Source organism: Leguminivora glycinivorella, chromosome 4, assembly GCF_023078275.1.
Source record: "Leguminivora glycinivorella isolate SPB_JAAS2020 chromosome 4, LegGlyc_1.1, whole genome shotgun sequence".
Classification (NCBI taxonomy): domain Eukaryota; kingdom Metazoa; phylum Arthropoda; class Insecta; order Lepidoptera; family Tortricidae; genus Leguminivora; species Leguminivora glycinivorella.
This window is the reverse complement of record NC_062974.1, coordinates 21279181-21401534: the sequence shown is the minus strand read 5'-3', so window position 1 is coordinate 21401534 and position 122354 is coordinate 21279181. Positions and strand designations below refer to the sequence as shown.

Sequence of the window (122354 nt, the reverse complement as noted above, 5' to 3'; positions counted from 1 at the left end):
ACCATTTGACTAAGTAACTAAAATATACGACATAAGCAACAGGTAGAAATCATAAACGCGAGCGAAGCGAGCGCGAAATTTTTTTCCTATTATTTATGGGGGGCGGGATTCTATATAAGCCTCTGTCTTTCATAGGCCAACGTACGCGAGGTTAAAGCTTTCCTGCGCAGCGTGTTCATTGAGGAGGTCACTAGGAAGAGGCCAAAGACCAAGCTCTGGCAGACTAAAAACTGATAACAGTCCGATTTGAGATTCAGTTCAGGGCCAAGGCAAGGCATGGGAGAGAAAAGAAAATTACAGCAATGGCCAACTTGGACAGACATATTGAAAAGTCGAGAAGTTCGACTCTAATTGCAGAACTTTGGTATGTTTTGGGGTATTTAGATTTCACAGGGTGCTTACGTTCTCGACTTCTAGGCCTTTTATTTCGTCATAAGTTTTATTTTTATAATACTATGAGTTAATTCGGATGCCTTAATGGGCATCGGTGGTTTGCCACTACGTGCCCTTCGGTTTCCTAGTGCTTTTGAGTTCGTTCATCAGCACGCTTACGCTCCTTCATCTTGCGCCTCTCTGAGACATTTTGCGCCTTTGGATTTAAGAGGAACTCCGCTTTGGATTGCGGATAAACACTGAGCGTTTGGATAGGTAACTTTGTCTTTGTCGTTCGGCCTCGCGACAACAACAATTTAGTTCGTCAAGAGCTAGAAACATTTTTCACAGCGCCCTAGCAACAGCTCCCACCTTATGAATGTACATGGTGGCATTGTGGTGCAACTTTTCAGATAATCTGATTCACAATCACAAATTATTTAGATTTTCAAGAGCTGCATAGAATTCATTTTTAACTCCTCTCGCCATTTTGGGCTATGATGTGCGCCCACGCAATAATGATTTTGGCGCCCCCTTGCCATTCGGCGCCTAGAGCGGCCGCTCCACTCGCTCTACCCTTAATCCGGCCCTGTATATGTATCTGTTTTTCTTTCTATTTTAGTTTCTTATTTAACTCTCGGGTTTAAGAAGATTGCTATATTGGTAGTGTAATATTATTATGTAATTTATTAGTAGTCAACTAGTCATAATTAATTGAGTATAGTTAATGTTTTTATGTGGGTCTATTTAATGATGGTAGGGATAACCTTCACTTTTATAATGTTAAATTTTTATCCTTTCACCAATAAAGGCATACGTTGCGGAATTTTTAAGAAGTCTATACTGTGTACTTCTTCGCGGTTGGCATGGCAACGAATTCGAATTTGGCACGCTTCTACTCATTCGTGAATTATTTTATTTTATTTTCTTACATAATAATCTATAATTCAAACTTTAAAAAATATATTGTGAGTTGTGAGGTATATAATTTATGTTAAACAATGTAAAATACATCAAAAAAATATGAAAAAATAGTCAAGATAAATATTTGTTTCATAATAGCAATCATTCTTATTATTGTTATCCTTATTCATTGCTATATTGTGATTATTTACAAGAATAAACCCACAAACCGGCCAATCTCGCGAGATCTCGAAATTGGCGAGATCTCGCGAGATTGGTTTCATGAATTCCCGAGATCTCGCCTGGGCCGCAATCTCGACGAGATTGCATTCCCTAATCCCTCCCTATTAAAAGTTTAAATAAAATGAATCAAATACTTACATGATTATTATATGCCTAATTCGGTCGTATCATATAATATAACACAGCACAGCCCCCAAATTCGTCCTCCACGGGATTCACAGATAAACCAATAATTAATTTGTAACAAAATTACAACACCATTTACCGTGAACACAAAACAATTCCATGTTATATCTATCAACGAACTGCATACTGCATTCGAAGCTGACGATCGAGCAATGAATAAAAAGTTCTACCAAAGTTTGAAGTAGTAATCACGGACTGCCCCGGCGGGACTTACCCGCACGGCCCACACCGCATCGCACCAATATTTCTAAGTTTGGGGAGTTCCCCTTAATATTTCTTTAGACGACATTGAACTCTATTGATTATTTCTCCTTTCTCCATAGGCTCTTGTTCGTTTTCGAACTCGCAATCCATTGATACACTTTCGCGTTGATCAGCTTTGAGCTCTTCTACCCTTTCCTCCGCAATCTTCTTTATCTCGGGAGCCAGGAGCTTGAGGATGGCTGCTTTGTCTTTCTTCTTTGACGCTGCTGTGAGTCGTTTTGTGGTCACGGAGTTTGGTTTGAGGTCTGCGAATGACATTCCTTCATAGATAGCAGAGAAAGGGCTCGCCACATCGGTATCTCCTCGTAGGTCCACCAGAGGAGGTTACCAGACAAGATTTATATTCATGCAATACGACTCGTGTTGTAATATCTATCCGAACCAAACTATAATACACCGGACGGGGAATAACCGATACGCGGGGGTTCCTGTGCCTTTTCATTGAGTAAGTTAGGTATTTTATGTGTGATTTAATGTATTTTGGGATAAAATTGAATCTATATTCGTCGATATTTCCAATAAATAAGTAAAGATGCGTAGTTACGTAATTACGGAATCGTGGGTAAAAATAACGTAATTAGAAAAAGGCTGAAAAATCAATCCGTAATTACGGAATTGCGAAATTACGTAATTACGGAATGGAAGCCCTACTCAGGAGACTTCGGGCACTTGATAGTTGGCTGTCGGTGATGTCCCTTCTTGAGTCTTGCTGGCTTGCGTCACCGTCGACTCCAGACCCATTCAGTTCCGCCAAGATGGCCGCTAACTTGAGGTGGCTAGAAAAATTTGATTTCTCTCTCCCACAGGAAATGTGGGTGTCTTGGTCATGTTATTTGTTAGTAGTAACATTTCTAGGCTGTCTCAATTTACGTATGTTGTGTGGTTCGTTGCATGTGGGATTTCTTGGTAATTCTATTCTTTTGCCCTGTGGAGTCCTTTGTTCTGTTGTCTCCTGAAATACCAGAACTCTGGATATTGCAAGGGCGTGGATGCTTTCTCCCCATTTCTTTTGTAAATTGGAGGGCAATCCTTCGTCAAAAGCTCGATTTTCACATAAGAGTAGCACCAATTGGTTATTGTCGTGATCGTATTGTTGAACTCTTCGTGTGATAAATTGTCTCCTAGGAATGGCTCCCTGTTGTACATCAGCATGTAATTGAATTTGTTCAACGTACATTGATCCCTGTTCACTGTCAGATACAATTTCGTCGGCCTCAGGATTGATTGTCACCATTCTGGGGATTGCTTGGATGTGATGTTGAGCTTTGTTCTGAAAGTACTGAAGTTTTCCCTTCGGTATTTCTAGACGAATAGTTTCCTATTTATTTTGAAAATTGAATTAAATACCAACTCTTAACGTATTTTATTTGTGTGTCTTTCTAAACTCCTCATTCCTCAAGATCATCGTTTTCAACTCATGCTCTACTTTAACAAATAAATGTTCCCTATTTACTATTTCCTTTTGGAGTTGAACCAGTTCTAATCGTGCAGTACTTAAATGGTCCAATTTTGCTGTGACACTACTTTTACATGGCTTTAAAGCATGTGACACTTTGCCTTTGGATTCCATGTGTCCCATTTGTTTTGACAATCTGTAGGTAATAAAAATTCAGTATTTAAGTATTTCATTTTCATTGAATTCAGTAATTTTAACCTGAGTTTGCCCTTTGAGAGATAAAAGGTAGCAAAGAGCTTGAGCTTTTCCAGAGCCTAGCAGGAAACACAAAAAGAGTTTTTTAATGAAATGATGACGCGAAAAAAAGTGATTTATATTATTGAAAAATACAAAAAAAAGCTTTGAAATTAAAACAAGTTATAAATGATTCCGATCTTCTATGGGTATTATGTATTTGCCAGCTGAAACCTCGAAAGTCTTATATTACTTACCTGATTAAGAAGAAAGATTGATTGAAAGATGATTAGAAAGAAACTATAGGGTGGACCATAAGTTATTTTACATTTCAAACCAAATAAAAATGAAAACTAATTACACCAGATGAAAACCGTTTATTAATTATGAAAACACATAAACAGGGAATTTAGTTTTTAAAAATTACATCATCCATATGTGTTCCTTCATTATTTTGGCATTGCTGTAACTTGGAGCGAAAATTTTCAGTGACGGCCTGACAAATGTTCCGAGAAATGTTTTGCATTTCCTCGCGAATACGTTGCTTTAATTCCTCTACAGACACTGGGTTGGTCTCAAAAACTTTACTTTTAAGGTAAGGCAAAGAAAAAAATCCATTGGGGACAGGTCCGGGCTGCGAGGAGTTCAGTTAGTGTCACCTCTTTTGGATATTACTTTTTGGCCGAAAATTTTCGAACTGCACTCAATGAGTTATTGGAGGTGTGACATGTTGCCCCGTCTTGCTGAAACCACGATTGTTGATTAAAACCATCAAAATCCTGTAGCGAAGGATCAAAAAAGTTTTGTAAGCCAGCGTTCCCACTTAAGCGTCGCGTGTCTCGGGGCGCGCAACGGACGTCCGCGCCACGCCACCTGAATGTAATTCAAAAAACGTCTCCTCAGTACATTTTGTATAGGAAGGACGTAAGACGCGCCCCCAGGCGGCGCGGCGCGCGCCACGCCACCGCCACGCCGCCTGGGGCGCGTCTTACGTCCGTTGCTCACCACAGGACATGCGTCTCTTAGATGTGGCCGGTCCCTAACATGACAATATACCGCTCTGTATTCACTGTAACAGTGCGTCCTCTTTGGTCTTCAAAGAAGTAGGGTCCAATAATGCCTCTTGCTGACAAAGCTGCCCATACAGTAACCTTGGGTGAGTGCAGGGGTTTTTGATGCTTCAATTTTGGATTGTTGTCACTCCAATACCTGCAATTTTGCCTGTTGACATCCCCGTTAAGGTGGAAGTGTGCCTCGTCTGAAAAAAAAAATGTTGTTAAAGCTGGTAAACCTCTCTAGCATTTCGTTGGCAAACTGCAGCCTGGTACCGTGATCTTGAGGCATTAATGCCTGTACCATTTGGATTTTGTACGGATGAAAACGTAAATCTTTATGAAGAATGCGGTTTAAAGACGTTCTGCACGGGAAGCATGGTCGCGCGATAGACGATAAAATAGCAGGCCGTCCCTATCGCACTATTTGTAAGTGCGATAGGCACGGCCTGATATTTTATTGTCTATCGCGCGACCATGCTTCCCGTGCTGGGCACATTTAAGACGCTAGACCGCTTTCGAGTAGAGAGTCTGGGTTGTTCACGAACAGACGCTCTTACACGTTCCACATTTTCGGGATCTCTTGATGTCCTAGGTCGACCGGATCGTGGTTGTTTTAACGTTGAACCTGTCTTTTCGAATTTCTTAACCCAACTTTTAATCAATTGAATCGATGGAGCTTCATTTTTATGCCGTATATTGTAATGATTGCAATATTGTCAAAGAATCGTTATTTTTGTAATACTCGAGTACGCAGAACGCACGTTGTGCTCCGGTGAAGGACGCCATGGCACTAAACTCCCATTGGCCGCTCTTTCATTTCGTAACCCCGCCGCCGCTCCCCGACGCAGCTACCGATTCAAAAGTTAACGGACTTTTGGTCCACCCTGTACTTACTTAATGATTATCTATATCATAACCCTAACCACATAACTTTACTGCTGGTTAAATGGAGAAATTAAAAAAAAACTGCTGTAGCCTAGGTAACAATTTATACATACAGAGTGGTCCTGGATGGAATGCGCTCATATAAGCAGGTAACTTCACTTTAGAACTTAATAGAAAATATTCTTAAAAAAAAACGTTAGTTTTTCCACACTGTATAAGTTTGAATTGCACTGTCGTGTGACACTTAGTTAAGATTTTTATAAAATGGCACTTTAAACTAGTACAACATTTTTATCCCCCAAAAAAAAATTTTTTTTTCCATTGTTATCGATCACTAAACACTACTTATTATTTTATTATTCATGAATACACTAATACTTCGTATAACCTTCCTCATTATCAATAACTGCCTGTAAACAGGATCTCATTGACATAACTAGGTTTTCACACAAATCTGTACCGCGAATACTATCCCAAATTTTTTAACAATGTGCTTCCAATGCTGCCAGGGTTCTTTCGTTTTGATTGTCCCATCGTTGGACAATGACACCCCATACATTTTCTATAGGGTTTAAATCGGGTGACCTTGCAGGCCAGGGCATGTCCTTGATCTCATTTTTGTGTTAGCAAGTATGAAATGTACGAGTGTTATTGAGGTAATGACAAGTCAAGACTCAGGTCAAAATCTTCCTCTGTTATATTTTCTTTTACCAAATTTAGATTCGTCGATTTGAACAACTTTGTTGCGCCCTCCGATCTTTCCATGCCCCCTCTGGTGATCCAATTCGAAAATCATCACCACCTCGCGACAAAAGTGGAACTAGTCCGAGTGGCACTGGATACCACCTTGTTGTAAGCCCCTCAGGCCATATTCTTCATAGACATAATTATTACTTTCATAGACAATCAGAGCAAGTTTAAGTAGCCAATACAGATGGTATATGGAGATTATATATTTTAACATTTATTTCCGTATCGGCGTCATTTGCTGCACCGTGTTGGTTAACAATGACCTCCTTGTTGTCACAGATGCACTTGGAACACTCCTTGCCCATTGTGGAATATATTATCAAAGTTTTCGCACTGGGAACGAGACACCACCGCGCGGGAGTTCAGTTGTCAAGTCCTTACTTTGCAAAATAAAACGCGCACTGGCAAGGGTCGCCATTTGATGTGGGATGTTTAGGCGGAGTCCAAACAACCGTTCTGTTTGACGTTGGCTTTATTACTGTCTTACTTACTCTAACACATACATAGTAGTTATAGCTTACATCCAGCGCCGGCCCGTGCACTCGATCAGGGTAGAGCGAGTTTGAGTTTCAGCGCCCTAAGTTTGACTACGTAGGAAAATAAATCGCAAAAATTTTTTCATAGTAATGCCGTAATTTGAAAATTAACGCAATACAGAATTTATGGATTTCATCATACAGAGTGCGAAAGGGACAAATGGTTGAACTTTCGTAGTCGCACCCTAGTATAGTTACGTGTGGCTGAACGTAGATATCAAGTACATAAAATAACAAACAAAATGGAGCACTATAGTGGCCAAGTCAGGAAAGCAGATTTGGAATTTGTCCTAACTAAAAGAGAAGACAATTATAAATATTTAGTAAGCGCGATTTTTTTTTTCTTATTGACTCGATTAATTAAGACAACCCGCTAGCGGGGAATCCGCGAACTTTTAAGCTTTTATCGTCTGCAGAGCTGCGGTCTTTGACATATTTTGGGGTAGTTTTGACTTCACAGGGCGCCCCGTTCCCGACTTTTATTTAGGCCTTATATTTCGCTTTTGTAACACCACTAACATGATACCACTAGCGCCATCTTGTGCTGAGTAGCGGAACTTCACCTTAGAACGCACATCGCGAATATAAAGACACCGAGAGATGGCGCTGACGACTAGATAGATGCCGCTAACGACTGTGCAACACAGAAACTATAAATAGGGACGGCGATTTTGTTCGTCATTCGATCTTCAGCTGATCTCTAGTGTAGACGGTTTCCCGGCTCTCTAGTTTAGATCACTACTGAGTGTTGCGTACGGTTCCCGAACCTTCACTTAGTACCCGGTGTATCTAGTTGTACCGTTAATTTAAATAAAGATACGAACTTGCTATCCGGTTAGTTTTACTACTCGCCCTACGCCCGAGGCCCGGTTACATTCTGGCGTACCAACGTTCGGCAAAGGACATCCAAACTGGCGGATTCCGGGAACGAACCTTCGATCACTCCCAAATCAAGACCTTCGCTGCGAGTGGGGCTGAGACCACGAAAACTACACGGACCTTCAAGCAAGAAGAAGAAGATGACTCAGAACATATCCATGTCCACGGAGCAGTTACAGCAACTAGTGACGTCACTTACGTCGGCGGCACTTCAAGCAGCAACCGGTGGAGCAAGGAATACCACGGCCTCGTTTGCGAACGTGTCGTTCTCTTATGACGGCACTAGAGAGTCAATGCGTCTTGAAGAGTTCCTGTCAGCTGCTTCAGTCTATAAGAAAGTGAATGATATGTCGGACGAAGCCGCCATCATGAGTCTCCCTCTGGTATTAAAAGGGGAAGCTTCAACATGGTGGCAAGGCGTTAAAGAAGGCATTAGCCGTTGGACTGATTTTGAGTCAAGACTACGACACGCTTTTGCACCCAAAATATCAGGCGTACAAATATTCCAAGAAGTATTCTCACGCAGGCAACCGTCAGACATGCTATCCGAAACGTTTATTGCGAAGAACAGAGCTCTGTTGACCCAACTACGCTCACCGGGTTTGACAGAAGAACTACAAATAGACGCGATTCACGGACAGCTGAATATAAACATACGCGAAAGGATACCCCGCGACTCCGTGACAACTTTCGACCAATTACTAACGGCGGCTAGGAATGTGGAACAGGTGCTACGGGAGAGGGCGTCAACAACGCTGTCTACGACCCCAGGCTCGAAGCAACCTTCCCAAGCTAGCAAGAAGCAGCGGTGTGACTTCTGTCGTGCCACGGGCCATACCGTTGAAGAATGTCGAAAGAGGATGAAGCAAATGGGTGGTCAACCTGGACAAGGCCAACACCCTCCTAAGGAGATCAAGACTGAGTCTACCCAAGCGCCCTCACCAAGTATGTCGACGCTCTACTGCTACGGGTGTGGAATGCCTGGATACACAAGAAGCAAATGTCCTGAGTGTAAGGAAGCTCAACCAGTCAAGATCGAGAAAACTGGCTTCTGCGCCCTAGACATCAACTTAGACGCTCGCCCGAGAATGCAAGTGGGGATTGCAATCTTCGATGTTGTTGGCACTGCGTTCGTTGACCCCGGCGCTAAATCTAGTGTAGCTTCATATCAGCTATACAAATGCTTGAAACAAAGACAATGTAGTTTCGCTTCACAAACTGCTAACATATCAATGGCAGACGGCTTGAAACGTCGAGAGGATGTCATGTCCATTACAGTTCCAGTAAAAATTTGTGATCGGACTGTACCCACGACATTTGTTGTACTACCGCACGCCAAAGAAAATAAGACTTTACTGGGAATGGGATTCATAGAAGATGCAGGCATGGTCATCAACATACCCCAACGTTCTTGGAATTTTGTGGAGCGTCCGGATACTAATTATGATTTCATCTTGGAAGAACCAGATAACGTATCCATGGCCCAGTTTGAACCTGACCTATACCCAGGCGTCTTACCCAAGCATACCCAGCCGACAGATCGGAAGGAACCCAAAGTCGCGACTGAAGCTCCTTCGTACAACCCCGTTCCTGTCAAACGATCTCGTCAAGTATTTGATGGATACGAACCAGAGTCACATCATTTGGACTATATGTTCGCTGACGCAGTACAGTCAATCGAAGAATCTGTCGTTACCCTGTCACCTAAATCTGAGGCACTATTCACAGGCTACACTGCTGATGATATTGACCTCTGCGCTCTGGAGGTTGGAACGGTCAAGATGGGTACTGTGTCTGACGAACAGAAAAACCAAATCGAAGAGGTTATAACGAAGAATAAGGAGGTTTGCCTGCCTAGCAAACAACCAACGACTTTAATTGAACACGCTATCGATACTGGCGACCATGCTCCAATTGCTGTACCACCCTACCGGCTATCTCCAGTACGAAGGGAACAGTTGAAAAACGAGATCGACAAGATGCTCACCGAGGGTATAATCGAACCTGCGTCTTCGCCTTGGTCCGCTCCTGCTATACTAGTGCCCAAGAAGGACGGAACCTTACGTCCATGCGTCGATTACAGAAGGTTGAACGCCATCACCGTACCGGATCTTTACCCGATGCCGCGGATTGATGACCTTCTACGTGACGCCAAGCCGACGTTTTATATGTCCACTCTGGACTTGCGCTCTGGCTATTGGCAAGTAAAGGTGCGCGACGAAGACCAGAATAAAACGAGTTTCATAACGCCGTTCGGTATTTTTAAATTCATTAGAATGCCCTTTGGTTTACGGAACGCTCCTGCTACCTTTCAGCGACTCATCGACCGAGTCAAGGCATTAGTAGGAGACGTGAGGATGTTGGCTTACCTGGATGACCTCATCATACTGTCTGAATCGTTCGAGCAGCACGTTGAAGACTTAGAAAAAGTGTTAAAGGTTCTGAAAGAGAACAATCTGACGATCAACCTGGCTAAATGTCACTTTTGCTGCAATTCAGTCAAGTATTTAGGACACGTGATCACTTCAAGCGGTCTACAACCGGATCCCACCAAGGTGGAAGCGATTACCAGCCTACCACAGCCCCGAAACCTCAAGCATTTGTTATCGTTCATACAAACCTGTTCATGGTACAGGCGATTTATTCCGAATTTCTCCAAGGTCAGCGAACCATTGACGAGGTTAACAAAGAAGAATGCTCAATGGGAATGGAAAGAAGCCCAGGAGAAAGCTTTCAATGACTTGAAGAGTCACCTTATCTCTGCTCCGGTCTTGAAATCGGCGGATGAAACCAAGCCCTATATCATAAAGGCTGATGCGAGCAACTACGCAATCGGAGCCGTCATAGTCCAGGGGGAGGGAGAAGATGAGCACCCGATTGAGTATGCCAGCAGACTCTAACCTCCGCAGAAAGGAACTATAGCACCACAGAGCGGGAAGCGCTCGCTCTAGTTTGGTCACTCAACAAATTCCGCGGATACATTGAAGGCGGACATGTTACGTTGGTCACGGACCACCAAGCCTTGAAATGGCTATTGACGATTAAAACCCCTACAGGACGATTGGCGCGTTGGGCTTTGATCGTGCAAGCGTACAACGTTACGATTAAGTACGCCCCAGGTAAAACTAATGTGGTTGCTGATGCGCTCTCCAGACCACAGTGTGACACCGACACCTCCAGTAAATGTGAATTTTGCAGCATCGTCATAGATATGCCTACGCGTAAGCCTTCCGAAATACGCACTGAACAGTTGAAGGATAAACATATAGCCAGAATTATAAAGGCGTTAGAGACGGAAAGCGAGGATACTATCTATTGGGGCAGCAAAGGATATGTATTGAATAATGGTGTCCTCTATAAATACAGCCCAGACGGAAACGGCGACGATGCCCAACTGTTAGTTCCGGAGCATGAATGGAAGAATGTCTTAGCAGCGTATCACGATGATCCGTTAGCAGGACACTACGGTGTCGATAAAACTTATCAAAGGATATCAAGTCGATATTACTGGAAGGGTATGAGGCGCTTTATAGAGTCATATGTCAAAACATGCCTCATGTGTCAACGTTATAAGCCGACCAACCTTAAACCTGCTGGACTCTTGCAAACTACTGCAATAAATCAAAGATTTGAAAGTCTAGCATTTGACTTGTTTGGACCCTTGCCCAAGTCAGTTACAAACAAACACTGGATCCTAGTGGTAGAGGATTTAGCAACGGGATGGGTAGAACTGTTCGCGCTAGAAACGGCTAACGCCGAAACATGCGCTATGACAATGATAAACGAAGTTTTCCTTCGATATGGTGTTCCTAGACGTATTCATAGCGACAATGGACCGCAATTTGTCAGCGCAGTCATGCAGAAGGCTACTTATTGCCTGGGTATTCACCATACGTTTACTCCAGTATACCATCCAGCTGCAAACCCCGTGGAAAGGAAGAATAGAGATATAAAGACTCAACTAGGCATCTTAGTGCAGGACAATCACCCGGAGTGGTCGGAAAAGCTTGCTTGTATAAGATTTGCTATGAACACAGCAACAAGTCTAGCAACAAGTCATACCCCGGCATATCTCACTTTTGGTCGCGAACTTCGATCACCCGACGATGTCAAACATGACCTGAAGCATATCGTGCTATCTGAAAATTTTGTACCGGAAATTACTCCGAAGCTTTTGTTACTAGCGGAAACGCTAAAACAAGCCAGACAGCTTCGTCAGGATAAAGAAGAAACCCGAAAAGAACAAGCTGACAAGGCAAGACGACCGGACCCAGGTTATGAAGCCGGAGATCTAGTGCTTGCCGATACCCACATGGCAAGTCGCTCCGCCCAAGGAGTCAGTAACAAATTGATGCCACGCCGCGATGGACCTTACCTTGTGCAATCTAAGCAAGGCGCGACATCATACAAATTAGCAAATCCGAGTGAACCAGATAAGCAAGTGGGAACCTACCATACCTCAGCACTCACCCCATTTAAGGGAAACTATCAAGCCTTGCCAGAACCCCTCCAACCGATTAGAAAAAGAGGAAGGCCTAGGAAGGCAGCTGCGAAGACTACCAACAAGAGGAAGTAAAACCTATCCTACTCGCCGGGACGTCATCGTGGATAGAGGGGGAGAGTATGTAACACCACTAACATGATACCACTAGCGCCATCTTGTGCTGAGTAGCGGAACTTCACCTTAGAACGCACATCGCGAATATAAAGACACCGAGAGATGGCGCTGACGACTAGATAGATGCCGCTAACGACTGTGCAACACAGAAACTATAAATAGGGACGGCGATTTTGTTCGTCATTCGATCTTCAGCTGATCTCTAGTGTAGACGGTTTCCCGGCTCTCTAGTTTAGATCACTACTGAGTGTTGCGTACGGTTCCCGAACCTTCACTTAGTACCCGGTGTATCTAGTTGTACCGTTAATTTAAATAAAGATACGAACTTGCTATCCGGTTAGTTTTACTACTCGCCCTACGCCCGAGGCCCGGTTACACTTTATTATTTTTATAATATAAGAAAATAATAATAATAATAAAATAACTCCGCTTTGAACTATTTGGGTAGACTCATATTTTTGCATTTGGATAGCGACGTAACTTTGCCGTTCGTCGCACAACAACGTTGTTCGTCAAGGGCTAGAATCCTCCTTTTACGGCGCCCTTATGAATGGCAATGTGGTGCAACTTTCCACTTAATTTAAATTACAAATCTCGATTTTCACCTCTCGCCATTTTGTGATATGTGCGCGCCCACACAACGTATAATTATTTGTGTGGATTTTTCCACATTCTCGATTTTGGCGCCCCCTTGCCATGTGGCGCCTAGAGCGGCCGCTCCACTCGCTCTACCCTTAATCCGGCCCTGAGTAAATACAACCCCAAAGTCCAATTTTGAGCTCATCAAGTCTCATATACCTACTTCATAAACAAAATAGAGTCGAAAATTCCTCTTCGGGACCGCAAATGGTTTAAACTTTAACAGTAGTTGGGTGGAGCTGAGATCGCGAGGACCTTGGAATTCGAAAGTGCAAGCTGCGACCGGAACGTGCCTAACCGTTTGTATTGTCCTGAGAAAAATCTAGAGCAATTTGTGTTGTCAGTGGTGTTGTCCCAGACTCCAGAGCAGGTTAGTCACACAAATAGACCAACCCCCTCTTGGCACGAAGCTGGATCCGCCCCAAACTAAGCAAAGCTTATACTATGCTAGGGTATGAATGGTATGATATACTTACTTAAGTATATGTATACTTATATACATAGAAAACATCCATGACTCAGGAACAAATATCTGTGCAAAATAGTTGCAGTTGCCACATGCAAAACCAGCCCTATTATTTCCTTTACTCATTTTTGGTAGGCACCCGTCTTTTTTTTATTTTCCGCCTTTTTCTACTGACGAGGTTGCAGCAAGATTTTTATTTTTCTGGAACAAAAAGTTTCTAAATCATAAAATACTAGCCGTTATAACTCAAAAACTATACAAAATGCCATATAACCCTCGCATTCTAATTTAAAAAAATGTTTTTTTTTTTAATTAGAATGCCAGCCAGGTATTAGTAATCCAGATCAAAACCCAAATTCGAAACCAAAAAGGTTTTATAATGTACAAAGGAAACATTAATTTTATTAGCTGTCTAAACAAATAATCTTAACAAAAACGTAACTAAAGAAAAACAAAATAATACCTAATATTATAGAGGTTTGATATAATAATATAAATACCAAAGAATTTAGATTTATTTTCTGCAAAAGAAACGGGTCTGGTTGTATTGGTCGGGCTGTTACTGAGCACCCACTCCCGGCCGCTATCCCACTACTGCCCGATACGGGGACTTTTGGCTGCTGAGTTTCCCCCCTGGCCCGGTTCGCCCCTCCTTAGTTAACCTGCACCTCCCAGACTCCTCCGGGAGGTCCATATTAATACCAGGCTTAGTGTGGACGTCCAGTCAACATGGGCCACTCAGCACCAGGACTCCCGACCTCAAACCATCCTCCGGTTCCGACCTCCGAGTAGCCGGATTACAGGAGACGCCACGCTCCCAGTCGACAGTGCTCGCGAAATTTAGGTATGTATACATAAATACATTGCAGTAACTAATAATCAATACTGTTAAATGTATGCAATCTTCTCAATTTTATTTTTTTAACACATTTAAACTAATGTTTATCATTCACCGTGGTATAAAATCCTATTTCCAGAACGAAAAAACTTTAAAAAACGTTGTATGTGTTCAGATACGCCACCTTGCGGAAAATGATGGAAGCATATAGCAGATGCGGTTACTTTGGCGTAGCTTATCAAGTTAATACACTTTATTACGGAGAGATGGCGTATCATGGGAATACTTCAGATTACTGACTCAAATTAACTTTAATATTTACGCCGCAATTACATAATAATTTATTTTTATATAAGATTAAATTACCTTATTTTTGTAGTCTTCACTAAATCTACTTAGAATTTTATGGCGATATCTCACGGCAGCTGTTATAAACAACTTTTGACAGTTTTGACAGCTGTTTTCTTTTGTTTGAAATTCATGCAACGGTGCAATTTGAATCGCTAACCTTTTCTTGTGACCAAAATAGTGAAAATACGTGTAGAAACAATGGAAATCAATGCAACTAGCATATCGAAATATAATAGGTAAGTAATTTGCGACTAAGCAGCTATTTATAAGTTAGAAACCGTCAACAAACGTTTGAAGTTGCGCGCTCAAATGTATTGATTTTCCTTCCTAAAATAAGTCAAAGGATGTAAATAAATCAGAAAGACAACTGATCTTGACATTTTTCTATTATTTAGTGCAATGTTTCCGTGGTGCGAGAGGTTCTTATGATAAAAGATACTTCATTTTAGTTACTCAAACCTGAGTGATGTATATTTTTGTGACAACAGGGATCCTGAGACAGATTTTGGCGTTCTAAGCCCTGTGATACCTAAGCTACGCAGGTTTGGCGGTGTTTATTCACCTGAACATCTAAATTTAACTCCAAGGCCAGTAAGTATTCCTATTTCAAAGGTCACAAACTCTTAATTCTGTACTTTGTGGTGCTTCAATGTGTGTTGTTTATTTTTAGAAAGCCACAGCTGATTTTAAAGAACCCTGGAATGAGAATCATAACTTGTATACACCTGAAAAGTTACCTGAAGTTGATTTCAGATGCAGGTAAGAAAACTAACATTATAGGATTTCAAAGAAGCTTTTTATGAATATTTTTATTATTCGTATAAATCCTGGATCAATTACTTTTAGTTTCATGTTATGTGCTTGTAAATAAGTGACAGCTGACTAAGACAGACAGAATGCAATTTAGGAATAGAAATAGTCAACTTCTTCAAGCATAACTAAAAAAAATTAACTTTGAAACGTTTATTATATGACATTTAAAAAATATCAGAAGCTTTCACTGGTGTGTTACTTATATAACATTATAATTTTTTCAATGTGACATTCCCTTTTCTAAGTCATAATGCAAACATATTTGTTTACAGGACAGTTAAACCAAAAGGGAACCATGGTTCTCAGAATTACTCCTTTGAAGGCAACCAAAGCTATCCCCGTCTGAACAGAAGGCTCCGGCCCATTAGGATGGAGCTGGAGACACCCACAAAGGTCAAACCTACAGTCGATCTTGTGAGAGGTATGGCATAGAACTAGAGCTATGGTTCTAATATTTGTTTTTTTTTTTATATGAGTTGGTAGACAAACAAGCAGACAGGTTGTAAGCAATCACCAGTCAAGCCAACCAGAAATATGCTGTCAGTCAGCAATTTGAGTAGCTCTTTGTTGGATGTGTTTTACTTGTATTACAGTGAGGTGCAAAGGGCCTTCACAAGCTTACGCCATGCCTTCCTATCTTCAGCGACCCTCATGGGGTCTATCATAGTGCTTTTATTTATTACTTCTGTTTGCAGTGGATGGCCCAAATGGTCTCCGTTTCAACACTTCCCTCGCTACTGGAGATATCACAGGCTCGCCAGCGCAGTCTCAAACGGACCGCCTGCAGCAAGCCATCAACCCGAGTAAAGCTGTGTTCACAATAGAAACGAATACCTCTAAAGTTAGTATTCTTTTGCTGCATATTCTTTATACTCTACTCTCATAAACTGGGTGTATTGTTGCCCTGTGATAATCCATAGGTATATGGCGCATGAAAAAAATAATTAAATAAATACATGGTACAGAAGGCCTTCAGAAGCTGAAGCCATATATATTATTTTTATGAACATTAATAACCTGACATATTGATTTTGCTATTTTTAACATCCCCAGTGATACAAAGCTGACCTTTTTGTAATTAAAGTTGTTAATTCGATCCGTGTTTGGGGCCGTAGGACGCAGTTTTACGTACCTATACAATAAGTCAATAACCCATCACACTATTAAAATTTTAGTTTATTGAAATAAAGAATGAGTGTATTGCTTATGACTGTAATAAAGGAAGCCACAAAATTAAACGAAAAATACGACAAGATAGGACAATGGCGATCAAATATATGAGAGAGGCGCGTTCCTACTCACACATTCTAAGCTCGTGTAGGTGACCGCGTACTATGCTCTTATGACTGAGATATGACACTTCGACTGGTCGCGTTTTTGGCAGGCGGTAACTGTGAGGTAACCGAAAGCGGGTGGGCGGCACTTTCAGCGGGAAGCGGGATTGGCCATACTGTATGATACTACTCTTTATTATATTGTGGTATAATAGAGGATTACCAGGCCGAAAAGGGTTATTTAAGTGAACTAATGAAGATCAAGTCTGTTGTTCTCTAGGGGATGAATTATGTTTGTTTCAGATATTAATAGTGAACAATAAAGCGTGTTCTCTCCTCGGCTATTCAGCTGGGGAGCTCTGTGGGCTGAAGTTCTCTGATCTTCTCCGCAATAGGAACTGCAAGTTCTCACTACATGAGCCTGAGGAGGGAGACGCTTCAGAGGATGGGACCGTTGTCCTGCTTAGTGGCAAAGTAAGTATCACTTTAGCTGTTGTCTCTTCTTGACTAGCAGAGGGACTTTGCAGGCTTAAGGTGATGCCTGCCCTGATGTGTTTGATAACAATATCTGTTTTTGAGACAATTTGAAAGTATGGGAAGTTTTTTTCTATAAACTTTATTTAAAAAATATTTAACTCTCAAAATAACCTTTGTGCTACTTAATGTAAAATTGCCTGTTCACATTCTGACGTCGGCTAATAGCATGATAGGATGAGCAACACTGTTTGAAATATTTAATTTGTTCAAAGAAAGCTGAGCGAAATATTAATTGTGTCACTTAACTTCAAACAGGTAAATCCATTCTGCTATGAGGTTGATTCTTTTTAAGATTATATATATTTCTATACATAATCCATACTAATATTATAAATGGGAAAATGTGTGTGTCTGTTTGTTTGTCCGTCTTTTACGGCAAAATGGACCGACGAATGGATGTGATTTTTTGTGTGGATATAGTTGAAGGGATGGAGAGTGACATAGGCTACTTTTTGTCTCTTTCTAACTCGCCACTTCCCTAAAATGAGTGGTGGAAATTTGTATGGAGCATTCTGGAATTTTCTAATTTAACGCGAGCGAAGCCGCGGACAAACGCTTGTCAACCATAAAGCAGAATGGATTTACCCGAGTTTGAAGTTAAGCTAAGCACAATTGAAATACTAAAATGTTTTTATTTTTTTGTGTTACAGGTCGTAGAACTATTATCAAAAGACGGCCGGGCGGTGCAGGTGTCTCTGTGGATCCGACAGCTGGACAACGACGGCCCCTGTTTGGTAGTCGCCGAGCCGGTCAGCTGCAAAACTGTCGTGGTATGTATTTACTTCTACTTATTCTTATTAGCTCCTGTAAGTCCCGTAGGTCAACATTTTCTAACCAAAAACTGGGCTAAAGCTGAGTTTAGACCAGCAAGTTATTTCTGCAAGTTTTTGAGACGTTTTGAGGCAACTATAGTTTAGAGTGAGTGGCAAATATCTGCATCTCTTTCTTGCATATACTTCTGTCTTAAAACTAGCAGCAATAACTTGCACGTCAAAGGAAAAAAGAAAAGTAAGATTTTTTTCTCTCCTGAAACTACCATAGGATCTAAGTGCGCGGATATTTTATGCCCCCTTTTCAGGACGGTCAAATTTAGTAAGTTAGTCAAAGCCCAACCAACTTTAAGAACCACTGTCTAAACTTTCTTACTCCTAATTTCTCTGACTAAAATCTTCGGAGAGAGAATAAAATAAGAGTTGGAATATCTCTCTCTCGAACTCTTTGACTCATGGCCGGTTTCCATCCTTACTTGGTAGATATTCCGCGAATTAGCTCGAAGCGCTTTGCTTCTTCTTTTCTTATGCGCTCTGCCAAGGAGTGGATTTCCTTGCCGGCGGCTATATTTCCGATCTCATAACCCGGCAACCTTCAAATCTAGGTTGAACAGGCATCTTCTGGGCGAGCTCACTCCATCGTAGGCCACGTCTTTGCCTTTGGCTAGTCGGTGGCCAAGAGTAATAATAAAAAAAATACACATTCTCATCTTGGGTTTTTATTTCAGTAATTTATTAAGTGTCTGTTCTCCAGTTAACAGTGGACGCTGAAGACGGCATGATCCTCTCGTGTTGCGGCGACGACGCAGCCCTGCTGTTCCAAGCGGAGTCTTGCGACAAGTTACTGGGACTCCCGCTGGCTTCACTCATTCCATCCGTACAACTACCTCCTTGGGATGCGCCCATCCCGCGTAACATCTCTAAGCAGAGGGCCACAGGTATGGACGACATGTCTTTAACACTATAAAGTAGGCGCCATTTTGTATTCCTACATTTTCGATCTGATGATATATCGATCGATAATATAGGGACAGACTTGGAGAAACTCGTTGTCATCTTGGATTTCCATGAGGACAGCAATATCTGAGGATCTCCTACCAAAAAATAATGACTTAATTTTGACTCCACATATAACCAACTTGTAATAATTAATTTTATGTTTTTTAGGAAGAACGCTTGACGGTGGCTCGTTCCCCTTATGTCTTTGGATTACTAGACCAGACACTACAGAAAATACGCTTTGGTCTGGCATGAAATCTCACAAAGAAAGACCAATATATGAAGTCAATGTTCGGGTAAGGAAAGTTTCTTAATTTTGGACAAAATAATAATGTAGGAACTATCTTTTATCATGCTGCGATAGCACGCATAACTAAGCTGCCCCGGATTTCTTGAATTCCCGAGTAGATGTAAACGCCAATAATTTTAAAATTTAATGAAATATATTAAGTTATAATTTGATCATGATCAATTTACAAAAAACATGTAAAACAAAACATTACCAAAAATTTTATAGTACCTTTGGGAATTCAATGTCCTAATAGGTACTAATATTATTAATACAAATGACCTCCAATAAAATTTAAAACATTAAGGCCGACTTGCACCAACCACTTAAGGTGGCTCGCTTTCCATACAAAAAACATCTACCATTTTTTTAGTCACCGTACACTACAACTAAATAAAAATATGCGCATACATCTACTATACATTATCCATCGTCGCAGTATTGAACGAAATACATTGTTTCATACAGAAATCATGGATAAATCCATGTGAATTTTTTATTAATTTTACGAAAATGTGCGTGCCAAATTTTGTGTACAGACACAGAGCCGTCATATTTCGCGCATTTTTAGTTGACATTGTCATCAGTGACACTTGGCTCCTGACAAGTAATTATTTAAAGATATTGGTTTACTTAACTCAAGCAGACTCAGAAATAATGACGCATTTTGTCAATAAAGATACATATCGTGTATTTCGACACTGCTAGTGTAAATCGAAATGGCGTCTCGGTCAAATGCATTGACTATGAAGCAGGAGATCTCGAGTTCCATTCCGGAGTCTTTTTTAATCATTTGAACTTTTTTTGGATTTATTAAGTTTTTTTTTATATTTTTTAATATTTAATATAATAGAATGTTTATTATTCTATTAAAAAAGACTCTTACTATATTTCTTTCCTATTTTTTATTTTCATACAAAAATACAATACAATCTTTATTATGCCTTTGTTGATAAAATAAAATATTACACGTCAGGTCAGGTACATAGGTCATAGTGTGGGCATAGTATTAGTAATGTGCTGACTTCCTTACATTTACTGAGCTAGTTGACCTATATTATTGTTGTGTTAATGTTTTTCTTCAACAACTAAATAGTTATATATATGAATATGTATGTAGGTATGTGGGTAGCTTTTGCACATTGTAATTTTTCCTCAGTCACCCGTTGAGCTCAGAGACCACGAACGCTGTAGTGTTCGCAACGTCGGGATGAATTGTAAATTCATTATACACGATTTAATCCGTTTTCATAGTTTTTATTTCATGAGTAACTATCGCGGTAACTGAAGACAATATTAACTAAATGGTTACAAATAATAATTATCATCAATATAATCTGGTCTAGGCAGGCAATTATGGTCGCGCGATAAATGATAAAACATCTGGCCGTCCTTATAATCGCACTTACTAATAGTGCGACAGGGACAGCCTGATATTTTATCGTCTATCGCGCGACCATGCTACCCGTGCTGTACTAGCTTTTGCCCGCGGCTTCGCTTGCGTTAGAAAGAGACAAAAGTAGCATATGTCACTCTCCATCCCTTCAACTATATTCACTTAAAAAACATGTCAATCCGTCGCTCCGTTTGGCCGTGAAAGACGGACAAACAAACAAACAAACACACATTATCTTTGGTGAAACAACGAATTCATCCACTTCAGATTATAGAGTAACCAGCTTTTCCCATTTATAATAAACTAGGTTTTGACCGCGGCTTCGCTCGCGTAAGAAAGAGACAAAAGGTAGCCTATGTCACTCTCCATCCCTTCAACTAAATCCCCTTAAATAATCACGTCAATTCGTCGCTCCGGTTTTGCCGTGAAAGACGGACAAACAAACAGACACACACCCTTTCTTATTTGTAATTTTAGTATGGATTTGACATTATTATTTATACTTAAATAATTATATACGTATAGTCTAATTTCGTCGGTAACAGCGTGTTATGCAAGAATTTTATATATATCTCTGGATAGTGCGTGCCGACCAATGAGTTGAAGCCAGGTTCATTCACCTTTACTCCTATGTTCTATCTCATTCCAACACTGTGATGTATTGCCAGATAAGTTAATAAAAAAAACGTATAAAACATTCTTCAATCAAATTGACTTACTTTTCTTTGTATTATACAAAAAAAACTCAATCAAAAACCTTATTTCTCCGGTATTTACCTCCTGCGTACTATGGGAACACTAATAATAAAAAAATATGCCCGATATGTCAGAATTGTCAAAATTCATTCACCGATTCCGAGATTTATTTTGCAAAATAAACGTTTTTCGACGATTTACTTAAGTTCTGAGCTATGTATTGCATAGTGAACCATTGTGGAAGTAAATGGAAACCGAAATCCGACGTAAAATTTCACAAGTAAGTACTTATTTTACCAAAATGTTCATAAACCTAACTGGCAATAAATTTTCTTCTATTTTGCTTGTAATCTTGGTTAGTTCTTATCATTATATTGGTTTCATTGTCTCAAATTATATCAAAATTCCCACGAATAGGTTTAGAACGATAAATATGACCTTTAAAGAAAAATAATGCTATGTGTGGTTTTACGACTAGGGTGACCAATCTTTTTTCTTGCATGGTATTTACTCTTATTGAATGGAGCTAAATCTATCAACTTGGTACGGTTTCTATGTTCATAGTTCATATCACAGTATAATAATACCAACTTTATATAATTTATGTCTTTACAATTAACATGAATAATATTAAACTTTTCAGTGTTCCAAAAGATGAAGGAAGGAGGCAGCATTGGCTGTTGGCTGTCGATTGTACCGATAAAAGGAAATGTTTCAGAGCGTTCGACAATTTGCAGATTTGCACTTTAAGCCTGAAGATTATGACACAGAAAGAAATTTTAAAAATCAGTCCAGTAACGACGGATATATCGTGGCCTAAACATTAAATTGAGATACATATATACATGCGAAGAGAATTGAAATACGTACGAATTGAGAACCACCTTCCTTGAGATTTGGGGCGGCGCTTAAAAATAAAGATACTGTTTTAAAACGTCCTAGTATTTCATTATTTCCCCATTGACAAATACTTCCCTTATATTTTTGTGGCTATTCCCACTAGTTACCACCAAGTTTTTACCTGTCCTAACTACTGGGATTTCCCCCACATTGTTAATTACCACACCGGGGGTTGATAGCTACTGGGATTAGTTTTCCCAGTAGTTACTACCAAAATATTATTGTGATGACCAAAACACTAAAATATATATTCCATTGCATGCTTTAATAAACACAGGTGTCAGTTAGTAAAAGACAAATACTTATGTAACTCCGTATAGACAGATAAAGTCTAAGAAAAAACTTACCTCAAAACCATACAGAAAAAGGTACGGTGAGCTAGATGGCGATACACCTTTGGGGTAGGTACGCTCAGATAGATGGCGCTAATATTAATATTTGACATTTTAACACATATCAATATCATATCAAGCTGAGAATATTGTCAAAACGGAGGTTCAAAGGTTTTAAGCCTGTGTCGAGAGATGTAATACGTCAAATTCCGCGGGATATCCCTAATGTATGCTTAATCATGGACACCCTAAAGAAAGAGATGCAAGACCGGCGTGACGTAATTCAAGGTCAAATTTTCTGGCTTCAAAGTAATGTTCGGCGTGCAACATCCATGTATATAAGATTCTTGGTGTTATGTAATGGCGTCGTTGGTAAACAGTCGCCTGTCACGCCGTGAAACTGCGTTCGAATCCCGGGATTCTATAAACTTTTTGTATTTTTTTTGGATATAAATTTCGTATTTTTTATTGACCGAGCAAGAATGGAGAGCCGAAGGTATCAATTTTATCTTAGAGAACATATTGATTTTTTTATTGTCATTTTCTATTTATTAAGTTGAGATATAAAACACAACTTTTAATACCCTCGCTAAATATAATATATTCTTGAAATTACTCCTTAGATAAAAAAGTCCACTTGAGTTTTTAAAGCACTACGATACTCAGTTAACTATTGCATTTTCATTTACTAATTTAAGATTTCAAAAGCGATTTGAATACCCTTGCTCCATCGAAAATAAACAATTAGAAAAAAAATCATTCGAATCGTACTTTAGAAACTAAAATTTATCTATACTTTTTGGATTTTTTTAAAATATCAGATTAGGATAATTATGTTAGAAATTCTGAGTTCGACGAACCCAAAAATGATTACCATGTAAGAGAATAGGTTTTTAATCTTTTTTGTGGAAAACGCTCAGTAATTACTGTACGAGTACATATACATTTATGTATAATAATAAAACAAAAAATAGTGTCTCATAGTGTTGTGTTCCTGCCGGTGAGTAAGGCTGCCAGAGCTCAACGAGGGTGCGGGGTGCTGACGACGGGAGGACTTACGGAACAAATTAGTTCCGTCTATTGTCCTTTGAGTCGTCGGCAACCCAAACCCTCCTTTGAACTTGTACACTCCTTTTTGCTGTGCACACACAGCGAAGGGTAGTGTACAAGTTTCTAATGGGGCGGCAACGCGCATGCGACACTCTTTGAGTTGCAGGCGTCCATAGGTTACGGTGACCGCTTTCCATCAGGCGGACCGTATGCTTGTCTGCCACCGACGTAGTATTAAAAAAAAAAAGAGAAAAAGTCCTGGATTCGAACCCAGTACTTCCATGCAAATCATGCAATAACACGTATTTACCGCAAGGCTATTTAAACAAGCTGTCGCCGCGTGAAATTATCGACTAGAAGGAATACAAAAACACTGTTTGTATGTGTGAGTGGTACTTAAAAATAGTGTAAAATAGTAAATTTATCTACATTAAGGGGATTAACGTTACAATGAGAAGTTGAATGTATGTTGTAATACGTCAATTTTAATATTAAATGTTCGCGAAGCATAATTTAAAGAATGTAAATGCCTGTACGACTCCACAAAAAAAATAAGACCGGTAATTTGCAGATTAACGCCATCTAACGCAGCCTGAACTTCGGGTAACCTAGGCGAGCCACCTTAACTCAGGCATAGTGGGCTGTCATCTGTCAAATTTTCGTTGATGCAAGTGGCCGTAAGTGGGACAGAGTTGTTTTTGTTTTGTTTCGTTATATTTTCAACTCTATTTTCTTATGCCATGTTATTGGCAATTTTACTTGTAGGTGTGATACCTACTAGAGGATAAACACACTTCACTGTCTCAGGTAACGTACAACGTGTCCGGTCTGCTAGTGGTCGACGAGAGCGGCATCATAACGGCGTGCAACCAGCACTTCGCGACGCTGACGTTCGGCAAGCCGCACTCGGCGGTGGTGGGGCGGCCCGTGGACGAGCTCATCCCCGACTTCTGCCGCCAAGCCGACCTCATCAAGCGTCTGCCGCGGCCCAAGGGGCACAACCAGGACGATAATGGTGAGTCGAGTCACTAGTTGGACTGCCCAGTGTCATGCTACGTTGTCTGGTCTACAATGTTGGCGGTAGGTAGACTTCTGCCGCCGAGCCGGCCTCATCAAGCCCCTGCCCCGGCCCAAGGGGCACAACCCTGAGTGAGGTGAGTCAAGTAACTAGTTGGAGTACCCAGTCTGGACTACTAGTGGTAGCGGTAGACTTCTGCCGCCCAGACGACCTGATCAACACAACCAACTAAGGGGCACAACAGCACGATAATAGTGAGTGAAGTACTGAAGTAACTAGTCGGAGTGGCCTTCTACTGGTAGTTTTTAGTCGTAACGGTAGAATTCTGCGGCGTCGTTGATTTGATCAAGACGCTAATGGTGAGAGCGGCTACATTGAAGCTGGTTATTATGGTGGATATTCTCTTTTAGTGACTGACACCAAAGAGGATCGAGTATTAAAGAGCGTTACTGTCAAAGTAAAATGTGTAATCACAGTGCATAGACTGCCATCTCTCGACACAGGTTTAAAACTTTTGAACCTCAGTTTTGACAATTTGGCCCATATTCTTAGCTTGATATGTTTTAAAATGTCAAATATTAATATTAGCGCCATCTAGCCGAGCGTACCCCAAAGGTGTATCCCCATCTAGCTCACCGTACCTTTTTCTGTATGGTTTTGGGGTACATTTAATTCTTAGACTTTACCTGTCTATACGAAGTTATATAGGTCTTTGCTGACACTAACAAAACATTTTCTTTCGCAGAATCAGATACAGATGAGGATTCATGCGGAGCTTTCAACGGCAGCCAGAAGTCCGCCTGTATGTCCAACGTGCAGCAATCCCTCCTGTCCACTACGACTAGGGAAAAGTCTTCGAGCGCGCTTTGTCTCGACAAATCTTGCAGTCTGGTCACGCATACGCCTACCCCTACACAGGTACTATCAGACACACGAAGACTCAATAACCAGTAATCCGTACTATGGGAAAGTGTGTGTATCTGTTTGTTTGTCCGTCTTTCACGGCAAAACGGAGTGACGAATTGACATGATTTTTTAAATGGAGATAGTTGAAGGCTTTTGTCTCTTTCTAACGCGAGCGAAGCCGCGGGCAAGAGCTAGCTAAATAATAAATAGAAGTCTTAGCTGAAACATCCTCTACAGATCGATTCCCAGACTAGTCTTTAATGATAGTCATAAATTTCTTTCCTTCAAGAATCTTTGACAGTCTTTTATTGTTGCAAGTTGGAGTTGACTGCGCTGTGAAAAACCTGTCATTTTGGCTAAATAATTTGCATTCGCGTTAATGGAGACGCTTATAATTGTATGTTGTTTTAACGTTTGTACACCTGACTTAATTGCGTATAAAAATTACGTTTTGAAACTAACCTCCGAGTTTTCTCCGAGACCACGCCATCACATGGTCCTCGAACCTTGTCCTAAATAATAATAAAAACTTATTACTTTGTTCAACAATGTAGTTAAAATTTTAACAATAATAAAAACCCTACATTATTACCGCAGGACATGGTCTCCAGCATCAGCACAACAGCGACGGAACAGCGGAACGACACCTCCGCCCTCCCGGACGTGACCTCGGGCATGTCCAACATCTCCATCGACGACGACTTCACGCCCAGCATCTCCAAGTCGCGCTCCGAAAACATCCTGCGCTCCGAACAGAACAACCCCGTCGCCAGGTAATCCACTAACGATTAACAAGTCAAAATAGGCGAATTGGATTAAAAATAAATTACTTTTAAAACGGGACTTAATCGCGTATCACATATTAAACTGACCTTCAACGTTTCAGGGACGGCGTTGTCCCCGTGGCCTTGGAGTCTTCTCTCTTAAGTCCCGATTTGAAAGTAATTATAGGACGATTAATTCTTTGTAATCGAAAAGCTTCAACTAACGTTAATCGCTACTAAATATCGTCAGTAATCAGTATCTTTATTGCTTCCATAGGTCAATAATTTCCGTCGATTAATTTCTTAAGTCGCGAATCAATTGATTATTGGAATATTTGTTATGTTTTTATGAAACATGATCTTTATGTTTTTATAGGTTTTAGGTAATGCTGATTATACAAATAGTGACCAATTTGAAACCCTAAGTGCAGAGCTGCAGAGTTAGCTAAGCCTGACTTTACGTCAACTTTCAATCGAGAATCAATCTATTAAGATACAGATTAAATCAATTTCAATCGTATTAATTGAATCGTCGACTAATTTTGACGATATTTTTTTTAATCGATTAAAAATTTAATCTATTAATGCCCGTCTCTGCAGACAACTCGCCAAGGCCAATGAGAAGTCCGACTCCATATACTACACCTCACAACACTCGCAAGAGGTCACCCCAACAGGCAACACCCCTAGAGTACGCATGAACGACCCTTCTTTACGACTATCCTTCGACTCGAGCAAATACAGATCCAAGGTCAACCAAGACAAAGACAAAAGCAGTCTATCCTTAGATTTTTGTGACTCGAATGAGACGAGTGCGGACTTCTTGACGCCGATCAATGAGATGCCGCCGCCTGGCTGCGAGATTGAGGATTTGCCGAAGCACAACGGGAATGAGAGTATTGAGAGTTTGAGTAATGATAATGATTTGGAGACGCAGACTGAGTCGGCGCCGAGGAAGAGATATGACTGTTAGTATTATCTCTTGTGTAACCTTTTCGTAGAATAATTTCACTTAATTTGGCAATGTTCGTCACTTCTCAATACATAACTTGGAAACTTTGAAGACTTTAGAATTATTGAAATTCATTGGTGTCCGCTGTGGTAATTTCAGTATACGATTAGGGCTTGTTCTTTCTTTTTCTTTTTGTCTTTTTACAAAAATATAATGGATTACAGTAGTACAGTAATATTTTGACTGACAACTTGTTTTTACCACCTCTTTTTACTAAATGACTTGTCAATCAAACTAACCATAAACAAATCGAACATTATATCGACAGTGGACGGCCCCGAAACTCCTTGCATCGCCAAACGCCTCCTCCGAGCCCACGTCACATCAACTCCACAACGAACCAAATCTGAATGTGATGACACCCAGGACGGCACCTACCGCGGCATCGTGCTACATCGCGATGGGACGCAACTCAGTGAGTATCGTTACAAAATAACAAGGAACAGACTAGAACGTTCTAGCAACATCTCTGTCCATTGAAGACTCCGTGGTGAACCAAGTTGACGACACACAGGACGGCACCTACCGTGGTATCGTCCTGCACCGGGGTTTCTGCATACACCTATCTTATCACACTTCAGAGACGAGAACTCTTTACAAACACTAATAAATAATCTAAGTTGTTCGTTAGAATTTTGAGAAGATAGCTCCACATTCCAGACTTCCAAAGTATAATGTTTTAATTGTTTCTTCAGATGTACTGTACACGGTATCAACGATGCAACTAGCGGCCGGCAACAGAGTCCGCTGTGTATGGCTCGGAGTTCAACTAGAAGACACAGCGCGACACACCACACTTGCCTCCAGTGTAGCTTCTACAGCGGATAGTTCACTGGTACTTGTAAGTACTCAATGCTAAAAAGGTCTATCTACATAATATCATCCCTATATTGCCCATTGCTAGGCCTATATTGCATATAGGCCCCTTTTCGAATACGGTTCTGAGATAATCTGGCTAATCTTATTCAAATGTGACTCGCAATCTTCCAAATTTCGTGTACCCGACGAGCTTACGGACGCCACACGCTCCTTTTATGTGAGTTCAAATCTGTACTATAAGAACAATCTACTCTGATATATTCAGAGCATATAAATAATAAGTTTTTTTCGCAAACATTTCATTTTTAGCACAAGCTTTTATCGCCGACTGTCAAAATGCCATGCTTCTGCTAGATGTCATTGTTTAACTTAGGACTACGGTTATTTGATTGCAGGGAAACAAATCGGTGAGCAGCAGGCCTCACTCAATGTCCCTCGTGAGCCAGTGCGGCGAAGAACAGATCTCCGGCGAGTACAACAAGCACTATGTCACGTTGAAACAAATAGGTTTGTCTTTATTCAATAACCTTTATAAATGTATTTATTAAAACTTTTCATTGCAATAACAAGTCCATGACCAAATGAGCCATTCCATAAGTTTAAATGTGTCTAATAAAATAAACCTAGACGAAGTAAATTTCTCTTGAGATTTGAACTGCATATTAAGTTGTTTATTTAGACACATATGTCATTTGCCCGAAAAAGCCCCACTTGCCATAAGGAGTTTTCGACGGGTAAATCAAACAAAGGTACAAGCAAATCTTGATGTGTGCTACGCGACAAATACCTTTAACTGGGTGATGGGGATGATGGCTGGGTCGCCATGTAAAGTGCCGTTTTTTTTTTCGCTTACCTTACAGTTCAATACAAGTTTATGTTTCTTCGTAGGGAAAGGCGCCTACGGCTGCGTGAAAATGGCTTACCGTCGCTCTGATCGACTCCTGGCGGTAGCCAAGTTTATATTGAAGGAGAAAGTCGGAGCGCAGTTCTGGGTAGACGGACCCGATGGAAAAAGAGTGCCTTTGGAGCTTAGTCTACTAATGACTTTGAAGCATCCTAATATCGTGAGTATTTACATACACCTCTCATACTAGATAAATCTTTATGAATAATAAATTATAAGTTCCCCTCATCTTAAATCTTAACGTATTTCGACTTGACTAGATCTATGGCCCGTTTCTCGAAAGGTACAAGCCTTGTATTACAAGTGTGTTTCCATAACAACCCATACGATTTGACAGTTCGCGCACTTGTAATACAAGGCTTTTATCTTTTGAGAAACGGGCCCCTAGTATCATGTTATTGAATGTCCACAGGTCAGCATATTAGATGTGTATGAAAATGAGAAATACTTCCAAATGGTGATGGAGAAACATGGCGCTGGAATGGACCTGTTTGAGTTCATCGAGCGAAGGCCCGCGCTTGACGAGCCACTTCTTAGCTACATATTTAGACAGGTATGGTAAAGATTGTCACGGACAATCGCTGGTGGCCTAGCGGTAAGAGCGTGTGACTTTCAATCCGGAGGTCGCGGGTTCGGACCCCGGCCCGTACCAATGAGTTTTTCGGAACTTATGTGCGAAATGTCATTTGATATTTGCTGTCGCTTTTCGGTGAAGGAAAACAACTTGAGGAAACCGGACTAATTTCAATGGCAATGGAAAGGCCTAGTTACCCTTTGGGTTGGAAGGTCAGATGGCAATGGCAGTCGCTTTCGTAAAAGTAATACCTATGCCAAATCTTGGGATTGGTTGTCACAGCGGACCCCAGGCTCCTATGAGCCGCGGCAAATGCCGGGATAACGCAAGGAGGATGACGACTGGAACCACAGACCAACCCCTATAGACATCTATTACAAGACGACTCGCGGTGGCCAGCCTTCCTAGTATTTGCACTGATATAAGCGCGGGCGCTCGCCGTGCCCGATCAGTATCGACCAAGTAACAGACCCGAAAGCAGCGCGTGTTTTTCGCACAAAAAAATTGGAAAAGGGTATTTTGATGCCTTAAAGATGTCCACCTGTAGTGTGAAATGGTGTGGAAAGGTAACAAGAAGCTCAAATTTAAAAACAGACGGCATTACATTCCACAAATAAGTCATATTTATAATTTATTCAGAGCCGGCATAGGTCAACTTACATTGGCCACTTACGCGTCAGTAGAGGGACAGTCATACTTCTGTCCCTTTTCATCTGGCGCGACTGCCCGCCGTCCTTGAAACGGCCAATCACAGCGCGCTTAACACATTCCCCGCCCGCTCCTCGCACCCCAAACACTGGTGACTCGTATCGCGAACCAAATATACAAGACTGCCACTCTATAGGAGGTTCTCTGTGACTGGAACGATAGTATGGTAATTTAATTTGTACTGAAACTCGAAATATTTGCAAAAAAATTACTAATCAAAAATAAATTTACTAAAAGGAATTGGCGCAGTCGGTAGGTCCTAAAAAAACGTCTTTGCCTTTGGTTAGTCTGTGGCCAAGAGTAAGCCCATTTGTAATAATCAGAGATCGGACGGATTTGCGGCTTTCTTAGTGACTTACGTCATTTTAATGACTTTTAGGGCCGGTTGCACCAAACAGTCTGGCACCGTTAAAGCGTTCGTTAAATTTGATTGTATGAGAAGTTCCATAGAAGTCTGCTGAGTGACGATGATGTGTCTGTCAAATGTGGTTGATACAACTAGCCCTTAGTGTGAGATGACGCACAAAAATCAGATCTCTGGTAATAATAATAAAAAAATTGTTGCTTACGAAAAAAGTAATAAGTTCTCGAAGCAGTGTTGCTTTTATCGTTTATCTCAGACTAATGTCGCCCCCATTTTGTTGTAAATTTCGTTTTTTGACTGCTTAGAACGTATTACATCACTCCGATATAAAAGAAGCATATTCTTAAAGTTCTACTTCGAATTATATACTTTGTTTCCACTACAGCCATATTTATTTTACAGATAGGCCAAGCCGTAGAGTACCTCCACACCCTAAACATTCTTCACCGAGACATCAAAGACGAGAACGTGATCATAGACAACAAGTTCCACGTGAAACTGATCGACTTCGGCTCGGCTACGTTCATGAGCAAGGATACCTTGTTTTCGACGTTTTATGGGACTACGGAGTATTGCAGTCCTGAAGTTTTAGCTGGGAACAAGTAAGTGTTAAATAAAATACTATCATATAATTATATTCTTTTTGGAAAAAGCTACACAGGACAGTCTCTAGATATCCTTTACATCAAGGATGAAAACTTATTTACAGATAACAAATTCCTTGTATAAAGCATAGAAAGGCTTACTTTCTAAGGCATAGGGAATATATTTTCCACCTAATTTGGAAGTCTATATCCCAGTGATAGGGTTCAATTTTGCATAATTCCTGACCTGCTTATGCCTTATAAAGGGTTATCTGCGGATTAGCTACCTTTATAAGCAACATAGTTGTTTTCGAGTTTTAAGCGGAGTTTAGACGTGCAAGTTATTGCTGCATGTTTTGAGACGCAACTATAGGTAAGAATGAGTGGCAAATATTTGCATCTCTTTCTTGCATATACTTCTGTTTCAAAACTTGCACGTCTAAACTCAGCTTTAGTACGATCGAGTATAGCAGACCTGAAGTATTGACTGTGAACAAATGAGTGCAAATATCTTATAAGTACTTGTGCCCAACAGCAGCGCTATGTATTATGTCGTAGGTTGTCACAAAATAGTCTTCACTCTCTCAAGTAAAGTGTAATTATAATAACTGCCTATCTAAGCTAATTTTAAACCGTACTAAGTATGTCTCTCTTTGTATATTTCTTTCACAGATACGCAGGCCCTGAGCTAGAGATGTGGTCAATGGGTATAACACTCTACGTGCTAACATACTTTGTTAACCCGTTCTCTGATATAGAAGACACGATACAAGGACCGCTAGTGTTACCGTCACCTGTTTCAGAAGGTTTGATATAGACTACTTAACCAAATACTGGCTTGGCCTATCAATGAACATTACTATTTTTCATAGGAAATATTTCGACATTAGGGGAGAATAAATTAGATAGTATCATAGCACCACCATTAGTGTAAGGAACGAAGGGAAAGAGTCATGTCAGACTTCAAATTAGCAAAACAATGCTGGTGGGTATCGGAAGTGCCAAAAAGGATGCAGCAACGCGATAAGCTGTATCACGCTAGCGTGCTTGCCCGCCTGGTTACTAATATTCTGCTATGGCAATATGTTTCATTGCTATTCCTAATTTGTGTCAAGTAAAAAGATGATTTTGAATTATTACATGTGCATATGTTACAATGTTCATACAGATTTGGAACAGTTACTACGGTGGATGCTGTGCAAAGAACCCTCTCAAAGATGTACGGTGAGCCAACTGATGGCGCACCCGTGGATACGGCAGCCGGTCGCCATCGCCAACTACGTGTTTCACGAGATCGTCGACTGCGGTAACTATATACTATACTCTGGCACAGTTAGCTTGCCAGTAGGAATTATAGGAGCGAAAAGTTGACATCTTATAGAAAATGAAAATTTCATTAAATTGCGAATATACCTCTATATTAAGATACAATATTTTTAGGTTTCTTAATCCCAGAGGACACTCACTTCTGTAACACTGCACCCATTTCAGCAGCAAAGTACGCTATATGCCTTTACATGCGTTTTGTAAATAAGAATATTTAAATTTTTAATAAAATTTCGCTCATATTCTACTACAAGTCGAGTATGTTTCAGTTTATATCCATCATTATTTCAGCCCACGATTGCAAAGCAAGCAGAAAGAGAAGTCATTTAGACATTTGTTCTATTTCAGATCGCCACGAAGCGAATCCTGAGACGTATTACAGTGGCAGCCTAGGCTCGCCTAGAAGCGGCTCTCCCGTCTCCTTGGCTGATCCACTAGCTAAAGGTATGCTGACACTGCATAGTTAGACTGGTTTTAGTGTCACGCGGACCGACCGCGCGGAGCGATCCGCGCTGGACTAAGACCTGATTTAGACGGCGTGCGAACTCGCATGCGATTTTAGTTACATTGCGGGCTGTTGAGGGTACATACAATTTTGCACAGCCATTAAATACCGCAATGTAATAAAACTCGTATGCGAGTTCTCGTACCGTCTAAATGGACCCGACGGGTCCGCGCGGACGACAACATCAACTTCATACAAATTGGTCGCGGGACGGTCCGCGTGACACTAAAACCAGCCTTATATTTGCTAAATGTAAACAGGTGTTATATTATTAGGGTTCCATGCCAAAAAGGTACAAAAGGAACCCTTATGGTGCTACTCTGTCCGCCTGTCTGTCTGTCTGTCACATTACTAAATATGTCTAGAACTACTTGTGCTATCGCTTTGAAATTTGGAATACTTATGAACATCGTTAACATCTACAATCTGAAAGTTTTTATTTATTAATATTAATTATAGACTTGAACCTGAGTTTTTACAATTTGGCCCATATTGATTGATTTAAAATGTCAAATATGAATGTCAGCGTCATGTAGCCGAGAGCCCCCAAAGGTGTAACGCCATCTAGGTCACCAAAAGGTAGAGTGACCTAGGTGGCTCTGATGAGATACTTTTTTTCTTAGACTTTGTCTGTCTGTACGGAGTTACATATGTTTTTGCTGAAAATGACTGATTAATTATTTTTCTCATGTTTGCTCCCCAGAACGCTCAAACCCATCAGAGGTGGCGATTCGTTCCGAAGGCAAGAACATGTCGCGGGACGAACCAAAAAGAAACTCACTGGCGCTTCATGCTCTGTCCACGGCTGACAGAGACGCGCAGTCCGACAACTACAGTCTAAGATCATCAGCCGATGTACGTTGCTCAATTCATAACTCCTATCATTAACCGCCTGATACTGTTACGTGTCTCACTCATTACTCAGAATCAAGTTTTCGCTAAGATACATACATACATACAATCACGCCTATATCCCATGAAGGGGTAGGCAGAGCACATGCAACTACTCAAGTTTCAGTGCCACTCTTGGCAAATAAAGGGTTGACAGAAAACGAAACTGTGACATTTCGCTAAGATATTGTAAATAATTGCGCCAGGTATCCGACTGGTCGATCTACTTGAATAGGTCAAAATTGTCTTAGATCAATAGTTTTTTTTTTTTAAATTTGCTCGCCGATGATCGCAAATAGCTCAAAGCAGCGAATGTGAAGGACCTAAGCCCATTTGTCCCAGCCCTAAGACATGATAATGTCTGAATGTGGTGACTAAACTTCTGGTAACCTTTAGTATGATTTACGAGTCCCTAAAATGTCATAGCTATTATTAGTTGGGCATTTGCTCACGAAAATCATAATTGAATTATCTAAATGGTAATTCATTTCCACCACCAACCAGCAAACCATAACACTAAAGGTTCATGGTATGTACTTTGAGAAGTCCCTTTGTTCAATATTGTTAACATTTGATTTATTTTTTGCAGATTCTAGACATTTCTTCAAAGCCCGTGTCCGAAGCGGCTCTAACGGACATCAGCTCGGACGCGACCGGGCATGCGGCCTGCGACATCGACTACGACCCCGATCAGTGCGAGTGCGACAGCTGGGACGAGTGCGAGCAGGACAGCTTCTCCTAAATCGCCGCTGAGAGAGCGAGACACACATACAAACACACTGTTTATCTCTGATGTAAGACCCATAGACTACACGTACTCCAGATGATATCGGATCGGCCTCAGATATTCGGCATTGTTACTTTTTGCGAACAACTGACAGGCCGACATCGCCCGATGATCTGGTAATCTATGGGCACCTTAACAGCTTATTGAAGACTCGTTAGAAATCATTATAGGTACTTGTAAATATGATGTCATCTGGCCAGTATCATATAAAATATCTTGTTACACAATCTTAAGGTGGTTTTCCACCGGGAGAGCGTGAATGGGCAGAGCGGAGAGGGAATTGAAATTTGTATGGCGAATTTTAAATTCTCGCCCAGCGCATCTTTGGTGGAAATAGTAAAGATTGACTTGGATGTGCGGGACTTTAATTGAGATATTTGTTAGTGTAAAAATGAACTGTATTGCTTCCGACTTAAAGTATAAATTAACTCTGATGTTAGTTTCCCACCGGCAGAGCGAGACGAAAAGTGGCTTAGCGTGGAGAGGAGTGGATTGACGTGGATGTGCGGGACGTGAATTGAAATATTAGTTAGTGTAAAAATTAACCGTATTGCTTTCTATTTAGAGTATAAATTAACTCGAAGGTGGTATTCTATCGGCAGAGCGCGACGAGACATGACGAGGCGCGGATTGAAGAGGATGTGCGAGACTTGAATTGAGATATTTATTAGTGTAAAAATGTACCGTATTGCTTTCGACATAGAGTATCGTATGAAACCTACAATCTGCGGCAGGCACGCGCAGGCACGCGCGGGCTCGCGCAGGCCCGCGATGGCTATTAATGGCAATTTTTAGTGGGAAAGGGTCCGGGCGATTTCAATTCCCTCCCCGCTCTGCCCATTCACGCCCTGCCGGTGGAAAACCACCTTTAGCCCTACTCTGTGCACGGACGCAAGGCGATCGCGGTTATTTAAGCTGAATCGAACTATGACGTCCCGAGTAAGTTCTTATTGCATTGGAGAAGTGAACGTAAGCAGTTGCTGGCAAGTGAGTGGCAACATGAACTTGAGTTCGAATTGCTGGTGGCGCAAAGTTAAACAACACTTTGATGCTATGGATGCCATAGTAATCGAAGTCCTGACAGCATAAATTGGACCTTAGGGTTCTTATCCAGTAATCATTTAAAAATTATTTCAACTGGGGCTAATAAAAATAACTACGGGTAGTTTGAAGAATGTGTTCTTGAGGTGAGATAGGTCGCGGAATTCTTATTATGTATATAATTATGATTAAATACTACTGTAATTAATTGTAATACTACTGAGTACTGGATAATAACTGTTAATTTGAAAATTTCAAATCAAATTATGGTCGGGTTAGAAATGTCTATTCAAACTTCAATGAAAAACTTAATTATTTGTGATAGGTTGTAGGTTTATGTTTCGTAGATTTTCACCAGTCAGGGTAAGAATGTGTTATTATTAAAAGAGCTTTTAGTAGATAGCTTTAGGCTTGAATATGGTCCTAGCAAAAATACATTGAAATTTTCACTTATTGTAAAACAAAATAAATCATTGAGCGTTCTTTTTATGTTGGACCATTTGAGCTAAAACATACTCAAAGGATAATATCCTTCGGAGTTTAGAATACTAGGGCCGAATTTAATAAAACTGGTTTACCATCACGCCTATCACACGTGTCAGTTACAGCTTGGCAAAAAACAATAGAAATGAAACAATGTGGCCACTTTTTAATTTCTACACTTTTTTGCCAGACTATAATGTCTGACGGTTGAAGGCTTAGCTGGCATTCCTTTGAATTTTACTTTCTTAGAATAATAGATTCGGCTGATTATTCCAAGGCATAGAGCTTTATGAAAAAAGACCAATGTTCTAAAATTCTCTTAGTAGTGTTAAATGTCTTCTAGTATAAGTTAGTTTTGTAATTTTTTAATTAGTAATTTTACATTTAAGATCACATTGCCAACAACAGTACAACAAGGAATTAAAACAGTATTAGTCCATTCAATTTTGATTTTTTCTGGCACTTATAAATATCGATCTCACATACAATAACTTGCGTAAGGTGCTGGTAACTCTTGCTATCTATGTAAGCACTTGGAATTATACAATAAAGCTAGGAACATACTACGCGGACGTCCGCAGTCGCGCGACCGCGACCGATCAGTGTGCACGGTCTTCGGGACGTGACTTCGGCTGACCAAAACATCCAGCGAGCCAGATTTCGATCGGACGCCCGTGCGCTCAAGGCCACGACCGACGACCGATAGTTTGTACGGTTAAGTGTATATTCATTGTCTAGATCCGTGTCCGCGGTCGCGCGACGGCGGACGTCCGCGTAGTATGTTCCTAGCTTAACATTACAGCCTGGCAGAAAACCGTAGAAATTGAAAAGCGGCAAAATCACATGGGACGGCTCTACGAAGTTGCCACTTTTTAATTTCTGCTTTTTTTTTTAACAAACTGTAGAATTCCGCCTCTTTAGTATCGTTTGAGAAATATTTTCAAATAGGATTTCGGTGATACATTGCACCAAGTTTTAAACGAAATGTACCGACATATTAAGGTATGTAAAGTAGTTCAAAATACATACTTTTATTGTGACCACAATTTGGAGGTGTGAGGAGACGTGATAAAGTATGAGAGCAACGTAATATTTTCACTACTTTACGCGTCTTATCTTAATACGCATGATACAATCCTATGGTAAGAATACAGTTTTAATAAAGGATTAAGAGTAGCGGCTGTGAAAATTCAAACTTTAATAAAGAAGCTGAATCCATGCGCGGATCCAGGGGGGGGTCATGGGGGTCATGACCCCCCCCTGGAGCCTAAGTTGGCCATACAAATAGACCACGTGACCCCCCCCTGGGGCCTCAGGCCTTTACCACGTGACCCCCCCCCCCCTGAGCACGAAGCTGGATCCGCGCTTGGCTGAATCAATCTCTTCCACTTGTTACTGGTAAACTTGTGATATCTATTCAAAGCTTTACGAAATCAAACATTCTTAATAAATTGTAAAACTGTGTTGTCGGAACCTTTAGCCTCCTGTGAATCGTAAATCAGCTTCTAAACACGTAGGGATCCGAACTATCCGAAGATATCCCTCGCTATCCTAGGAAAATGTAACATGACGTCATCACAAATACTCCCTAAATCCCTTTAGATGTGATCCCTTATTTAGTTCTTGGACACCGCTATAGCCTATTTTCGTGAGGATCCAAATATCCGTTCTACACTGTGTCCGTGTTCTTAGCCAGGCGGAGCTCAGCGTCCGAACTACACAAACCCGTCAAAGTCCGTGCCCGTGAAGTGCGTGGTCCGAATCTGCGGTTCCGAAAAAAACTTCCTTACGGGCTGCAAATCCGGAGTCGTGTAACAGACGCGAAGCCCTAATAATAATTGTAAACACCCTTAACATTTTCGAATAAGGTTTATATTGGCTCGCGTGCGCCCGTGAGCTTCGAGAGCGCTCATGAGATGCTTTTGTACTTATAGGTGCTACTATGAAAGGGTTAATGGTTTCGTTAACACAGCCAATAACACTGTCACTATTCTGACTCTTATGACTAATATAAATATTAAATATCAGTATTATGACAATATTTAAAGGTTTTCTTTGTAGCGAATATTATAAATTATGACTATTATACTTACGGAACCAAATTACCTATTTAATTTGTCATTGTAAATACCATGGAATATCGTGTCATATGATATGAGTTGAAAAAATTAGATGGTTTTAATGTTACACTTAAAATACACGCGAGTGGTCATTTTTATTACAACCCTATTTATTGATTTCTAATATATCGATAAAGATTACCTTACTTTTAAATATAATTTTGCCGTTTGCCCATCGTGCATCGTGTAACAATTAAGTAAAAACGAAAGAAATCAAAAATAATTGAATAGGCTAGTTTCCTACTAGTCAAATCAGCTTCTTTTTAAGAACTGTCAAAACGATTTGCTAATATGGAATTACATATTATGAAATACTGAGGAGTGACGTCACGGTCAATTCATTTACTTTATATCTTTCTCTTTGACTTATTAAATATAAATTATGTTTAAACATAACCACTGTCCATATTTTTCTTCTAATTATGTGGTGCTTTATCTCGAGCACTGCATAAAATATTTTATTTTAAGTATATGTTAAAAGAAAAGTTGTAAACTGTTACGAAGCCTTTCCATGTAATGTTTATAAAATAATTCATCTCGTTATAATAGAACGATATAAACGTCCATGTGGTGGTCACTCAGGTTTATTATTTTAGGTGTAACTAAAACCTTGTTGTCAATATAGATCGTAGGATTATATTTTTGTAGATTTCTCTCTTAGATGACTGTGTTATTTGTTTGCGTAGTAGTCGGTTGTGATTGTCGATTACTATTTACAATTTGTGCACTCTGTATTATGTTCAGTCTAATCTAAAATATGGATGAAATATGAGAATCATCATTTTTAACACGTTCACTGCCCAGTGGAGTACTTACAGATATATAGGTAACGTCAAGTCTTACTAGGAAGCCATAGCGGGACAGTGAACATGTTACTTAATTTGATTACATTTAAATTGTTATTTTTTAAGTAAATACTCATGTTTTTACAGAAACATCAATTAATTGTCTTTTATGACTAATGTACATGTGCGAAAGCTTAATATAAATTTTAATAATATTTCCTAAATATTTCATAATGTATTTAATTACGTTCAGTCGTTCACATTGTCACTATATTTTATACAAACACCCTCAGACTGGGCCTTGATTTCGTTTATTGTCCACGATACTACCAAACATTCTTTGTTACTTATGTAAAAACTTTCTTAAACCACGAATGGCAGGCAATAACTATTGCATGTTAACCAACGTAACTCAAAAACATGTTATGCTCGGTAGTATCGTTGGTAATTCACATGTCTCTTCATACAGCGTCCGTTTTCGACTAGTGCCTTACGACGGACAAGTTGCGTTGCTCGCGTAGGACGTTGTGACCAGTCATCGTAAGTTACGAATAAAAGTTTCAATTCTGAGTAGTTTTTTTATTGTCGTTTCCTTTACAAATAATCTTCAGCAGGAGTTTTTGAAAACCCGCCAAACCTCCTCCATTATTTATGGAATGATAATGCATGCTGTCCGACATAATAAGAAATCATCTATTTTTCTGCAATATTGCACCAGTAAATTTCAAGTATCAACCAAATAATAAGCTTATTTTGAATCTCCAGCTCTGTAGGCCTAGCACATGATGGCCGCGGGAGTATGTCGCCGCGAGATAGATGACACGTCTTTGTCTAATTGTATTAATGACATAAGGACAGGTAGTCTACCTCGCGGCCATCATGTGCTAGGCCTGCTGTACTTTCAAGCTTCAATAACTGCAGTTCGCCAAATTGGGCCTAATATATCTTGGAAGCAAGAAGACTGGGGAGAAATCAATCTTTAATCTGGGGAGAAAAAATCTTTTTAGAAATCAACCGAAGACGAATACAAATGAAACTAAACCGATAACCGAATTTGAAAATAAAGCGCCATCTAGTATGCAGTAGCCAAATCATTTACAGCGTTTTTGTGATGCAGCTATTTTATGACCCAGCGTGATAATGATAATCTCAAATATCTCGGAATGTCAAAGATTTTGATAATAGCAACACTTCGCTAAATGTCAGCGTACAAGGCTGTGCGTCGCTTTTTTGCTACTCATCGCCGGATTTTGCCAATTTCTCCGGTATTAAATAATAACCAGAGCAATTTGGTTATTAACCGGAGACTCACACCTACACCTGTTCCTCTTCATCACTTACCTGTAAGTTTTATTCCCATTTACATTGTCTAACCTGAATCTAATTTGTGACAGCTCTTTGTGGATTTGAATTGTGTACGTACGATAAACGATTAAATAGTTGCTGTGGGTGTATAGAAGCATTAATCGTAAGGAGAAATTTGTCAGGGTCTAATATTGTGAAGAATAGCAATTTATTGACTGGAACTTGTAGGGAAAATATTTAATTAGCTAGTTCATAGGTTATCTAACAGAATGATATCAAGATTTTTCCATAGATCTGAATATTTACCATGTACTTTACAGTTTCCTATGCCGCCTGTATTTGTATTGTACACTGGATCAGTATGTATAGTTATGTGTAGTAGTAGCACTTTAAAATTTGATTAGGATCTCAAAATATTAATATTTTTGCTTCTATTATATCAGTATTATTATAAAACAAAATAACCATATACATAGTATAGACCAATATACAGAATCCTCATTGTCTATCTGATAAGTAAGTACATAGTAAACAAGTATGTTATTCTAGGCTACTGATAAAGACACACTGAACCCGTAATTGTCATTAGAACACAAAACACAATAGTCCATCCTGTCACACACAGCACTAAATATAACTTACCACCAATTTGTTACCGTTTTTTCATACATCACACCTTTAGAATGAAACTGACCAAACTCTAAACAATTTCTAAAGGTGCAATACATTCACACAAATCACTGTGTTGTTACTGTTAAGTAAAACCTAGATTTTTTTTAAAAGTTTAATGAGTTACCATCTACTATGTGAATGTTAAGTTCTATGTCTATAAATGTTATATTTTTAACTGGATCTGGAGTTCTGGACCAATAGTATGGTCGCGCAATAAATGATAAAACATCAGGCAGTCCTTTTCACACTTACAAATAGTGCGAAAAGGACATCCTGACGTTTTATCGTTTATGGAACGACCATGCTTGCCTACCTAGTAGTGATTTGACAAATATGTACAAAAGACTGTAAAAAAATTCAAAGCAAAAAGTAAATGATGCTTGGTTATGCTATAAAGCAGATCTTTGCCAAAGTATATTGTCTCTATACACTGGGTTTCGCTAGTTACCTCGAAAATGGCTGGCAGCTTGTAATGGACGAGGTAAGACACTGTTTATTTTACTAAAATATGTTTCTACTTGCTTTCATTGTCCCTTCAATTTTCTCTGTTCTAAGGTTCCTGCTTAAGATTGTCAAAAACCTTTGGTCACTGGTTATTCTTAATCCTTTTCGATTATAACTGTTTCCAACATGATTTTGACTTGGTAAGCCACTTCTCTCATCTTTTTCTACTTGTATTATTTTGGAGAGGGAGGGATACTGTATTTGCCCAGCCGTATACAGTATGTAAACTAACGAAAACCATTTACTGTAACCCTTAAATGTCCAGGTGATACTGAGAAACTTTTACTATGGGATCAACCCCGAAATCACGAAAATATCTTCTGACAGTTTCATAGGTAGTTTTATTTTATAGTAAGTATTTCCTATGGGAGAGTAAATTTTTATTTCGCGTTTTGGGTGTTGGTCCCATAGTAAAAGTTTCTCAGTATCACCTGGACATTTACGGGTTACAGTAAATGGTTTTCGTTAGTTTACATACTGTATAAATTAATAAAATAAAATAAAAATAGCCTTTATTATTGAAGTTTTGTTTCTAAGTACATATTATTTTTTTAATTACACTTTGGCAACTCCAGCTTGTTCCTTTGACTAAGGCCTCTTCTATTCAGTCTTCTACTCCTGTCTCTCTTGCCACACTCAGCCATATGTATTTATATGGTCTCATGTTGTTATTGTGTGTGGCCTACAAGCTGATTACTTACCTAAACTTTTTTATTCAGTCTTTAGAATTGTATAGTTTACTCACAGACGACAGACGACTTTACAGATGACCGGTCTGGCTCAGTCGATAGTGACCCTGCCTGCTAAGCCGCGGTCCTGGGTTCGAATCCTGGTAAGGGCATTTATTTGTGTGATGAGCACAGTTATTCCTGAGTCATGGATGTTTTCTATGTATATAAGTATGTATTTATCTATATAAGTATGTATATCGTCGCATAGCACCCATAGTACAAGCTTTGCTTAGTTTGGGGATAAGTTGATCTGTGTAATGTGTCTCCAATATAAAAAAAAATAGTTTACTGCACTTTATAATTATTTAGACAAGACTGCCTTTCAAACCAATGATAAAGTGTTCTCAATATTGATAAAATACTATACTGCCTTACTACAGTTACTACACTACCTATGACACTATCGGTATATTCGGTATTATATTCTGCATCATTTAGTGTTACACAACACAGATATAAAGTTGACAAAGTTATCTGTCTATGAATAAATTGTGTTTATGATTACTCAGTGCTAATTGCAGTAGGTACAGAGATATCTTACGTTTAGTTCATATGAATGCATCTTGCAATTTAACATTGTACATAATGTATATAGTTATAGGAGCAATGCAGGTCATTGCTAGCAAGGTGCTTTATATAAGTATATGTAAACATTTTTATGCCACATTATTGTTATCTTACCTCTAAAAGAGGTCATTTATTTACAAAATCTTGTGTCTTGAGAAACAATTATTCGGATTTCAGCGTTTATTTCTTTTACTTCGAAAGTTGTTAATGCGCGCGCCTCCAGCCCTATATCCACCTACTTGCATACCAGAAAGGTTCACATTAGGTACTTCGACGCTCATAAATCAAAATGGACTTGGCGCTCAAAGGGTTAATTTAAAAAACCCGCCCCCATTAGGATCAGGTAGGTATGTGTTATATAGGGTGTTACCAAATTTAGTCACGGATATTTTTACGGCTGAAAGTACTACGCTCCTGAAGTATATTAGACTAAATATATAAAATTTTAAATATAAATAATATGTAAAATTTGTAAAGTAATAAAATTGTTCGTTGCTTTCAATTACACAAAGTTCACTTTCTAAACGTTCTCCAATTTGTCCTTGCATAGTAATAATACTTCATTAAAAGCGTGGTACGAAACTAAAATAACAATAGTGTCTTGCGACAATGTGTATTCTGGTGTCTGAACGACACAATACCAAATCGTAGTTATAACAACCGTGCAATCGTAGTTTTACATACACAAAATTTCAGCGTACAACAATTTTAGCGTCAAAAAACTATTTTAAACAATCATGGGTCAGGCTCAGATTTCCTAGGAGCGGTGTCGTCATAGCGGCCGGCTTCATACTTCATGGAAACAGCCCCAGCCTCTGCACCGCTGTCCTAAGAAACCCGAGCTTATTTCGAAAAAAAATGATCACATGAACCCCATCGCTCTGCAAAGCGAGCAAAGGAACCGTTCTTGTAATGAATGAACACAAATATTACATAGCGCTTATAAATGACGAATGACGATAATCATCGCTTGAAGTTAAGCCGCCTGCCGGAATAGCGGTTGATGAATGTGAGAAGAATACGATAACATACATTGTTTATGTTGTGAACTATGTTGCGGCGTTTAAAGTTAGCTTGAGGGATATTTTATTAATATTACTTGTATTTATTACTGTAGTACTTGTGAAGTCAGACTTCATATTGAGCATTTAAAAAACTTTAAATAATATTGCTTAAATTCGAGAAGTTGGTTGGCGATATAAAATATATTTTTTTATACACAATTTCACTGTTATTCTTTTTGCAGTAATAGAAGTAGGTATCAAATTGATAGTGGTGGCCAAAGTGCCTCTTCTTATTTGGTAACAAATGTAAGTATGTACGATTTATTAGGCGACTAGCCGTCACCACACCTCGGACACTGGCGATCAAATATATGAAAGAGGCGCATTCCTATAGCACACAGTCTAAGCTTGTGTAGATAAACGCGTATTATGCTTGTATGAGTGAGATATGACAGGTCGACTGTTCGCGTTTTTGACATGCGGTAACTGTGAGGTAACCGAGAGGGGGTGGGCGACACTTTCAGCGGGGAGTGGGAGTGGCCGTACTGTACGATAGTACTCTTTATTATACTGTGCCGTCACTATGATTTTTTTGCTCCCTTTGCAAATATTGATCAAAATCATAAACCTTTTTTTGCCGAAGTCGGGTAAAAAATCTACGGAAAAAACGATATAAACACTGGCAACGAACACAGTAGTATCCTCTTTGCTATTAGCTGGCAGCTGTCATAAAAACAAACATCACTCCACCATGAAGCTGTCATCATCAGAAATCGCATCGACGAGCCTTGGCAAGGACTTACACGGATCGGTGCGTTGTCTATGCAACAAATTGTTCCCTCCAAGTGTCTGTGCTAGTTGTGTTGTAGAAGCGACAGTCGCCGGTGGGTGTCCGCACGATGCTAGCGTATCGGTACTATGTGTTTGCGTTGTTGCAGTGCGTGACCGCTCGCGTCTCCACCCTCATGAAGAACACGACGTTCGAGTACCCGTTGGCGCGGCGGGATGAAAGCGTCGTCGACGATTATCATGGGACCAAGGTAAGACAAACTGTTAACCTATAATTACTTAACTAGCTTAACTTTTCTTTGGTATTGGACCAGAGTATAGTGCAGTCCCTACTGCATTTTATAGTTTTCATGTTGAAGTTCGGTCGTACATTTTGGACAAGTGTATACGAATGTTTGAGTCTAGTTCTACTTCATCTAATTAGTCTAACGCACATTTGAGCTCAATTTACATTTTGATAAATGCGTGAAAGTTTACTATTTATAATATTTTAGCCTTCATCCTGAATAAAACTTTAGAAATTAAAATGTATTATTCATTAATCTGTACTTTGAAAGATCTCACCTTCCATTGGATACCTTCGTTACTAGATTCTGTCGCAACTTTCCCTACAAACCTGATTGATCTCTTTGAGCTGGTATAAAAGGGTAAAACTCTAAAGCGGTTCGTCAAATCTGAAATGGATATGCGTAGATAATAGAATAATAATAATATAACAGTCTCTCATTACTCCAATTACTTTGTTAATTAATTATAGGTACTATTACGTTAAAACTTAATCGCTAAGGTCGTTCAACTCAAAGTATTACACATCTCGGGTGATCTTTGATTCCTTAATCGGAACAAAATACGTAATATGCGGTCAATAATTCTGGGGTAACTCAACTGATCGGGAACTTGTGTTTAAGGCTCAGAAAAAATGTTTGCGTTCTGCTTGTGGGCTAAATATACCTGACTAATGCAAGCAACATTTTATAAACTTGAAAATATTAACTGTACCTTGTTTGTATATTTTTGAAATCGCAATATAGGTATGTTAAATTAAATATAAATCAATTTTCTGCTTATATCAATTTGCTGCGATAGTGTCACAAAATCGCCTATCATTCAGCAATCTATAACAGACTTTCTTCTTAGATTAGGAATTTTAAATTTATATAAGCATATATACTATTCATGAAAGATATGCTCTTTTGAGTTATTTTTTGGTGCTTATGGGAGCAATCATTCAAAAATTTTATGAAATTTGTTTCGCTCCCGACACAGAACGGCATCTCAATATCCAGGGAGGAAAATATGTGTTACTGAATGAAAGTAAGGAATGTTGTCGACTATCCCCTTAATGATAACTTATAACGGCGTATAAGCGGACGTAGAAGACTTTGCGATAAATTATATTACGTTGCCAAAGTAGGTACATTATGAATTTATGATTGAGTTTATCGCGCTGTCTTCGGAAGACGCGCACCCAAACATACTCGCATGCAGTAATATGTGCGCATACGGCACAGTTGATAAAATTTATATCATATGAGCTAATACATTTTTCCATACATAAGCCGTTGAATTTCGCGCGGCACACAAATGTGACCGATTTTAGTAGGTATGTAAAATTAAGAGCGCGGCGTTCATTGGGTTAACTGTTTACCTATACTAGTACAGCTCCCAGATTCAGTAATTTTTATCATAATTATAACTACGCTGAACATAAGTGCCTTACGTGCCTTATCCTATTTTAACAGAAGGCACGAATTTATATTTGTATCGGTATAGTTGTAGCTAGTTTAACACTACGTGTACATTATAATTTAAAGTTATCGATGCTGGGCACGTAGCGTGGCAGGGACAGAAGCCGACAAACATACACGTACGTAAGTACGAGGATAGTACTCCTACATTTGAATCATACATTCTTCCTTCAGTTTGCCATGACTGTCATGACCATGCGTTTGGCATTGGAGACTGCTCGTCTTTCTGGAGGCCGCTTCCTGTGATTTTATTATTTTTAGGGTTCCGTAGTCAACTAGGAACCCTTATAGTTTCGCCATGTCTGTCTGTCCGTCCGTCCGTCCGTCCGTCCGTCCGTCCGTCCGCGGATAATCTCAGTAACCGTTAGCACTATAAAGCTGAAATTTGGTACCAATATGTATATCAATCACGCAAACAAAGTGCAAAAATAAAAAATGAAAAAAAAATGTTTTATTAGGGTACCCCCCCTACATGTAAAGTGGGGGCTGATATTTTTTTTCATTCCAACCCCAACGTGTGATATATTGTTGGATAGGTATTTAAAAATGAATAAGGGTTTACTAAGATCGTTTTTTGATAATATTTATATTTTCGGAAATAATCGCTCCTAAAGGAAAAAAAAGTGCGTCCCCCCCCCTCTAACTTTTGAACCATATGTTTAAAAAATATGAAAAAAATGACAAAAGTAGAACTTTATAAAGACTTTCTAGGAAAATTGTTTTGAACTTGATAGGTTCAGTAGTTTTTGAGAAAAATACGGAAAACTACGGAACCCTACACTGAGCGTGGCCCGACACGCTCTTGGCCGGTTTTTTTTTTCTACTTATTTAAACTAAATAGGCAATTGGGCACCTCCAGCTCTGAAGTATTTACAAAAACCACTGTATCTATTTCACTTGTGAAATGCTAAGCATCGCGCAGTACACTATTAGACTTTATTCTGCATTATCATTCTTGTACTGCCACAGTGCCATATCCCATTTTCATCCGTAGAACTTATTTTTAGAATCAGTATACATTGATAAGCATACATCGGGGTTTTGGGAGCGGGAATGATTTACACTAGCCAAAAAGGGTGAAAACGATGAACAACAGACATTACTATAACATTTCTAGGTACATTTGGAGCCATATACATAGTTTAATCTATATTTCAGTAATTCAAGTTACTATAAACAGAGTTATAAATACACAAATTCATTCCCGCTCCCAAAACCCCGATGTATGTTGATAAGTAACAAAGCAAGTGCTTTAGCTACTGTACTGAATTTGTATGCGGGAGTGTGCACTTGAATAATTATTAAACGTATATATTTCTCACAAAGATGTATAGGTAATATATGCTCGTCAAATTCATCGGAAAGAAATTACCATCGCTTGAAGCAACGGAAATTAATGTTACATCAAGACATTCACAATTAACTACGCATAATGTATGTACGAGTATTATCCAACTTTACACGACTTGCGGGCCTTATAAAACATCCTGTAATTTATGACTACATACTACATCAACTATCGATCAAGTTAACATGACAGTGTTGTAACGTGAAAAAAAAACAAGCCGTTTGGGTCATCGACCACTAAAGATTTACCACCAGGGTCATTAGGATACATACTCATGTACATAAAGATAAATAACCGGAGCTCACGATTAGCAACGGATAAAAAAACTGGTACCAGCCTATGCTGGATTTACACACTCGATTAGCGTAACTGTTCTTTTTGAATTATTTAAACTAGATTTTTTCTACATTCAATTCTTACTCAACCCAAGTTTCGTGCGGTGTAGTGCCGGCATCAGAAAAGAATAGCACCACCCCATCTTATCCCGTGAATATCGTATAAGCGCCTCTTTCAAAATAGTATATGAAAGAGGCGCGTTCCTAGCACACAGTCTAAGCTCGTGTAGGTGAACGCGTACTATGCTTACATGAGTGAAATACGACAGGCCGACTGTTCGCGTTTTTGACAGGCGGTAACTGTAAGGTAACCGAGAGGGGGTGGGCGGCACTTTCAGCGGGGAGCGGGAGTGGCCATACTGTACGATAATACTCTTTATTATACTGTGGTATAAGGCTGCTAAGGGAAAACGCATGGCGGCAGTTATGCACGTGAGCAAGGCTCGCCAGTATCCTTAGCGGGGTCCTTGCTCACGAGACATGGCGTCCACAAAAACCTACTGCGATCTTCTGACCCAGTATTGCATTCAGAATTACTTTTTACTAACTTTTGCCCGCGGCTTCGCTCGGGTTAGAAAGAGACAAAAAGTAGCCTATGTCACTCTCCATCCTTTCAACTATCTCCACTTAAAAAATCACGACAATTCGTCGCTCCGTTTTGCCGTGAAAGACGGACAAACAAACAGACACACGCACTTTCCCATTTATAATATTAGTATGGATTATTGCTAGTATTATTCAGTCGATCCAGCTGCGAAAGTTCCCATTTACCCTACTTAGCCACCAGGATTATTCTTATTTTAAACATCAATATCTGGGCAACCGAGCTTCGCTCGGTTCTGTTTCGTATCCTTGACATGTGTCGCCATCTAGTTCAAAAATTAATAGTACCTACATCGAGCGAAAGAATTCTCAGCCTTAACAACACAACTACTCCACACGAGATGGCGCGCATTTCGCCACAAAAACTCAAATAGTGTATTTTTCTATTCGTTTTAGCCTTGACCTGTGTCGCCATCTAGTGTTTGCAATAAATAGTACTTACATCGACCGAAAGAATTCTGTCTTAACAGTACAACTACTGCACACGAGATGGCGCGCGAAGAAAAACGCATGAAAACTCGAAAATTCGCGTTTTCCGGGACCTAAGGATAAGTTACACCGATTTTTCACCCCCAAAAACCCCCACATAACAAATTTCTGCGAAATCGTTAGAGCGGTTTCCGAGATCGTCAGTGTAAATAAATATATATATAAATAAATAAATAAATAAATAAATAAATATACAAGAATTGCTCGTTTAAAAGTATAAGATAATAATAACTTGACATTTCTCACATGCACTTTGCTCGCACTTATTGGCGCGCGCAGTAAACTAATAATAGTATCTAATATGGGAAAAAGTTCACATAACATTTTCGAATACAGAACCTTTGCCTGGCTTTTTGGCGTTTTAGTAGACCGTACGTTGCTCGATACTCTGATATCGCGTAAACGTTTCGGTAAACAACCGCATCGAAAAAATTATAACGGTTACTTACGAGGGCTGTTCCGAAAGTTTTTATCTGCTCCGGATGTATTCATGCAATTTGTATTTTTGTTATACTGTTTTGAGGGATTTTTCATTATTGATTAAGGTGATGTAGATTTGGGTTTAGAAAGAGATTAGTTTATTTTTTATATTTGTTTAACTAGAATGCGTCGACGCCTAACCAACTCGAACATTCTTGATCAATTCTTCAGACGCTTTAGTACTATGATTTAACATTATTTTTTATTGCAAGAGTTTTTGTAACTATTTGGATACCAAATTCGATAAATTATAAAAAAACTATTTTTTTTTCTAAGAAGTCAGAAATTCCACACAAAACAAGTTTTGGTAAAAAAAAATATAATAAATTAATTATTCGCATTAGGTCTAAAGGTGACGGTAACCGCTTTCCATCAGGCGGACCGTATGCTTGTTTGCCACAGACGTAGTATAAAAAATAATTAGTCTCATAATTTCTTTTGGATATGATCTGTATTGAAATATCCCACAGAACAGTATAACATTTATTCAAATCGCATAAGTAGAGCCTGAGCCTCAAGTTTGGACTCGCGCGCGGTACAAGGCAAGTTGAACTAAAGGGTCAGCTAACAACTTTCGGAACAGCCCTCGTACTAGATCCAAAAATTATATACCTACATTTTCCTTAACGTTTAATAGTTTACGCTATCGAGCACGTTAGCTTTTTCTATAACGCCAATGGTATAGGCTTAGTTCATACACAATCACCCTAGAACAACTGGTCACAGCTGATCAATATTCCCATCGTTAATTCATGTCACGTTCGCGACATGGCCATTGAAGCCCCCGTAAATAGGCAATTTGTACGAATCAATATGTATATGCTGATGGACTGGTACTGTTATGGTACTTTAGTGGTATTTTGTTTGAATACCGTTTTTACAAACGTGATTCGATTTTGTAAATCACACATGGGCCATTTTTTTCAAAGTTGTCCATCCCACTTTTTTTGTAACATGGGTATTTTTTACGCGATTCATACTCAGAATCGCGAGATCTTTCGATCCTGATAAGAGAAAAAAAATATCCCAAGATTTACATAAATTTTTCAGACCTTCCATTCCGTTACCGCCATACAAAATATATGAAAAAAATGGCAACGGAATGGGAAAAAAACTTTGGGACACTTTTTTTCTCCTATTAGGATTGAAAGAGTTCGCAATTCTGAGTGGAAATCACATAAAAATTTCACAATCCAAAAAAAAGTGGGGTGAACAACTTTGAAAAAAATGGCCCACATGCATACCTACTCTCTTGTTAAAATTTAGGAAATATAGTGTTTTTCCTACAACAAAAGTTTATTTTTTATGTCAAAGAAATTCGATCTAATTATTTAACTTTTCTATTGATAGTCTGTATCGTGAATCGAACCAGTTTCCCGGCTTACGAAAAAACGCGAATTATAAAAGGTATATAGAAAATAAATTGATTTGTTCCTTAGTTGGGGTTTCTATTGCTGCTCCCGTGTGATGGTTCCAAAGAGTCGATGTCACAAATAGCCGTTTAGGGTTAACAAAAACGATTAGTCGCTTATGTCACGCCCTATTAATAATTTCAAATGCATTCAAATTTTTTAGCTGAACTAACTCGTGTCGCTTAGTTCGCTCCTATTGTGTGCGTTCTGCATCGTGAATTGAAATAAATAAACTTTTTTGTCGCAAAAATGTCACGGACGGCACTTATCAGAACAATATCTTTGTAATTTATTTCAGATTCCTATCTATTACCTAATCTTAATATACAATTAATGTACAGATATGCGAAAAGCTTTTCATTCGTATTTTTACGGAAACGTTCGTATTTGTCACGTTTCCGTAAAAATACGAAGGTAAATCTTTGCGCACTACATCTGTAATATTTTTATTATTGAGTACTGACAAGGAAAGGGCGCGTTACAGATGTATGATAACATCGTTCTAGATCTCAAGCGAGGTCTATAGGGGCGACCTTATGCATATTTTATGTTAAAGTCATCATGATCTTGTGGTATTGATGCATGACCTTTAGATTGGTCGTAACTAGGCTTATCAAGTTTACCTGGCTAGGCTCAGGTTAGCTTTGCTATTGTATGACTTTATAGTGCAGTTCAAGTGTGGCCAATTTTTATTACCTTTTGTTTTGTCAAGATTTTGCAAAACAAAGTCTATAAAACGTGAAAAGTTGTTACTCTTCCTTTCTGCAGCTATGCTAATTACAAAAAAAAAAATCATAGGTACGGTCACGGACTTTAATTGTTGATCCACTTCTAGCTCATTTCATACTGGACATCTCATAGTTAAGCTAAGACGTGTCCAGTGTAAAATGAGCTAGAAGTGGATCAACAATTAAAGTCCGTGACTGTACGTTATACATATACACATAACGTTGTACGGTATTGTAGCTATGTTTTGCATGTACCTATAATAAAGATGGCATACTGTTTTACGTTTTAAAACCGTATCTAATTAGGTCACGAGGATGAAGATTGATAAAGTCAGTATTTCAAGTGTGCAGTGCAGTAGTTTGTAGGTAAATCCTGCAATATTAAACAGTCCTTATTGTTTCACACATAAATAAAATACCACTGCGTCGGGTAAAAAAACGGAACACATGACGATAAAATCTATTCAGCGATCTAAAATGAATTGTTTACAAACACTTTCATTAACTCCTTAACCATCGAAGGCTACAGCCCAATATCTCAACCTTTGTGCATGACAATGAGTCGTCAATAGGTCTAATTATTATTTTTAATATATATCATTGTCTGAATTGAAACAACACAAGCCTATACTTGAGCTTACCGTGGGACTCAGTCAATCTGTGTAAGAAGTCCTCAAATATTTATTTATTTACTAGCATTTTCCCGCGGCTTCGCTAGCGTTAAATTCGAAAATTGCTGAATACTCCATAAAAAACTTCCACCCCCCATTTTAGGGAAGTGGGGGGTTAGAAAGAGACAAAAAGTAGCCTATGTTACTCTCCATCTCTTCAACTATCTTTTTTTTTTAATCACGTCAATTCGTCGCTCCTGTTTGCCGTTAAAGACGGACAAACAAACAAACACACACTTTCCCATTTATAATATTAGTAAGTATTATCAGTATTTATAATATTACTAGCCTTTTCCCGCGGCTTCGCTCGCGTTAGAAAGAGACAAAAAGTAGCCTATGTCACTCTCCATCCCTTCAACTATCTCCACTTAAAAAATCACGTCAATTTGTCGCTCCGTTTTACCGTGAAAGACGGACAAACAAACAGACACACACACTTTCCCATTTACAATATTATTATGGATTAGGCAGTCACTCACGTCAACGTTTACCGTGTTACAGATCCACGATCCCTACCGCTGGCTAGAAGACCCAGATTCGGAAGAAACCAAAGAATTCATAGAGGCAGAGAACAAAATCACGCGGCCGTACCTCGACGCGTGCCCCGTGAAGGCCGACATCAACGCGCGGCTCACTGAACTCTGGAACTACCCGAAATACTCCTGCCCCTTTAGAAGGGGGGACCGGTACTTCTTCTTTAAAAATACTGGGCTGCAGAATCAAAAGTGAGTTTTTTCGTTAAGCTTATAAATTTAACACTTAAATCTCGGAGTTTATCTTGGATTGGTTTAAATTACTAAATTAATAAAATTGTTAAATGTTCAAATCATCAAGCTAAAGTTAGACATACTGGCTACTATAGATGGCGACGGAAGTAAGAAGTCTAACGACTAGCTCTTATTAATGTCGATCTTCTGCCACAAATTGTGCTAACAGTCGCAAGGTAGAGCTAAGGAACTTCCAAGTTCCATCTGCATTTTACGAATGCGTTTTACCCCTTCCAGTGTCCTGTACGTACAAGACAGCCTGGACGGCGAGCCCCGCGTGTTCCTCGACCCCAACACCCTCTCCGAAGACGGCACGGTCGCGCTGTCAGGCTCGCGTTTCACGGAAGATGGCGCCACTTTCGCATACGGCTTATCCGCTAGTGGCTCTGACTGGATCACAATACACCTCAAGGATGTTGCCACGGGTAAGATACAAGTGCTACAAATTGATTATCACTTGGATGGTGAGCCACATATTTTTCTCCCAACACCCATTCTGAAGACGGCACGGTTGCGCTATTACTATCAGTCTCACGATTCACGGAAGATGGCGCCACTTTCGCATACGGCTTATCCGCTAGCGGCTCTGACTGGATCACAATACACCTCAAGGATGTTGCCACAGGTAAGATACGAGTGCTGCAAAGAGGTTATCTCTTGAATGGTGAGCCAAGTATTTTTGTCGCAACACCCATTCTGAAGACGGCACGGTTGCGCTGTTACTATCAGGCTCACGATTCACGGAAGATGGCGCCACGTTCGCTTACGGCTTATCCGCTAGCGACTCTGACTGGATCGCAATACACCTCAAGGATGTTGCCACAGGTAAGATACGAGTGCTGCAAAGAGGTTATCTCTTAGATGGTGAGCCACATATTTTTGTCCCAACACCCATTCTGAAGACGGCACGGTTGCGCTGTTACTATCAGGCTCACGATTCACGGAAGATGGCGCCACTTTCGCATACGGCTTATCCGCTAGCGGCTCTGACTGGCTCACAATACACCTCAAGGATGTTGCCACAGGTAAGGTAGTAGTGCTACAAATTGGTTGTCACTTGGATGGTGAGCCACATATTTTTCTCCCAACACCCATTCTGAAGACTTCACGGTTGCGCTATTACTATCAGGCTCACGATTCACGGAAGATGGCGCCACGTTCGCTTACGGCTTGTCTGCTAGCGGCTCTGATTGGATCACTATACACTTGAAGGATGTTGCCACAGGTATTTAAGATGGTGCAACAAGGAGTTTATCTTGCGTATACCTCGACCCCTAACACTTTGGTGAAGTAAATTCAACTACTTCACGTAACGACAGATGGCATTACTACACCACAGTTTTGAAATGATTATAATGTTAATTTTGAGTGTCGTCGCATATTTCGTTACGGTTCACGGCGACTGCGAGATAAAGAACAAGTACCTCAGAAAAACGAACTTAAGACATTTATCTATTTGATATACATATCAAATAGATAAATATTATTTATATTTACGTACTTATCGTTAATTCTAAAATCTGATTACAGGTGAAGACTACCCGGAGGTGCTGGAAAAGGTGAAGTTTGCATCTATGTCGTGGACCAAGGACAACAAGGGATTATTCTACTCTGTAAGTACACGCTCCGGATCGACTTAGCGAACAGCCATTATTAAAGACTTCATTAAAGGCTTATACTTAACAGTATAGGCTAGTTATATCTAGTCTGATAATATCTAGTTAGAAATCTAGTTCTCTATGGGCACAGCTCCTATCACACACACTGGCAATAGGCTAGTTTCCTACTAGTCAAATCAGCTTCTTTTTAAGAACTGTCAAAACGATTTGCTAATATGGAATTACTATGTAGGAGTGACGTCACGGTCAATTCAGTTACTTTATATCTTTCTCTTTGACTTATTAAATAGAAATTATGTTAAAAAAAAAAAAAAAAATTTTTTTTAGCACATAAACTGTTTACAGTAGCAGGGTAGATGTCTCTTTTTAAGTATCTGAAGATACTTGTGATAAGAGACACCGCTCTTTCGTAATAGTACTTATCTTAATTAATAAGGTGATACAGGTAAACTTATAGTACTAGATTAGCTATAACTTAACTCACATGCATACTACGAATACAAGAGTTAGAAAATCCTATTGAATTTACAAAATAAACAAATTACAAACTGAGTTTAGCAGTTCATTTGCGCATTGTGTGCGCGTGTGTGCGAGTGTGTGTGTGTGTGTGTGTGTGTGTGTGTGTGTGTGTGTGTGTGTGTGTGTGTGTGCGCGCGTGCGTGTGTGTGTGTGTGTGTGTGTGTGCGTGCATGCGTGGGTGCGTATGTGTATGTGTGTGTTAGATTGCGTGTTATCTGTGCTGTGTATGCTGGGTTCGAATCCTGGTAAGTCAATTCATTCGTGTGATATATATAAGTAATTGTATGTATTATAATAATTATGTACTATTATCTGAGTAACCTATAGGGAATGCAGCTAGAACCGAAAACCGAGTATCGGTTTTTTTTCGGTGAAACTCGAAACCGATTCGAATTTCGGTTTATAACCGAGTTTTTGTTACCTTCAAGTAAATTGTTAAATAAAACAGATTTTTCGCTTATATTGTGTTTTTATGGACTTTGTAAACACAGTATATAAATAAAAATCTCATAGGACGATTTGTTGACTGCTGGGACCAGTTTTTGTTAGGAATTGGTGAAGATTATTGCTTTGAAAAGTATAGCTGAAGTTCAATCGACATGAACAATTTAAAAATGTAACGTAAGTGATGTTACATATTTTTTTATGTTAAGGTAAGGGCGCCTATTAACGTGGTACTTAAGGAAGATTTCAAAAGATTCCAAAAAATTAAGGGTATCAAGGCACATTAACGACCACAAATTTTTTTTTTAAGGAAGAGTATTTATTGAACTCTTATTGAACTCTTGTTTAAACATAACTATTGTCAATATTTTTCTTTTAATTATGTGGTGCTTTATTTCGTGCACTGCATACAATATTTTAAGTGTAGGAAACTAGCCTATTGTAAAGTGGCTGCCACAATATGATTGTTTAAAATCTCAGAATCATTAATAATTTGAATCCAGTTTACGTTAGGTGTACATGAATAGAAGACAGTATAAGAAATGTTCTAACAAGCGTGTGGCTACTCGTGTGGTGACGGGTTATGAATTTCACCGCCCCATTTCTTCCCGTGGGTGTCGTAGAAGTTGACTGTGAGATATGGGTTAAATTGTGACGTAGGCGAGAGGCTGGTAACCTGTCACTGCAATGTCATTTTGTTTTCTTTCAAACCCTTAATTGCTAAGAGTGACACTGAAAGTTGAGTAGTTTAGTTTTGAAAATATTACCATAAGTTGGAATTGGCTTTGGAATACTACTGCTTTAAAGAGAGTCATAAATATGCAATGTATGTGTGTTTTTCCTTATTGGTTATGGTTATCATTTCGAACAAGGATAACGACGCTATAAATATATCACATCTATTACTATTTATTTTGATAGTTCTGTTAAGTGCACTAGAATGGACGGGTATACTTGTATCCTTGTAATGGTCGTAAACTTGTAAATATTATATTAATTTTCTTGTACATTCCATTATATCGAAATACGACGATAATAAAGAACGCTGATGCGACAATCTATTATTTTATGTATATTTCACAAGTACCCTACAATTCTATGCTTCAAAATGGTTCAATAACTCACACTCGCGTAAGCGCCATAACGAGTAGCGTGCTAAAGCCAACCACTGGCCAACAAGACCTAAATCATATAATTTAGAATCAGGGGAATTCCGGAGAATGCAGAGTACGAATTGATGTTACTCAGTGTGTGAGTAAATTCACACACTTCTAACTCTTAAATGCATGACCTTGACAATGATTGGTAAAATTTAAATTTTGACATGTTGTCAATAGAGTTAAAAGGGCGTTTTCCAAAATAAATATCGAATTTCACCAGATCTGAACGTGTTTGGGCTCATTCTTCTCAGAATCACGAGACGATTCGATCTCAAATTTCAGTGCCACTCTTGGCATATAGTGTGTTTAAAGAAAACGAAATTGTGACATTACAGTGACAGGTTACCTGCCGCTACAATTAAACCCATATCCCACAGTCGACGTCTACGACACCCACGGAAAGAAAGGGGGTAGTGAAATTCTCAACCTGTCAACACACGGGGTTAAAGTATTAATTGTATACCACACATAATGATTGTTCGGTGTACAGAGGTACCCGGAACAGACGGGCAAGACGGACGGGTCCGAGACGGAGGTGAACCGCGACCAGAAGCTGTGCTACCACCGGCTCGACACGCCGCAGGCCGAGGACGTCATCGTCGTCGAGTTCCCCGAGGAGCCGCTCTGGAGGATGTAAGGCTAGCAAATTGTATCCATAGTTATTTTTTAGACACGCATACCAAAAATAACTACGCGATAGTAGCATGTTCCCTCCAAAAACATTTAACTCTACTAACTACCTACAACTAGAGCTTGATGTGCTCTTTTCAAGTTTTTATTCAACTTGCCTTGTTAGTATGTTAGTGTGCGTCAAAACGTAGAAGCTAAATTTGACCCACTTCCCGGTTTCCGATTGAGCCGAAATTTTGCACACACATATGTAAATCACGTGACAATGCAATATTATGGTATCATGGAGCTGATCTGATGATGGAGCAGAAAGGTGGTCATAGGAACTCTGTTATGAAACGTCGTATCCCATCGAGTAAGGGGTTCTTAGAAACGTCTCGGAGAGCAGTAGATGACTGTTGAAAGAAAGATACAGTCGACGATAAAAGCTTGTGCCAAAAATGTTTTTTTTTTTTGCAAAAAACTTATTACGCTACGCTGGGTTTAAACATCAGTGGTAAACGAGCATATATTACGCCTCAAAGCGCGCCGCCTCTTGGCGCCAATGTCTACTGCAAATGCTGGGTTGTTAACTGTACTCCCTTTTTGCATTTTTTGTAAATCTCCATTCTGTTGTCTCTTGGGGAAACCTCAGGAGGAACTTGATTCTACAGACGGATCGCACAATTATTCTTTACCAAAGTTCTTCTAGTTGAATTTGTGTGTTTGTTCAAAGTGTCAAACTTTTTTTAAAGAGCACGTACGTGTACTGTATGTTTCTTGTCATTTGACAGTGACTGCCATACGCAGCAGATGGGCGAAGACAAGCGCCAGTATGTGACTTATCTTTTACCTGTTCTAGATAGTTTATAATTAGAGTGGACGTTATTTTGGTAGCTAAATTAGGGTTTTCGTCTTTTCATCGATTTAAGTAGACTCTTAATTTAAGTAGGTATTTCGGCACTTTGAACAAACTATATAGTCACATTTTGTGTTAGTTTAAGGTATAAAATGTAATTATACTAATACATTTATGTTGATTGTTGTAGAGGTGACATCGTAATTTATCTAGAAAGCCAAAGAAAGTAGCATATTAATTATATTATCATGAAATAAAACTATGGAAACGGATTAAATCGCGTATAATGAATTTAAAATACATCCCGACGTTTCGAACTCTTTACAGCGTTCGTGGTCAACGGGTGACTGAGGAAAAATTAAAATGTGCAAAAACTACCCACTCACCCACCCACTCACCCACTCACTCACTACTCAGTCACCCGTTGACCACGAACGCTGTAAAGAGTTCGAAACGTCGGGATGTATTTTAAATTCATTATACGCGATTTAATCCGTTTCCATAGTTTTATTTCATGAGTAACTATCGCGGTAATCGAAGACAATATTAATTATATTATCACTATTTATAAGTCGCTTGGCCTAGTCGTCGTCGTTAAAAAAAACCCACTGCACACTCCATCGACAGGATAATCGTTTGAACATGAGCCGAATATACTCCTTCTTAAATTGATAAAGTGACCATCTATTTTTGGTCTGAAAGTATGTGCATGTAACATTTTTTAACAGTGCTTTCTATTTACAGCGGTGCAGAAGTGACTGACTGCGGACGCTACCTGATCGTGTCGCCTGTACGCGACTGCCGGGACAATCTGCTTTTCTTCTCGGACCTCAGCAAGCAGCCCGACATCTCCGGCAAGCTGCCGCTCACGCAGATCGTGCACAAGTTCGAGGCGGACTATGAGGTATGTCCCGTCTGCGTGTGCAGACTGCGGTGCTAATGGCGTGTCGTCTCTACGCGACTGTGGCGACAACCTGCGGTGTCGAGCCTAAGTAAGCGACCTCAGCCCCCGGCAGCTGCCGCTCACGCAGATCGTGCATAGGTTCGAGGCGGACTATGACGTATGTCCTGTCTCCGAGTGAAGACTGCGGCGCTACTCACATGTCATCTTTACGCGACCGTCGCGACAACCCAACGACATTTTTCTTAAATAAAAAACAATGTTAATTGTAGCGCGTATTATCGTCTATACTATTATTGGGCTATCTTTCAAAAGCCATAGAAGGTTTACTATATTGTGTATTTCGATTTTCTGTCCAATAAAAAGCCATTGACGAAAGCAGTAGGAGTACAGTAGTCACTATTCTTCTGACATTTACATATTTGATATACTCATATATCGTTGTTGTTAATTTCAGTATGTCACAAACGAGGGGTCGGTGTGCATATTCCGCACGAACAAGAACGCGCCCAACTACCGCCTCATCAAGATCGACCTGCACAACCCCGCCGAGGAGAACTGGGAGACGCTCATACCGGTATTTATTAAAGGGATTTTAACTAGTTTTCACGCATCAAAATCGCGTAAAGAAAGGTCTCTTCGTATCTTAAATTGGCTCGAAGGTTGATTTGGACTCTAGCAATGTTGTAAATACAGATGAAGACCATGAAATCACGAACACAAAATATTTAACGATTATTTTTCTAGTAATACATATGTATGATGTAATTTGATGCTGATAAAATCGCAGTCAATAGGAATTGTCAACAAAGTAAAAAACCATTATATAAAATATCAATGATTTAGCACAATTTTATTATTTTAAAGGTTGAGGATCATAATGTGAGTTAAATTGATTAAATAACACACGAATTTAGCCAGTAATCAGTATCTAATGAGTTAGAATGGAAATTAAAGACATTTTGACTACAAGGTTTGTTTACATTGCTCACAAATTCTATTGACGGCGACTTTACCTTAATTATTCATGACCAGTGTGATCGAATAAATTACAGTATATGTACTTATATCTATATTTGTTTTTTTAGGAACACCCAAGCGACGTATTGGACTGGGCCTCGGCGGTAGACAATGACAAACTTGTTATTCATTATGTCAGAGATGTAAAGGTGAGTTTGTACTAATAAACACTCTTATTTGCTACCTCTGATTATTATTTATGACCAGTTATTTAAGCAAATAGAAGAAGAAAGAAGCAAACTAGTTTTAATAAGAGTTTTGAATGATTCACGGTTATTTTCATTAGACTTATATTGACCGGGATATAGACATTGATTACCGTTTTGATTTTTGTCGAGCTCCCGATATTTCGACGCTATTTTCGAGGGTAGATCGCGCGTCTACGCAACTTTGACATCCACCCGCCTTTGTCAGTTTTCCGTGATCATGCTCCTGACCACGACAAAAATCAGAAATGTAATCACGGTCTATATCCTGGTCAATATAAGTCAAACTAGTTTTATCATTATTTTTTAACCTATTCGATGTGATGTTAACCCAATCTCTGTCACTGAGACGCCACGTCACCAAAATGTCAACACTAAATTTACTCTTGATTGTACCAGGATAACATAAACCAAAACCATATTTCCAGAGCGTCCTCCAATTGCACAGCATGGGCACCGGCGAGCTGCTGCAGGCCTTCCCGCTCGCCGTCGGCTCCGTCGTCGGCTTCTCCGGCAAGAAGGAGCAGCACGAGATCTTCTACCACTTCATGTCCTTCCTCACCCCGGGAGTCATCTACCATGTGGACTTTAAGAAGCAGCCCTATGAACCTACGGTATGGTTTCGAACTAATGATTTCATTGCCAAGTACAGAGGATTCCGTACGATAATTTTTGATTATCCGCAAGATTTCTTGATGTTTCATGGTCGGTTCTTTATCAATACATATAATACATAGCTCATGTTCTATGGATTGGTAAACAGTGTGTAGTGTAGTGTTATAAAAAAGCAACATTTTTGGGTTGTTTGTAGTTTAGTCTGTGCCTGATTTCAGTCTGCGATGTCTTGCCATAACATTCATTTTGATGTCAGCAGACACGAAAACTGAACATAAATAAAATCTTTGGATAAGTATATACAAAATCCTAGCCTACTTTCTTTCATACAAAGACATACAAAAAGTCACGGTAACAATCAATGACGTGTCTGATGTGTATTTCTTTTCGTAGGTGTTCAGAGAAGTAGCGGTAAAAGGATTCGACGCGTCACAGTACGAGGCCAAGCAGATATTCTACTCCAGCAAAGACGGCACTAAAGTTCCTATGTTCATAGTATCTAAGAAGGTACGTATCTGTGTATACCATAATTATATTCGTGATGTTATTAAAACCTTTGTCTCTCACGCCATCTAGGCTAGTATGAAAGTGCGCCCACGTAGCGATGCAACTTTTCGTAGAAACACATCCAAGAGACAAAAAAGTTGCGGCGACAAAGTCGGCCCACCCTTAGCAAATATTTCTAAGAAATTGGGAAAACGCGTTCGTTGTTTCACGAATGATTGTATCTTACATACAATCCCTGGAGTTCTTTAATTGATTAGCAAACTTTTCTACTGTGATCTACTACTTAACGGATAGCGCTCATCTTATTTGTTATTGCAGGGACTACCGCAAGACGGGTCGAACCCGGCTCTGGTATACGGGTACGGCGGGTTCAACATCAACGTGCAGCCCAGTTTCAGCGTGACTAGGCTGGTCTTTATGCAGCACTTCAACGGCATCGTGGCTATCCCCAACATCCGCGGAGGCGGGTATGTATTGTATTTTCGGATGGCCAAGGACTTTTGACTCCTGAATCTCTTTGTACCCTGTTACATGGACATTTTATATGAAACCCGGTAGCAACATAGTAGAAGGAAAGTGTTTTTAGACCTATAAAAGTCCAACTTTGAATATTTTCAAATTTCGTTCGAAATTCAAATTCTCGATCTCATTTGCTCGCCAGCAATCCCTTATCAAACGGGCTTCAAATCTATCACGTCGTCCGAAATCAGCAATATTGTCTTTTGCATTTACTGCAGTATGGGGTTCTTCAAAAAAGGAGTGTATAAGTTTCTAGTGGCAACGCGCATGTGACACCCCTTGAGTCGCAAGCGTCTATAGGTTACGGTGACCGGTTTTCATCAGGCGGACCGAAGCAGGTGCCACCGACGTTGTATAAAAATTGTAAATCATGTAATCTGGTAGTGACCTCACATAGTCCCAAACACAATGTATTATTGAAGCATGTCTCCCCTTATATTTTTCCAGTGAATACGGCGAGCGGTGGCACAACGCCGGGCGCCTGCTCAACAAGCAGAACGTGTTCGACGACTTCCAGGCGGCAGCTGAATATCTCATCAAGGAGAAATACACCAGCCCTAAACTCATCACCATACAAGGAGGCTCCAATGGAGGCCTATTGGTGGCGGCGTGCGCCAATCAGAGGCCAGAGCTGTATGGCGCTGCTATCGTACAAGTCGGGTGAGATTGACTTCTAGAAAGCTCGCAAGTTACTTATCTAAGAGAAATACACCAGCCCTAAACTCATCACCATATCTGTCATTACACGTGATAATTTCATTCATTCATTCGTGCCAGCTCTTGTGAATTGACCTGTATACATTCTAAAGAATATTAGGGTTTTCTTCAAAATCTACTCAAGAATTCCCCTGACGGACTTTGTGATTTTGGGAGATCACATGGAAAGCGAGTGGAGCGCGTCTTTTTGTAGCATTTTATACGAAAATTGTAATGTGCCAAATTGTGTGTTGATCAGAGATCGCATTTTGTGCGTCATCTCATCCTAAATGTCATCAAAATGACGTGTCATTAACAATGACGCAAATCCGTGTGATCTCTGGCTATAATGTATGTAAATACTTACAGAGTGCTGGACATGCTTCGGTTCCACCGCTTCACGATCGGGCACGCGTGGGTGTCGGACTACGGCAGCTCGGACGACGAGACGCACTTCCGCAACCTGCTGCGCTACTCGCCGCTGCACAACATACACGCGCCCACCGACGGTCAGTTTTGTCTGCCTTTTATACAAATGTCTTGACATGTTATATCACTCATAGGATATGAGTATAGGGAATCTTCTATAAAAAGCCGTAAGGTCGTCGTTTGGTTACAGTATAATAAAGAGTACTATCGTACAGTATGGCCACTTCAACTTCCCGCTGAAAGTGCCGCCCACCCGCTCTCGTTTACTACAAGAAGGATATGAGTATACACGAGCTTAAATTGTGTGCGTAGGAACGCGCCTCTTTCATATATTTGATCGCCATTGTCCGAGGTGTGGTTTGGTACTGAAATAAATGCACCCAAGTTGCTCTCTAGTCTCTAGTCACGAAAGTGATTTACTTAAAAAGCAAAGCTGCGTTGGCATCCGAAAAGCTCGGTGTGCTCAATAGAGAGAGGGAATACTTTACTCCGGGGCAAAGACTGCTCTTGTACAAGGCGCAAGTCAGACCCCACATGGAGTATTTCTGTCACCTTTGGGCAGGAGCACCTGGATACCAGCTTGCACCCTTTGACTCGGTCCAGAGACGCGCTGTGCGAATTGTCGACGATTCCAAACTTAGAGGCGGTATTGAACCCTTAAGTCTAAGGAGAAACTTCGCATCCTTATGTGTATTCTATCGCCTGTACAATGGGTTGTGTTCTGAGGAACTGTTTGACATGATGCCAACGTCCACTTTTCATCATCGCACCGCTCGCCATCGACAGGGCGCTCATCCACACACCTTGCAACCTAAATGGTCGCGTACCGTGCGGTTTCAGAGGAATTTCCTCCCGCGGACGCTCCGGCTGTGGAATGAGCGGCTGCCGAGGTATTCCCGATGAACTACAGTATGGGGTTCTTCAAAAAATGAGTGTACAAGTTTCTAATGGGTCGGCAACGCGCATGTGACACCCCTTGAGTTGCAGGCGTCCATAGGTTACGGTGACCGCTTTCCATCAGGCGGACCGTATTACCTGTTTGCCACCGACGTGGTATAAAAAACTTAGAAGTTAAAAGGAATGTGTGAAACGATTTCTCACCCGTTCTCACTAATGTTAGAAGGTCTAATGGTAACTAAGAAATTTCACAAGATAATAATCAATCTACCATGTTAAGAATTTTGTTCTCTCTCTTGCTCTGCAGGGGGGTATTTGTGAAGATATTGTAGTTAACTGCTTTAATAACGGAGTACAACGACTTATTATAATTAAATGAATGTATCTCGCAGAGCGAACAGCCTACCCCGGCATCCTCGTGCTGACGGCGGACCACGACGACCGCGTGGTGCCGCTCCACTCGCTGAAGTACATCGCGGAGCTGCAGCGCGCCGCCCGCACGCCCGCGCAGCGCGCGCCGCTGCTGGCGCGCGTCGACACCAAGGCCGGCCACGGCACCGGCAAGCCCACCGCCAAGATCGTGAGTACTTGCATTTTCTTACCACATTGTTGTTGTTGCTGTTGTAGTCCTCCTAAGGCACTCCAGAGGTGCAAAAGGCCTTCCTCCTATCTTCAGTGACCCTCGTGGCCTCGCTCCAGCTCGAACCGGCCGCTCAAAGCTTTTTTCGACGGACCGCTTCCATGAGTGAACAGGGCGCCCCAGTGTTTTTTGGCCCAAAAATCGGACATCATCCTTTTAATCAACCAGGGGATAGCTTATTCTACCACAAATGCATGACTAAAACTCCCGCGTGGATATCATACATAGTTTCTGTGTAAAATGATTTCGAAAATGTTATCCCGTGAAACGCTGTTAAAACAAAAAACCTTTATTAGGTTGAAACTCTTCGCTACCAGACATGTGACGAAAAGCCAAGTGACTATTTCCATAAATTATTTGGTTTTCTATCAATGTTTTGTCATTGTGGCTAGGAAACTGATGCATGGAAAACTTAGCCATAAAACCTATCTTGTTACTATATTCTAGCTAATGTACTATTTGATTGATTGATAAGGAAATATGATCAGCACCGTTCTCTTTTGACCGCCATGACTATTATGCTCCAATATTAGGCACTGGACCCACCAAAAGCAAGCAAGCGATGAGCTATCGGCGATATAGAAACAAATGAAATAATTATTAATTATAGTAGTTGCTCCCGTGTAAAGAAAAGAAACGCGATGATAGCGCGAGCGAGTTACCAGTGTCTTCCGTTATCCTTCGGTCTACAATAGCCACTTAAGTTATAAATAAATAATTTATTAAAACTTCAATATCTGTTTAATTTCAGATCGACGAGCACACAGACATCCTCTGTTTCATGACGCAGACGCTCGGCCTGAAGTTTGTGAAGTGAGCGCCGCGCGCCATGTTGCCCGATAGTATTATGTACATAGCGACCGCAGCCAGTTTACCTCGGGTCCCGGCAGGGACTGGTGATATTGTTACGCATTGCTACTATTTTTTATGAATAAAACTTTGTTTTTATTTTTACATGACCGTTTTGTTTTATTTTCTCAAGTTGGTCGTTATATAATAACTAGCTAAGCGGGCCTGGCCTGGACACAGACGTGAAGTATTTAAATTGATCCAAATGATGTATGTTTGAGATTAGTTCCAGATTCATTTGGTACGAATCGTTTTGTGCCTCGCAGCGTTAGTACACCAAATTCTTCACTACACTGACTTGTAACTCGAAGAAAATATGAACTAAGACATGTTTTATGAAATAGTCGCCTATTGTCGGTTGGCGTAATGATACTTACTCATTGTTATCTGGGGGCACGGCAGTGCCCCCGCCAAGTCGAGCAAAAAGAGGCACGGCCGACCATCCTTTTCTCGAAGCATTTCAGACCATTTTCAACCCCCTGTTACTCCGTTCTGGATAAAACTAGAAGCCTCAATTTTCAGCACCTAAGTAGTCATTGTATAAACACGGTATATTCCAAATTTCATTAAATTTGAACCAATAGTTTAGGAATAATTACTAGCCAAAGTTTCTTAGTTTTGTCACTCACTGACTGACTGACACACGATCATCAATGATAATAAGACACTTCTAGTACACTTGGAAGCTTCAAATTTAGAATACAGTTAGTGTTTAGTGTATAAATCACACAAAAATTAAAAAATGTTGCAATTTCAGTCCTGGTTTTCAGATACATCAACTGCATAAATAACTTTGTAATCTCATATCAATATATAGGATTACCAAGGTATATTTGCAGTTGATTTACAGTAAATAAATCCATGTACCTCTGTCTATGTAAATTTATACAGATACCCGATGTCGTGATGGGTTGAAAATCTCACTACCCCATTTCCTTAAATGGTGGGAGTCGTATAATTCAACTATGGGATATGGGTTCCATTGTGGTCTGGACGAATAGGCTGACAACCCCTTCATAATTTTGCCAACAGTTGCGCTGAAACGAGTTCGTGTGCTCTGCGTACCCTGTTGGGAAATACATGCGCGACTTTATGTATGTATATACATGTATATGTAGATATGAGGGCGAGCCCTCGCCAAGTACAGCAAAAATTTAAAACAAGTAGATTGCAATAATTCTCCCTACATCACCAACTTCATATTATGTAGATACCCATATAAATATATGAGTACATATAATCAATGTGTTGTAAAATGTAATTAAATATAAATACGTACTTAAATATTATGTTCAAATGTAATAAAAAAAACTTGTGCTACAGTCATTAATAGTATAGGTACAGTCGAGATCATAAATATGTGTACGTTTTTTCAACTAATTTGCAATGGGTTAAGGTGAAAGAATGTATAGCTGATTAAGGGTAGAGCAAGTGGAGCGACCGCTCTAGGCACCAAATGGTAAGGGGGCCGACAAAATCGTACCTACATTTGAAAAAATCCAATAAAAAGTATTATATTGCGTGGGCGCGCACATATTCCAAAATAGCGAGAGGTCATCATCATCCTCCTTGCGTTATCCCGGCATTTGCCACGGCTCATGGGAGCCTGGGGTCCGCTTTGAAAACTAATCTCAAGATTTGGCGTTGGCACTAGTTTTTACGAAAGCGACTGCCATCCGACCTCCCAACTCGAAGGGTAAACTAGACCTTATTGGAATTACCCCGGTTTCCTCACGATGTTTTCCTTCACCGAAAAGCGACTGGCAAATATCAAATGACATTTCGCACATAAATTCCGAAAAACTCATTGGTGCAAGCCGGGGTTCGAACCCGCGACCTTCGTATCGAAAGTCGCATGCTCTTACCGATAGGCCACCAGCTAGCGAGAGGTGTCAGGAATTAATTCAGATATTGAAATGATTGTGGAACGATGTATCAAAATGTCGCAGTGTACATGTATTCATAAGGTGCAATTAAATGAAATGAGGATTTTAGTCATTGACAAACAATAATCCATTGAAATTGTACCTATCAATTATGTGATGTTGCCTTGAATCAATTAATGTTACGTAAAATCGCTGTCAATAGAAATTGTCAACAATGTAAACAAACCATTATATAAAATATCAATATTCTAGCACAATTTTATTATTTTAAAGGTTGAGGATCATAATGTGATATGAATTGATTAAATAACACATGGATTTAGCCAGTATCTGATGAGTTAGAATGGAAATTAAAGACATTTTGACTGCAAGGTTTGTTTACATTATTCACAAGTTCTATTGACGGTGACTTTAGTTACAAAGTTACGTCGTAGTCTAAATATCATGTGTCTAAAATACAGTCCGAAGTAGAGCTCTTCATAAAACTTATGCCAGCAGAATTGTCGCCTGCGGTATTTCCGGACCAATACGACCTTCAAACTTTCAAGAAAAGAGCGTACACCCATCTTAAAGGCCGGCAACGCACCTCCAACACTTCTGGTGTTTCGGGTGTCCATGGGCGGCAGTTATTGCTTACCATCAGGCGACCTGTCTGCTCGTGTGCCTCCTATCCCATAAAAAAAAACGTCTCAGAGAGTCAAAGGAGCAAGCGTGATGATGAGCACTAGGAAACCGAAGGGCCCTACTGAAAAAAAAAAAACACCGAAATGGGCATCCCGATACAGTTATGGACCTGCAAGTACATTTGGCCTATGAAAGACAAGGGTTTTGATAGAATCCCACCTTCCTCTCCACTAGCGGGTTGTCTTTATAAATTGAGTCAATAATATGAAAAAAATTCGCGCTCGCTTCGCTCGCGTTTATTATTTCCATCAAATTAATATCTTTGGAATGATAGACAGAATGAATTTTTCACTTACATACTCTTAGTCAAAATTTCGCGTTTGCTACGCTCACGTGTAGGTACATGAACACGATATCCCCTATCAGCCCCAGGGCCATATACCTATCAAGGACCATTTAATACTAGACTGATATAGCCCATACAAAAAAGCGTACCCCTGAAAAAAGCTTAGTTTTTGCTTTAAAACTAGATGGCGTTGTTTCGTAACCCGGGAGTGGAAAAAAACATATTTTCACACATATTTTTACTTGTTTTTATGTTATAATATGAATAACTATCAAAAAACTTTATTTTAATATCAAAATATTGGCTCAAAACACAATATTTACAAATTATATTTTTTGGTCCGCCTCGACGTAGTTGTGATCGCTTCGCTGGCTAAGTTTGTTCGCATGTTGTCTAATTGTTGCCAAATAAAATGACTAGATGACGTTGGTGGACTAGGAAAATGTCACATCCGTTTCGTTGTTCATTAATATAATATACTTAGTGATAATAAACCTATATGTTGAGCTCAAATACGTTCAACAAAACGCAATCATTGTGCCAACAGATGTGACATCCATGTCACATCACAAATGTCATTGTATGATTTATTGAATATTCATGATATGGATATTAAATATTTTAGAATCGCAGCAGCAATGCGAGTAGAGATACAGAATTAATAACTGTATAAATTAATAATTGTATGACCAATGACCTCATACATAAAATTACCAGTTTAGGTGACAGAAGGCGAATCCAATTTGTAAACATTAAATGTGCTAAGGAAAAGAATCTTTCCGATTTTCAACGGGACACGGCTGAAGGGGCGAACTGGTTTCGACTGCGCCCATGCATCTCAATTGTCCAGAAAGTTCATTCGAAGATCATTTTGCTTATAATAATCTGAGTAATCACAGTGAATGGTTTGACAGTATTTCAGCTAACATGTAGAGAGACTTGCTAGCTTCGTCGGTCAGGCTTCATCTTGGACACAACGCGGATAGTTAGGCCGCCAGGTGTGGCACTTTGGATTACGTTTTTATAATAAATTAATGATAGTTTGTATTGTTTTGGTAACATATTTTCTACTCGTATACTACTCGTTTGGTACTCGTATAAACCTAAACTGAGATAATAAATGAATAAAAGGAAATAATTAGTGAAACTCTGACATAAGTAATAATTAATGAGACTAAATGCGTTTTCACATTATCCGATCCGATATCGGATGTAGGACTGATACCCCATACATTACAGGCACTATCTTGGATTTTTTCCATTTAAATCCTTCCGACATCCGATATCGGATCGGATAATGTGAAAACGGACTAAGACAATAGATACCTTGTTAGTGTTATATACCTAATATGCCTATGTATATCCCACCAAAAACATTCTGTAAAAAATAGCCGTCTCGATGGAGCTGCTTGTTTATCTCTAAAAAGTAATGAAATCTACATAAAGTTCCTTACTGCGATTTCTCTATTATTATAGTTAACTAGCCTTTGCCCGCGGCTTCGCTCGCGTTAAATTCGAAAATCTCTCCACAAACTTCCATCCTCCATTCTAAGGAAGTGGGGGGATATAAAAGAGATAAAAAGTAGCCTATGTCACTTTCCATCCCTTCAACTATCTCCACTTAAAAAATCACGTCAATACGTCGCTCCGTTTTTAACCCCCGACGCAAAAACGAAGGGGTGTTATAAGTTTGACGTGTCTGTCTGTCTGTCTGTCTGTCCGTCTGTCTGTCTGTCTGTCTGTCTGTCTGTCTGTTTGTCTGTCTGTGTGTGTGTCTGTCTGTGGCATCGTAGCTCCCGAACGGATGAACCGATTTTGATTTAGTTTTTTTTGTCTGAAAGCTGAGTTATGCCGTGAAAGATGGACAAACAAACAGACACACACACTTTCCCATTTATAATATTAGTATGGATGTTGTGTGACTTGGCCGTTGAAGTGTAGCGGTGCTGGCGACAGATTGGTGCAATGGTGTCATGGAGCACCTGGTTATAAACTTCTTTATACCCTTGTGTATAAAGAAGTTTATAAGTTTCATATTCGATGGTCCGAGCTAAGGTTCGTAAAGCCATGAAGCCGAGCTGATAATCATTGTCGCTAAACGCCGATCGAAACGCAGTATGAAGTGGGTGATAAACGTACGATACGAGCAGGTATGCGTACTTATGGCTCGACGACCTTTTTCGATTGTGTGTCACCGTAAGTACGCGTAAAAACCGCTGCGCATAGTAGTCGACCATCCAACGCGTACTTGCTCGTACGCCTATCACCCACTTGACGTCGCGCCAACACTTTATGGAAATAGCGGGTTTTCGACAACTACCAATAAGATTTTAGACATTTAAAAATCTTCAATAATACTCAACTGTTTCGGTCGCACTCGTTCAAATATAGGATAGGATTGGTATGAGCGAGACGGTCAGGAGATTGATTGTCAACATGATATCTATCATAAACACCGTTCGAAATGGCCTCATTAAAATCTAAATTTTAAATATATTGAAAGTAATATTACTAATTATTGACGTCACGCTCAAAATGAAAGAGATAGAAAATTTGACAGTATGGTACTCTTTTGCACGATTGTCATAATTCAAAATAAGAACGATGGCTTGCGTTGCGTTGTAAACAGGGACTGAAACATGACACGGGCCCCTAGCGTCATCTATATACTTTTCACTGTATCACTTGTAATGCCGTTGAACTACCGCGTGCGTATTTTAAAAAAAAAACGACATTTTTATTCAAATGACACTCTTAGTGACATCTAGTGACATAGATTTACGGCTGCCAACGGGGTACGGTATTTAGTATGGACTCTGCTGGTCCTTTATAATCGTCCTTGTACCTATTAACTATTAATGCGTGTATGAGGAGGTTAAATAGGAAAGAAGGAAAACAGTTGGACTATCTACCTACAGATAGTCTACAAAAAGAAATGAGATCCCATCAAAAACAAAACTTGTAAAAACACCAAGTCTCGCAACTCAGTTCTTCTGGCGTAAAAAGAGTTGAGATCCCTTAATACCAAGTCGGTTAATTTATTCAGTCCCTACTTAAAGGACCTTCTGCCGTAAGTTATTAATTACGTAGTTTACCTATAGCTAACTTAATAATATTTTATAAAGACCATATCAGTATTAAATATATTTCATGTTTTAAAGAAAATGGACTGACTTGGCAAACGCATGAAACAATTTTGTCCACGGTGTAAATTGCGATTGCCAAGTCAGTCCATTTTCTTTAAAACATGAAATATATTTGATACTGATATGGTCTTTATAAGATATTATTAAGTTAGCTATAGGTAAACTACGTAATTAATAACTTACGGCAGAAGGTCATTTAAGTAGGGACTGAATAAATTAACCGACTTGGTATTAAGGGATCTCAACTCTTTTTACGCCAGAAGAACTGAGTTGCGAGACTTGGTGTTATTACAAGTTTTGTTTTTGATGGGATAAACTTATCATGCTACCTTATGTTATTTACAGAGAACGAGAAGTTCGCAATAATTGTGGTATGCCAAATTGTAACCTAAATGGTCCGCAATGTATTTAAAATCAAACTTCAACTGTCGAAGCACCAGAAAGAAACTCCCTTATGGTTGAAATAAACTTAGAACCTAATACCAAAGATAATAGAATTTCATATCATTTCATAGTCTATGCCTAATACCTACTAAGGTAAATTGCCAGTAACTGGCTACCCTATACCAAAGAGTATTGAATCACTACGCCCTATACTGAAAATAAATTCTCTTCACATCTAAATAGAGGTCTTTACATAAAATTTCTGTTACTGGCCACGTTATGCTAAAATTAATTCTGTTTACTTTATTAGTATACAGAGTTCATATTTAGTACAAGGTGCCCAGTTACTAGAAATTTGACTTACTAGGTTTATCAAAATAAAACCAATATTCAAGTTTTATAACTTTTATTGTTGAATACTTATATGTTAAGTTGCTAACAGCACGAAGTTCAGTTGGGACTTGCTCCACTCAAATAATATAAATATTAGTTCCTCAGAACAAAATAAATAAAAACACTTCTTAAAGCCCTTGTGGCATTTTTCTTTGTCAAATAATAATTCCTTAATGTTTAGTCACTTGTGCAACTTTCTACACGAAGAAATTGTTTAAATGGCCTCGATTAAAAATCGTTTGTATATAAATATATATACGATTAGTAAAGTACAAGAATGAGAATAGAACTTACTAGGTCGCGGCGCGCAGTCGGCTTACGGCGGGTTGTGTTTTACTTCGAGTAAAACTATGCAACCGACACGGGCGGTAAGCCGAGCCGCGACTCCTACAGCCGTCGTCAGACCCAATACAATGAAATGTACAATCGGTACAAGCCATACCATACAACTGATCGGGCCCAAGTTCCGGCGGGCGTCACGTCAAAACAAACAAATCGACGTCACAATTACCGATCAATTGTATTCACACTTATTATATTTTTACACCTAGAAAGAACAATCATGCTATGTATGCGATTAATCAAACACTACGCTAAATACGGGTACATGCGTTATATATAGGTCACGGAGCCTAAATTACGAGCAACCTTCAACCTTAGCCTAAGCTGTTTCGGCTCGGCGGCCGATACGGTCGCTCACGCGGAGTGGTCTTACGTCTAGAATTACACATTTCATAGCTTAGGGTCGCGGGAGACGTGAAACGCTCACTCACTAGAGTGGTTTAAAATCGAGGCCACAAGTTAATCGCCGCACTCGTCGGCGAGGACTGCGGCGATTACTGCTACAACTAGGACACCATGGCCGCATGATGCACCGAGCGGAGCGCGCGGGCCGTCTGGCGGCCGAGCCCGACACGCTCCACAACTCTCTTTTGGTTCGGCTCCACAGCCTCAGTTTCGTTACAATATTCGTTCCTAAGTAATTTTATTAATATTTTACGTCTTGATTACTACCTAGTATAAATCAACTATACTTTATAAACCAATTTATATAAGTGGCGGGTATATAATTATTATCAATTGAAACTATAAAACAATATCATCGAGACGCGTAGCCGTGTAAACGGAACAGTGGTCGATAACAAAATGTATAACATAAACGAACGGTATATAAAATCGTACGGCTAGTTTGTGAGCGGCGATCGTAAGCGTTCGAGAACAATTAAACTTAAAATGGCCCTCCTGGGACCGTAACGTATAACAAAAATATACAAAATTAAAACTAAAATAATAGGAAAACGCGATTTCGTTTCAGAAAACTAGCCTGTTGCAAAACCCGAGATCAACGAAAAAGTGACAGTGAATATATCATAGCTAGAAATATGTGATTAATATATTTTATATATCGCTGAAGTCGTCCCGAACTTTTTATTTCGCGCTGTGAAATATTCACGACAATATTGCAAATAATCGAGAGGAGAACACGAACTAGTCGGGTTGTGTCGCCCGGGCTCACTCGGCCACGCCGTTGCTGAGCGCCTTGCTCCCGGGCAGGCTGGTTGTCCTGGAACAAAAACGAAGCAAAAATAAACTTGCAGTCATAACAGAAACGAGCGACGCTTTATTGTTATCTATCTAATCGAGTCCTATGACCATAGTTTGTATAGTATGTATTATGTATAAACTCTCCGTTTTACAAAAAATTAAACAAATATGACACAGAGTAGTACAAACGCGAATTTGCCCCTTTAAGGGATTTCTTCCAGCTAACTTTTGAGAGAGTCATGTGTTCGTCGCTGTGGTCGAATATGAAGATAAATAGATAAAACATCCAGTTTAGGTAGGTTTGTCACCGCGACCTCGGATTGGATCTGTGATGATATTTGTAGGCAGTGACACACTGAGCGGGCTGGGGCGCGTCGAGCCCCATAAGCGCGAGCGCGCGCACTGCTCGTGCGAGTGCTGCGTGGACGTGACTCACTGAGCGGGCTGGTGGGGAGCGGGCGCGGGCGCGTCGAGCCCCATGAGCGCGAGCGCGCGCAGGGCGGCGCGGGCGCACTGCTCGTGCGAGTGCTGCGTGGACGTGACTCACTGAGCGGGCTGGTGGGGAGCGGGCGCGGGCGCGTCGAGCCCCATGAGCGCGAGCGCGCGCAGGGCGGCGCGGGCGCACTGCTCGTGCGAGTGCTGCGTGGACGTGACTCACTGAGCGGGCTGGTGGGGAGCGGGCGCGGGCGCGTCGAGCCCCATGAGCGCGAGCGCGCGCAGGGCGGCGCGGGCGCACTGCTCGTGCGAGTGCTGCGTGGACGTGACTCACTGAGCGGGCTGGTGGGGAGCGGGCGCGGGCGCGTCGAGCCCCATGAGCGCGAGCGCGCGCAGGGCGGCGCGGGCGCACTGCTCGTGCGAGTGCTGCGTGGACGTGACTCACTGAGCGGGCTGGTGGGGAGCGGGCGCGGGCGCGTCGAGCCCCATGAGCGCGAGCGCGCGCAGGGCGGCGCGGGCGCACTGCTCGTGCGAGTGCTGCGTGGACGTGACTCACTGAGCGGGCTGGTGGGGAGCGGGCGCGGGCGCGTCGAGCCCCATGAGCGCGAGCGCGCGCAGGGCGGCGCGGGCGCACTGCTCGTGCGAGTGCTGCGTGGACGTGACTCACTGAGCGGGCTGGTGGGGAGCGGGCGCGGGCGCGTCGAGCCCCATGAGCGCGAGCGCGCGCAGGGCGGCGCGGGCGCACTGCTCGTGCGAGTGCTGCGTGGACGTGACTCACTGAGCGGGCTGGTGGGGAGCGGGCGCGGGCGCGTCGAGCCCCATGGAGCGCGAGCGCGCGCAGGGCGGCGCGGGCGCACTGCTCGTGCGAGTGCTGCGTGGACGTGACTCACTGAGCGGGCTGGTGGGGAGCGGGCGCGGGCGCGTCGAGCCCCATGAGCGCGAGCGCGCGCAGGGCGGCGCGGGCGCACTGCTCGTGCGAGTGCTGCGTGGACGTGACTCACTGAGCGGGCTGGTGGGGAGCGGGCGCGGGCGCGTCGAGCCCCATGAGCGCGAGCGCGCGCAGGGCGGCGCGGGCGCACTGCTCGTGCGAGTGCTGCGTGGACGTGACTCACTGAGCGGGCTGGTGGGGAGCGGGCGCGGGCGCGTCGAGCCCCATGAGCGCGAGCGCGCGCAGGGCGGCGCGGGCGCACTGCTCGTGCGAGTGCTGCGTGGACGTGACTCACTGAGCGGGCTGGTGGGGAGCGGGCGCGGGCGCGTCGAGCCCCATGAGCGCGAGCGCGCGCAGGGCGGCGCGGGCGCACTGCTCGTGCGAGTGCTGCGTGGACGTGACTCACTGAGCGGGCTGGTGGGGAGCGGGCGCGGGCGCGTCGAGCCCCATGAGCGCGAGCGCGCGCAGGGCGGCGCGGGCGCACTGCTCGTGCGAGTGCTGCGTGGACGTGACTCACTGAGCGGGCTGGTGGGGAGCGGGCGCGGGCGCGTCGAGCCCCATGAGCGCGAGCGCGCGCAGGGCGGCGCGGGCGCACTGCTCGTGCGAGTGCTGCGTGGACGTGACTCACTGAGCGGGCTGGTGGGGAGCGGGCGCGGGCGCGTCGAGCCCCATGAGCGCGAGCGCGCGCAGGGCGGCGCGGGCGCACTGCTCGTGCGAGTGCTGCGTGGACGTGACTCACTGAGCGGGCTGGTGGGGAGCGGGCGCGGGCGCGTCGAGCCCCATGAGCGCGAGCGCGCGCAGGGCGGCGCGGGCGCACTGCTCGTGCGAGTGCTGCGTGGACGTGACTCACTGAGCGGGCTGGTGGGGAGCGGGCGCGGGCGCGTCGAGCCCCATGAGCGCGAGCGCGCGCAGGGCGGCGCGGGCGCACTGCTCGTGCGAGTGCTGCGTGGACGTGACTCACTGAGCGGGCTGGTGGGGAGCGGGCGCGGGCGCGTCGAGCCCCATGAGCGCGAGCGCGCGCAGGGCGGCGCGGGCGCACTGCTCGTGCGAGTGCTGCGTGGACGTGACTCACTGAGCGGGCTGGTGGGGAGCGGGCGCGGGCGCGTCGAGCCCCATGAGCGCGAGCGCGCGCAGGGCGGCGCGGGCGCACTGCTCGTGCGAGTGCTGCGTGGACGTGACTCACTGAGCGGGCTGGTGGGGAGCGGGCGCGGGCGCGTCGAGCCCCATGAGCGCGAGCGCGCGCAGGGCGGCGCGGGCGCACTGCTCGTGCGAGTGCTGCGTGGACGTGACTCACTGAGCGGGCTGGTGGGGAGCGGGCGCGGGCGCGTCGAGCCCCATGAGCGCGAGCGCGCGCAGGGCGGCGCGGGCGCACTGCTCGTGCGAGTGCTGCGTGGACGTGACTCACTGAGCGGGCTGGTGGGGAGCGGGCGCGGGCGCGTCGAGCCCCATGAGCGCGAGCGCGCGCAGGGCGGCGCGGGCGCACTGCTCGTGCGAGTGCTGCGTGGACGTGACTCACTGAGCGGGCTGGTGGGGAGCGGGCGCGGGCGCGTCGAGCCCCATGAGCGCGAGCGCGCGCAGGGCGGCGCGGGCGCACTGCTCGTGCGAGTGCTGCGTGGACGTGACTCACTGAGCGGGCTGGTGGGGAGCGGGCGCGGGCGCGTCGAGCCCCATGAGCGCGAGCGCGCGCAGGGCGGCGCGGGCGCACTGCTCGTGCGAGTGCTGCGTGGACGTGACTCACTGAGCGGGCTGGTGGGGAGCGGGCGCGGGCGCGTCGAGCCCCATGAGCGCGAGCGCGCGCAGGGCGGCGCGGGCGCACTGCTCGTGCGAGTGCTGCGTGGACGTGACTCACTGAGCGGGCTGGTGGGGAGCGGGCGCGGGCGCGTCGAGCCCCATGAGCGCGAGCGCGCGCAGGGCGGCGCGGGCGCACTGCTCGTGCGAGTGCTGCGTGGACGTGACTCACTGAGCGGGCTGGTGGGGAGCGGGCGCGGGCGCGTCGAGCCCCATGAGCGCGAGCGCGCGCAGGGCGGCGCGGGCGCACTGCTCGTGCGAGTGCTGCGTGGACGTGACTCACTGAGCGGGCTGGTGGGGAGCGGGCGCGGGCGCGTCGAGCCCCATGAGCGCGAGCGCGCGCAGGGCGGCGCGGGCGCACTGCTCGTGCGAGTGCTGCGTGGACGTGACTCACTGAGCGGGCTGGTGGGGAGCGGGCGCGGGCGCGTCGAGCCCCATGAGCGCGAGCGCGCGCAGGGCGGCGCGGGCGCACTGCTCGTGCGAGTGCTGCGTGGACGTGACTCACTGAGCGGGCTGGTGGGGAGCGGGCGCGGGCGCGTCGAGCCCCATGAGCGCGAGCGCGCGCAGGGCGGCGCGGGCGCACTGCTCGTGCGAGTGCTGCGTGGACGTGACTCACTGAGCGGGCTGGTGGGGAGCGGGCGCGGGCGCGTCGAGCCCCATGAGCGCGAGCGCGCGCAGGGCGGCGCGGGCGCACTGCTCGTGCGAGTGCTGCGTGGACGTGACTCACTGAGCGGGCTGGTGGGGAGCGGGCGCGGGCGCGTCGAGCCCCATGAGCGCGAGCGCGCGCAGGGCGGCGCGGGCGCACTGCTCGTGCGAGTGCTGCGTGGACGTGACTCACTGAGCGGGCTGGTGGGGAGCGGGCGCGGGCGCGTCGAGCCCCATGAGCGCGAGCGCGCGCAGGGCGGCGCGGGCGCACTGCTCGTGCGAGTGCTGCGTGGACGTGACTCACTGAGCGGGCTGGTGGGGAGCGGGCGCGGGCGCGTCGAGCCCCATGAGCGCGAGCGCGCGCAGGGCGGCGCGGGCGCACTGCTCGTGCGAGTGCTGCGTGGACGTGACTCACTGAGCGGGCTGGTGGGGAGCGGGCGCGGGCGCGTCGAGCCCCATGAGCGCGAGCGCGCGCAGGGCGGCGCGGGCGCACTGCTCGTGCGAGTGCTGCGTGGACGTGACTCACTGAGCGGGCTGGTGGGGAGCGGGCGCGGGCGCGTCGAGCCCCATGAGCGCGAGCGCGCGCAGGGCGGCGCGGGCGCACTGCTCGTGCGAGTGCTGCGTGGACGTGACTCACTGAGCGGGCTGGTGGGGAGCGGGCGCGGGCGCGTCGAGCCCCATGAGCGCGAGCGCGCGCAGGGCGGCGCGGGCGCACTGCTCGTGCGAGTGCTGCGTGGACGTGACTCACTGAGCGGGCTGGTGGGGAGCGGGCGCGGGCGCGTCGAGCCCCATGAGCGCGAGCGCGCGCAGGGCGGCGCGGGCGCACTGCTCGTGCGAGTGCTGCGTGGACGGCCCGCCGCCGTGGCACATCACCGGCGGCTCCGTCGACAGCGACACCAGCGACAGGTACTCGCCGTGGTTGCGCTGCGACAATTAACATACATTTTAATGGGACCGATTCACGACAGGTTACAAAATCAACCGAAATAACTTAATTGTAAGAAATAAAACGTAAATCGTTGTGAAACCATACAATTTAAGTAGGATATATGTCATAGTTAAAAGAAGAGCATTTATCCTTGTACATAAATAGTGTTAATACATTTTTAACACTCTACCAAATTCAAATGTTAATACAAGAATCTCCATAAGTCGACACCTAATGGGTTATGTCGGTATAAAATACCTTAAACGTATCGAAAATAGTGGGATGTCCTCGTACACACTATTTTGAACAGATGAGGGCAGCTATCTTGCCGAAAAAAAAATTGAACCGTGCGCGCACGAGTATGAACGTTTTCTGCGAGAGGCAATTGTCACGTGAGGCTGTTCGGCCAGTGTGAACCCAGCCTGTTTAAGTAGAAACACAATGATTTATAAGGCCGCTAAAAATATCGCCACAACAAAGTCAAACAGACGGGCTTAACATTTGGAATCTCGAAAGCAGAAAGCCACTATAATTTTGGTGATAAATGTGGCGTGGCGATTTGAATAAAAATGTTTGTTATTATTCGCAACAATACACTGCGTTATTTATTATACAATGATAGGAGTTTTAAAGTGGAAGGTACCTTGGGGAAATCGGAGAACTGCACAGTAAAGCCTAGTAGCTGCGATAGATACATGAGCTGCTCTTTCGCTCCTGGACTGCTGTTGCTCGTACCAGTGGCACCAGTTTCACTTACACCTGGAACGAATTACAATAAAATTACTGTGTTATTTGTTATAAAATGTAATGTTACCCATTTTTATAAGTGCCACGTTTGATAAAATAGGAACACCTGAACATTACTAATGATCTTTATTATCAACTACATTGTAGTGTGCACTGTACGTTACACACACCTTCACGTAATCTCTCTATATATTCCGTAGGTTAAGGATCATATATCAGTAATATATCATACATTCAACCAACAAGTTGTTTCCATCAACGCTCCTCCTTTACATGGCGATCCTGCCAGTGCGGCCTTGTGCTGCACTGGCAGCGCGCTGCGCTTGCCAGTCAAGGTTGTGAAGTGAAATAAATATAAGTAAAACATTTCGGACATTAATAAATTTGCGCGTAAGTGACACTGTGTGGAGCCAAAAAAAAAATGAACAGTTTTGTCAGGACTTGGAAAGTGAAATAACAGTGAAGGTCATAAATTTTACAACAGCGGACACTCGAAACGTATATAAAAAGTGATTTTAAAATGGACTAAATTTCATCATTTTCATCTTGAATTAAAATTTAAATACCAACTGCCGAGAGCAAAGTTTTTAAGAATATGGGGCAGCAGGGAGTTGTTGGTGTCCTTGGTCGAGCATGGCGTCTGGAGGTCCAAGGACAGCAGCAGATGAAAGTGAAGGTTGTTGTGGTTGTGATAAAATAAAAGTGAATGTGCGGTTTGCAAAAGTGTACACGAATTATTATACAAACTTTTTTTTCGTTCTTAGTGAAGTAGCCTTTATTTTTCGTTTAGTTTATTAAGTTAATTTACTTATATAATGTTATAAATGCCGTTTGATGAAAAAAAAAACTTATAAGGTTAAAAAATTGGTCTTTAATCTGTGACGAGAAAAAAAAAAGTTGTTATGACTACACCAGTTAATTTTATTGCATAAAAACGCTGATTCATTTTATTCATTTCTTATTGTTTTCTAACATACATTTGATAATTTCATATTAAGTACTACATTTCATATAATATTTACTCAGCATACTTTTATACCTAGCAAATATGGCACATGACGGCGGCGCGTGTACTCCTTATAGGGATTGGCATGTGTCGTCTGTTATTTCATCTCCAATTTCACAGTTCGTGCACTCATTAGATCACTTGAATATTATAACTTCACTTTAAATACTTATTTCGACTTTTACCTTATAATATTAAAAGTACATCGAAGGTTACCAAATTTTAACCATATATCTACTTGTATTATGTAACTAATTTGATTTCTAGATTTGTAACGTTACTTTTATTAGATATTTTATTTTTAATGATGACGAAGTAAAATTGTATCGGACGAGACTTTCTATTAATTCATGGATCTGACTTATTTAATAAACAAAGGAATGGAGAAGTATAGTAATAACAGATATGACTTTTTAAATAAATAATGGTACTTATTGTAAATGACAATACTTTTGAAGGTAAGGTTTGTTTTTGTAAAGTTTTATAGTTTGATTTAAAGGAATGTACTTAGGTTTCGTAAATTGATTGGTCATCGAATGCTTGTGGAAAAGTTCAGTGAGGCAATGAATGTGAAAGAAGTGAAATGATTGTAGACAGAATTGATTTATGGGAAAATTTAAACACGTAAGTTTTTCGAAGGACTCTTGGCCTGATCAACTGAGGGTTGCCGGATTTCCTACATGTTAAAGTTTTCATGGAGTGTGAGATTAGTGATTGCATTTTTGAGTGTTGTTTTATTTTGTGAAAGATGAGTGAAAGTAATTAATTGATAACAAATATAATTATGTGACTATCGCAAATCGTTGGCCCAAGAGGCAGCGATTAGCAAGGGTACGCCAGGGTACAAGACAGGTAGGGAATCCTTGGAGATCTGATCATGATTCGGTCGAGTACCAATCGTGAAGACTCCTTGGACACATGGAAGGTTATTATGTAAGGAAGTGTTAAAAGAACTGCCTGTATGAGAAATATATAGTATGTGTGCGCGCTTAAAAAAAAATCCTTGTACCCTAAGCAAATAAAAAAAAAATATTGTAAGGTCGGCCGACCACGTGTGTAAAAGCGTTGCGTACCCTTGGTCTTACCTTGATCTTATATAAATAATTATTGAGTCTTGATGTTTGTGAAAGATATAAATAAATAATAAGGAATGACGTCATAATGAAATAAATGTACTATGTACTTAAATAATTAAAAAAGAAGCTTGCAAGTGCCTAATTAATAATGTATTAATGCAAATGATAAATGACAGGTACCTAATGATAATGACTAATGAAAATACAGTGACCCTTAAAAGGACGCATAGACCGTACGGTAGTGTATTGACGAGTACACTACGAATATGAAAGAAAGTAATAGGTACTTATTATGTTTTTTTTTTTTATTTAATTCACTGTGCACTGTACGTTACACACACCTTCACGTAATCTCTCTATATATTCCGTAGGTTAAGGATCATATATCAGTAATATATCATACATTCAACCAACAAGTTGTTTCCATCAACGCTCCTCCTTTACAACATACTATAAATTAAAATAACTATCCGCTTTGTCAGTTTATTCATATAAAAATACAAGTAAATCTCGCCTTAATGGTAACCGACAAAGTGGGACGTTTTACTAAACACACTCATATATCTTTAACAATTTAAGTTTTTCATACGATGTGAACAACTTAGGGCGCCCGACAACTGGCGCAGTTACACGGGACGCATGAGCAGGTTAACGAAAAATAATATTGAGCAGAGTACACGTCAGTGTCGGTCGTATAACGCGGCCTACGCTGGCGGAAGTAGAGAATACTCACAAGTGGCGACGTCTATAGACGTGCATCTGAAGAAGTTGACTAAATTTTGTGGTATTTGAAATGATGCATCTACAATTTATCCAAATAAAAAGCAGTAAACAAGATGAGTACCATTGGTGGGCTGCGGCGAGCGGTAGTCCATCAGCAGCACGCCCGGCACCGGCTGCCGCGCGTCGCCTGCGCCCGCGCCGGCTCCAGGAGACTCCTGTAACCGACATCACATTACCGGGCATACAGACCGAGTGCATACATTACTCATTCATATAAACGAAATAAGGTTTCTACAAACTTGTCGACGTGCAATCTGCTCTAGCCGACCAAAAATCGCTTACCGCGCTGTCGTCACTAAACGCATGTTCATACTAACGAGCGATTTTTGGTCGGCGAAAGCCCATTCCGCGTCGATGTGTTTGGGGAAACCCTATATGAATGATATGTTGAAAATATTTTGAAATTCAACTCACTTTTCGTTTGGCATCGCCATTCGTACAATTCACGTCGGTGGCACCATTTGTATTCGCGTCTGTTAGCGTCGAACTCGTCACACCCTCAGCTCCGCCATTCATTTCCATCGCCAACAAGACATCTGAAATGTAAATATAATAACGTTATGAAAAAAAAAAAAACTCAAAATAAGCTAATTATCGTAATTGCGGTTTAGTACCGTTTGGTAGCCAAAATATCGTAACCGGCTACAAACCGGGAATCTCGATTCCCATTTTGTAGCCGGTTACGTATTCGGCCAGAGTAGTACCGTTCGGTAATTAAGTTTTGTAACTGTCGGGTACAATGCGGACGCGCCTCGGCCGAGGCAGGTCGCTCGGCCGAGCGAAACGCGTGTGCGGCTCGACCGAGACAAGTCTACTACACTAAACGTTTGCCGCACGAGCACATCGCCTCGCGACGTGCCGTGCCTCGCTCAGTGGACCGGGCTATTAACGGATGACACCTAAAGGGAAACCTGAAGTGAGCGTATTGTACTGACTGTGTGCGGCGCGGCGCTTGGCGGTCTTCTTGTTGGGGCCGAGGCCGGTGGCCTTGTGCGGCGGCGCGTCGCACTGCACGAGGAACTCGCGGCGGCGCGCGGCGCCGCGCTCCTCCAGCACCACGTACTGCGGCGAGCGCGCGCGCGCCACGTGCCGCGCCTGCGCCAGCAGCGAGATCGGGTTGTCCGCGCCGCCCCCGCCCGTTTCAGCCGCTGCGCCTAACCCTTCCTGAAAAACAGAAACGAATCATAATTAATAGCGACTCTAACGCCGCATCCCGTACGGCGTACGCGTAGTCGCGCGTCACTTCGACACTTTGCCGTTACCCTTACCTCCTTCATCTGAATTTAAATATCCGAACGGGCTTTAAATATCTATATACCTTGATGAAGTTCGACGGCTTCTTCTTAGCTGGGTGCGGTTGTAGAACGGACGGAACGGACGAGAAGGAGTGACTCTTGTGTGCGTGCGCGCAGCGGAGCGGGCGCCCGGCGACGCCCGACATAGGCTCGGCCGCGCCCCGTTTTGGCTTTGACACCTTCTTGCGATTGTCCTCGCCTTTTGTTTTCATCTCGCCCACTGTGACGGATACTTAATCAAAATAGTACCTTGATAAGATTCCTTGGCTTCTTTTTAGCAGGCGGCGGTCGTCGACGCTCTTGTGTGCGTGCGCGCAGCAAAGCAGGTGGCCAGCGACGCCGCATCTCGTCCAACATACGCTCGGCCGCGCGCCGCTTTGACACCTTCTTGCCGTTGCCCTCGCCTTCTGTTTCCATCTCGCCCACTGTGCACACTGTGATGAATACCTGAACAAACAAAGGATATTTTTATGAAAAAATACATTAATTACTATACTGACCAAACGAATGTGGCATTATTTTATGTGAATTGACTTATCTATCTATATATATCTAATATCTCAGCAACGGAGCACACCCTGAGAGCTTATAAGCGTTCGTGTGATTTCAAAGTGGAACGTGCATGGTCCCTGTGCCTCGAGCGAGCGAAAGAAAGATCACAGAATGTATGCAACTCTTTCAGACGAATCGAAATATAGTCATAGAAAAATTAACTGTATTTTTATAAAGTACTATTTAGAACTGTTAACGCCAATAAGCAGTATATTATTGTCTTGCGCTACGCCCTACAGTAAAATTATTCGTCTGCTGTCTAATTTGACAAAACTTCTACAATCAATCAAATAAATCTTGCGTAAGTTATGAACTAGGCAAACTAGTGCAATAAATATATGCGTATGCTAAATGAAATCCAATCAAAATAAATATGAAGTATTACACACCCTCATATGTGGTGGTCCTCGTTCTGACTTCACTGTGAACTGGACTGTGAGATTCCGCTTCAAGGCTAGCTCGTGCACTAATGACACCGGCGACTTCACTTCAGAGTTCATGATATCTGACGCTGCGTCACCTGAAAAGTGTTAAATATAGAAATGTAACTAGATACAATATTGCTGACGATTTATGGTGTAAAACTGGAGCGACACTGTTTTTTGCGGCTGAATGGAATGCAAGACTAACATGGTTTATCACAGGCATGGACAAGAGATTTGCAGAAAACGTATTGAAACGTTTCGATATCAATTTTGCCTCATTTAAGTGAGAACGACGACCTAGGTCTCGTGACAAAATTCGCGACTTTCTGCAACACGTCTGATGTTTTGGGAGCTACTAGGTTTTGATGACAAGAGAAATTTAGAATAGTTTTTTTGTAAGTTAACAAGCTCGGGCGGTTTAGCTAAACTTGCGTTTTTTATTTGTAGGTAAGATAAGACACTACACACACGCGACACGCTAGCCTAATCGATGACACGTTTTTGTCACATTTATTGACAAGGACTAAGATTGAAAGTGGTATCTTCAGAGACACTGTCGGGTACTGGTACTTTTACCTTACTTGAAGTCGCGCTAAACGTATGGACTCGCTCGTGAGGAGGCGTCGTGTTAAACCGCCTGGATGAATTCTCATTATACGATGTGATGATGTAAAATGATGTGAGCGTATAGAAGGTTCATTACTTTAATGTTCACAAAATGCCGCTATTCTATATTCTTACTCACATTAACAAACGGACCGCACGTGAGCAGCCGATATCGAGTTGTAATGCGGCAGCGCGGAGTGTATTCTGTACGTCCGGGGTATGCCGTGATGTAACAAGTGACGTACCGTTCCCGTTGGCGTGCGCGGCCGGTTGCGCGGGCGGCGCGGGCTCGCTGCGGTCGGCGAGGGGCGCGGGCGCGGGCGCGGGGCGCAGGTCGTGCAGCGCGCGCGCCGCCGCGTCGTGCCGCGCGGCTTGCGGCGTCGAGCCCTCGCCCAGCCACGCCCTGTCACACACCACCGAATCATAAGGCGCTTTCATTGCTACTCTCGAACCGACCGAATCACGACCCACCATGACCCCATTTTGCCAAACCGTCATAACGTAAGTAGATCGAAATTCGCTTGTAGATAGGGTTTCCTCGGTGACGAACTTGTTATCGTTTTGTTAGACACTGACGTGTGTAGTGACAGAGATAGACCTTACAGGATTGAAAAATTCAAACGAATTATCTGCCGAGTGGATCATGAATTCAGGATTCAGTCGGTTCGATAGTACCACCACGAACTAACACACATTATAATAAGTTAAATTTTCTTTCAATTGGAACTCGACTCGTATTAACCCGTTTGCTATCAGGCTAAGAATTTCGCCACATCCTGTGGGTGTCGTAAAAGTCGACTGAAGGATATAGGTTAAATTGTGAAGTAGACGAGAGGCTGGAATGTCACATTTTCATTTTCTTTCCCCTTTACCGAGAGAGGCACAGAAACCTACTGCCTGTGCTCTACCTACGTGCCTCAGCAATTCCCGAAAAGTTTGTACATTTGGATCACGTCTCTGATTTTGATAAAAATTGGTAGGATGATAGAGTCCATGATGCTGAACATGATCCACTAGGTTTCCCAAAATGTCCCAAGCAGTTTGTATGAAACTTTCCTTTTTTGTTACCGAAAATGTATAGAAATCTGGTAACAAAAAAGGAAGGTTTCATACAAACTACCTGGGACATTTTGGGAAACCTAGTGGATCTTGCTCAGAATCATGGACTCTATCAGCCTACCAATTTTTATCAAAATCGGAGACGTGATCCAAATGTACAAACTTTTCGGGAATTACTCGCCTACGCTTTTATGGGATACGGGCACGAGCATTTACCTAGATCGTAAACTATTTTAACAGAACGAGGGCCACTCTTGCCACACGAAAAACAGGTGAAGAAGTTCGTCACCTTTCTTTTTCTCCCGTGGATGTCATAAAATCTATTGTAGGATATAGGTTCTGTTGGACAGACAAATACCTCAACCGAGTAAGTAGGATTCTATTCACTTCACACACATTCAATATTAAACAAAAAATGGCGCACTACGTCAGAAACCGGTTCACCCGCAGGTTCTCCGGCATCTGAGCAAAGTTCGCGAGTATCCATCAGGCGGGTTCTTGGTTGCGAAAGTGTCACACATAACAAGTAATTAATACGTTATTTTTAAATAGATTTCAATCGGAACAGAGATAAATTCTAAAATCATTTTTTAACAAAGCATACTTATCTGTATTTTCTACGCATAACAGGTTTTTATCTTAAATAAAGTTACCTGTCTCCGACGGTGACCCTCACGCGGTAGAGCAGGCCCGGGCTCACCATGCGCTGGTACACGCTGGGCACGAAGGGCGGCACGCGGTAGGCGGGCGGGCGGCTGCGCGCGCGCACCGGCGCCGCCACGGCCGGGATGGACGTGTAGATCGCCGGCTGGCACAACTTCATCGCGAGGGCGTTCAGCTCTACTGTCGGCATTACTGCACCTGTACACGACCAAAGGAAAATCGATTATTCCTCTGATGTGTCATAACCAGAGATCGGACTACTGGGCGTCATTCTAACGACTTAAGATTCATTATTCCAAAAACTTCATACGAACTGTCCGATCTCTGGTCATAACAAATAACACACATACGATCACGCCTGTATCCTATAAAGGGGTACGCAGAGCACATGAACTACTCAAGTTTCAGTGCCACTTTTGTCAAAAAGGGGTTGAAAGAAAACGAAATTGTGACATTGCAGTGACAGGTTGCCAACCTCTCCCCTACGTCACAATTTAAGTTTAACCCATATCTCACAGTCGATTTTTACGACACGGGAAGAAACGCGGTGGTGAAATTCTTAACCCGTCACCACACGGGCAAATAACATTGTCTTCAAATAAACTGGACTATGCTGCCCTCCTAAGCTGAAAAGCGCTATTTCAAACAAAAATCCATAGCCAACTTATACTTAAGTATCTATAGCTGACAGTTCGATTATAGGACAGTATGTATATTGATAAGCAATTAATTTGATGACTTGTTTTCGCTGTCCAATAGGAAAGACATAAACGCGCTACTATTTCATGGTATAATTATTCATCAAACGCAAGAGCGACTAATTTATCTTCGCTCGAAACACATCTGCACGAGATGTGTAGGTAGGTATCTCCTGTTTATCGAAGAAGTGATGGTATTCGTACCAGAGTGTCGGTGATGCGGCAGGGGCGCGTGCGCGGGCGGCGCGCGCGGCGGCGGCGGCGGGAAGTGCGTGGCCGACAGCGCCGCGCTGGCCGCAGAATGTTGTGCTCGTTTTATCGAAGAACCCTGCGCATAGAGGCGAAGTTTAATTTATTAACACCTTAAAAATACATTATTAATTTATACGTAACGGAAAAGAGGACTATTCTCTATGATACATACTGCACACGCATCGTAGTAGCGATATTTCGCTACCAATTAGGGTCCATAAGCACTGCACTACGTACTATGCATGCTTGCGGCACAAAAACTGCTTATATGCTTTATAAGGAACTTACCTCAGCTGTGTATTCTTCAGTATCACCCAATCGGAGTGTTACTGTGAATACTTTTTTGTGAGCTGGTCCTGTTTCTGATGTGAGGCGGTATTGGTGTTTTATCTGAAACAATTCACGTTCATTAGTATTAATTTTAAAAACTCTCGGTCACAAACTATAAAATTTTAAAGGCTGAACTACCCCAAGGATAGTATGCATGATCGCGTACCTTGTTGTACCTGGCCAGCTCGTTGACCAGGCACATGGGGGTCTTCTCTTTACTGTTGGCCGCGGCGGGCGGCGGCAGTGTGTCACGTACCTTGTTGTACCTGGCCAGCTCGTTGACCAGGCACATGGGGGTCTTCTCTTTACTGTTGGCCGCGGCGGGCGGCGGCAGTGTGTCACGTACCTTGTTGTACCTGGCCAGCTCGTTGACCAGGCACATGGGGGTCTTCTCTTTACTGTTGGCCGCGGCGGGCGCCGGCAGTGTGTCACGTACCTTGTTGTACCTGGCCAGCTCGTTGACCAGGCACATGGGGGTCTTCTCTTTACTGTTGGCCGCGGCGGGCGCCGGCAGTGTGTCACGTACCTTGTTGTACCTGGCCAGCTCGTTGACCAGGCACATGGGGGTCTTCTCTTTACTGTTGGCCGCGGCGGGCGCCGGCAGTGTGTCACGTACCTTGTTGTACCTGGCCAGCTCGTTGACCAGGCACATGGGGGTCTTCTCTTTACTGTTGGCCGCGGCGGGCGGCGGCAGTGTGTCACGTACCTTGTTGTACCTGGCCAGCTCGTTGACCAGGCACATGGGGTCTTCTCTTTACTGTTGGCCGCGGCGGGCGGCGGCAGTGTGTCACGTACCTTGTTGTACCTGGCCAGCTCGTTGACCAGGCACATGGGGGTCTTCTCTTTACTGTTGGCCGCGGCGGGCGCCGGCAGTGTGTCACGTACCTTGTTGTACCTGGCCAGCTCGTTGACCAGGCACATGGGGGTCTTCTCTTTACTGTTGGCCGCGGCGGGCGCCGGCAGTGTGTCACGTACCTTGTTGTACCTGGCCAGCTCGTTGACCAGGCACATGGGGGTCTTCTCTTTACTGTTGGCTGCGGCGGGCGCCGGCAGTGTGTCACGTACCTTGTTGTACCTGGCCAGCTCGTTGACCAGGCACATGGGGTCTTCTCTTTACTGTTGGCGCGGCGGGCGCCGGCAGTGTGTCACGTACCTTGTTGTACCTGGCCAGCTCGTTGACCAGGCACATGGGGGTCTTCTCTTTACTGTTGGCCGCGGCGGGCGGCGGCAGTGTGTCACGTACCTTGTTGTACCTGGCCAGCTCGTTGACCAGGCACATGGGGGTCTTCTCTTTACTGTTGGCCGCGGCGGGCGCCGGCAGTGTGTCACGTACCTTGTTGTACCTGGCCAGCTCGTTGACCAGGCACATGGGGGTCTTCTCTTTACTGTTGGCCGCGGCGGGCGCCGGCAGTGTGTCACGTACCTTGTTGTACCTGGCCAGCTCGTTGACCAGGCACATGGGGGTCTTCTCTTTACTGTTGGCCGCGGCGGGCGGCGGCAGTGTGTCACGTACCTTGTTGTACCTGGCCAGCTCGTTGACCAGGCACATGGGGGTCTTCTCTTTACTGTTGGCGCGGCGGGCGCCGGCAGTGTGTCACGTACCTTGTTGTACCTGGCCAGCTCGTTGACCAGGCACATGGGGGTCTTCTCTTTACTGTTGGCCGCGGCGGGCGCCGGCAGTGTGTCACGTACCTTGTTGTACCTGGCCAGCTCGTTGACCAGGCACATGGGGGTCTTCTCTTTACTGTTGGCCGCGGCGGGCGCCGGCAGTGTGTCACGTACCTTGTTGTACCTGGCCAGCTCGTTGACCAGGCACATGGGGGTCTTCTCTTTACTGTTGGCCGCGGCGGGCGGCGGGCGCGCCTCGTCGCCCGCCGCCCGCGCGTCGCCGGCGGGCGCGGCGCTCTCCTCCGCGGGCTCCACCGTCGTCGGCGCCGGCTCTTTCGTGACGGCTGGTGTCGCTGCTAAAAACGGAAGACGATCTTATTGAAACACAAATCGAATCCCACTAAATTATCTAACACGCTATACCTACCCCTACAGTCGACGATACGCGGCCGGAGACATTAGCGAGGGTTGGAAAAACGCCCGTGATTTTGAAAACGTAAAGCTGTTTCGTAATTTTTTTCATTCGTAGACCTTTATTCGATATAAACGATAAAAAATGCCTTAACGATTTCGATACTCCGTGAACGAACATTTTAGACTCGTATTGGATCGTAATTCACTGTTTTATTTTTAAAAAGACTGAGTTGTGGACTGACCGGGGACGGGGAGCGGCGCGGGCGGCTGCAGCGGTGGGTGCGCGTAGGCCGGCACGACGCCCGCCGGCCCGTAGCCCACGCCGTACCCGCGGCGCATCTGCTTCATTGGTTGCTGTAACATTCAACGCTGTCTCAGTTTTCATGGAACAGCCGGGTCCACACAGAGCGAGGCTCGTTGCGAGGATATTGCCCCGCGCGGCGCAAGCCCAGGCTAGTCGCTCGGCCAAGCAGAAAGCGCCGGCTTCCACGGCCGAGGCACGTCTACATAGCACGACAGCCGCGCGAGGCAATTGCGACGTGCCTGGCTTTGTGTGGACCTGGCTGCCGCTGAAAAGTGCTTGATATCGCCAAACAGCCGAGTACCTACCCTTCACTAAGTTCAAGTTCACGTTCGCGCGCGCAAGACATCTATAGACGTCTTTCTGTTTTGTCCAACGCACCGCGACTAAACGAATTAATTTCATTATTTATTTTCACACTATCAAAATTAAGAAGTGCAGAACTCAAGCGAGCCGCCGAGGTTAGTCAAATAAAATTTTAAGATAAAATTGTTTAAATAACAATACATATTAAAAATCAATATCTGGGCGACCGAGCTTCGCTCGGTTCTATTTTAATATATCTTGTCTTTAGATAAAAAAAAACTCTTATAAATACAAAAACAAAAAAAAAAGACAAAAAACAAAAACTTCATTTCTGGCCGGGATTCGAAACCCTGACACCTACGATCTATCTGCGTACATTAGACCGACCTCGTACGACTGAGCTAAGCGGAATCGATGCGCGCGCGGCGAAATTAAGGACCATATTTTACGTTCACAAACGCGAAAGAAAAACTCATGAAAACTCGAAAATTCGCGTTTTCCGGGATCTAAGGCTACGCTAGATCGATTTTTCACCCCCGAAAACCCCCACATAACAAATTTCAGCGAAATCGTTAGAGCGGTTTCCGAGATCGTCGGTATATATAAATAAATAAATAAATAAATAAATAAATATACAAGAATTGCTCGTTTAATAGTATAAGATTGTCATCTCGCTTACTATTCTTCAGACAACTGATATAATCAGACGTAGGAACAATTTTATCACAATCAATTTGCAAATTCCGATGGTCGATATTACCCTTCTTCGTTTCTGAATACCTCTCACGATTATGCCACATTCACCGCTACCACGCCGAAAAACATGTTGCAATAAACTTTATATCAGTGACAGTGGTCACTTTTGAGGGGAGCAAATGTTCGCTTATCCATTCATGAAGGTCATTCACCCGAGATTCACAATGACACATTTATTATACTTATAGTTAAGAGACTTCTATATATCGAGTTACGGAAGAACTGGGGACTTAAGATAGGCCCATAAATTACGCTACTGATACAATTTTTGGGAGGAATATTAATATGAGATTAACTGCATCAAAATACTCCACACGAAAGAAAATCAAATCAAGATAAAAACAGGTGATCTAATAGATTGTCAACAGCCGCAGTCATCTATGACAAACATATTGAAAACAGAGGGCTTGTAGTTAGAATCTTCAATTTTGCACTTTTCATCATCTTGCATTTTTTATTTTTACTGTCTTAATTTATCTCGAATTAACAAAATTATGTAATGTCTATGTTGATAACTCAGAAACGTAGTAATTTTCGTCATCTTAACCCGTATTTTCTGTAATTGCACAATATGAGAACATGCAGTGGTTTTTACACCCTATAATAACTCATACTCAATAACTCTATAAATTCCATAGTCATAAAGCACCCTTCTCACGTAGTCTCACGGGTCCATTGTCTCTGGCCGGGAGACAGCAGACCAGTATAAACTTGATCACTGAACAACGGGACCGTTTTGTCTCTTAAAAGGGTAAGGTCAGTTGTAGATTGCAGATTTTATGTTAAATATATGTCAGTGATGACCAAAGAATGTTTAAAGATTTACTTACACACACTAGTAGAATTTCATTTGCGTAATGTTTAAAAATACAGAAGATTTTGTTTAATACATTCACATAAATGTACATATTGTATTATAAAGCCAAGCCAAATTTACTCTTTAAAATGTAGTGGCTATAATGGCTCTGAGAGCTGTTATGCAAAAATTAAAGACTTCGTTCTTCATCATTATTACACTCAAGTCATGATGAACATAAGCGCCATATACGACAAGCACCGATTACAATATTGAATCATATAATCTGGTCACACAATACCACTAAAATCGGTTGAGAATTACGACTTGGTTTTCTATACATGCATTTTGTATGTCCAAAAAGGAAACAAAATATCGCTCTGGCGGTCTAGCACAGTTCTAGCATGGTTACGCGACAGGTCGGGTCACCAGGTCAATAAACAGTAAAGGTGAACTCACCGGCGGCATAGAGTGGTGCTGCTGCGGATGGTGCGGCATAGCCCGGATGGGGTGCGGGGGGCGCTGCGCGGGCGCGTGGTGCGGCGGCACCATGGCGCCCATGCCCAGCCCGTGCCCGCCCATGCCGCCGCCCGACGGGCCAAGCGGCACCCTGCAACCACACCTATAGTTACATGCTGTCCTGGTACCACTGAGGAAGCTCTGGTCTCTAGACTCTAGTTCTGTGGCGGTCATTAATCTATGTAATGTACGGAATTCAGGACCAGCGGCACCCTGCAACTAACACATGCACCCAAAGGCATATACTGCCCTATTACTATTGCGCTCAATATACGATAATTCGAGCCTAGCGGCACCCCCTGTAACTATATCTACTCTACAGTCACAGGCTGCCCTGATACTATTGAAGAAGCATTCGGTTTCCAGTTGTGTGGGGGTAGCTAATATACGTACGGAATTCGGGCCTAGCAGCACCCTGTAACCTGTAACCACACCTACATGCTGTCCTGCTTACTATTAAGGAAGAGTTGGTCTCAGATTGTCGTCGCGGGGATCACTAATATCAGTTAGACGAAAACGAAGTTTTACTGTGAATTAGGGCTGATTTAGACGGTACGAGATCTAGCATGCGTATTTCATTAGGTCCCCATTTAAAAGGCGCGCGAAGTCGTATGTGATTTTAGTTAAAGTTAGGTCGGCTGAATTGAATGTAAGCTCAATAGTTCGCAACGTATTAAATCGCATGCGAGTTCGTGATAGCTTGTTTCATAAAGAATCACGAGCAGATACAAAAGTTACCCGAGTAATGGAATCAAATATCACATACGTAGCGTAACGCGACAACAGAAGACCAAGACTTCGCTATACAAAATTACTAAAATTCTACTGAAAGTGCATATGGGATATTGTATGAAACCATCAGCATCTCGTGGGTGAATCCACATAAAAGCAACTTCATTGAGTGTTTATTTGAACTAAACCTGCAAATGAAAGGATCTATGCATACATCGGGAAAGTAACACTTATTACACGACTGCCCCAAAAAAAGAGTTTTCTCAAACATGCAATGAAATATTGTCTTTACGTTCCTTAAAATGGGCTGGGAACATTGAGTAATTATTACTTCGTATAGAGGAGCTATAGCAAACAACGAACGTGTCACAGCCTGTAAGCTGAAGGCGGGGCGAGGGGGCGGGGTGTGAACCAATGGCCTGCTTCCGTAACGTCGCAAGCGCTACGATTTTACTCGGCGCTTACGACCTTTCGGTCGCGATGATGAGCCCTGCATAGAGTGCATAGATTAGAAGTCGTAGTATAGAAGCGACATGGGTTTACATGGGCACTTTTTTAAATTTATGACTCTCAATTAGCGTGAGTTGTTAACAAAAAACATAAATAGCTGTTAGTTTTGTAACGACAATCAAGCTTGAAATCTGTATTTAAAACTAAACTTTTTTCACGTTCTGAATTTAGATTATAGCTTAGTATAATTTACATAATTAAAACAAAAACGATGTTTTTATTGAAATTCCATGCTTAAAATTATCGTTGCAAAACTGACAGCGATTTAACTTTTTCTTAACAACTCTGTGAGTCCCAATTTTTTTAAATGCCCACATAGAAAGCTGCATACGGACTGAGCGTACATGTGTACACGTAGCCGCAACTGGATATTAGTTATTTATGTGACATTTGCATAATGGCAGGCATTAAAACATGAGTGTTGTTTTTGTTGTGTTAATAAGATAACATGAGTGTTTTAATGCCTAATTATGTATAGTCGCATACATAACTTTATCTGCATCCATGTATGTATTGGGCGCGGGTTTATCGTCCCATAGAAAATTTGGATTTCGCGCGTTTTATACTCTCATAATTTGCTTGACCGTCTACCTACCCAAATTCATTCAGGCAGGTTAGGTACTGCACTTACATTTACAGACTCACATGAAATTCGACACGCGTATTGAGAGTCTTATAACATATTCTCAATACGCGTGTCGAATTTATATAATTGACCGAAATGTCGGAAAACTGTGCAATTTTCACAATAATAATTAAATAACCTTTTTTGCGTCGATAAATATATATAATTTAATGTATGATAGGAAACTTGAACTTGCGATATTGTCACGTCTGCTTTTGTTGCATTTTTTACTCTTTGGTTTCAACGAAACATGGCCGCCGCGACATGGCGCTTTGGCATGAGTTTATATTGATACATTTTTTAAAAAGTAAGCGTGTTTAAACAAAAATGCAGTAAACCTACGTATGAAAAGTCACTCCTTGGCTTTTGTTAGATTTTCCTGAGCAGTTTGTACAGTACCTCACTACACATGACGGCATTATTTAGACGAAATATTTATCATTGCGATACGTCAATCTACCACAGCCGTTCGGCACAGACTAAGCGCGTTTGTGCTGATCAGCTCTAAGTGTTGTTACACAAAATCAAGTTGAGGTGCCCTCTCTAGTTAACATAATTACTCAAAGGCTGGGAAGTATCGCTTTTTGGGCGCAACAACTCGAGAGGACTGTAAAGGGATTTCATATTATTTTTTAGGCCTAGGCCTGCAAAGCTACTTTTTTTGATAAAATATTGTCCTTTAGAGCATTTTTTATTTATTTCATTGTATGTTTGAGAAAAGCACTATACATGCCTCGGCGGGAAAACGGATTCCCGGCCTCGTATCCCTATCCGGCCTCGCTCGCACGCTCGCTCGGCCGTATATACCCACTTGGCCGGAAATCCTCATTTTCCCGGCCTCTGATGTAATGTACTATTATTGTTTTTTAGAGATAGATTATCACTTGAACTTGCATCATGATTTAATGGAACATGCCATAAAATAAAATCGTGACTCTTGCCCCGGATTGACCCTCGTGGCGTTGCATACATGGTTGCGATTGATGCCGTGTAAAAGAACTGCATTGTGGAGTTGTTGTTCTGTCATTTCATTACTATATAAGGTGCTTTAAAAATTATAGTGTAAAGTAATAGCCTAAAAATGAAGTGCTAACACTACGGCGCTAGTTGCGTGTAACTTCTAACAGTTCTAATAATCACGCATTTACACTAATAACGCAGACACTTAAGAAAAACAATGTAACAAGTACTGATTTGTACACATGAAAGATGTTTGCCTTTTGTATATTACCGAACTCGTCAATCCCTTTTAAAGCCAGTATTTTTAAACAGCATGATGTCACCAATCCTATTGTTTTATTCACTTAAAACTCTTTAATCACTTTAGGCACAGTTACAGCACCGTGTGAGCTCGCAGAGGTCTGCACAGCCAGAGACAGTTGTCCCAACTGGCGAGCTATTCAATGCACGTGATATATTAGTCTACCCGAAGAAAGCTGGGCCACATTCATCACGGGCCGCGGATCAATAGAGTCGTCGTCATATGTTCCATTGTAGGCCCATTCATGACCAGTTTCAGTATAAAGGCCGCCGCAAGAGACCCTCGATGCATCAACAAATTACACAGCATTTGCATATCAATGCAGTCTCCACTCTATTTAGTTAAACATACCTATATTGTTGCTGTGAAACAGTGTCAATGTTGAGTTAACATTCAATCCGGTATTAAGTGTGAATGTCTTTCTTTCAAAATTTATAGAACAATTCTAATATTGATTATTATAATTAAAAGAAAGCTCTATCATGCTACATACATATTTAGCGTAGGAAAAAATATGAAAAACGAGCATGACAAATGATTAAATTAGGTATGTGCATATTTAGGAATTTGTAACATGCAAGTTTCCAAAGGCTTGAATTACGGTCGCATCGCACGTAATGGATGTCTCAAACTAAAGACACAAGAAGAACAAGGGTTAATATAGAGAGATTGCAACTTGTACTGCACGTTCGGCAACCGCAAAGTCAGCGCGTTTCACTCGACATACAATTCCTTTACAAGTAGCAGTTGGATTACAGTTTGTTTACATGGGTCTTAAGATGAAGAGGAAGATAAGCTTCAGTTGTTTGGTTGGTCATAAAAAAATAATGAAATACTAGCAGTAGCATAAGATACCAAGTTTTATACCAGTTGTACTGTTGTCTACAGTAGGTATAACATCCTGAGTACTAACGTCACTATGAGAAGTAAAAGTTCTGTGACGTCATAATAACGCTCGGAATACCGACTATGCTCGTAGTGTGTTGCTTTATACTATATGATAAACTGAATATTGCGTTCCGCGTTTATCGTAAAATCTGGTACATGTATTTTGAATTTCAAGTGAGTGTAGGTCAAAAACTATGCAATAAATACTACTACTACTACTACTAATAATACTATGCAATAATGCAGAATAAGTGTCAGAAATTTTACTAAATCTACAAAATTGTGAGGGAAACCTCTGAACTTAAAGGACTTAAGTCTTATATAAGTATAAGGGACTAGGTGCAATTATAGCAACTGCCAGGATTGTTCTCAGCACTTCACCATTGGCGATCAGGCACAATGTGAAGGTCACCACTTTTGTCATCACAATGATCAGTGCGCAAGGAAAAGCATCATTGAACAATTTGATAGTTGCCATTTTAAATTATTATAAAATAATAGAGCAAGAGCCCAGAGCTGCCAGACCTTCCTAGTTTTAACAAGGATGAAACTTTGGGATAGTGTACAGTTTGTATCAACATTTAATGTTTGCATTTAGCTAGTTCAGCCTGTCGGCCATTTTTTTGCTAAAAAGTTTTTAAAAAAAACACAAACTTTCCTTAACTTCTTATTATGTGTCAGAGAATATTGATTGATAATTTCATATATAATTGATTGATATTGAACTTTTACCATACGCTTGAAAGTCTCTTTATCCTGATTTCTCAAGCTACATTCATTTGCGCCAGAGGACTAATTTCTGGGTTGTACGAGTACTAAGGTTGTTCCGGTCCATTCCTTTCTTTATATTGTTCCACCAAGTGACAGGTGGCTTGCCTCTTCCGTTGGTAGAGTTTGGTATGTTGAGTACTTTCTTAACCATATCAATCAATCAATCAATCAATTATTTATTCGTGATAACTACAAAAAATACACAAGTATGAAAACAGAAACAGCAAATAAAAGAAAATAAATTAATACATGTAACTCATATATATGACTCAGTTAGGGTTTATCTAACCCAAGGGTCAGTGCTGGTCTTCAGTCGGGACCATCTTGTTGGTCACGACCACAGCTGTACGACGCGGCCCTGTGACATACTGAATGCAGCGCAATAGATAAAATATAGTGCACATAAGCATATAGTGGTTTTCACGCCTTTGTAAGTGGCCATACCAACGTAAGCAAACTTCCTTCACTACCTTTAAGGAACCTCGTAATGTACTTGTTGCGGACTTTGTCTAAACGCGTCACTCCACCAGCCTACCTCAACATCTTCATTTCGTTTGTGTGCAGTTGTTGTTAATGGAGTTTTTTCGTGCTTCAACACTCTGCTCCGTATTTAAAGGCTGGTCGCACCAGTGTTTTATATACTTTTCTTGATCTTAACTGGCATTTTGGGAACACACAGAACACCTGTTACTGACCACTGTTTGAGCCAAGCAGTATTTATTAGAATTAGATGGTTCTCTATATCTTTATCAACATTGGCATCACACAATTTAACACCATTATTTTTTGAATTTTTTTACTTTTCAGGATTTTTTTGACTGTATTAAACATAATACAAGTTTTACACAAAACATAAGTTTAAAAAACATAATTGTAACCTCAACTTATTCATGTTTTTAATTTATATGCAATAAATTACAGAGTTGTAACAAAGTAAGACAGATAATTTAACCGTATAAAGAAACATAACCAGCACAGCTTAATGAAGCTAGTTTTAAGAAACTCAAGGAATACACTTTATGTAAGTGCACAAAATATAATTCCTGGAATATCAGTGCATTTACCTTGTCTAAAAAGTATCTCATCATCATCAAACATAACCTAAATAGCTGCCAATTTGGCAACGGCTCAGGCCAAAACCAACACAAACAATCTCATACCTTGAATATTAAGGATTTGTGATTTATCCCCCTGGGCTACTTATTTATAAGCTTTTGAAGATTTATTAATAGATCAGCTTTTCATAATAACCCTAATCCTATAAGAGTTTAAGCTAATCTTTACACAAAATATAATTAAAGTCAAGACAGTATTCACTTAGAAATATATCCCTAATTGCATATTTTTATTCCCTGTCATTTTTTTGGGTACAATAGAAAACAGACGTAACAAAAGTGCCAAATAATGATCTACCTCACACACACACACACAAAATCACTAGCTTCAAAATCTATTCAGCATTCTAATCTCAAGGCAACTGAAATTATGGTTATATTTAGTGTTTTCATGTGTGGAATTGAGAGCAAATAAATGTAATAAGCGGTCATTACCTAGTTAGCGTTACGTGCCTGTTCTCTCTGTGCAATTGGTGCGGCTGCATCTGATGATGGCCGGGCATGCCCTGGTGCCCGCCCATGTGCTGCGGAGGGTGCCCCGACATCGGCTGGTGATGCATGTTCGGGTGATGCATCATCTTCGCCAAACACTACAATATAACAAACATTCAACGGTGACACCGACAAAAACATCTCAAAATCTTGCCACGAAAACAAATGTTATCTTTCAATTTCTTACCGGTAATTAGTCCCACGTACTAATTTATTCCCCAGCTATGCGTTCAGCATATATCCGCACACAAGTTACAGCAGTATTATTTATTTTTGGCAAACAGTAAAGAAAATCGTTTCGTTCAACATGCGGCCATGTTAAAAATGTTGCCATGTAAGCATGCACAGATATAACAATGATAATGGAGGTGACCTATTTATTACTTTAAAAACATATCAGACGAGAAAATATCCGATGGCACCAGAACTAACCCAAAGCACAATAAAATAGACTATTATGTTTTGGTTAAAATTACAAATATTAATTGATCGTGTTTAAAAAGTCATTTGTTCAGTTAGTACTGCTACTTGACGTAAGATGGCGCTAATCCAAAATATAACCACAGAATATATAATAGTACAAGTACAGAAGGCCCACTGCTTTGACGTTTTAAATCAGTTTTAAATGCCTACAAACTTCTTACAAAGAAACGTGCCGCACGTGAGCGGCGACGGCTATAGGGTTGGCTATGAATTAAAACGAATACTCAGATTAAATGTTACACTATTACGAGTATATTCAAATCTAGGATACTTTCTATGTATATATACAGTATTTATTTTATATTTTTGTTTAAGTTTCAACATCACAAGCGTTATTCAACTTTTCCGTGGGACTTAAATTTTTAAAGTGGAAAATGTCTGCCTTGGGTGAGACTTGAACTCACAGGCCTCACAGCAGTGGTGGAAAATTTCGCTGACTTAGTTGAAGTCTTGGTGGCTCAGTTCAGTTGGCAGTGCGCTGGAGTATCGATCCAAAGGCCGTGAGTTCAAGTCTCACCCAAGGCAGACATTTTCCACTTCTAAATTTATTAATAATTCTAAATCCATACTAATACTCTGTCTGTCTGTCTGTCTGTCTGTCTGTCTGTCTGTCTGTTACGCTTTCCCGCTTAAACCACGCAGCCGATTTTGATGAAATTTGGAACAGACAATCTTTAGACCCTGAGACAGAACATAGGCTACTTTTTATTTCGAAAAAAAGGGATGAAGGGGTTGAAAAAGAGGTTGAAAGTTTGTATGGGATTTCTTAATTTTAAAAGATAAATAACTTTATCTTTTAGCACTTGATAAGAAATCATTAAACATATATTTAAAGTCACATATAGGTCGAACGCGATTAATTAACATTATTTTTACCTTTAAAATAAACATGGTGGGAAATAAACATTAACTAAAAGCGGGTAGATTATATTTATTTGTCTACCCCGAACATTTATATAAATTAATATCGGGTAAGTAGTTTTGTGTTGTTTACATCTCCGGTGACATTTTGCTGGGACGTCAGTCTTCCGCGACCACGGCCAGTGCAACCTGGCCGAAACGTTGGGAAAAAAGGTAAAAATAATGTTAATTAATCGCGTTCGACCTGTATGTGACTTTAAATATGTGTACAAAGCGCGAGAACTTAAAGTGTTATATCATTAAACATCTTGATAAGGGATAAGGATAGGGATAGGGATAGCGATAGGGATAGCGATAGGGATAGCGATAGGGATAGGGATATCGATAGGGATAGGGATAGCGATAGGGATAGCGATAGGGATAGCGTTAGCGATAGCGATAGCGATAGCGACAGCGTTAGCGTTAGCGATAGCGATAGCGATAGGGATACGGATACGGATACGGATAATATGGGTATCGTTAGAGGGATACGGATAATCGGTCGGCGGTCTCTTACAATCAATGTGCTCTAAGACGATCGTTGTTTGCTTGCTTGAAGATTACGTTTGTGATAAGTATAAGCAAAATGTAAAAAATTGTAAGGGATAATAGAAAAAAGTACTTTTTACCCACCGTTCATAGTGTCGAAATATGGGCTATGTGGGATGTTTATAAAGGTTTCCCCAGCGTATATAGAATTACCTACGCTGTGGTCGACGTGTAATATTTCTACAATCATTGCAAGCAAAAGTATTATGTGCAATCGAAATAATCGCAGATAAATATACCTACAGAGAAACCTAAGGATCCAAATGAAAATCTTAATGAATACTTTTATTACGCGGGCGAAGCCGCGGGTAAAAGCTAGTTTATAAATAATTTCAGAAGTTAAAAATATCCTATGGTATTAATTTTATTCCTGATGTCTATTTAACTAAGTATTAATAACCCATTCCACACGCGGACATCGCATATGAACCTTAAAAAAACTCGCGACATAAAGTAACAATAGAAAGTGCGAACGTGTGTTCCGTGAGAACGTGCGCCACCCCAGAGCAGGCCGCGAACTCGCGGCCGCCAGCATGTACATACTTATAGCGCGGCGATAGAATCGCGGAGTGAGCCGCCCCCACAGACCTCCCTGATATAACACGCACAGATTTTCCCCCCGCTCGAGGTTACGAGTACGAGAGAGGAAAAAGTATCCCGCCACTGTTGGGAAATATGGTAATTGGTGATCTAAATCGTTGATATTGAAATATGCTCTGTCAGCAACCTTGTCAATAGAGAAAGGCGGCAATTAAAAAAATAATTGGTGGGGAAGAGTTGACTTGCCATAGAAAATTAAAGGTCGTGCTTTTTTCTACTGACTTGTTGAGTGTGTTTAACTTCGGTATATAGTCACTACTTTGAAAAAATCTAGTATCTCATGCTGCTCCTCAAAGTTAAAACGCAGTAAGTCTATATGCATTCCATACATACTTACTACAATTTTCTTTTCATTGACAGACGAAGATACAATTTTTTTTTAAAGTAGTGACGATATGTCCCTAAATATTTGTTTGTAAAACATGCAAACAACCTAGGGATGTTTTCATGATTGTTGAAATTTGTATAGTCACAAGAAAATATCGCTGGTCCAAAAATTAAAAACACAAAAGATAGTCAAAAAACGGTTTTTTTATACGACAAAAATACAATAAAAGAAAACTTAACACTATCATCATTCGCATTACAATTCATTCTGACAAATGTAAAGGAAAACAACAGACATAAAATGGAAATAATCCTCATCGTTATTGATCTGTACGTCGGTGAGATTAGAATACACGGGTTCAATTGCTTCTAAAGACGTTTCTAGGCTGTCATCGCTCGTGGTAGTTTCCGCCCAGGACACTCGTTTGGAGCTTCTAGAGGTGTTCTTTTTGTCGGGGGCGGGAGTGGAGTGTGAGACGGGGGAAGGTTCTTTAGTGGGTGTTTGAGCGCATTTGTCTAAGTAATGTTTTCGGAGAATGTATTCGCGCATAGAGTCTTGCGAAGTGCGCTTTGGTGGTGGCGGAGGGGGGAGTGATTCTTCGTCCATGGCGGGGTTTCGTTCTCGTTTGACTTCTTGTATTCTCTTGAATTCTTCTTCGTTGGCGGGTAGGGGCCATGAGCCGAGGTGGTTGCGCGCGAGGTGCGAGCGAGAATGGGCGCCGCAGAGGATGCGTTTGCGGACGAAGTCGTGGAACAGGGCGAGTTCGGAGGCGAGTTCGCGGCGGACGTGCTGCTTGTGACGGGACGGCACGTTCGGGTCGCGGACTACGAGGAGCGCCTGTAAATAAGAATGATATTGTGCTTGCTACATTCATGATTCATGAGACTAAAATATCCTATTTATGATGTTAGTAATATTTGGAAAATTAGAAAAGCTTACGCAACCAAGAAAAAAATAGCAGATAGTTACCTGCGATGCCGCGAGAGTGGCGGTAGCCTCTAAAGCACCGGCGACTAGTCTATCATTCAGCAGCGGGCCGACGCTAGTCTGAGACGAGATGCTAGTAAGTGACTCGCTGCGGTTGGCTCGGCGCGGCTCGCCCGGGCTGCAGGAGCAAGCACGCCGACGCCCGCGCGGGGAGCGCGCGCCGCTTGACTCCTCAGCGTGGTACGCCTGAAAAAAGGAAATATTTTAGGTATTTTTTTTAGAATACAACCCTAACTTTATTTACCCCTCTTATCTGGCCTTTTAATTTATAATGGAGAAATTGAGCATGACATTTAAAACTATAGATTAAAATACCCACACCCTGATCTGTGTCTAAGCATACGAGGGGTTAATAAGGACAAGTGTAGCTAGTTTAGTGTAGAAATGAATGTAGTATTGTACTGATTTAGAAATTGCCGCTCTTGATATTCAGTTAACATCGTTGTATAAAACTTACTGTACAGGATTGCCAGTCACGTACAGAAGTTTCCACTAGCTAGCAGCTGCCAGCGCTCCACATCTACTGTCTCCGCTAGCGCTAGCAATGAGTCGAACGAATAATCCCAAACCCCTACAACTACATTCCCAATAAAACTTTCTACAGCGCGATGTAGAAATTGCCGCTCTCGGTACAGCGCCATCTCTCGTGACATTTGGTTAACATGGTACAGCGACCTAGTCAGCATGCACACGGCCGCCAACAGAGTGCCGAAGGTGACCTGCGGGCACGGCTCGCACAAGATCGTCGGCGCGCCGAAGTGGAACGCCCTTAGCGGCTGCTAGGGCTCCACGTCTACTGTCTCAATCAACCAAACCTCCACTTATATAGATCCCCTATGAAACTTTCTATTGGCAGGGTGCAAAGCGGGTGGAGGGGGTAGCTAAAACGATCACAGCGCTCACTACGGCCAAAATTGACATCTTAGTCGCTGACTTGCGCTGTCAAATCCATATTGCAGTAAACAGTAAACATTTTCATGTCGTAACGTTTTTGAGATAAATTTAATACGGGCCCAGTAAAATTTGTTAAAAGTAGCGACTAAATTCTAGCTATTTCCAAGACCGTGGTGGAAACGAAACCACCGTTTAAAAAGTGAATAGTTGCCGTAAGAAGAAAAGTGTCGTCCAATCTCTGAAGTTTTACTTAAAGTGCGTAATCATTTGATACAAGTATTGAATTGAATTTACGGTGAATTTATAGTGCAAATTTTATTGGAGGTAGAAAAGCCGACGTGGAAGCCAATCCCAGTTATGTTCGAAAATCATTTTATTTGTTTCCTCATCTGTGCTCCTGTTTACAAATCGAAACGGATTGACGAAAATGCGTAAATATCGAGGTTTCAATGGGAAGAAGGAGCACAAGAACAATAGAAGCAGAAGCAGTCCATCCACTGAAGGCTTATCACATTTTAAATAAAATTCCTGAGAACTTATTTTATCGCATTCATGATTGTATTTGATGTGATATCTGGTAAACCTCCAATATTTTCAAGTAAATGAAACAAGTTTTTGTAATGTATAATATTATAATTAAACGTTATTATAGCTAGTTTGTTTTTATTTTACAATAAACTCTGTACCCTGCAATGATATTTATAATACCTATAGTTAGCCTATGAAAATGACAGGATAGCAGTGAACTGATCAACTATTTCAAAAGCCAAGGATTTATTTATACTTTATTGCACATAAGTATAAATGGTGGAATAATGTCTTCAATCTGTAGAAAATGCCCAGCTAGCACCAATTTATTGCCTTTATTCATTGTTTCAGGTTGGAAAATGATTTCGTGAGCGATGGCACGAAACCCCGTTTTAGTCACCAGTTTGTTAATTTCTCACTGAAAACAACGATTCTAATGTTATTGGCGATAATGTTGTAACCACCATCGTCCAAAATTGTCTAATGTAGTAAAATAGCACAAGATTTCATTAATTTTTTCACAATGTTTACCTACTTCTCGCTTGACAGCGGTTACAATATTGCCACTGTCACGTGGCGTTGTCGTCGCGCACGGTCCCAATAGCGCGATGTACAAATTTCTGCTCTCGGTACAGCGCCATCTCTAGTGACATTTGATTAACATGGTTCACTCACATGGTTCAGCGACCTGGTCAGCATGCACACGGCCGCCAGCAGCGTGCCGAAGGTGAGCTGAGGGCACGGCTCGTACGAGATCTTGGGCGCGCCGAAGTGCAGTTCCACTAGCGGCTGCCAGCGTTCTACGTCTACTGGCGCGGCCAGTAGGGCGAGTAGCGAGGGGCTGAAGGAATGCAGGCAGAGGGTCGCCATGTGAAGGATCTCTAGGATTCTGTTGAAAAATAACGCATTACTATTGTCATAAGACTAACACAGGACTTGCAGATGGGTGTTCAAGCAGAAGACAGCTTTATTTTTATTTATTACCAAATTGAATGTAGACATCACTTTCGCAGTACTCAGCGATAAATTCTTTTAGACATTATTAGCTATACGGTACTTCCACCTTTAACGCAAAATCAGGACAATCTCGGAAGCTCAGTGGTTTTAACACATTCAGTTTATCGTTTTATAACTTATAACACTCCATAACGCCTGATTGTGAATACGTTAAGAGAAAAGACAAGAAATAGAATATAGAATCAATTGTACTGGACTGCGGCCTGTGTAAGAGTTCAACCTTTAAGTCCACGAGATAAGCCCTATCTTGACTGTAATTCGGTTCCGTTACCTGTGTAGGATAGTGGGCGACCGTTGGTAGTCGTCCAGCGGAGGCAGTGCCGGGTCGGACGAGCGGCGGGAGCGGAGGACCAACGTCACGCATTGGTACAGGCACGCGCTTGTGCTCCTCTGTACAAAAACAAAGAGGATCGAGTATTATAGAGAGTTACTGTCGAAGGAAAATGTGTAATCACAGTGCACATACTGCCATCTCTCGACACAAGCTTAAAACTTTTAAACCTCAATTTTGACAATTTGGCCCATATTCTTAGCTTGATATGTGTTAAAATGTCATATATTAATATTAGCGCCATCTAGCCGAGCGTTCACCAAAGGTGTAATGCCATCTAGGCCGCCGTACCTTTTTCTATATGGTTCTGAGGTACGTTTTTTTTCTTAGGCTGTAGCTGTCTATACGGAGTTACATATGTCTTTGGCAAAAATAACAATCGCGTATATACGTATTTTTAATCGCTGGTGGCCTAGCGGTAAGAGCGTGCGACTTTCGATCAGGAGGTCGCGGGTTCGAACCCCGGCTCGTACCAATGAGTTTTTCGGAACTTACGTCCGAAATGTCATTTGATATTTGCCAGTCGCTTTTCGGTGAAGGAAAACATCGTGAGGAAACCGAACTAATTCCAATAAGGCCTAGTTGCCCTTCGGGTTGGAAGGTCAGATGGCAGTCGCTTTCGTAAAACTAGTGCCTACGCCAAATCTTGGGATTATTTGTCAAAGCGGACCCCAGGCTCCCATGAGCCGTGGCAAATGCCGGGATAACGCAAGGAGAATGATATACGTATTTTTAATTTTAATTTAAGGGTTCATTACAACGACATTTTATACTCTAAAATCGTTTCAAGAATTCTTATTATTTTTTTACTTTGTAATAGAATAATGAAATAGCATAGGCATGAATACTCACCATAATAGCCATCATAGAGTTGATATTCTCTATGCGCCACCTTGACTCGTATTTAACCAGCTGCACGACTAAATTCAGCGTAGAAGCGCACAGGTTCAGCGATTCCATATTCACAACCTGACGAGGGAGCAACACGGCTTCCACTAGGTGCTCTAAATGTACACCAACGAAGGTTATAGCGTCTCCAGCGAAGAACTGCCCATGCTTCATCAACATCATGGAAATAAAATCCAAACTGTGTCCATACACACGCCACCACTCCTCTGGTTTCCATGACCCGTTCTCAAACTTAGGCGGCAACAACTTCAGCCACAGAAATTGGTCGACATCACTCATTAGTAGCTCATTAGTGAAAGGTCCTCTCGCGTATGCTGTTAGACATCGTAGAGCGGCTAGGCATGTGTGGTAGTGCCTGCGATTATGCAAGCAGTTTTGAAGGCAGCACAACAGTTTGTTGATGAACCTTGTGGATTGGAACCACTGAGGAAGAGCGACTGACATGTTGTCGTAAAGCTCTAAGCACTGTTCGAGCATGGCTAAAGAGAGAACAACCGGAGGTATTTCTTCGTTCTTTTCTGTTGGTTTAGGCGTTGATTCTTCTTTCATTTCATCGAATAGTTTCTCCAGTTCTAAACTGTTGATGTTTGTGACGGATCTTATAACGCTTTGTGCTATATCGCTGTTGCCTTTGATCTCGTAATCTAAAGTACTGATAGCGACAGTTCCTATAGACAAAATAGCGCGAACAGCTCTCGGGTGTAGGCATTCGTACACTATCGCTGTGTTTGTGAGCAAATTGTCTATCTGCTTAGCGCTTGCCTTTCGGTTTTCAAAACAATCTTCCTTCCAATTTGAAAGCATGATGACATACAACTCTGCTAATATAACGATTAATCTTCCATCTTTAAGTTCGTCAAGTTCATTTAAAAGTGCCGTCATACAAGGCGCAACCATTTTAGCTTTATGCGCAATATTCAAACTGAAAGGCAGGCATTTACAGAAAATTGTGGTGAAATCTTTCCACGACGTCAAAAGACTCAACCAAACTGGTACTTTGTCGACCATTTCTTCTCCTTCAGCCCTGCACTTGAATGAGAAAATGTAGTCAATCCACGTATCCAGATAATTCTTGTTCGTATCAAAGAACTTTTCAAGCATATCCTTGAAGCCAGGCTCTAGTTTTTCTCGCGAGACAAACAACTCGATGCCGAGAACGTTGAATATTTGCGAGTAAGTGTTGAGACCCGGTTGGATTTCGCTGAAGAGTGGGCTGGTCATGTGCTCCCAGAATTTAGGGTTTTCGCGTAGTTTCTTTACTAGAATTTGCATGTTGTTTTTCCACAGAGCATGGAATAGGCCCATGATGCAGGATAGCAATGGGCTGTCGAGTAGTTTTGGGTCCTGTAAAAATAACCAAGATTAATAAGAAGTAGAAGAAAGAAATGACACAGCAGAGCAATGAAGTGTCTATCTTAGATTAACCTTTTCATCTCTTTACCATTTTTCTCATGGCAAATATTAAATACCTCAGTCAAGCCCGGCTGGTTGCCAATACAGGTGGTCACAAAAGACGAAGTGTATTTAACATTACTTACAGTTAACGAAAGTGATTTGTCAGGATCGTAGTAAATGGAAATCCGTGATCTCTGCCTACCCCTCTGGGAAACAGGCGTGATTGTATGTATGTATGTTACAGTTAACAGTCCCAAGATAATCGGCCATATAGCTTAAAACGCCCTCCACACTGTCATCCGCCTTAACTTGAACCTTATCATCTTTCCCAGTCTTCTCATGGCAAATTTTGAAGGCCGCAGTCAACTCTGGCTGGTTGCCGATACAGGTTGTCAAAAAAGATATTTTTTTTTTTTTAAAGTTACTTACAGCTTTAACAGTCCCAAGATAATCCGCCATATAGCTCAAAACGCCCTCCACACTGTCATCCGCCTTAACCTGAACCTTCTCATCTTTCCCAGTCTTCTCATGGCAAATATTGAAGAAGGCCTCAGTCAACCCTGGCTGGTTGCCGATGCAAGTCGTCACGAACTCGAGTATGGCGATCTTGAGCTCGGTGGTTTCGTACTTGTCACTGAGACGGTCGAGGAACATCACTCTGACCTGGTAGGCCGTCATTTCGAGGGCGGCGAAGAGGGACATTTGAAAACCCTGAAAAATTTACAAAGGCTAAGAGTTGGGGGATGTTAAGTCATAAAGAACTCGGGGCAAGGAGATTGACAGATGAAAAAGTTAGCATGATTTGTGGTTTAATGCTGAATTGCTAGCGCAAAATAGCGTATAGCGTAAAAACAGAAAAACACGGAAAAGAACAAGAAAATTGTACCGAGATTAGTGTAGAACTTAGGATAAATTGTATTTGAAATGTAAACTATTTTTATCTTAACAGCGTTAAGTAAAACACTACTCTAGGCACAGCACAACCCTGCGCGAGATCTTCTGCGTATTTTGCGCAAACACTAGAAGCTCCAGGGGTGTCACTTCGTTCGCAGAAGTAACAATAGAGTGAGACTGATTTATCGTCTACACTCTACAGTAAGCGCTACTTACATGAGCAAACTTCTTCAACAACCGGAACGCCAGTACCGGCAAACTCTTATTGAAAGCATGATTGATATAACTGGCAACCCTAGGCACCACTCTCAGCGCGGCCTTTTGCGTATTCTGCGCAAACACTAGGTGCTCCAGGGGTGTCACTTCGTTCGCAGAAGCGACGGTGGATTTGAGGCGTAACGCGAACATTATGATGGCGACGCAGCGTTGGACGGTGGTGACGTGTTGCGTGCATTCGCCGGATGTCCAGTTGGTTTCACCGTGTATCATGCGCTCCAGTTGGTTGTTGCCTGAAAGAAACACAGTACTTAAGTAGCTATTGCAGTATTAAGGAACTTGATTTAAGACAAATCTTAGCAATGGAAACAATTAAAATCTAGACACAGCTATCTTTGATTGCACTGCGATTACTCTTTTGCATTGGATTGAGGAGCTTAGAGCCCGGGTGTAAGAGCGTTTTCACATTATCCGATCCGATATCGGATGTCGGAAGGATGGTAAAGACAAAAATCAAAGATGGCGCCTTTAAAGTATAGGGTATCGGTCCTACATCCGATATAGGATCGGATAATGTGAAATCGTACTAAGATTGTGCGCCATTCCTTTGTGTTAGGTACTGAAACGCCATTGCCACTCGGTAACGCTGGGGAATACGCATTATCTCATGCCTTAATCATGACATAGCTTACCGATGGACACAATCTTCAGTAACTCCAGTGCGTTCTCCGTGTACAACAGACTAAACACACAGGTGTCCTTGGCCACACTGCGGCTACTCTGTTGCAGCAGGAGATTGAGGAACTTTGAGCACAGGTGAAGGAGCGAGCGGCGTTCCCTTGCGTTACTGTATCGCCACTCAGTAACGCTGGGGAACACTTCTTGGATAATGCCTCAAGGACAAGACTTACCAAGGGACACAATCTTCAGTAACTCCAGTGCGTTCTCCGTGTACAACAGACTAAACACACAGGTGTCCTTGGAAACACTGCGGCTACTCTGTTGCAGGAGCGGTTGGTGTAGGAGCGAGCGGTTTTCTCTTGCGTTACTGTATCGCACTCAGTAACGCTGGGGAATTCTTCTTAAACGTCTCAATTGAATGACATAGTAGCTTACCAATGGACACAATCTTCAGTAACTCCAGTGCGTTCTCCGTGTACAACAGACTAAACACACAGGTGTCCTTGGCCACACTGCGGCTACTCTGTTGCAGCAGGAGATTGAGAAACTTTGAGCACAGGTGTAGGAGCGAGCGGCGTTCCCTTGCGTTACTGTATCGCCACTCGGTAACGCTGGGGAACACTTCGCGAAGGATCAGCACAGCGCCGGGGAGGATGATCTCGGAAGAGATGCGTTCGTCGTCGCAAACCTGAGGAGAAATAGTGATACTATTATATTTTTTTTTCCCTCACTAGCTCGGAAACACGTGTTTTGTCCTTTAATACCAGCGGGTAAAAACTAATTTTATCCACTAGTGGGTAAAGTAATTTGACCTTGAATAAAGTCAAATTAACTGCTTTAAAATTGATAAAAGTAGGTTAATCTAGTAATAAAGATGATTTACCACCTGTGGAACTACTGGAAGCAGTGATAAACGCATTTTTTGCGTTGTAGTTTCCTCGCTATAGTTAGGGGAAAATTTTTGTGTTACACTCGGGTGCAAATGTATTTTACTTCTCGTGTGTTAAAAAACTCGCAAGTTCAGGATTCTATTCTCGAACCACTCGCTTCGCTCGTGGTTCAACTATAGAATCCTTTCACTAGCTCGTTTTTCAATTCCACACTCGGCGTTAAAATACAACTTTGCCCCCTTGTATAACAAATAACTATTATTGAAAACAATGAATACCAACTGTATTTTACGTCGGTATGATTTCTTATGAAACATCATTTCAGATTGAAATATGAATAAATTTGAACAGAAATTATAAATTGCGCCTAGTTTTGCTAGACAGTTTCAACAAGTTACAGAAACCATTAGTATTAGCGTAGGTAGGTATTCATTTCTCTTGACGGTAGAAACTGCGTTTAAATTAAGAGTTAATAAGTGTATGCTCAATTTGTACAGTCAACCAATTGGAGCCACTCTACAACCATGTCAAAATGACAAGCAGTAAGAGATTTCTTACAATCTGATTTATAACGTCACAATGACCCACACACCGACCGTCACTGTGGCCTAGGGTTCCAATTGGTTGGCTGTACCTCATGGAATGTGCACAGCATCTCAATGTACGCCCTCAGGAAGCTATAAGAGCCAGCGGGTTGCTCTAGAATGACGAGGTAAAGGTAAGCGCCTGCGGCAGCTGAATCAAGAGATTCGCCGGCTGCGTATTGCGCGGGTGATAGTTGCCGGTTCATTAGTATGTGGTTAGTGTATGTACCTCGTGGAATGTGCAGAGCATCTCAATGTATGCCCTCAGGAAGCTGTAAGAGCCACTGGGCTGCTCTAGAGTGACGAGATACGCGCCCGCGGCTGCCGAGTCGAGGGATTCACCGGCTGCGTATTGAGCAGGGGACAGTTGGCGGTTTATTATGCGCGGGAGAAGACCAGTGTTTATCAGTCTGCAAAAAAAACGTATAAGTGAATATTAGAGATGGGCCGAATACGGACTTTGCCGAATACGAATATTCGGCCGAACATTCGGTTCAGCTGTTACCGAACCGAACATTCGGCCGAATATTCGGTTCCATCATATTTTAAATCCTGGCTTAGAGTTCAAAACTTTTCAATGATTGGTAATGGGTACTAAGGCTCTTAATGTTCCTATAATTTTAGTGTATAAGAAAATTTTGGTTTTTGTTTCTTAAGCTACGTTATTTTTACTTTTTTAATTAATTATTGTAGGTACTTATACTTTAACGCATTTTTAACTCCCTTTGTTAGTGAAGAACGCTGAAATAGGATGTCATTATCCGATGAAAAACGAAACAACTTACGCTATTTTTTTTTTATTCGGTAAATATTCGGCAAATTAACCGAACTATTCGGCCGAATACGAATATTGAAAAACTTGCCGAATATGCCGAATACCGAATATTTACCGAATATTCGGCCCATCTCTAGTGAATATGTAGATCATACCAATCAACCCGAATATTAGGAAAAAAGTCTGCTTTTGTAAAAATTTAACCGTCTACTTATAGCAATAATGCCAACAATAATATGTTTTAAAGAAAAAATTATCTTTACTGGTGTTTTTACTTGTCAGCTTCAGAATATTTAAAGTACTTAAATAACAATAATATATCTTGTTTTAGGTTTCAAGAGAGGAAATAAAGAGACTATAAAGCAAATCTGTTTTGAAAAAGTTAAAAGGTACACACCGCATATGTATCTCCTTAGGGAACATCGGTATCAAAGCCGTGCACATCTCCAGACACTCGACCAGCAGCGGCAATGGCGGCGTCTCAGCCTTCATGAACCGCACCAGCACATCAAACACGCCTTCACTCGGCTCCACTAACACTTTAGGGATCTCTTTAAACTCCACTAAGGCCTTTAAGACTCCTTTTAATACTTTAGTGCCTTCATACACTCTTTGTAAAGTCATTGAAACATCATGCTGATGATGACCTTTTCTATCTAAAGCTTGTTCGATGACCTTATTCAACACAGTCCAGTAACTATAAGGCGTTCTGTAATGTATCATAGTGCCTTCTTTTCTCTCCATGATAGTGACTTTAGATCCGGCTTCAATGCGATAGGTAGGCCCGCCTAGTGGGTAGTGGTCGCGGCCTATGACTGCCTCTTCGGCGTTCAAAGCCATTATTGGGACGGCATTAGGGTTGTAGATTTCAGTGTAGACTGGGAGGCTTTTCAGTTCGGCTATTAGCTGTAAATAAAAATAATCATAGTATACCTGAGTTAGCTTAGGTGTAGAATTTTATATTCATAGCTAGAGTCAGTTAAGCCAAGATGAAGAAGAAGAATGAAAATAGCTTAGGTATCATAGTTGAAGTAGTAGATATTAGGCTGATATTTTAATCATAAGTGTTGATTTCCTCACTATTTTGTAGCATTGTCCACCAGTTAACATCTTGAAATAAAATGATTCCTTGAAGATCAAAATAGAATTTACCAAGCACAGCAGTTTTCTCTAACATACTCACATTTCTCACACTATTCACTCCACCCTTCGCCAGCCCAGCCGACAGCGCGCTCAGCGCTCCAAAGTCATGCGGGAAGAACTCAAGCGCCGTGTTCCACAACGACACAACCCCGTTGCCCTCTTCCTTCTGCATCAGTGTCCAGAATTCAGTGGCTAGTTCCTCGGTCTCTAGTAGCAAGGAGCAGAGGGGCATGACTCCGGGCTGGTTGCTGATGGTGCCGTCGCCGTCGAAACGGTCGCAGAGGGCGTTGAGGAAGCGGAAGGTGTGGCGGTGCGCCAGGGTAGCGCATGGTGAGCCATCCTGTTGCATAAAGATGAATATTGGTCTTACAAAATTTGGAATTTATAATAATCGTCATTGTGCTACTTGTAGTACAGTTTTGAAATGCGCCATAAGACCCATCAATGCAAAACTTTTTTAACAAAAAATAAAACCGCCTTCAAAAATAAGCGCGTTACAAAACACGGAGAAACTAAAAAGCAAAAAATAATAAACCTTTGCATTCAGATTTCTTATCGTATTACAATAATCTAAACATCCAAATTATAAACAAATCAATTATTTTTGCAGTCGGTACCAGACCTGTTCGTCGCCTTGCTATTGCCTGTTTGCCCCACCCAACCATACGCAGGCTGGCACCGACTCCAAAAATAATTGATTTGTTTATAATTTGGATGTTTAGATTATTGTAATACGATAAGAAATCTGAATGCAAAGGTTTATTATTTTTTGCTTTTTAGTTTCTCCGTGTTTTGTAACGCGCTTATTTTTGAAGGCGGTTTTATTTTTTGTTAAAAAAGTTTATTTATTTGTTGATTTTTAGTGGTTCCTATTGATATTATATGTATCAGTCCGAATACATGTACACTAGTGAAAGAATTATCCTTTAACTCCTAACCATTGAGGAGTTGACCTTCCATCATCAGCTCAGCCACATAAAATTATTACGATCAGGCGTAAATACTGGTTTACCTTTGAAAAATACACTGAAAACATTACATGTGCCTATAACATTTGAAGAGTTCCCTCGATTTCTCCAGGATCCCATCATCAGACCCTGACTTGGTGCCAATGGGACCATCTCGGGGTTATACCCGTTCAATCAAAAAAAAAATTTTGAAAATCGGTCCACAATTCTCGGAGATATCGAGGAACATACATACAAAAAAATAAAAAAAAAAACATTCAGTCGAATTGAGAACCTCCTCCTTTTTTGAAGTCGGTTAAAAAGAGATGTATAATACAAATGGATTATAATAGGGCTTCCCAAAAGATTTTACAGACTAAGGGTGTAGCGTCGGGTCAACTGCATGGCAAAGCCTAATAAAAATCTAGGACTCTAGAATTAAATTTAGAAAATATGTAGAACCTGAATGAGAGGTTCTACATATTTTCTATATGTAGAACCATCAATATAAAAGCATCAAAATAACCGCTAGAATTTATAATAGTGTCAGTTAAGAGTAGGTGACAATCAATACTTACAGAAAACACAGGGCTGCTTAGCATTGCATGCAGAAATTCAAATAATCGCATCTTGAGTGCAGTTGCACCAAAGTGGTGGTATTGGCTCTCAAACAATTTTGCATGTTCATTGCTCTGAAATCAAACAATATAATGAAATAACATATACGAGAGTAAATTCTTTCGAGCACTCACTCATGCCTGATGATGGGTCTCCATATGACTCGAAACATGTTGCCAATCGCGATTTATTTTATTAACGTGAGTAAATCTGTATAATTTACTTGTTGTAATATGTTTCATGAAAGTTTAATGTCTATGACGTAGTCTAAACTTTAGTCCATATAACCCTTACCCTGAATCCCTACAAGTTTTCTACCAATTATACGTAGAGTCACACATACATCTTTATATGTATTTTCTTAGCTCTTAGACATGGTAAATGCTTCAACCAACGAGGATGACAAGCAAATAAAATTGCTTTTTTTAGGAAGTTATGTCTTTTAATAGTTTTATGTATGTTACTTAATTAAGTTCTTTAAAATAAGCATGTAGCCAAGTGTTAAAAATTTTTTACTTGTAATAAGAGCAACATCCAGGCCATTAGCATGGGGCTGTGCTCAGGGCTGAGTTGCAGCTGTGTGAGTTCAGATTCCACTACTTCTTTTGTTTTGTCTATCCACGCTGGTAACTTGTCCTGGCTGAAAACATACAAATTTTATGAACTCAAATACCAGGGATCTCAACTTACAATACCAATAAATGACAATGGACATGTAGTTCATATTTAGATTTGAATTCTGATAATCATTTTGATTATATCTAGTTAGAAATCTGACTCTCTATGGGCATAGCTCCAATCACCCTAACCACTAGCAATTCCTGGCCTTATAATATGCAGATAATGAAACCATAGAATATAACATGGAAAAGTATAATAAAGAAAAGAAAAACATCAATCAACATTTTATCAATTGAAGTCCTCACAGCTACATTTATTTTCTGTATTAGCCCCCCTACCTTTTGTCAACCTTAGCAAGCATCACCATGAAGATACAGGTCTCCAGATACATCAGTCTCATGCAGAGCTCCTTATGCTCCTGCTCCAACAGCTCATTGTATCCCAAATTCTTCCCAAAATTATGCTTCTTATACAGTGAAAACAATTTAATAAAATCTGCATCGGAAAACGGCTTCTCATCGGCCAATAGCAGTATGTTCTGCAGTAAGGCTACCTTCTCGCGCAATTTGAATTCTGCCCATTCTTGCCTCACTGTGTCACTTGAGAATTCATTATGTATTCTTCTCGGAGGTGGAGCAGTATACAAAACCTTCTCAAACTGTTCTATCAAAGATTCCTTTAATTTATCCAAACCTATATCATTGATTATTTTACTAAACTGTTTTTGATATTTGTGGCTTTTATCATCTTTGTGCTGCAATATATACTGTAACAATTTAAGGAGGAAAAGTCTTTCGGCATAATAGAAGTTCCATATATTTGGCAGGAGATAAGAGGGGCGAGTGTCCACAAAGGCAACATTCTTCAGAGCGTTTGCTGTTGTGCCGTACGATATGTCGCAGAGATAGTGCTTTAGTATTTCCCATATTTGAAAACAATCTACGTCCTGCAAATAAAGATGACATGTAAGTGAAAATAGTAGTCATTCTACATAGTTTGCGTAGACCAAGGTGAACACTAATACTGACCATGTAATTCTGTAACGTGTGCACGACATTGAGAAGTACAGTTTTGTCAGCATGTTTTGTTTGCAGCTGAGCATAACCTTCTTTCTTCCCAGGTTTGTAACTTGCTAGGCCCTCTCGTAGTGCGTCGATGATCTCTTTTTTGTCCAACACAGCTGTTAGTTCTTCACTCGATAAGCTATTTGACGTTGTCCATCTCCAAAGTTGCTTCCAATAGCTACAAAGAATGACCTCTTAGTTCGGGAAGATTTTCAGGGAGCATATAAGCCATCATTGCGATTACTTACCAAACTGTTGGAGCAGTCATGATGTTAATACTGTTTTATAACACCTTTTATTAATTTCTATTGTTAGTAATTACAATAATTATGATAAATAATTCTTAACAACACCTATTTACCGCCACATATTTAGGTTAGCTTCAACAACATACCACAACCACAGATTATGTTTGACATTTAGGCATTCAAAATGTTCAACTGTCAAAATAAGCGTTTGAGCCTAAAGAGTACACACTGATCCGAACGGCAGGTGATAAAGAGTTTCATACGATTTACACAATTTCCAAGAAAGAAATAATTCTTCGTAATTCTGTTTGAAACACCGATTCCAACATTTAATTACGTTATTTAATTAATTTCCTTTCTTGTAACATACGTAAATTGTTTTTTGCTTCGGCGGTTTTTTGATGGTCTCAAATCGCGCAAATCAAAGTTATCAGTTGATTTTGACGTTTATCGACCGACGTCACCACATGTCGGCGGCATCAATCTTTCGCCACTAATTATTTAGCAAACTCCGTAGGTAGGTGTGTATACTTTATTTCAAATAAAAGATAGAACAGTACGGCTGACGATTTAGCCGGCACTGGTCGCCTACATCCACTTTTATCTCATGATTTTCTGAATACTACGAGATTTTTTTTTCCATAGGGCCTAACTTTGAAATAAGTCCCGCATTATGGCACCAGCAGCTACTGCAGTAAAGCCCCGGCCCGATAATGACCCTATCGGCATCAGGGCAGTGCTATTGGGGCCGCCGGGTTCCGGCAAGGGCACTCAGGTAAACTTCTATACATAATAATCACTTGTGCTCTTTGACCTTCAGTTAATCTCATTAATAAAGTTCAAGTATATTACCATTAATAGGGTACTTGTTCTAATGTTGTTACGTTATCGTTACATAATTAATACTATCTCATAATGTTTGTTTAAGCAGTGTAAAATATTTGTGTTTTTTTTGTCTAGGCCCCAAAGTTGAAAGAAAAATACTCTGTGTGCCACCTCTCCACTGGTGATATGCTCCGCGAGGAGGTTTCCTCAGGCTCAGAGCTCGGGCGTAAGCTAAAGAAGATCATGGATGAGGGCAAACTGGTGTCGGATGAGCTGGTCGTGGACATGATCAACAAGAACCTGGACCAGCCGGACTGCAAGTACGGGTTCCTGCTGGATGGCTTCCCCAGGACCGTGCCACAAGCCTCCAAGGTGAACATTAAACATTATTTTGTTGTGGTCATAAGAAAGGAAACATAAAAAAAATAACAACTATGTTATCTTAATATTGTTTTCAGTTATTTATTTTATCTTGTAAACAACTTTAGTAGATCTGCGTCTTTCTCAAGGTAAATGTATTGTTGCCTAGTGACAATTAAATAATTGTTATTCCATTAGAAATCAAAACCTTCTAGAATAAAAAATACCTTTGCATTGATAACAAATTATTGTTTTGTAACTAGTTATCTATATTTTATATGTTACTTACTTTTTATCTGTCATTATCATTAATTACTTAGGTCATATCAGTGATTAATTCATATAATTACTATTCATTATCTTTGACACACTTTTATCTTTTTTTCAGCTTGATGACTTACTGGCCAAAAGAAAAGCGGAGTTAGATGCAGTCATTGAATTTGGCATCGAAGACAGCTTGCTGGTGCGCAGGATTACTGGCAGACTGATCCACCCTCCAAGCGGTCGCAGTTACCATGAAGAGTTCCATCCTCCTCAGAAGCCCATGACTGATGACGTGACCGGTGAGCCCTTAATCCGTCGTTCAGATGACAATGTTGCTGCTCTTCAAAAGAGGTTAGCGACATACCACAGTCAAACTGTGCCGTTAGTAGACTATTACATGCGGAAAGGACTTCACTACAGGGTAGACGCGTCCAAGCAAGCGGAGACCGTGTTCAGCAAGATTGACAATATCTTCAAAAACAGAATCTTCAGCAGGCAACGGGCGGCTCAGTAAACATAATCATTACATTAAGAAAAGGTGTTGTACAAATCTCGTTTTTTATCTTGTCATGGGTTTGACTGGTTGAGTTGCTGTATTTTTGAAAATCTTTATATTTGATCTACTCTAGAGACTATTTTTTTCGAGCAAATACAGTGGATTTAAAATCTTTACACATTGTGTTTGAATACTTTATTATAATACTAGCTTTTGCCCGCGGCTTGCGTTAGAAAGAGACAAAATGTAGCCTATGTCACTTTCCATCCCTTCAACTATCTCCACTTAAGAAATCACGTCAATTCGTCGCTCCGTTTTGCCGTGAAAGACGGACAAACAAACAGACACACACACTTTCCCATTTATAATATCGGTATGGATGGATCTATCTTAGGCAAAACACCATTATTTCTATAGCAATAGCAGCATAAAGCATGACCAGAAATATATGACTATAGGGATGACGACTACATAAAAAAATGGCATTCTGTTTAGTCCGTCAGTTAGATCGTCCAAAAATACTGAACACATATTTTTCGCGTTTTCGAATTCATGAAAAAATACAAAGATATAGAGCATGAAATTTCCGGAGAGGGGATTGTGACGACACTTCTAAGTAAAAATTGTACCTAGGCGTGACGTCACGCGAATCTTCAACGCACTGTACCGTCGTCATTTTTCGTTTACGAGAAAAAAGAAAAAATACGTGTAATATTCTTTGATAATCTAATTGACGGACTAATTAGTTTTTTAGTCGTCTCGCCTATTGTCAGGAGGGCTCTGCTTTTCTGATGTATGCGATGAAAGTTCAGTTTAGTATGAAGATAACATTTTGAAAAAACCCCCGACCGCGACATAGTGGGACCGATTTTCATGAAACATGTCTAAGAACACTCCCGACTAACTCAGCTTTCAAACAAAAAAAAACTAAATCGAAATTGGTTCATCCGTTCGGGAGCTACGATGCCACAGACAGACACACACACACACAGACAGACAGACAAACAGACAGACAGAAAGACAGACAGACAGACAGACAGACGGACAGATAGACAGACAGACAGACAGACACGTCAAACTTATAACACCCCGTCGTTTTTGCGTTGGGGGTTAAAAATAATAGTTCTCATGAAATTTCCATGGGGAATAGAGGTAAATAAGTGAAAAAAAACACTGATAATTCTGTTATAGTGTATTATTGATAACATAATTTGTTTCGTCAGGCATTGATACAGTTAAGAAGGTAATTTATTATCATAAGCTCGATTAAAGGCATATCAAGACTGAAAACTGCGCCCAGACTGCTTACAATTTCTTAAATATTTAAAACTTGGATATTTATGTCGGTATAACTGTAGGTTCTGTAGTATATATGTAGATTACGTATAAAATCCATATTTCAACGTGTAAACTACTCTAGAAACCACTAATACAAATTGTTTCTATTCACTACTAGGGAGGTGCCCTAAATACTAGTAGGCATGTTTATCAACGAAGTGATTAGGTCAAGCTAATTACATATTGCACCATAAGGACAACCACCGAGTCAGCTGCGCACGTTCACCGACCTGCCGCACGAGGCGCAAGATCAGCATAACACGACTTTACCTAACTAATGCAATTCTATTAGCACGCACTCTTGATTCAGACTTCGAACAATTGTCATCGCACTTAGGCTATAATTTTTGTATCTTTGATTTTAATTAAATTAGTAATAAAAGTTTTTGGTTTTTTTTCGGACCTCCGATTGTAGCTATCGTAATTGGCGCAGTCGGTAGGATACTCGCGGGTCGAATTCGTGAATATTTCGGGTTCTCTAAAAATCGAGACCGCGCGTTCGCGAGCCACCCGGGTTGGCTATCAAGCACCGCTGCCGAGTATCCAGAATCTACGAGCTGCAAACCGGAGGCGAATCCAGCTATCGATTCCCGTGAAGGACCAAGAATGAAGCATATGTGAGTACCCCTGAATTGTTCTTGTGTGCTTGCTTCCCTATACTGTATATCCTTATTTTCCATAATTTTTCATCCCAAAAAATCGGGATCTCGGGAACCTGCACCGGGTCAGGTTCGACGGGCAACACTAGATTTACGTAGGAATTTAGACAACTTAGAGTTAGGAAGTCCCTTAGATAGTTCAGTAACCTTATTTGAGTCCGATACAATAATGTCCGCGACCCCAGAGGATGTTTACAAGACCTTGCGTCTAGTCCCAGAATTTGACGGCAATCCTAATATCCTTACGCGATTCATTAAAATATGTGATCAAGTAGTCGACGCTTATGTACGTAATGAAGCCGGAAGAGAATTGCTCAATCTATGCGTTGTTAACGGAATACTAAACAAAATAACTGGTACTGCTGCAAGCATTATTAATAGTAATGGCATTCCTGATAACTGGTTAGGTATTAGGACAGCCCTTGTTAACAATTTCTCTGACCAACGTGACGAGACAGCGTTATACAACGACCTCTCAATAGCCAGCCAGGGTAATAGGACACCCCAAGAGTTTTACGACCATTGCCAGACACTTTTGAGCACAATGATGACGTATGTTACGTTACACGAAACTTTAGGCACTACTATAGAAGCTAAACGGACTCTTTATAAAAAGATAGCTATGCAAGCTTTTGTACGCGGCCTGAAGGAACCCTTGGGATCACGCATTAGGTGCATGCGACCAGAAACGATTGAGAAGGCCCTAGAATTCGTGCAGGAAGAACTCAATGTAATGTATGTGCAACAGCGAGGAGATACTGCTAAAGCGCATCAACCTAATAGGGTAGCTTTGCCCTCGCCAGCCGCAGGGTTTACGCCACCACGTCCATTCCATTCGCCCCAGATACCGAATTGGTCACTGCCTTTTGGTCAGCGCCCGACGCAACAAACTACGCAACCACCTAAATTTAACCCAACGCAAGCGTACCCTCAAAACCGTATGCCCACTAGGACGCAACAGATGTTCGGCGCCCGTCCCCCTAATTACAACCCTCAAAGTAACGTTTTTCGACTACCCCCTAGGAATAACCCCCAGTACGGATCGAATCCTAAGCCTATGAGTGGAGTTCAGGCTTATTCTCCAAAGGTATTGCCCATGTCAAATCAGCCCTCTTTTAAACCACGCGAAATTCACATGAACGAATGTTCATACAATGCCGGTGGTTCATACTATGATAACTATTACATGCAACCGGAATATAGTTACGATACCACAGTGACATATGATGATTATACGGAATCTGATCCCGCCGTTGATCCCGACGTCGAAGC

General features: G+C 41.7%; 6 protein-coding genes across 13 annotated transcripts; 4 read left to right on the top strand and 2 right to left on the bottom strand.

Annotated features, from left to right (window-relative positions):
* The first annotated feature begins 14779 nt into the window (after positions 1-14779).
* On the top strand, positions 14780-36058 carry LOC125225522 (PAS domain-containing serine/threonine-protein kinase). Its single transcript, XM_048129276.1, has 24 exons — positions 14780-14851; positions 15104-15206; positions 15286-15374; positions 15701-15849; positions 16124-16269; positions 17006-17176; positions 17890-18009; positions 18764-18947; positions 19177-19304; positions 24479-24686; positions 25435-25607; positions 26193-26368; positions 26960-27327; positions 27640-27786; positions 28067-28212; positions 28586-28697; positions 29079-29254; positions 29507-29647; positions 31143-31342; positions 31997-32130; positions 32493-32630; positions 32999-33094; positions 33859-34010; positions 34636-36058. The coding sequence occupies exons 1-24, from the start codon at positions 14814-14816 to the stop codon at positions 34786-34788; spliced, it is 3648 nt and encodes a 1215-aa protein (XP_047985233.1). The 5' UTR covers positions 14780-14813; the 3' UTR covers positions 34789-36058.
* Positions 36059-40469: 4411 nt separating this feature from the next.
* LOC125225679 (prolyl endopeptidase) lies at positions 40470-66014 on the top strand. 4 transcript variants are annotated; one of them, XM_048129496.1, is made up of 16 exons: positions 40470-40605; positions 44984-45085; positions 53150-53373; positions 53653-53840; positions 54946-55028; positions 57648-57790; positions 59370-59529; positions 59984-60103; positions 60615-60695; positions 61181-61366; positions 61761-61874; positions 62193-62341; positions 62841-63053; positions 63459-63598; positions 64808-64995; positions 65807-66014. In XM_048129496.1, exons 2-16 carry the CDS (start codon positions 45011-45013, stop codon positions 65870-65872), a joined length of 2130 nt encoding a protein of 709 aa, XP_047985453.1. In that variant the 5' UTR covers positions 40470-40605; positions 44984-45010; the 3' UTR covers positions 65873-66014. The 4 variants fall into 4 exon arrangements, with proteins under 4 accessions (XP_047985453.1, XP_047985452.1, XP_047985455.1 ...); XM_048129495.1 differs by lacking the exon at positions 40470-40605 and adding an exon at positions 41593-41720; XM_048129498.1 differs by lacking the exons at positions 40470-40605; positions 44984-45085; positions 53150-53373; positions 53653-53840 and adding an exon at positions 53886-54040.
* A 7538-nt stretch (positions 66015-73552) lies between these two features.
* Positions 73553-78767, top strand: LOC125225247. Its single transcript, XM_048128857.1, has 4 exons — positions 73553-73662; positions 74684-75426; positions 75461-78652; positions 78724-78767. The coding sequence occupies exons 1-4, from the start codon at positions 73553-73555 to the stop codon at positions 78765-78767; spliced, it is 4089 nt and encodes a 1362-aa protein (XP_047984814.1).
* Positions 78628-99882, bottom strand: LOC125225133 (double-stranded RNA-binding protein Staufen homolog 2). 4 transcript variants are annotated; one of them, XM_048128705.1, is made up of 17 exons: positions 99726-99882; positions 99482-99636; positions 93085-93235; positions 90709-90820; positions 90343-90408; positions 90227-90297; positions 88403-88504; positions 88067-88190; positions 87155-87362; positions 85688-85845; positions 84801-84931; positions 84109-84306; positions 83500-83728; positions 82979-83100; positions 82626-82719; positions 79596-79711; positions 78628-78948 (listed from the first exon to the last, which is right to left on the bottom strand). In XM_048128705.1, exons 2-17 carry the CDS (start codon positions 99622-99624, stop codon positions 78769-78771), a joined length of 2205 nt encoding a protein of 734 aa, XP_047984662.1. In that variant the 5' UTR covers positions 99625-99636; positions 99726-99882; the 3' UTR covers positions 78628-78768. The 4 variants fall into 4 exon arrangements, with proteins under 4 accessions (XP_047984662.1, XP_047984660.1, XP_047984661.1 ...); XM_048128703.1 differs by having other exon boundaries at positions 90227-90408; XM_048128704.1 differs by having other exon boundaries at positions 90227-90408; positions 99500-99636.
* Positions 99883-102583: 2701 nt separating this feature from the next.
* LOC125225524 (nucleoporin Nup188) lies at positions 102584-117279 on the bottom strand. The gene is made up of 16 exons (XM_048129279.1): positions 117141-117279; positions 116857-117070; positions 116167-116774; positions 115724-115847; positions 115168-115281; positions 113683-113982; positions 112897-113405; positions 111954-112134; positions 110686-110938; positions 109570-109862; positions 108889-109170; positions 107008-108408; positions 106096-106214; positions 105483-105696; positions 103368-103571; positions 102584-103235 (listed from the first exon to the last, which is right to left on the bottom strand). The coding sequence occupies exons 1-16, from the start codon at positions 117158-117160 to the stop codon at positions 102654-102656; spliced, it is 5418 nt and encodes a 1805-aa protein (XP_047985236.1). The 5' UTR covers positions 117161-117279; the 3' UTR covers positions 102584-102653.
* A 305-nt stretch (positions 117280-117584) lies between these two features.
* LOC125225449 (adenylate kinase) lies at positions 117585-119261 on the top strand. 2 transcript variants are annotated; one of them, XM_048129181.1, is made up of 4 exons: positions 117585-117657; positions 117786-117915; positions 118101-118337; positions 118714-119261. In XM_048129181.1, exons 2-4 carry the CDS (start codon positions 117814-117816, stop codon positions 119101-119103), a joined length of 729 nt encoding a protein of 242 aa, XP_047985138.1. In that variant the 5' UTR covers positions 117585-117657; positions 117786-117813; the 3' UTR covers positions 119104-119261. The 2 variants fall into 2 exon arrangements, with proteins under 2 accessions (XP_047985138.1, XP_047985139.1); XM_048129182.1 differs by having other exon boundaries at positions 117595-117661.
* Positions 119262-122354: the final 3093 nt, after the last annotated feature.

Bases quoted from the DNA above. Each gene is read 5' to 3' on its own strand.
- LOC125225522 (XM_048129276.1), top strand. From the start codon at position 14,814: ATGGAAATCAATGCAACTAGCATATCGAAATATAATAG. The intron at 15,375-15,700 runs GTAAGAAAACTA...ATTTGTTTACAG, and splicing joins GAAGTTGATTTCAGATGCAG to GACAGTTAAACCAAAAGGGA. The intron at 27,328-27,639 runs GTTAGTATTATC...TTATATCGACAG, and splicing joins GCCGAGGAAGAGATATGACT to TGGACGGCCCCGAAACTCCT.
- LOC125225679 (XM_048129495.1), top strand. From the start codon at position 41,613: ATGATGCTTGGTTATGCTATAAAGCAGATCTTTGCCAAAGTATATTGT. The intron at 60,104-60,614 runs GTATTTATTAAA...TTGTTTTTTTAG, and splicing joins ACTGGGAGACGCTCATACCG to GAACACCCAAGCGACGTATT. The intron at 60,696-61,180 runs GTGAGTTTGTAC...CCATATTTCCAG, and splicing joins ATTATGTCAGAGATGTAAAG to AGCGTCCTCCAATTGCACAG.
- LOC125225247 (XM_048128857.1), top strand. From the start codon at position 73,553: ATGCACCGAGCGGAGCGCGCGGGCCGTCTGGCGGCCGAGCCCGACACG. The intron at 75,427-75,460 runs GTGGACGTGACT...GCTGGTGGGGAG, and splicing joins ACTGCTCGTGCGAGTGCTGC to CGGGCGCGGGCGCGTCGAGC. The intron at 78,653-78,723 runs GTGACTCACTGA...GAGCGCGCGCAG, and splicing joins CGTGCGAGTGCTGCGTGGAC to GGCGGCGCGGGCGCACTGCT.
- LOC125225133 (XM_048128703.1), bottom strand. From the start codon at position 99,624: ATGATGCATCACCCGAACATGCATCACCAGCCGATGTCGGGGCACCCT. The intron at 88,505-90,226 runs GTACGTGACACA...GAATTGTTTCAG, and splicing joins AGCTGGCCAGGTACAACAAG to ATAAAACACCAATACCGCCT. The intron at 83,729-84,108 runs GTACTATTTTGA...TCTGTTTTTCAG, and splicing joins AGCCAAGGAATCTTATCAAG to GAAGGGTTAGGCGCAGCGGC.
- LOC125225524 (XM_048129279.1), bottom strand. From the start codon at position 117,160: ATGACTGCTCCAACAGTTTG. The intron at 106,215-107,007 runs GTGAGTATTCAT...GTTTTTGTACAG, and splicing joins ACTCTATGATGGCTATTATG to AGGAGCACAAGCGCGTGCCT. The intron at 103,236-103,367 runs GTAACTATCTGC...TCTTATTTACAG, and splicing joins CCACTCTCGCGGCATCGCAG to GCGCTCCTCGTAGTCCGCGA.
- LOC125225449 (XM_048129181.1), top strand. From the start codon at position 117,814: ATGGCACCAGCAGCTACTGCAGTAAAGCCCCGGCCCGATAATGACCCT. The intron at 117,916-118,100 runs GTAAACTTCTAT...TTTTTTGTCTAG, and splicing joins GTTCCGGCAAGGGCACTCAG to GCCCCAAAGTTGAAAGAAAA. The intron at 118,338-118,713 runs GTGAACATTAAA...TCTTTTTTTCAG, and splicing joins CCGTGCCACAAGCCTCCAAG to CTTGATGACTTACTGGCCAA.